The sequence below is a fragment of the Mugil cephalus genome, chromosome 19 (assembly GCF_022458985.1).
Source record: "Mugil cephalus isolate CIBA_MC_2020 chromosome 19, CIBA_Mcephalus_1.1, whole genome shotgun sequence".
Lineage (NCBI taxonomy): Eukaryota > Metazoa > Chordata > Actinopteri > Mugiliformes > Mugilidae > Mugil > Mugil cephalus.
Window position 1 is genome coordinate 2,019,998 of NC_061788.1, and position 121,896 is coordinate 2,141,893.

At 41.0% G+C, this 121,896-nt stretch overlaps 10 protein-coding genes across 17 annotated transcripts in view; 4 read left to right on the forward strand and 6 right to left on the reverse strand.

Moving 5' to 3' along the window:
• The window catches only part of polm (polymerase (DNA directed), mu), a 12,341-nt gene extending 6,696 nt beyond the window's left edge, over positions 1-5,645 (forward strand). Inside the window, exon 12 of the transcript XR_007110830.1 lies at positions 5,518-5,645. The gene's annotated coding sequence lies outside the window, so the exon portion shown is untranslated. The remainder of the gene's footprint in view (positions 1-5,517) is intronic.
• Positions 5,646-5,654: 9 nt separating this feature from the next.
• On the forward strand, positions 5,655-8,103 carry ved (ventrally expressed dharma/bozozok antagonist). The gene is made up of 3 exons (XM_047569152.1): positions 5,655-6,199; positions 6,522-6,820; positions 7,499-8,103. Exons 1-3 carry the CDS (start codon positions 5,941-5,943, stop codon positions 7,826-7,828), a joined length of 888 nt encoding a protein of 295 aa, XP_047425108.1. The 5' UTR covers positions 5,655-5,940; the 3' UTR covers positions 7,829-8,103.
• Positions 8,104-12,123: 4,020 nt separating this feature from the next.
• purbb (purine-rich element binding protein Bb) lies at positions 12,124-14,820 on the forward strand. Its single transcript, XM_047569151.1, has one exon. It carries the CDS (start codon positions 12,211-12,213, stop codon positions 13,138-13,140), a length of 930 nt encoding a protein of 309 aa, XP_047425107.1. The 5' UTR covers positions 12,124-12,210; the 3' UTR covers positions 13,141-14,820.
• Positions 14,821-22,222: 7,402 nt separating this feature from the next.
• On the reverse strand, positions 22,223-27,083 carry il1b (interleukin 1, beta). 3 transcript variants are annotated; one of them, XM_047569141.1, is made up of 6 exons: positions 26,404-27,083; positions 25,146-25,194; positions 24,375-24,561; positions 24,087-24,263; positions 23,875-24,005; positions 22,223-22,827 (listed from the first exon to the last, which is right to left on the reverse strand). In XM_047569141.1, the coding sequence occupies exons 1-6, from the start codon at positions 26,436-26,438 to the stop codon at positions 22,615-22,617; spliced, it is 792 nt and encodes a 263-aa protein (XP_047425097.1). In that variant the 5' UTR covers positions 26,439-27,083; the 3' UTR covers positions 22,223-22,614. The 3 variants fall into 3 exon arrangements, with proteins under 3 accessions (XP_047425097.1, XP_047425098.1, XP_047425096.1); XM_047569142.1 differs by having other exon boundaries at positions 24,375-24,578; positions 25,145-25,194; positions 26,404-27,081; XM_047569140.1 differs by having other exon boundaries at positions 24,375-24,570; positions 26,404-27,080.
• A 9,366-nt stretch (positions 27,084-36,449) lies between these two features.
• Positions 36,450-48,787, reverse strand: LOC124996703 (metal transporter CNNM3). 2 transcript variants are annotated; one of them, XM_047569977.1, is made up of 12 exons: positions 48,032-48,787; positions 46,414-46,748; positions 45,141-45,317; positions 44,892-45,049; positions 44,017-44,160; positions 43,785-43,943; positions 42,440-42,609; positions 41,655-41,751; positions 41,293-41,423; positions 39,392-39,521; positions 39,124-39,197; positions 36,450-36,524 (listed from the first exon to the last, which is right to left on the reverse strand). In XM_047569977.1, exons 1-11 carry the CDS (start codon positions 48,728-48,730, stop codon positions 39,148-39,150), a joined length of 2,250 nt encoding a protein of 749 aa, XP_047425933.1. In that variant the 5' UTR covers positions 48,731-48,787; the 3' UTR covers positions 36,450-36,524; positions 39,124-39,147. The 2 variants fall into 2 exon arrangements, with proteins under 2 accessions (XP_047425933.1, XP_047425932.1); XM_047569976.1 differs by lacking the exon at positions 39,124-39,197.
• Positions 48,788-50,764: 1,977 nt separating this feature from the next.
• Positions 50,765-74,537, reverse strand: LOC124996702 (metal transporter CNNM4). Of its 2 annotated transcripts, XM_047569974.1 has the most exons (8): positions 72,681-74,537; positions 70,003-70,146; positions 69,452-69,586; positions 68,436-68,605; positions 64,289-64,385; positions 62,316-62,405; positions 60,703-60,878; positions 50,765-57,218 (listed from the first exon to the last, which is right to left on the reverse strand). In XM_047569974.1, exons 1-8 carry the CDS (start codon positions 74,158-74,160, stop codon positions 56,694-56,696), a joined length of 2,817 nt encoding a protein of 938 aa, XP_047425930.1. In that variant the 5' UTR covers positions 74,161-74,537; the 3' UTR covers positions 50,765-56,693. The 2 variants fall into 2 exon arrangements, with proteins under 2 accessions (XP_047425930.1, XP_047425931.1); XM_047569975.1 differs by lacking the exon at positions 62,316-62,405.
• An 878-nt stretch (positions 74,538-75,415) lies between these two features.
• sec14l7 (SEC14-like lipid binding 7) lies at positions 75,416-84,432 on the reverse strand. Its single transcript, XM_047569978.1, has 13 exons — positions 84,384-84,432; positions 84,248-84,303; positions 82,875-82,950; positions 79,877-79,920; positions 79,706-79,768; positions 79,395-79,583; positions 79,217-79,312; positions 78,718-78,778; positions 78,481-78,564; positions 77,637-77,743; positions 77,408-77,547; positions 76,614-76,783; positions 75,416-75,867 (listed from the first exon to the last, which is right to left on the reverse strand). Exons 1-13 carry the CDS (start codon positions 84,415-84,417, stop codon positions 75,743-75,745), a joined length of 1,245 nt encoding a protein of 414 aa, XP_047425934.1. The 5' UTR covers positions 84,418-84,432; the 3' UTR covers positions 75,416-75,742.
• Positions 84,433-85,517: 1,085 nt separating this feature from the next.
• On the reverse strand, positions 85,518-106,670 carry zfyve16 (zinc finger, FYVE domain containing 16). Of its 3 annotated transcripts, none has more exons than XM_047569971.1 (18): positions 105,908-106,670; positions 102,392-102,499; positions 100,115-101,982; positions 98,037-98,133; positions 95,862-96,038; positions 95,603-95,742; positions 94,491-94,707; positions 94,079-94,201; positions 93,726-93,881; positions 93,413-93,637; positions 92,790-92,872; positions 92,606-92,710; positions 92,368-92,518; positions 92,049-92,129; positions 91,780-91,942; positions 90,710-90,815; positions 90,414-90,596; positions 85,518-90,191 (listed from the first exon to the last, which is right to left on the reverse strand). In XM_047569971.1, the coding sequence occupies exons 2-18, from the start codon at positions 102,459-102,461 to the stop codon at positions 90,033-90,035; spliced, it is 4,104 nt and encodes a 1,367-aa protein (XP_047425927.1). In that variant the 5' UTR covers positions 102,462-102,499; positions 105,908-106,670; the 3' UTR covers positions 85,518-90,032. The 3 variants fall into 3 exon arrangements, with proteins under 3 accessions (XP_047425927.1, XP_047425926.1, XP_047425929.1); XM_047569970.1 differs by having other exon boundaries at positions 102,392-102,532; XM_047569973.1 differs by having other exon boundaries at positions 102,392-102,565.
• A 1,655-nt stretch (positions 106,671-108,325) lies between these two features.
• On the forward strand, positions 108,326-112,672 carry ube2l3a (ubiquitin-conjugating enzyme E2L 3a). The gene is made up of 4 exons (XM_047569238.1): positions 108,326-108,465; positions 110,550-110,645; positions 111,561-111,747; positions 111,849-112,672. The coding sequence occupies exons 1-4, from the start codon at positions 108,439-108,441 to the stop codon at positions 112,001-112,003; spliced, it is 465 nt and encodes a 154-aa protein (XP_047425194.1). The 5' UTR covers positions 108,326-108,438; the 3' UTR covers positions 112,004-112,672.
• A 1,290-nt stretch (positions 112,673-113,962) lies between these two features.
• ckmt2a (creatine kinase, mitochondrial 2a (sarcomeric)) lies at positions 113,963-121,681 on the reverse strand. Of its 2 annotated transcripts, none has more exons than XM_047569237.1 (10): positions 121,548-121,681; positions 119,347-119,541; positions 118,405-118,603; positions 118,233-118,328; positions 117,943-118,164; positions 116,726-116,811; positions 115,422-115,545; positions 114,803-114,937; positions 114,415-114,540; positions 113,963-114,327 (listed from the first exon to the last, which is right to left on the reverse strand). In XM_047569237.1, exons 2-10 carry the CDS (start codon positions 119,493-119,495, stop codon positions 114,211-114,213), a joined length of 1,254 nt encoding a protein of 417 aa, XP_047425193.1. In that variant the 5' UTR covers positions 119,496-119,541; positions 121,548-121,681; the 3' UTR covers positions 113,963-114,210. The 2 variants fall into 2 exon arrangements, with proteins under 2 accessions (XP_047425193.1, XP_047425192.1); XM_047569236.1 differs by lacking the exon at positions 116,726-116,811 and adding an exon at positions 115,675-115,760 and having other exon boundaries at positions 121,548-121,679.
• Between the last annotated feature and the right edge of the window lie 215 nt (positions 121,682-121,896).

Here is a 121,896-nt window from a genome sequence, read left to right on the forward strand (position 1 = left end):
ATTAGCAGGTTTTAAACACCAGACCTGTTGCGCTGAGGTCGGACCGGAGCTGCAGAGGTTTCCCGTGTTTTGTTTGTGAGAGTGTGAACTCTCAGGCGTTTCCTAACAGCCTCATTAACCTCTAAATACCAGTTTACCATCAAAGGCCGCTCACGCCTCCGTCTCCTGTCTCTCCTCCACCCTCCCCACTACCACATCCCTCCTCCTCCTCCTCCTCCTCCTCCTGCAGAAATCTCTCAAATTTATTCTTTATTTTTCTGTCCGACACTTAAACACAGCTCCACCGTGTTCAGGAGTCTCTAATAAAAAGGCTTAAGTAGGAGAGTTAGAAGCAGCAGTGGGAGTTTTATTTCTTGTTCCTGAATCACCATCGACATGTGAACTCTTTTTTTTTTTTTTTTTTTTTTTGACGCCGTATGTGTGAACCAGAAGGAGACTTGGAGTCTGGGCTCCTGGAAGAACAAAAGACGACGATGGAGTTTGTGGAAATGTAAATTTATTTAACGGAGCATGAAGGAGTGGAGACGGTTTCCGTTTCAGATGAAGCCGCAGATCAGTTTTGTCTGTGAAATGGCAGAAAAGTATCAGTGAATATTCAGTTTTCTGATCTGGCATCAAATCGTCGAGAAGCTGAAAAGAAAAACATTATAGATGTTTTACTGCTTAGAAAGTTCAAATAATTGCATTAATGAATAATCCTACTAACATATATATTCCTACATGTGCAGAACAAAATTAATATATCCAAAGGTGCTTCAATTAAATTTGTAATAAAATATATTAATGCATCACTGAGAAAACATCGAGTTCATAAAAGATTCTTGAAATACAACAGATTTTACTGAGCTCTTTAACATTTTCACAAAAATATTTTGCAAAATAACTTTTAGTGAATCATGGCAGAGTATTGACTAATAATAATTTTAGAAAAAGTTTCTCTTAGCCTAGCTTAGCACAAAGTCTGCGAATATAGTGGAACTGCTAGTCTAGCTTAGCACTAAAGCTTTAATCAAAGGGAAACTGTTAGCCTAGCTTAGCACGGAGGCTGCGAACAGAGGGAATCTGAACTGTTAGCCTAGCTTAGCGAAAAGCCTGCAATCAAAGGGGAACTGGTAGCCTAGCTTAGTGAAAAGCCTGTAAATAGAGGGGGACTGTTAGCCTAGCTTAGCACAAATGCTTCTCTTTTCTCTGTTATTCGACGTCTTTTATCTTCAGCGTTAGCCGCTCGGTTTTAAGGAGCTTTAGCGTCGTAGCTACAAACTAGTTCAGGTTGTTGAAGCTCATATTTTATTTGTTTAGCTTTTATTTAAAGTCTCACTGAGATTAAAAAATATCTTAACGGAGAAACAACTTGATGATTAATACGCTCGTTAAAACGTGAGCAGAGTTAAATGAACCTTCAGCGTTGATTTAAACACATGAGATGAGACCTGCTCCTCTGGTTTTAGATCATTTCAGATCAACATGTTCCAGGCGGCAGAATAACTGAGACGTTTTCCTCTTTCATTCAGTTTCTAGATGATAAAAATCAGATCAATGCTCCTTTAAAAGGTCACGTTTCCATTTTAAGTCCCATAAAAGCTTCAGTGCCTCCGGATCTATTTTTGGGGAAGAACATTTAAATTTGCGTCCTCTCCGTCGTCCCATCTGCCTCCTGCTCGTCCGCCGGGACCGGTCCCGCTGCCCCCCCCCCCATCAAAGCCCCGGGAGCCTTTGATGGAGGCTGATAGGGATCAATGGGACCAGGGAACAGGCCTTAACTGACCGTGTTACAGACGGGGCGGGCGACCGCTGCAGATCAATGATTATGAGGCGTCATCAGCATCAGAGACGAGTCGAGGCCAAAACCTCTTCTCCTCTTCCATTTATTCATTCATTCATTCATTTATTCTCTGCTTCCATTAAAGGAACGAACCCAAATAACTTTAATAAGACGGAGTCTCTGCAGCAGGATTTTAGTTTTATTTTTTAAGGTTTTTGTGCGTTCGTTGCCAATTTTTAGCCTAATTATTTATTTTATGTCATAGTTCCTGGTGTTTTTACTGTATGTAGCTCTGTGTGATACAGAGTTTAGTTTATTTTAATCTAATCTTATTCTATCCTGGTTTTTAAGAGTTGATACTTTTATGTGCAACGAAGCTTCTGTGACCAAGTCATTTCCCACGTGGATCATTAAAGTCTAAGTTTATGAAAAGAAAAGCTGCAGCAACGTTAAAACATTTAATTTAAAAACATTTCATTCTTTAGACTGAAAAATCTCAACTGCTGCTGCAACAGATCTTACAGATTATATATAAAATGTAGAAAATCCCTAAAACTCCCTGTAACGTCTCAAAAAGTGAAAAATCTCTCTCATAAATCTTCTAAATTCAGTAAAATCCTTGAGTTTAAAGACACTGGGACCTGAATTATTGATCAAATATTAAAAATGTATTCAATGTGTATACATATATAATATGTATATATATATAATGTACTCAAAATGCACAACCTCCTCCCATTTGATTCATGAAAACCTACAGCGCTGAGATGTTGGTGTAAAATAATGACTCGACTAGAAATATTAAAGTGTTGGTGCAACAACACACTTTAGTTTTTGGCCTTTAATGAGATTTAAATGTTGAGCTTCAGTTTGAGACTTTATTTGATTCTTGTTCTGAGATGTAGGAGTGAGAACAGTGTTTCATCCTGAAAACCATGAATTATGCTGCAGTTAAATGATTTGTATGTTTTGTGTGTTAATAAAAGCGATAAATAAATTATCCTTCCTGTAGTTTGTGAGGTTAAAAACAGAACATTTGGGTCATTTTATTCTTAATAATCAACCAGAATGATGATGATTTAACACAGTTTAACACAGACGTCGTCCTTAAAACAAACTCTGAAATGTCCAAAATTAAAAAATCAGTGAAGACTTTTAGTTTGTGACACCAGATTCAGAAAATTTGTGAGGAAAATCAGAGCATTGGTGAAATAAAACTCTTAAATTTAGTGTTTTTATGATTTGAGAACCAGAAAAACACAACGTAAAAAACAAACAAACACAAATAGATTATTTGGGATATTTTTGTCTTAATAAGTGACTGGAATCATTAATAAAATATAAAAATCAATATTTAAATGAAGTTTTATGCAACAAATCTGCACCAGAGCAACAAATGTAGATTCATCCGCCGCTGAAAATAGTCCCTGACAGACGCGTTTCATTCTGAATCTTCTGGAGCTCAGATTAATCCGCCAGGAGGATCTGAGGAGCAGGTCTGTCGGGACATGTGCCCCCCCCCCCGGTCTGGTGGTGGTGTGTGTGGGGGGGGGGGGGGGGGTGTTTGTGTCCATAACAGAGCAGCAAACAGGCCCATTAGAGATGAAAGAGTCTGAATGGAGCCAATCAAAGAGGAGCTCAGCAGGAGACACTTACTAGACAGACAGAGAGACAGGGAGGAGGAGGAGGAGCAGGGACACATCTCCTCCGTGTTCTCCTCAATCTGAGATGTTTCCACAGAAACAGAGAAAATCCTCCTCCTCCTTTTCCCCCTTAAAAACTAATAATAGTGAATATTTGAAGTATTTCATGGGACTTAAAGTATTAAACTTTAAAGCGTCATAATAAAAAGCGCTCAGAGGATCTGGGGTCTAGTTCAGAGGCTGATAAGGAGGAGGAGGAGGAGGAGGAGGAGGAGGAGGCGTTCAGGCGCTGTTTTGTGTGTAAATGCAAAGATTTAAAGGATTTAATCGGTTTAATTGATAAGATAATGAGACGCGGATCCGTCGCTGCTCTGCGCATCCAGACGCTCCAGACGCGCAGTCTGTGCGCACAGAGGAGGAGCTGGGGAGGTTTGTGGGGGGGTCTGTGGGGGGGTCTGTGGGGGGGTGAGGTGAGGTGATAAGGGCTCATTACTGAAACCTGGACACTTCAAAGAGCAGCGGAGCTTTGATTCCTCCGCGCCGGGGCAGAGACACCTTAGAGCCGCCTCAGTCTGCGCTGCGCCGCCGCCGCCGCGCCACATAAATAAAGTCCTGTCAGGAGGCAGCGCCTTTCTGATGGAAATATTTATTAGTAAAGGCTGATTACACTTCCTCAGCTGCCCTCATGTAAAGGCACCGCGTTTAACAGCCTCATTCATCCATGATCCGTTCACCGGCTTTTATTTCTCCATCAGTTCTGACCAGGTCCAGGTCCAGGTTTACAGGCCACATGCTCCTTAAATATCATTTTATTTGGTTCAGTGTTTTATATGTGTTTTTATAAATGTTAAAATTATATGAAGCTTTTATTTGATATTTCTTTTTACAAATTTAAATCTATATATTTTTTTTAATATATCCACTACTCATTGAATTTAAATGAGGTGTGTGTTTAAAAACAATCACTTTTATGTATTTAGAGGATTTATTTAAAGTTTTTGTATTTAAAATGTTTTTAAAATGATCCATTTATCAAAACTGCTGCTGCTTCCTCTTTACGATAGTTTATAAAATATGATAATAATTAATGAGTTAAAGCATCAAACTGACATTTAGCTCCATTATCTTAAACTAAAAGACTGTTTGTTGTGTTTATTGATGCGTTGGTTTCATTTTCCTGTTGATCCTGTGTTTCTACATGAATCCTTGTGTCTCCAGGTCATTGATCTAAAGTTAAAGTGTCTTTAATCTGGGATCATCTGGGATCAGCTGTTAATCCGCTCAGTCATTGTTCTGCTTTTTGTCCTGAAGCTTCAGTGAAACGTGATTAAATGATTCTCTCTGTTCTGATTAATCTGCAGGAGAATTATTCAGTTTCTCACGTTTTATTTTCTTTATTTGGTTTTATCGACCACGTTCTTTAATCTTTACCTGATTATTCTGTTTTAATGACTTTTTAACCAGATCACACAAGAAAAAAAAAATCAGTTTTAACTTTATTTATCCACTCACTAAAAATAATTTTATAGTTTTGTTTTACAGGGTTTAAGAGAATTAATGTTATATTTTAGCTATTTTTTTTTATATTATTATTTTAAATTATCTTTGAGGGGTTCTTTAAGAAACTTAAATTAAATATATATATTTTTAAAATAAAATTCTTATTATATTTAATTAATTTGATTTGTTTAATTTATTTTAAAAATATTTAAAAATATTTTAGCTGTCATTTAGTTGTTGGCTTTTTATTTAAAATTTTTATTATTTAAAATATTTGACAATATATATATAAAATGTTAATTATGAACCAAACGTTTCTCAAATATTAACCTGAGGAGATGATCAGTGCTGCATATTTATTTATTTATTCAGGTTTTTATTTTTTTAAAGTGTTTTGTGTTGAAATGAAGAGTTTTCTGTTGGTGAGATGATCAGACGACTTTTAAACTAACACACGAGTCTTTAATCAGGAAACTTGATTCTGGGACGTTTAAAACTGATTTTCCTTCAAGATCCCTGTGAAGTTTTTGAACTTTAAGCAACATTTTAGTTTAATTTTAACGTTTTTAAAGTGAATATTTAACCTTTATCTCCTGCTTCGCTGTTAAAAAGTGAAGATTTGAAGGTTTGTTGGTTTGTTGAGAGGTTTCTCTGTGGGGACGAGCCTCCGGTGCGTCTGTGGAGGACATGCAGACGGTTTGGGCTGAGTCTATTATCTGGTTTCTGGAGGCAGGAAGGACAGGGACGGGGGGGGGGGGGGTCTCCTCCCAGACTCAGTGGAGCCTCGTTGTAACAGCCTCATTGAGACTGAATGGGACGTCTTAATTACTCCAGTTGTGAAAACTAAAGGAGGGAAGGGAGGACGTGAGCTTTGATCTCCAGGCCCAGGGAGGCCGAGCCGGGGCGGGACGCGTCCCATAAATACAGCCGGGGGCCGAGGACCAGGACCCAGTCACACTCTCAGGACCCCACGGACCCACTCACACTCTCAGGACCCCACGGACCCACTCACAAGGATTAATTCATTCTCTGCTCATGGCCTCCACCTCCACCTCCACCTCCACCAAACTCCAGCTCCCAGCCGCCATGAGAGGACGCTTCTCCATCGAGTGGATGGCTCAGAGCAGCCAGACCCGGATCCAGACCCAGACCCAGACCCGGACCCCGGGATCAGGACCAGGACCTGGACCTGCAGCCTGCGGGACGCACTCAGAAAGTCTTCCAGGTTTCTACTGCCGACAGAAAACTGAGCAGGAAGGTTCAGAGAGTCTGAGCGGCTCCTTCCAGCTCCAAGGTAACGAATCCATCCAGAGAAAACATGTTTCCTTTTTATTTATTCCTGATTTTTTTTTTTTTTTGCTTAAAGATTTACTAAACTAATTTTTTATGTTGTAACTGTAATGACTTTTTTTTTATTTAGAATTTTTGTCATTTAAAACATTTTTATTTGTGTTAAAGTTACATTTTATTTATAAATTATAAACATATTAGTTCATTCCTTCTAAATGCTGCTACAGGAAGGTTTAAGTTCATGAATATTAATGAGTTTTTCTTTAATTTAAAGTGCTGTAATTGAATATTCCTCCAGCTCTAACTGAACCTTCCTGCTCCTCCAGGGCCTGAGGCCGGATTCAGCAGCGGGACAGAGGAGGAGACGTCCGGCTACGAGAGCGAAGGAGGTCACTCCCTCTCCCCGTCCTCGTCCTCCTCCTCCTCCTCCTCCTCCTCCTCCTCCTCCTCCTCCTCGGCCGCTGCCTCCATGTCGCCGGCCTCGCCTCCTGCGGGGAGGAGGCCCCGGACGGCGTTCACGTCGGAGCAGATCAGCAGCCTGGAGAAGGCCTTCAAGAAGAACGCTTACCTGGGACAACAGGACAAAGCCGACCTCTGCAGGAAACTCAGCCTGTCGGACAAACAGGTAAAAACACAGCAACACTAATGTTATATTATCTCTGAGTCTGAGCCCGTTCACAGTCACAAGCAGCTTTATTGGCACAAGCAAAGACTCAGGTCACTGATAAAAATAAAAGCCTTAAAAAAAGAAAACTATACAACATAAATTAGAAAAAATAAAGGTCAGGAGCAGATATTTATCATGGACTTGAACAATACATACATACATGCTTTACATCTGTAATATTTAATGACCTGTATCAAACCCGTCCTCAGGGTAGATCAACATTTAGCTTCATTTAAAGCATTAACCTGAACGTGCACATTAAAGAGTCTCCCACAACTTCCTGCAGATGTTTCACAATAAGAGCGTTATTATCTCTGGATAAAGTAGAGAATCACTGTTATAGAGAAATAGAATATGCACTTTTAACTTTTTTAATTTATATTTTTTTTATACGTAAATACTTAAAAACAAACGTATGTTCAACATAATAATAATAGGATGAACTGAGTCCAAATTTCAACATAATTCTTCTAATTCTTTCTCCAACTGAACAGATGAGAATTGAGATTTTATTTATAACACGTGTTCTGGATGAACAAGTGGGGTTATTTTATGTAAAGGGATATTTAGATTTATTTTTATTTTTTTTGTGGAACTTTCTCCTCACGAGTCGCCGCCTTTTGTTTTTCCTCTCAGGTCAGAAACTGGTTCCAGAACCGGAGGATGAAGCTGAAGAGGACGGTGCAGGACGCCCTGGCTCACGCCTGCCAGGTCAACTCTCACTTCGTCCATTACGGCGAGCTGCAGGCCTACCGGCCCGGGCCCTACCCCAGATACCCCCCGGCGGGGGCACCGGCCCCCGAGGCCCCGGCTGCTGCAGCCTCCTACGTCCACCCACATCCACACGGCCTCCAGTACAGCTCCGCCCTGCCCCTGGACTCCTTCTACCAGTACGGAGGCCTGCAGGGCGTCGTGCTGCCCTCGGCCTCGTCCGCCCTCAGAGGATCCTACCCTCAGTACTACTGATGCACCACAGCATATTTTGTTTTTAAACAAAAATATATATATATAAATCTTATCCTAATAGGATCAACGCTACAATAAAATAAAAAATCACCACAGTTACTGCTTTGAAGCTTGGACGGTGAATCAAACAGGGTGGTGTGCAATAATGTGATTTAAGTGTGTTTCTCTGCTTGATGTATAAAGTTTAAATGTATTTAAAAATCTATGAAGTGTTTTTATCAGATTACTGCTAATGTCACTGAAACCAGATTAAAATAAAGATGTTTTTTATCAGATTATTTGCTTCATCTCCGTCTGTCACTGCACTGTTTTATTTCTAACTCCTGTTATTTATTCACTTATTTCCATATTAAACTAATAAACTGTTATTTCGAGTCTTTGCTGCCCTCTAGTGGTCAGGTTGCAGATCACAACCAAATTAATTCCCCAATATTTCCAAGTGACTTAAAGACGTTTTCAGGTTTTTCTGTCCGGAGTTTTTCAGTCGATGAATTATTTTGAACATGTGCTGGAACAAGCTGATTGGCTGATTAGCCTCCAAGCTAATAGTTGCTCCTCTTTGCTTAATAGCTTTCTAACTAATAACAGGAGCTCTCCTTTGCCTTCAAACTAATAGTACCTCCTAGCTTCCTACCCTCATAGCTAGTATCTTTACTTAGCTTCCCAGCTAACAGTAGCTCCTCTTAGCTTCATAGTTTTCCAGCTAACAGTAGCTCTTCCTAACTTTCTACTGTCGCAACGAATGGTAACGCTTCCTAGCTTCATAGCCTCTCAGCTAATAGTAGCTCTTTCAAACTTCTTAGCCTCTCAGCTAATAGTAGCTCTTTCAAACTTCTTAGCCTCTCAGCTAATAGTAGCTCTTTCAAACTTCATAGCCTCCCAGCTAATAGTAGCTCTTTCAAACTTTTTAGCTTCTCAGCTAATAGTAGCTTTTTGTAACCTCCGGTAGATCTTTCTAAGTTTATAGTGTCCCAGCTAATGGTAACGCTTCCTAGCTTCATAGCCTCCCAGCTAATAGTAGCTCTTTCAAACTTCTTAGCCTCTCAGCTAACAGTAGCTTTTTCAAACTTTTTAGCTTCTCAGCTAATAGTAGCTTTTTGTAACCTCCGGTAGATCTTTCTAAGTTTATAGTGTCCCAGCTAATGGTAACGCTTCCTAGCTTCATAGCCTCCCAGCTAATAGTAGCTCTTTCAAACTTCTTAGCCTCTCAGCTAACAGTAGCTTTTTGTAGGCTCTGTTCTGATTAATCTGCAGAATTATTCAGTTTCTCACATTTTATTTTGTTTAGTTTTATCGACCACGTTCTTTAATCTTTACCTGATTATTCTGTTTTAATGACACGTTTTAACCAGATCACACAAGAAAAAAATCAGTTTTAACTTTATTTATCAACTCACTAAAAATAATTTTATAGTTTTGTTTTGCAGGGTTTAAGAGAATTAATTCTGTTATATTTTAGCTATTTTATTTATTTGTTTTTTAAAAAAAATATTTTTATTTTAAATTATCTTTTAATAAACTTGAATTAAATATATATATATTTTTAAACAAATTGCTTTTTATATATTATTAATTTGATTTGTTTAATTTATTTTAAAAAATATTTAAAAATATTTTAGCTGTCATTTAGTTGTTGGCTTTTTGTTTCAAATTTTTATTATTTAAAATATTTGACAATATATATATAAAATGTTAATTATGAACCAAACGTTTCTCAAATATTAATCTGAGGAGACGATCAGTGCTGCATATTTATTTATTTATTCAGGGTTTTTTATTTTTTTTTTAAGTGTTTTGTGTTGAAATGAAGAGTTTTCTGTTGGTGAGACGATCAGACGATTTTCAGAGTCTGTAAATTTTAAACTAACACACGAGTCTTTAATCAGGAAACTTGATTCTGGGACGTTTAAAACAGATTTTCCTTCAAGATTCCTGTGAAGTTTTTGAACTTTAAGCAACTTTTTAGTTTAATTTTAACGTTTTTAAAGTGAATATTTAACTCGGGTAGAAGTTTATAGTGTCCCAGCTAATGGTAACGCTTCCTAGCTTCATAGCCTCCCATTTAATAGTAGCTCTTTCTAGCTTCCTAGCTAATAGCAATTCCTCCTAGCTTTCCCTTATAGATCTTTCTAACTATAGCATAGTTAGTCCCTGGCTTCCTAGCTTCATAGTCTCCCATTTAATAGTAGCTCTTTCTAGCTTCCTAGCTAATAGCAATTCCTCCTAGCTTTCCCGCTAATAGTATCTCTTCCTAACCTCATAGCTAATAGTAGCTCTTCTTAGCTCCCTAGTATCCCAGCTAATGGTAACTCTTTTAGCCACTATTAGCTTCCCAGCTAATAGTAGCGCACCACAGCTTGCTAGCCTTGAAGCTAATCGTAACTCTTCTTGTTTCCTCTTTTAATGGCTGAATCCAGATTACTCCCCCTGCTGGTATAAAGAGGTATTTCCTCTCAGGTGTAGAAACATCATAAATATCAAAATATTACAGTTTCATACATTTGCTCAAGTAACGTACTTATAAATGTTTCCTCTTTGTGCTTATGTGATGTTTATGTGATATTTATTAAGTCTGAGAACATCCAAAACAAGTTGTCTCAACAGTCTCTTTGACTGAGTGACACTTTGAGTTCAGGCCTTTTATTTGCTGTTTTTTTTTTAGTATATATCAAGTATATTTGTTATTTTAAAGTCCAGATTCCTCTTTGATTTCACAACGGCGCTTTCTGAGAAATGAAGGAGTGTAATAATAAATGACAGGAAGGTAAAAGAATCTGCAGCTGTGAACACATTCACCAGCTGTGGTTTCATCTCCGACTTCAACAGGTGCTGAAGAAAACACGCGGAGCTGAAGCAGGGACGGTGCTGCCCCCTGTGGGCGGACACGAGTAACACAACAACAACAAGAGAAGTTTCCTCCACCTCTTCTACTTCTACCGTTTGTTCCACCTTTTATTTGTTGTTCTTCTTCTTCAGTTTTCTCCTGTGTTGTTGTTTTTGTTGTTCTGACTCTTCTCTCTAATCTTGTTCCTCTTATCGTTCTTCGTCTGTTGTCATTATTCCTGATTTTCTTCTTCTTCTGCCTCTTCCACTTATTCTGCTTCTCTTCTTCATTTGCTTCTTTCTTGTTATTACTCCTGCTTCATCCTCGTGTTCGATAGTTCCTCTAATGGTGGCTCTTTTGTGTTGTTGTTTTTATTCTAACTCTCCCTTTACTTTACTTATTATTCCTCCTCCTATCATTTGCTTCTTCTCCTTCTTTTTTCCACCTCTTGTTCTTGTTCATCTTCTTACCTGTTATTCTTCCTATTTTTTTCATCTTTTGTTCTTCTTCTTCTACTTGCATCTCTTGTTCTTGTTGTTTTTCTTCTTCCTATTCTTGTTTTTACTTCTTATTCCTCTTGTAATTCAACGTCTTTGTTTGCCTCTTTGTCTTCTTCCTTTTCTTCTTCTTCTTTTCTGTTTTCTTACCCTCTGTTGCAGTGAACGGGGAATTTACTTTTAATAAAGTCATAAACACTGATTTTAATACTGACCTGCACCTGATTTTTTTTCCAGATTTTTTTTCCTCCTAAACAAAAAAAGTAAAACACAAAGTATGTAAGAAGATTTAATAATTTCTATAATATATTTTTTTCTAGTATAAGTCACACGATGTACATTACCTGTTCACTTATCTCATTGAAGACCTTATTCCTTCATATATTCGATAACTTTAGCTATAGTTCTCAATATAACACTAACTTGAAATATGTCAGTAAATCAGATGTTCTTATTTATTATGAGAAATATTATTATAAGAATTTAACTATTCAACGTTTGGTCCTAAAAGTCCCTTGGTTTTTTTTTTTTTTTTTTTAATAACGAGGACAAAAACAAAATATGTCGAAACCTTTGGATGGATGGATGAATCTAGGGAATTTAAAAAAAGTAATATTTTCCACGAATTAAATCATAAAAACAACAAGATTTCACAACCTGGTTTAAAAAAAGAAAAAAGAAAAAAAAAGAAAAAGAAAGAAAGAAAAAGTTTGACAACAACTACGAACTTCCGCCTGAGCCAATGGCTGAAGAGAGAGACGCTGCGTGTGGGCGTGGCCAGATAAATTATCGGACCAATCAGTTCGCCGCAACCGTGTGACCGAGAGAGACGCTGCGCGTGGGCACGGCCACAGAAATCCTCTGACCAATCAGAGCGCCGTAACCGTGTGACAGCGAGCGACGCAACGTCGGGGCGTGGTCACAGAAATATTCGGTCCAATAAAACCGCCGTAACCGTGTGAACTACAGGAAGTGACAAGTGGAGCGACCAATCAGGACGCTCCTTGAAGGGCACCGGTGGAGAGCGTGAAGGGGGCGCAGGAGAGAGGGGCAGAAGCCGAATGGTGGAGCTGAAGATGGCGGATGGCGACAGCGGGAGTGAGCGAGGCGGGGGAGGAGGCGGAGGTGGAGGCGGCTTCCAGCACTTCCAGCGGGACCAGGAGACCCAGGAGCTCGCGTCCAAGCGGCTCGACATCCAGAACAAGCGCTTCTACCTGGACGTCAAGCAGAACAGCAAGGGCCGCTTCATCAAGATCGCCGAGGTCGGGGCCGGGGGCTCCAAGAGCCGCTTGACCCTCTCGCTGTCGGTGGCGGCGGAGTTCCGTGACTACCTCGGGGATTTCATCGAGCACTACGCCCAGCTGGGGCCTAGCAGCCCGGAGCAGATAGCCCAGGCCAGCGTGGGTGAGGACGGGGGCCCCAGGCGAGCGCTCAAGAGCGAGTTTCTCGTCCGGGAGAACCGCAAGTACTACCTGGACTTGAAGGAGAACCAGCGGGGGAGGTTCCTCCGGATCCGGCAGACCGTTAACCGCGGACCGGGCTTCGGGGTCGGGGGCCCGGTGGGCGGCATGCTCTCCGGGCAGACCATAGCCCTTCCGGCCCAGGGGCTCATAGAGTTCAGGGACGCCCTCGCCAAGCTCATCGACGACTACGGGGGGGACGACGAGGAGCTGACCGGGGGCCCGGGCTCCGGCGCCGGGGGCTACGGCGAGCTCCCCGAGGGCACCTCCATCATGGTGGACTCGAAGCGGTTCTTCTTCGACGTCGGCTCCAACAAATACGGGGTGTTCCTGCGTGTGAGCGAGGTGAAGCCCAGCTACAGGAACTCTATCACCATCCCCTTCAAGGCCTGGGGCAAGTTCGGCGGAGCCTTCTCCCGCTACGCCGAGGAGATGAAGGAGATCCAGGAGCGGCAGCAGCAGCTGCAGCAGCGGGACAAGATGTACGAGCGGAGGGACGAGTCCGAGGGGGACGAGGGGGACGACGACTGAGGGGCCGAGAGCTGCAGCAGCATCAGGGGGCAATTTTTTTTTGCAGAAAGAAAAACCGAAAAATAATAAAAAAGTGCATGACAAATCGTGCAGTAATAGCCTTCTAAAGTGTCGTGGCGTTAAAAAGAAAAAAAAAAAAAGGAAATTATTTCGTGTATTATCCTTAAAGTTTGAAAGGGTTTCTGAAAGTGGAGAAGAGAAAAAAAAAAGTATAAATGAGATGTTTCTCATTGGAAAGAAAGAAAAAGAGTTTTTTATAAGTAGAAGTGAAGCCAGGGAGCTTTTCCTATAGTTTATATTTAAAAAAAGAAAGAGTGAGGACCTGTTTTGTTTTTGTTTTTTTTTTTTGAGAGTGAGCATCCATCCATGTTCCTGTTCCAGTCCAGGTCCTCTCTTCTTCTTCTTCTTCTTCTTCTTCTTCTTCTTCTTCTTCTTCTTCTTCTTCCTCTAAGGTTTTAGTGAGAGAGAGGAATCCGCTGCCGTCACTTCTTTGTGGATGTTTGCAGGACAGGAGGGAAGAGAAAAAAAAAACAAAAAGCAAAGCAAAAACAGCTGCAAGAAGACGAACCCCCCCCTGAAGAGTCAGTGAGAGGATTAATGTGTGAGGAGCCCGAACAGGACGGGGCCCCCCAGGACTAAACTACGAGGCTCCAGAGGTCAGCTGGGTTTATGTCATACATACGATCCGAGCGGAGCGACGCACATCCCGCCGGGAGTTTTCCTCTCACACCAGAGCATCCCTGGTGCTTTGAGGGCCAACACGCGGGGCGCGGACCCCGTCTGGGACGCCCCAGATACGCTACGGGTCCAACGGCATCTTCCAACGAACAAAGACCCTGGACAGAAACACACTGATGGACGTTTTCTTTTTTTAGTTTTTTTTTTGTTTCAAAAAGAGAACTATATTATTGACAAATGAAAATTCTACTTATAGGAAGAAATATTAATTACCAAACAAACCAGCAGCAAATGATATTTTCAAATACTGTAACAGAGAAAAAAGAACATATGTATTGTCTAAAAAAAAAAAGAAAATTAAGAACAAAAGGTTAATTTCTATCTTCAGATTATTTTTTAATTTTCTCCTTCTTAAAATGAGAGTACAACACTTTCCTTAATTAAAAGAACTTTAAATGTACCACGCAACCGTGTGACTGTATGTTTTTAAAACGATTTAACAAAGAAAAGCAGCAGAAACGAACTCCAAGAAACGTTTCCTGCGGATTTAAAAAGACAACGCAGACTGTATTTATTTGTATTTTTTTCTTCACATTTGGTGAAACGTCTCATTTATCTCGTTTATCTCATTTATCTCATCATCCGATCGACGGCCTCAGCCAAACGACTGCAAACCTGAGACCAAACCAGGTCCTCAGATGTAAATATCTCAAGGTTTTCTTTGTCTTAATACGACAATAAACTCAATATTTGTCAGATTTTGAGGACACGATTGGATGAAAGTTTGACTTTTTGGAAGAAGAAACATCAAACCTGACGCTTAAAGCTTCTCAAATGTGAATATTATTCTCAAACGCAACAACTTTCTGCTCTAAATTGAATATTATCAGATTTTTAGGACTAACAGTTTCTATTTTTCAAAGCAAATATGTAATTTAAAGTTTCTCAAATGTGAATTTTTACAGCTTCTTGTAAATGACAATAAATGGAACATATTTGGGATTCAGACTCTTAATTGGATATAAACTGGTGATTGAGGTCATTTTTAAATAAACTTTACATAAATCTTGATTTTTGGTTCAAAAGAGAAACTGACTAATGAAATTCTGCTCATCAGAGAGATTTTACCCAACAAATTATATTTGAATTAGTTTTCTTCTAATAAGCGTTTTTGTACTTGCACGTTAAGTTGATGCGGATCTTAGCGTCGTAGCTACGAGTCTCCGGCGTGTGATTGGTCCTTTTTAGTGTTTCCGATTTTCTATGTCCTCAACTTGATTGTTTTGGGTCAATAAAGAATCGCTGAGGTTCACTGAGGAGGTTTGGAGACACAACGTTTCTACAGGAAGAAGAAACGAAAAGTAACCTGACTGGCAAAAAAAAAAAAAAAAAACACAGCGCCGACTAGTGTTTGGGTGGAGTTGTTACAGCGTGAGTCAGACCGACGTAGCTACGTACGAAGGTCACGTTAAATCTGCTGCGTGTCGCTGTCACTACGTATTTTTCGTAAATCTTATTTAACACAAAGAAAAACGTCAGAAATGTTTCCTGTCGTCGCCCGTTAATCTAAAAGATTCGTTTCGTACCTTCGCAAAATAAAATATCTCAGTAAAATAAACTGGTGGAAAAAACCCTCAGATTTCTAAAGCTAAAACACTTTAGTTTAAGAGAATTATGGGACATTTACTACTATTACTGTTACTATTTAGAGTTATAGCTCATTAACAAAACACCTTTCAATGGAAACACGGACAAATTATAGAAATTTCATAAATATGACTTTTATTTTGAAAAACTAATGGAAACGCAGCTAGTGTGAGGATTTAAAAAGATGCAACAAACACGATTTATTCTTATTTTTAAGGCTTATTTTAATAATTTGTAACAAAAAATATTCAGTTTACTTTTCAAACAGTCATTTAATTAATTAGTCTCCTTTTAATTGTCTCTGTTTTGTCTTATTATTGATAAACTGATTCATTCATTGAGAGCTGGAAACAGCACAAGGATCTTATTTAAAGTAAATAGTTGTTATTTAAAGAAATGAATCTGGGTCGAGATAAATGAACGACTGACGTTGTTTTTAAAAGCAGAAAACTGGAGTTAAATGTGAACGTTTGCTGATTTTCTGTCTGAATATACTGAGACACTAACGTCTCGTTCCTGCTCCTCAAACATGAAGAAAGTCTCTCATGGTTTCATTCCTCTTCCTCCTCAATGATCCTTGGTCCATGACAACGTCTCCTCTTCTCCTCCTTCATCGGACTGTTGACCTCCTCCTCCTCTTCCTCCTCCTTCTTCTCTTCCTCTTCTCATTCCTCCTCCTATTCTTCTTCGTCCTCTTCATTCATAAACCTCTACTTCCTCTTCCTCCTATTCTTCTTCATGTCCCTCCTCCTCCTCTTCTTCCTTCACCTCCTCCTGCTCCTCCTTCTCCTCTTCTTCCTCCTGAACATATTTCCTGTTTCCTCCCACTGAGAGGAGGAGCTCCTCCTCTTATATCCACCGCCTCTAAAGTTAAAGTTGTTGGAGGAGGAGGGAGAGACTTCTGGGTAACCCGACTCCTCCACCTCCTCCTCCTCCTCCTGCTGTTGTTGAAGCTTCTTCTCTGGCAGCTGTTGGTCTCCATATGCTGGTAGGAGGAGGAGGAGGAGGAGGAGGAGGTGCTGACACGGCACGCCGTCTATTTTAACGTGGGAGGCCTCGGCCGACTGGACATTCCTGGTGTGAGGAGTCAGCTGTGCAGACACACAACAGTTGGATTGTAGCGACGTGAAGGAGAAGGAGGAGGAGGAGGAGGAGGAGGAGGAGGAGGAGGAAGAGGAGGAGGAGGAGGAGGCTTCTCCCTCCGGTCAGTGACAATAAATGGATTTAACTGGTTATAAACTGGTATCGAGCTCATTTTTCTTTCTCGGATTCGACAATAAACTGAACATTTGTCAGATTTTAGGAAACAGTTCATTTTTTTTTAAAGCAGAAATATCGAAGCTTCTCAAACTCAAACTAAATCTTATCAGATTTAAATGAAATATGTTGTTTAAAGTTTGTCAGACGGGATTATTTACAGTTAATGACAATAAATGGAAGATATTTGGTCTTTTAACCAGATATAAACAGTTACTGAGGTAGTTTTAAACAAACTTTAAATAAGATAGATAGATAGATTGAGACCCTGCGTCCTCATATGGGGACATTAGGTTTTAGGTTTTATTGCAGCTTATTCTGCTTAGATTAAACTCGTTGTCCTCGTTAGTGGACGCGTTAGACGCCATCTAGTGGTAGAAACATGATTCATTCTACAGACGATCACAGGATGAAAGTGGACGAGGAACAAGACTCCATCAAATACTACGATTAAAACCTATTTATTTATACTTATTAACGTTTCTAGTTTGATACGACGCAAATTTAACAAATTTTATCAAAAGCAACGAGCTACAACGTCGCTAATTGGCAAGTACTCGTTTGAGGACGTTGGGACTTCATTGTTCGGTCTTTGCTCAGTCATGTTCAGGAAATAAAATACATAGTTTTATATTTTGTCACACATTGATGACTTTATTATAATATAAATGATGAAATAATCCCAGTGTCCACATATGAGGACATGTTTTTTTTTTTTTTTAAATACTGTTTCCTGTACGTCATGGATGGAAATCATTCTCATGTCGGTAGAAAACAGATTCAGATCAGATCCCCCTGAACCCTGAACCAGCTCTTCTATATCTGGGCCGAGGTCAGAGGTCAAAGGTCATATCAGGACGAGAGCAGGAATCTCTTTAGGTCACAGAAAAACAGAAAAACCTGCGGCGTGGAGGGATGTGGTGTCTCTGTGTGAGGTGAACTATGCACCAGGTCCTGACTCACTGTGGATGTGGTTTAGTGTTTCAGCTTCAAAATATCTGCAGAGAGAAACATAGAAGAGTCTTTGTCAGAACGTTCCTCGTTTTTTTATTTGGAATAAAAAGAATCCAGTCGAACGTCTCCACGTCCACGTCAGCAAACTGAAAACAACTAAACACACAAAGATCAGGACGACAAGTTAAAACACGCTTCTAGGAAACATGATGGCAGAATCCTGATAGCAGCAACATGAAAAGAAAGAGGAATTACACTCACTTTCCAAAACATTAGGTGAACTAGCAAAGGAAATTTCATATTGGAACGACTTCACTAGGATTGAAGATGTTGAAAGAATCGAAATTGTATTTATTCTATAATGACCCATATATTTTATGTTTTTTTTATTTTGCTGGATGTTTTATTTTTATTTTCTATATATTTGCATATATTCTATTTTTATTTTATTCTGCTATATTCTTTCATATTTTTCATTTTATTATATTCTTACCCTTATTTTATTTTAATTTTATTATGCTATATTTATATGTTTTTAATAATGTATTTTTTTATTTTATTTTACTAGATTATTTTACTTTTTTTTAAAATATTTATATATATATATATTTATTTTATTTTACTATGTTTTTAATAATGTCTTTTTTTTATTTATTTTACTAGATTATTTTACTTTATTTTTTTATATTTTTACATATATGTTTATTTTATTTTCCTGAATTTCTACTGGTATATTTTTTACTTATATTTTATTTGATTTTTATTCTATATTTCTCTTTACTTGTGGTTCTCAGGAGTAATTTTTATGAGTAACTGAGCTGCTGTGACCAAGTCATTTCCCCTGTGGGTGAATAAATCCTGTCTAAGTATGAGTCTAAGATAAATGGACGTTGACACATTCGTTCTGTACCATGTGTTATTACTGAAGGATGAATGAATCAGTTTAATACGAAGAGTCGCCGGCTTGTGTCACCGTCCACAGTTCAGACTTGATAATTAGCGTTTAATTAGCAGATTAATTCCCTTTCCTGCTCGTCTTTCACATTATTCCCGTTGGTCTCTGTGCGCGTCCTCGATGACCTCCCGGCAACACTCTCTCCTCTCTCCACTGAGCACATGTGAACAGTGCGACTAATGCAGCCTGTGAGCAACGTAATACCTCTGCAGGCACCGAGCCAAATCAAGCCCGGATTACAGCACATGCTGCAGCTACTATCACGCTACCGTCGCACTCATTCACTCCGAGGCTTCGGTTCGGACCAATGTTCTGATTCACACAATGAAACAATCTTCACTGTGGAGGCCGTTGTCATGACGTGTGGAGATGATACGTATTTTAGAACACGCTGTGATTCCTGATGTTCTTATTATTTTGAAAATCATTGCAAAAAAAGAGACGTATGACTGAAACAAGACACTAAAAAAGACAAAGTGTCCAAAAAAAGATGAAATATACAAAAAAATGTCTAAAATTACTATTAAAGCTGTGCTTTAAATGAACACACAAAGATATAAAACGATCTAAATGAGACACAGAAAGACACAAATTGTCCAAAAAAAAAAAAAAAAAAAGATGAAAAATAACCAAAACACCGCAACAACATTTAAAGGAAAACAGATCTACATATAAAACACATTAAAAGGACTGAATGTTTGGTTCAGGACGTGTTTCACTAATGTTCCTAATGAACTGTTTTAATACTGGACTGAAAGAAGATGCAACCTGAATAAAACAAGTCACAAAGACAAAACGTCCAAAATGAGTTCATATTATCTAGAAACACATTAAAGATGATAGATTTAGCTCAGGACCGTTACATAGAATAGAATCGAATAGAATAGAATAGAATAGAATAGAATAGAATAGAATAGAATAAATGACCTTTATTGTCATTATACAGGAGAGAATGTACAAAATAATACAAAGACGTATTATTTAAAAAAAGATTTACAGCTAAAGTTAAAATACTTAAACAATAATGTAAATATACAGAGATTCTAAAATAAAATGTTTTTAGTATTTTATTTCCTCAGTGATGAATATAAACGTGTTACAACGTGTTTCACTGAAGATCAGGCAGAAAACAAACATCAACAACCTGGTTTCTCCTCAAATATTCAGCGTGTACGAGGACGAGGAGGAGGAGGAGGACGACGAAAGGAGGTGCACCCAGAGGATCCCGTGTTGGTAGGGAGCAGGGGGGAGGCAGCGGGGGGGGAGGCAGCGGGGGGGGAGGCAGCGTGGGGGGGGAGGCAGCGTGATCCCGCTGTGAAGCCGCGGCTGCTGGTTCTATATTTAGCTTCTGTTGCCATGTGCCGGGAATGTGAACGGCAGACGCACAAAATTACAGCTGCTGCTGCAACAATGAGTTCATGAAACGACAACACGCGACAACACGCGCCTACACACAGCTACACACACAGCTACACACACAGATACACACAGCTACACACACAGCTACACACAGCTACACACACAGATACACACAGCTACACACACAGCTACACACACAGCTACACACAGATACACACAGCTACACACACAGATACACACAGATACACACAGCTACATGCCTGCACACTGAAAACACTTTTATCATCCTGCAGGACAGAAATAATGGACTGAATTCATTTATGTCTGTTTGTATCCGTGTGGTTCACCAAGAAGAAGAAGAAGAAATTAGACACACAAAAAAAAAACGTCAACTCTTCCTCCTCTTCACAGTTAAAACCGTTTCTCTCTGGTTGTGCGTTCGGACCAAAGTGTCGCCATGAAAACTGGTCGATGCTGCTCCAATGAGACGACGCCGTCGCCCTCTGAACCTCGTCTCTGATTGGACGAGGCTCCTTTAACCTCCACCAACGAGAAGAGAGAAGAACGCCGTTTAATCTGAGGGAAGACAAGAAGAAGAAGCTTCCTTCCTTCCTTCCTTCCTTCCTTCCTTCCTTCCTTCCTTCCTCCATGACCCAGTTTCTCTTCACATTCAGCTCATGGACTCATGTCCTGACATTTTCTTTCAGAGTTCACTGGTAGAATTCACAGTTCATTGGTCCATCAATGATGAGCAGATGCAGCAGAACAGGCCCAAACCAGGACATTAGCGCCCCCATGTGTCCTGGAGGGATGAGGTTCTGATGCTGGAATGCAGTGTTGGTTCATCTCCAAACATTTAAACCAAACTATTCTACTCTGGTCTCATCTGTCCACTAAACATTGTCCCACATGTCCTTTGTGGACAGAGAGCAGTGTCTTTGGTTGTTGAGTGGATTCATCAACATGAACATCAGCCAATGTGAGAGAGGCCTTTAGCTGCTTAGAAGTTCCCCTGGGTTCCTCTGGTTCCTCTCCCACTATGATGGAGTGATGTTTGTTGGTGGACCACTCCTGTGGAGGGGAACAGTCGTCTTCAATCTGTCTGACTCTCTGTGGATTATTTGTGGCTTCCAGACTCTTTACAGATGGTTGTGGAACCTTTTCCAGCCTGATGAGCAACAACAACTCTTTTTCTGAGCTCCTCACAAAGCTCCTTTCATCTGTTGTCATCACACACTTCAACACAAACATGAGACAAATCCCTGATTTATAGAAACTAAACCAGGACCCGAGTCTCTTTAAAGTGATGGAAACACTGAACACACTGTGAACCTCTCTGATATGTAATATTGGCTCATTTTTCTGTTTCATGTGTTTGACTGTTTTCTCTTTCTCTACTTTCAGGACTTGTGTGAAAGTCTGTTGATGTTTTGAGTCATTTTTTTATGCAGAAATTGTCGTGTTAAATGTATCATTTATTGAGTTTAGTTACTTGTTTCTTTAGATCAGGGGTTGGAAACCTTCAACACTCAAAGAGCCACAAAAACCCCTTTACGTCTAAAATGAAGATAACTCTGCATATGTCGTTTTTTACCTCTATGTTAGGCCTAAAGTGAGTTTCATTTGTGAAATGAAATAACTGCTACAGAGAAAACGAAATTTTCCTAATGCATTTATGTAACATAACAGGGATTTATCCGTGGTTGTCTTACCTGAGGTAGAAAACTTCAATAAATAGCGGGCTGCACCTGCCGGCGGCAGTTGTGACGTATATTTTGAGCGACAAAAAATTAAATACGCTTTATTTTAATGTTACAAGATCATCATCAATTCAAATTTAGAATTATATGTAAAAAAAATAATAATAATAACACACTAAAATAAAAATACATTTGAATTAAATACTCGACAGCAACTAGTAAATGTGCTGCAATGCACTCTGGGAGTTCAGTGCGGTGTGGCGTTCAGTGTCATTCAGTTGTTGTGTAAACTCCCGCTCGTTCGCTGATGAGTTGCCGCTATTCTGAGGCAGTTAGCGTGAAAACGTGAACGGCTTTGATCAGTGTCGTTGCTCCGCACCGCTCGCTGCAGAGTGCCGCGACAGCGGAACGAAAGAGCCGCATGCGGCTCCGTTTCCGCGGGTTTCCGACCTCTGCTTTAGACCTACATACTGTGGTTGTTGTTGTTGTGTTGTGTGTTAGTCACAAGATTTAAGTCAAGATTTAAAATGTCTGGTTCTCATTTATTTATTTATTGAGCAAACCAGTTAAAAAACATACAGAGCAAACTCAGAATCAACGGACATTAAATTATAAAAAAGTGATCAATTCAGACATTGACAGAAACCACAAATATTTTTAAAAAATAATCAGGATTAAAGAACAAACTATAGGAATTCATTTAATTTAGTGAATAATAGAAACAAATAGCTTAAAATTTCAGTGTGTGTGGAATATCCTGTTACGCGTTTCTCCGTCAAAGGAGACATTATGTTTAGAAAAATTGAAATCAAGTAAAAGGTAGTTACTTTTCTACTTCATCACCCACAGAGCAGGCAATTTATCAGACGAGTGCGCCATCTAGTGGTGAAACGGAGAAATGCAGACTTCACAAATCCTCTGCGGTTAGTAGGGGTTTAACTTGAAGCGGGTGCAGCGAGTGGTGTTGTCCACCGTGCACATGTCCATGGACTCGTTTTCGTGCTCGTTGGACGTGCTGATGCACCAGCCGGGATACTTCACCGACTCGAACATGTTGTTGTCGAGTTCTGTCGTTATCTTGTAGAAGAGCAAACGGTCCATGTTTCCCTCGATCTCTTGCAAATTCTCATGGCATTCCTGACAAAAGACAAAAATAATCTGTTTATGTTGTTTGCAACAGAGAAGAAATGAAGCAAAAGCAAAAACCTTAGTGCATCTTTCAGAGTTTTCTACTTTTCTGCATAAAAATGACTAAAAATATCAACATATTTTCCCACAAGTCCTGAACAACGAGAGAGAGAAATATTAAACTGCTCAGGAAAATGAGCCATGTCACTTAAATCTCTAAGTAAAAACTGGTCTACATTTGTAAAAGCGTCACAAATATCTAAAGCTAAAACCCTTTTACCCTCTCATGGGAGTATTGATATAAAACTTTATCACTAACGTACAATGGAAACACTTTTTTCACATTTTCCTGTCACTGGAGTTGAAGTTGCAAAACACCTTTGAAACATGAACAAAGAGCAAATGGAAGAAATATGTCATAAATATCACTTTTATTTCTACGGAAACGCAGCTAGTGAGGTTCACCTCTAGGATTAAAGGTTCATCTGTTTCCATCACTTTAAAGAGACTCAGGTCCTGGTTTAGTTTCTATAAATCAGGGATTTGTCTCATGTTTGTGTTGAAGTGTGTGATGACAACAGATCAAAGGAGCTTTGTGAGGAGCTCAGAAAAAGAGTTGTTGTTGCTCATCAGGCTGGAAAAGGTTCCACAACCATCTCTAAAGAGTCTGGAAGCCACAAATAATCCACAGAGAGTCAGACAGATTGAAGACGACTGTTCCCCTCCACAGGAGTGGTCCACCAACAAACATCACTCCATCATAGTGGGAGAGGAACCAGAGGAACCCAGGGGAACTTCTAAGCAGCTAAAGGTAAAATACTCTCCACAGCCCTGAGTGTGACAGAGGTGCGTTCACGGTACTTTTACAGTGCAGGAACTTGCAAACATGCCGCGTGGCACATTATTAATTTTTCTTCGATTACAGTGTTTTTATGATCATGAGAAGCCAAAATCGAAATCAAAATTCGATTAATCATCCTGCCAACATTCACTCTAAGCTCTGTTTTTTCTTTCTTTTGTGACTCTGTGTTTGAGATTTATTTGTGATGCGTTTACCTCCAGGTTCAGCGTGACCTTGTTGTTGTTCATGGAGCAGGACATGTACAGGTTGTTGTGGATCGACAGGGCGACGATCTGACTGCAAGAACCTCTGTTTGTAGGGATGTAACTCGACATTTTAAACGTCACTGAAAGAGACGGAAACATAACGTTACGTTAGGTTCACAAGCAGCGTGAGTGATGAAGAGTCTCGTAGGAACCTCTTCTACCTTTGTGCTCAGAGTTTCCTCCTTTAAGGGTGATGGCCTGAAGTTTGTATTCTCCGCACCGATGGATGATATCTCTCTGAGCGGAGTCACGCAGCTCGCAGCCCTTCATGCTCCTCCACTTCCGGAAACACTGTCCCACTCCGGTCGAGTGGTCGCTCAACTCCATGACCGCAACTTCTGCAGGGAACAGAAAGAGAGGCAGGAACTTTCATTTCCTAAATTCACGTTTCAAAATTCAAGAAGTAGCCTCCAGAGAGACGTGGAGGTAAAACAGTTTTTTTTACGCACCCTCCACCACCTTGTCCATGATGGCGCTGCAGAGCTCGCCGTCGCTGAGCGCGCGGTCTCCGTGCGTCAGGAACTTCTTCAGCGCGTTCACCACCAGCACCAGGGTGGCGACGCTCTTCATGTTCCTGCCGCAGGAAACCTTCAGGTCCAGGCCCTCGTCCAGCTGGAAGGTCTCCTCCTGCACGTCCTGCACGTCCTGCACATTAGAGACCAGGAGATACAGCATCGAGCATCAGTCACTGACAGTCCCGACTCTAACGAGAAGTTTTTATTGCCCCCGAAGGCCAAACCCAAGCCACACGACACAAAAAGACTCAAACACACAAAAGAAACACTTCACTTTTAGCATTGTGCTAGTTCTCGTTTTTAGCTTCAAATTAAGAGCCAGGAACAAAAGATCACTACCAAGTTATAAAAGCTTATTAAAAGAATTAAGAGACACCTAACACCTAAAACCAGACAAATACTCGAACACAAAACTTTGATTTGAAACCTTCATTTGAGATATTTCATCTCAATGTGCACGCTAACCTTTTCCTGTGCTAGATTTTAACCATAATGTAACGTTAAACTTTAACAGCTGGTAATGAACTACAGGTTATTTATCAGCTGGCGTCACTTGCAGTCAGGTAGCAAACGTTTTAAAGCTCACATCATGTGTTTGAATTATAATTTTTATTAGGTCGTCAAATGTACAAACTTCAGCCTGTTACACGTCAAATCAGAGCGTCTGAAAGTGACGACGCGCGTAAAGGACGATGAAAAACTCACCTTTGTGTCAAAGCAGCAGGACTCGACTTCTCTCTCACCTTCGGACGAGCTGTAAAATAAGAGTAGGAAATGAGAAAAAAAGTCAGAATTCTGAGAAAAGAGTCAGAATTCTAAGATTTAAATCAGAATTCTGGGGGGAAAAAAGTCAGAATTCTGAGAAAAAAGTCAGACTTTTGAGAAAAAGTCAGAATTCTGAAGAAAAAAGTCAGTAAAGTCAGAATTCTGAGATTAAAGTTATGCATCATGTAGTAATGTGGATCAGGGCCACGTGCAGTAGTAGGTAATGTACAATCTGGGTCAGGGGTATTTCTTCCTTCCTGTTACGGACAGAATTCTGAGATTAAAGTTAAATTCTAAGTTAAATTCTTTTTTTTTTTTTTTTTCCGTGGCCCTAATCCTCTTCCGTACTTTGGTGACCATAACAAGAAGCAGGAAAAACCACTGACCCAGATTGTACATAACCTACTACTGCACGTGGCCCTGAACCATGTCACTAGATGATGCATTTAACCCTAAACAAACAAACCTAAACTTATTATTAGATTAGATTAGATTAGATTATTCCATACATTACACCGCTGGGTGACTGATCTGTATTTAATGAATTCATTGAGAGGGGGCGGGGCCGTGCTGTGCAGAACTTACACAAGACAGGTTATACCGAGGCCAAGTGGTAAAACAGATGGGCTGAGTTGGAGCTAGCTTGTTGTCTTTTGACGTTGCTAGCAGCTAAGATGTTGTTTTTGGTCACAGAACTGGATTTATTTCAAAAAACAAATAACTGAGGGGAAATAAACCATTTTAAATGACTCTGAGAGGCTCGGTGAGAGACAGCCACACCCATTCAACTGAAGGGGAACAAAGTTTTTAAATTTACATCCCAGAACTGGATTTGTTTTTTTTGTTTTTTTGTTTTTTCTTTAAGGTTGTAGCTAACTAGCTAACATGGAAAGAAAGACTTTATAACTAGTGTCATCTTTCAAATGAAGCTATAAATGAGATTCCATTACATGTAGGTGCAGGTGCATTTAAGTAGGTTAAAGAATACTCGTTTTTATTTTGGTTCACCAACACTTTAACATGACACATGTATGTAAATGAGAAGTGAAACACGTTGCCGGATGGAGCGGTTCCGTCTCAGAGTCAATAACTCAGGATGTTACACCAGATAAACACTTTGGAGAACTCTTCCTTTTTAAAGTTAACAGAACACACGTATTTAAATGGATAATGATGATAATAACAACAGTGGACTCACCTGTCCAGAGCGTCGGCCAGATCCAAGGTGCTCATCTTGACTCTGGATTATAACACGAGAGGAAAATAAAGGATTCTCTGGTTGACTTTGAGCTGAGGGTCACGTCCTGCTCGCTGCTCTGAGAGTCGTCTCAGTCTGAGCGTCTGTTTGACAGACCACAGCCTCCACTTCCCCTTCTGAAGAGGTGTGCTTTCTCTCCCAGTGACGTCACAGACCACAGAACTCACATTCACTTACAAAGCCTCACGGAAAGCTCAAAGCGCTCAAACTCAAACACTTCCTCCTCTAATGTCCGAAAAGCAGAGATTACAGAGTGAGTAATCAGTGAAAACCTGTCGGGATGAGTCAGACATCAACACACAAATTAAAGGTGGAAGTTGGTAACCTGTTTTTCCTGCATCTGCACAAGTTTTAGTTCCTTCCTTCCTTTCACAGTAGGTGAGGAAAGTATCATGTCCTTCCGCGTGTCTCATTCCTTACTTTCCTTTTTTTTTTTTTAAATATTTGGTCCACATGTACATTTATTCTCCCTCTGAGTCTGACTGAAAATGACTCGAGTCTCCTCTGAATGAAGTTCAGTTCCCAGTGGAGTCCCGGTCCTGCAAAGATCTGCAAGGTTTCTGTCTGGAAACTATCATTAATTGAATAATAAATCTGTAAACACTTGATTTACAGTGAATTTAGCATCGTGGCTAACCTACAAGTGAGCTAGTATTGGTGTTAGCTGTTGTTGGTGGCTAAGATGTTGATTCAGTTAAACGTTTTGGCCAGATAATGCGGGAAGAAAGACTTGACGTACATGACGACGATCACAGGACAAAAGTGGACGAGAAACAAAACCCCGTCAAATTCCACGGTTAAAACCTGTTTATTTACGCTTATTAACGTTTCTAGTTTGATACAACACACAAATTTAACAGATTTCATCAATAGCAACGAGCTACAACGTCGCTAATGGGCAAGAACTTGTTTGAGGATTTAATTGCTCCGTCTTTGCTCGGCCACGTTCAGGTTTTAAAATGAACAGTTTTATATTTGTCACACATTGGGTGACTTCATTATAATATAAATAATGAAATAATCCCAAGTGTCTAATAAAAGCTCAGGTCTCAGGGGATTAAAGAATAAATACGTCAGAGAATACGCCTTCGCTTCACTCTCTATATGAGTGAACGGAGGGTTTTCCTGGAGGTGACAGCTCATGAGCCTTTACTGTGGTTTTTTTGATGTGAATGTATCTGAAGGTAGCGACACCAGTGCCAGCTGAGATCATCTTTCCTCCGCCTCCAGGTTCTGAGAGGAAAACGAGTGTTTGTGGTGACACAGAAAAGAAAGTGTGTAAACCGGGAGAAACCGGCTTTTTGAGACACTGAAGGTGAGAGGATGAACAGGAACATCCAACCTGAATGGAACTGAACTGACGCCTACTTCCCATAATGCATCCTGGTTCCATGTGTCCTCCAGGTCAGAACCATCAGACCAGAACCACCTCCTCCTCCTTTTCTTCTGCCTCCACCTCCTCTTACTTCTTCTCTTCTTCCTCCCCTTCTTCTTCATCCTCTTTAATCTCATCCTCCTATTCCTCTCCATTATCCTCTTGTTCTTCCTCTTCCTCCTCGTCCTCCTCCTCCTCGTCCTCCTTCTCCTCCTCCTCCTCTTCCTTCTCCTCCTCGTCCTCCTCGTCGTCCTCCTCCTCCTCCTCCTCCCCCCTGGTTCTCCTCCTTCCTTTGGACCACCACAGACCAAACTGTTCCACTCTTTTACGTCTCCACCCACCGACAGGAGCCACAGGTGGTCATTATGTTGTGGCTGATCGGCGTAAACAAATATGACCGCATCCGGTTTTTGTCAAAAGTTTAGATTTTACCCGCTCACGCTCTCAGAAATCGGTCTCTGAGGATTCAGAGCGAAGCAGAAATGACGGGAGTTTCCTCTGATTCAAACATGAAGAGTCTGACGACGACAACAACAACATAATAATAATGGTAGTAACAATAATTAAAGGAAGTTTTCTTATTATTCACGTTTTCAGGTCTGTTATATAATCTAGGAGGAGTGTCCGGTTTCTGATGAGATGTAGCGAGATCTAGGGAGGAAGTCTCTCGGAGGAAAACCCCAGGGTGTGTCTTCATTTGTGTTTTAAATATTCCATCAATTTACATTCCCCAGAATAACAGAAACATTTGTCCCTCCCACGTACAGGGATTCCTTTTGAGAAGCATGAATCATGAAAACGACTGTTAAAAAAAACACAAAAGACATGACAAGACAACAGCCATGTTCATTGAGAATAAAAGAACCGGAATTACCAGACTGAATATCAATAAATAGAAACAGAAACATTTCTTAGCAACGACACAAGACCTGAGATTAAACCTACACAGTATCAGAAAGGTGGTCATAATGTTATGCATGGTCCCTGGCACAACAACAAGCTGAAATATTCTCATGACTGTATTTTAATACTGAGAACGAGGACAGTGGCTGAGTTTTCAGTTTCAGAACAGGTTATTTGCATTGAGTTAATCAGCCTAGATTATCTTCCACACTAACCACACCAATAAATAAATAAATAAACAATATATATATAAATAAATAGCTGGTCTAGACGTGTGTGTGTATATATATATATATATATATATATATATATATATATATATATATATATATATATATATTAAAAAATACATCATCAATGAAGCCCAGATCAGACGATTCACTACTGAAGCACATTTTAAGATAAAAAAGAAAAGGAGACGACATCTCTGTCTGCTCGGGTCAGTGGGTGGGTTTAACTCTAGTCCTGTGTGATATAAATGCCAATAACATGAAAACTATTCATTAATTTAACACCAAAATTCATTTCAACGAGGTTCAATCCCGTCGACGTGAAACAAGTTCATAATGACGTGAATCCAACATCAAAAAAATATCAAATAATACAGAAGCAGGACGATGGTTTTCTCGGAGCACAGGATCATGAACGCAGAACCGAAAAATGTGTGTGGTCGCGGGATAAAATGTGTGTTTTTTATGGAATGCAAAAGTAAATAACTGCGTTTTTGCAACTGCAGGAAATAAAAAAAGACGTAATGAAGCGTGAACACGTTGGAGTTTTGGTGGTGACGTCCCCGATCATTGTGACGTCTGGACCAGCTGCAGGACGGATGAGCTCATCATGCAGATCCTCAGTCACAGCCAGGTGTTCTGATGATGTGTTACATAGAATATAACCAAAGAACAGGTGTTCTGATGATGTGTTACATAGAAAACCAAAGAGAGGAAGTGTTATATGTGTTGTTATGTGAGAGAAAGAACGGCCACGCCGGGCGACATTAGTGGTGGTGATGTGGAGCTCAGATGAGGTTGTGAATGTGAATATCAGACCGAGAGGTGAGATGATAAAGGTTTGAGGAGAGATTATCTGATCGTGGTCTGACACTGATCTGCCCACGTGTTTTTTTAATTCACGACCAAGCCTTTTATTTGTGAACGGCTGAAGAAGACCCGCTGGCGACCAGGTCAGCTTCACACACTCAGTAACCACGGTAACCAGCTCGCTCTCTCTCGGGGTCGATTAAGATTAACTTCCCTTTGTGGAACAGAAAACGCTGAGTCGACAAGCCCTCGATCCTAAACCACTGAACCTAAACGCACACAGAAAACTCTCCCTCATGCAGCATCGTCTGCTCGGTTCACCTCGGCGATCGGTCTGGTCTGCGCCGCGGTGAACCTCTCTGAACTCGTTTCAACTGTGTGGGCGCCTGCTTGTATATATATAGGTATATTCTGTTGAACTCGGGTGTGAAAGTCTTCAAAAACCACCAACACATGGGGAATTACAATGTAATTTCCATGGCAGGAAATCAAAAAGAACACGGTACGGATATGAGATGCACGTATATTTCTATTTGTAAATCACGCCTGAGTTGTATGTTAGATCCTGACCACAGCATCTCAGGGGAGGAGGATGCGTCAGACATGTGGCTGCAACAGGAAGTGACCTTTAAGATTCAAAGACGAGCTCTGTTTGAAGAAGTAAATCTTGTTCAGACCTGATATTAACCAGTGTCCATCTTTAAGCATTAAACGTGGAATTATTATTATTATTATTATCTGTTCATCTAGAAGCAGTAATTTATTTCTATTGATACGTATATTATCCATTTTTATTTTGTCACCTCGAGTTCATTTCACTTGATGCTGAACTCGGAACGTGGACAAAGAAAGAAACGGGCTCAGGTTTCTTAATGAGGATGTGGACACAACACTAACAATGACACAAACAGGATCTGAAACACTAGAGAACAACAACAACCCAGAGGTGAACAAAAGGCCACAAAGTCAACAGGTCGAATTATATGTTTCAACTTGTCTGTTCTCTAGTTAATGGAATAGAATAGAATGGATTCAGGTCAGGACTTGATTCTTCTTTGATTGTTCATTTGGCATCACCCAGTATCCTTCCATCCATCCTTCCTTCCTTCCTTCCTTCCTTCCTTCCTTCCTCCATGACCCAGTTTCTCTTCACATTCAGCTCATGGACTCATGTCCTGACATTTTCTTTCAGAGTTCACTGGTAGAATTCACAGTTCATTGGTCCATCAATGATGAGCAGATGCAGCAGAACAGGAACAAACCAGGACATTAGCGCCCCCATGTGTCATGGAGGGATGAGGTTCTGATGCTGGAATGCAGTGTTGGTTCATCTCCAAACATTTAAACCAAACTATTCTACTCTGGTCTCATCTGTCCACTAAACATTGTCCCACATGTTCTTTGTGGACAGAGAGCAGTGTCTTTGGTTGTTGAGTGGATTCATCAACATGAACATCAGCCAATGTGAGAGAGGCCTTTAGCTGCTTAGAAGTTCCCCTGGGTTCCTCTGGTTCCTCTCCCACTATGATGGAGTGATGTTTGTTGGTGGACCACTCCTGTGGAGGGGAACAGTCGTCTTCAATCTGTCTGACTCTCTGTGGATTATTTGTGGCTTCCAGACTCTTTACAGATGGTTGTGGAACCTTTTCCAGCCTGATGAGCAACAACAACTCTTTTTCTGAGCTCCTCACAAAGCTCCTTTCATCTGTTGTCATCACACACTTCAACACAAACATGACACAACTTGTCCTGAATGCAATATTTGTGTTTCATGTGTTTGATTGAGAATGCAGATATTCTAGCCGTGTAATAGACTGAACTAGACTCGAGTCTCTGCTACAAACACCACTGACCACTTTTACGTGCACTTTAAAGTGGAAACAGGAAACAGACACATGTAGATCTTCACGTACCCTCTGAGTTTTGTTTCCCAGAAAAGTAGCCGAGCTGAATCTGCCGCTTTGCTTAATGACCAAATATGTCACGTTCACCTGGTTGCAAAGGTCTCAGAAGAAGCAAAGATCAGCTTCCAAACTAACGGCCGATCTTCACACTGGAGTTGGAGCTAATCAGTGCTAACCAGCTTTTACTGAAAATGCAGCAGGAGAGAAGACAGACGACGCCTGAGCATCTTCTAAGGTGTAAATCTAATGATGAAATGTAAATCTAACTTAAGACATCATAGTTCTTTTCAAAAGATGTTTCAGAAAATGTTTTAATTTCTTGTTTTATTTTATAACAACAAGAAACACAAACAAGTAACAAAAACTTTTGGTGCACATAGACTGTAGATAGACTGCCGCCATCTTGTTTGTAGGCGCAATCTGAGCTGTAGAGGTCATTATTATCGATGACACGCCCACTAGAATATTTCACAGCAAAGGCTTCTGTGTAGATTTATATCCTGACGTCGACCTCCCCCGAAACATTTCGTTTCGTTTCATATGCGTCACGTCGAACAGCTTCGGTATTTCCGGCTATTTATGCATCGCGGCAGTTTTTGAATTGGCTGTTTTGGATCAATAGAGACGGAACACGTCGAGGAAAAGTTAAATAAAACATTTATACGACTCAACTTTGGGGAAATTGTGGCGAAAGTTTCAGTCAACATTGAAAATGGAAATAAAAATTAACCAGACTGGCAAAAAAAAAAAAGACACAGCGACGCAAGTCCAACAGTGACAGTATAAATCTCACCTGTATCACGTTTGGCTAATGCTGCGCTCTGCTTTAGTTAGCTAGCTTTTCATTTATAATCTCAGAAAGCTAAAGCTGAACTCTGGGAGATATCTGGAAGACCTGCTTGTATGTGATCTTTATTTAGTTTAGTTTGAAGTGCTTTTCTTTTCAGGTAAACTGGGTAAAACCACCGGAGGCAATTTTGTTTTGGACTGTGCCAAATATCTCAAGCTACTTCCCCGTCTTTGCTGAAGATGAGCTTTTCTCTGATTGTTGTGTGTATGTTATTTGTTCTAGTGGGATTATTTTCTCTGAAAATTAATAAATTAAAAAAATAGGTGGGAACAAAAAGAGTATAACTGAGGAAAAACGTCAAAGTTCCCTCAGATTCTTTTTAGATGAGCACAACTTCTAGTTTAGTAAATTTCAAACAAAACAAATGGTTGTCAACGGCAACTGTCAATCATCACGATGTCACGTCCCGTTTTTATAGCGACAAAATAACTAAACTGATACTGGCTTTAGTTTTTTAGTTCTGCCCACTAACACGAAAAGGGGGCGGGGCTTATGTCCTATACTGCAGCCTCCAGCCACCAGGGGGAGCTCTACTAGATGGCGTCCACTTGTTTTATCTATGGTGCCACAGACAATGATTTAAACTCTGGTACGATGCATCACTTTGCTAAATTCTCCCCGAGTTTTCCCAGTTTTCACCACAGAAAACGATTTGAATCACGGGCGCAGAGACATTTACCTGACGCATATCAGGGAACAAGAACTACAGCAACACAGAATCAGAACAGGGTTGAGTTTATTTCCTAAGAAATTATTGAAACTGTTAAATGCAAACGGCGTCTCAACGCACCCCAAAACTGGCAGCATTCCTAAAAATCAACATAACAAATACAAGGATGAGAAGTTCTACACAAATGTAACATGGACAGGAAGAGGAACTGACGGAGGCGTTCAGTTCTTGGTAGCTCATGGTAACAGTGTCGTGTTGTACCTGAAAAATCTACAAACTACAAATTAAACTCTAAGCAGTCATATATTAATAAACGCTTCTCCACGTCGTCGGCGTCTCCGCACTCGAAGGATTTATCTCGGTTTATAGGAGACAAAGTCTTGATTATCTTACTCTTTTTTTTTAATCTTTTTTTTTTTTTTTTTTACATTCAGTTCTTAGATACTTTAGAAATGAACTTATTACAACAAAAATACAACCGCTGAAAAATATTTACTCAGAAAAAAAAATAATAATAATAATCTCCTGGAATATTGAAGTGAGTGATAACACTGAATGAATCAAACACAAGAGATGAACGCTGTGACGAAGCTGATGCAGAGCTGACTTTTAAATAACCGACGCAAAAAAAATGACTGAAAACATCAGCGGATCTTTTCCAACAGAGAGAACGACGAAGAGAAACCAACCAAACACATGACAGAGAAATATAACACGAGTGTGATGGTTTATTCAGGAAAATGAGCCAATATTACACATCAGAAAGGTGAATGGAAGTGTATGATGCAAAGGACAAGACTCCGCCCACTTTTACACCTCACAGACATGAATATTCATTTTCTCTAATAAATAAATACCCGCAGATGATATTTCTAATTCATGTGTCTCATCGGCTTCTCTTTGCCGTCTTTCAGGATTTGCGTGATTATTTCTGTCTGTTTTCAGTCATTTTTTTTTGCACCGAAGCTACAGCTGCACTATAAAAGGTGACTATAGATTACACGGCTCTATTGCAAACTCTCCTAAGCAAAATCTCCAGCTAATTTCTGTGTTAACTTGTAAATGATTCATGTACAAAAAAGAAAAAAAAACAAAAAACTTTGGAAACGGAAGCAAGGAAATTTTTTGCCGTTTTTGTGCGACGTCTCATTTCCCTGAATCTCTACAGCAGACGGTGGCGAGTGCAAAGCGTTGCCAAAACACTATAAATACCAGGGGACGATTATTCAGAGATCATCTCTGACGTAGTCTACACACATGCAACAATGACGGGTTAAATGTGTGACGGTCCCAGAAAGGACGTGAACACAGTCAAAGACAAAACAAACGGACGTGGACATGAAGAGGAATGTGAACACCACTAAAGTTCAGCATGTGATAAGTTTATGGTGGGAGGCTGTTCAGCCGGAGGCTCCGACCACGTCACCATGAGCAGGGCTCAGTTTAAACCCCATGAGGTCGGTGCAGGGTGGAGGCTCACGGCGCCCTCTGCTGGACTGAAGACTTATAGCTCAGATCAGATCGGGTCGGCTCATCACACACACACACACAGGATTGTTGTGGCTGATTATTCTTTTTAATTCTTTTTATCTAGAACTCAGGGAACGTTTGTGACTTTCTATCCTCCATGATTCTAGATTTAGATCCGGTTCAGACCTTTTATTAGCATCCGTCCTGAGTGACCTGGTCTCTCGAGACCACATTGTGGAGGCGGTCTGCGACCGACGTGACCTCGTTGCTTTGGTTTAGTGTGAACCCACATTAATGAGTCCTGGTCCCATTAAAAACCAGATACTGAACTCATTCATTTAACCGCTGGTAGAAATGAACCAGAATCAGAGACGTCTGTTCATTAGCGACGAGACTTTAAATAAGAACGACAAGAAATACGAAGAAAAACAAAGCAGCTGTTCTTGGTTCGGAAACAGCAGCAGGTAGAGATCCATTAGAAACAACACTAATTTAAGTGGAGATCAATAAATAAATTATAACTTAAAGGAGTTTTTCCATCTGGTTCCTAAATCTGGATCATGTCTCCAAGTCTCCAACCATGTGGTCCTGGTTCTGGTCCAGTGGTAGGTAGAGATCCATTAGAGACAATATTCTACTGACCACATGGTGGCGCTGCTGCTGATTTACACACAGACTGAGGTCAGATCTCCAGGTAATTAATTAATTAATTAATTAAGAGCAGGTAGATGGACCAGGTGAGACCGGACTGTTCAGGGTGGATGTTAATAAAAAAGTCCTTGTTGTGTTCCGGCCTTTTATCAGGATAAACAGACGCTTTTATTTCTTAATTTATTTGAGTTATTGAAGCAAAACTTCATTCTAGAGTTGGTCTAGTTTTGGAGTGTTCAATCTGAATCTGGACCGCTTTTAAATTTGACCCAGAATTCATAGCGAGTCACCGCAGCTTAAAGAACACACAAACCGAAACGTATTTGTTGGCTTTCCTGTCATTTTACATCACAAACACTGTTCAGTCTGAGCAGCGTCACACGAAGGTAGAAAGAGTCAAATCCGGACGTACCTCGCAAACTCGTAAAAATAGCTTAATACTTCTCCACGGTGCAAACCTGCCTTTGACCAACTCCGATGTTTTGTTTAGTGTCTGAAACGGACGGATACTTCGACGCACAAACACACACAGGAAAAAAAAAGAGGACACGTTATGTAGCTTTGGCACCAGACAGGCTAAAGTGAGGAAGTGGCAATGCAACGAGTTTAGTACAGGAGGCTAAACCTGGAAGAAAGGCACCGCCAAAATAAAACTAAACGGATTCATAGAACGTGGCAAGAAACAGGAAGTGAACCATATGGAATTATGTGCATTTTTTTTTTGTCTTAAATTATAAACGAACCACCTGATAAGTTTATTGTTTCTTTTAAAAATAAAATAAAGCGTCATTCATTTGAAATGCGAGGATTTATTACTGTTTTTTTTTTATTTTATGATGAACTAATGCAGAAAAAAAATGGATCACATCATTTTTCCTGCCACTCTATATCCATATTTATATTAAATATTTACACGTATTAAATCCAAAGTGTATAAAACAACACAAAGAGATAATTGCGATGAAAAGCACATAAGAGGAATGGAGAAGTGAGATCTACACAACAGACAAATAAAATCACTCTCACTCCAGTCTTGTCCAATAACTACGTTCCAGCCATAGATGATTCATCAATAAAAACAAAACAAAAAAAAAAATCTACTTGGTTGTTGTTGCTGTTTTTCTTTACAGTGTGCAGATAGAACCGCACTACCCATGAGCCTCCTCTTCTGTGGAGCTCTCCTGGGATCGGCTGCCACCTGTGGAACCCGACCAATGAGAGGAGAGCTGGGGTGAGGTCATGGTGAGGTAAACAAACACAAGGAGGCTTTAAGGCGGCGGCGGAGGAGGAGGAGGAGGAGGAGCAGGAGGAGGTGGTAACGCACGAAAGGAAAGCGACTGGAAGATGGCGCAAAGACGAGTTTAGAGAAACTTTTAGATCATTTTAAGTTTCATATTTTAGTTTAGTTCCATCTTTTCCAACTTTTTTAAAGCACATCTGGTGTGAAACATGTACCCCGACTTCCATATTAGAGGTTTCTCTGCATGAACAAACAATAATCCAGCCTCTTTCTGCCTTCAGATGGTTTGTGTAACGAAGAATCTAACATTGGTGTCTATGGGAGGAGGTTGGGGTGGATGGAGGGTGCGCAAAGTGCTCAACAGTCACACAAGAGAACTGACCTTTCACAAAACCCCGCCCCGAGCGGTCATTGCCCAATCATACATCCTAGCAACGGTTACTATGTAAACAAGGTCCGTCAAGCTGCTGAACTCCGACAAGATAAATGTTGACGTGGTGTCGTGGGACACTACAGGTAAGAGTTTACCTGGGGGGTCGTGTTCATCCTGAAGTAGCTCAAACAGTGCGGAAGACGCCACTACAGCTACGTCCGAACAAAATAAACAAACATACATACGTCTGCCCCGAGCTAAGGCTAGAATGGGCTAAAGCTTCAGTGATAGCTAGCTAACGTCGAGCTAGCAAGACGTTCATATATACAAAACTGTATATCTAAGTTGTGGTTACTATTGGCTAATATAATGTTGTTAACTTAATGTTAGCTAGCTAGCTAGTGAGTTCATGTTCGCTAGCTAACTTTAGCTGTTGGGTCTCAATGCTGGGAGCTCGCTCTAATGTTATGTTTTGTTATGTTTACATCAAACTTGAACACATCGTCTCAACAGGTAATTGTAACTTCATCTTTCGTGTAGTATTTTGTGCTCGTTGTATTTGAGGTAGAGGTCACGGGTTTTTTTCAGATTTTGCCATTGACCGGTATGCTTGCATTTTTCTCCTTTGTTGCATATTTTAATATTTTGGATATAACCCTCCGTGCTGTAACTGCTTTACCTCGACCTGGAGGATTAAAAAGGTAAATAGTCTTTGGACCAATTTAATGAAGCTTATATCTGAGATATAATATATGTTTTTCCACAGATACATTAGATATATGTATCTTATGGATGTTTTTTAGCTAAATGCTAATCCATCATCCACTTTACTGTCCACTAAATATGTTAGTAAAAAGTCAGAAGGAAATTATATTACTTAGATGTGAAATTGTGAAATTTCCCACTTTGGGATCAATAAAGTATCTATCAATCTATTAGATGAGATTTATTTAATCACTACTGTGGACTATTAACTCATATACTTAATGATTATTACTTCATAGATTAGATGAGACTGATTTAACTTCATAGTACTTAGATGAGACTACTTTAACTTCATAGTACTTAGATGAGACTTCATAGTACTTAGATGAGACTTATTTAACTTCATAGTACTTAGATGAGACTTATTTAACTTCATAGTACTTAGATGAGACAACTTTAACTTCATAGTAAGATGAGACTAATTTAACTTCATAGTACTTAGATGAGACTTCATAGTACTTAGATGATACTTATTTAACTTCATAGTACTTAGATAAAACTAATTTAACTTCCTAGTACTTAGATGAGACTTCATAGTACTTAGATGAGACTTATTTAACTTCATAGTACTTAGATGAGACTTCATAGTACTTAGATGAGACTTATTTAACTTCATAGTACTTAGATGAGACAACTTTAACTTCATAGTAAGATGAGACTAATTTAACTTCATAGTACTTAGATGATACTTATTTAACTTCATAGTACTTAGATAAAACTAATTTAACTTCCTAGTACTTAGATGAGACTTCATAGTACTTAGATGAGACTTATTTAACTTCATAGTACTTAGATGAGACTAATTTAACTTCATAGTACTTAGATGAGACTAATTTAACTTCATAGTACTTAGATGAGACTTCATAGTACATAGATGAGACTAATTTAACTTCATAGTACTTAGATGAGACTAATTTAACTTCATAGTACTTAGATGAGACTTATTTAACTTCATAGTACTTAGATGAGACTTCATAGTACTTAGATGAGACTAATTTAACTTCATAGTACGTTGGATGAGATGACTCTGAGCAACCGATACTCAAATAACATTCTAGTCTCGTCTAATTAACACTTTCTCTTAGTTTTAGTTTGTAACTGTTCAGTCACAGGAAAAACGGTCGTTGTTGAAAACTTTTCCATCATCTTTGTTGATAAAACGAACTCCGTCTAGAAGTCGACTGACTGGACCCTTAAAAACCAGCGTCTCACATGGACGTCAGAGAACATGTTTCACCACCTTCTGTTGCTGTTATGAAACATCATCGGTGTCTTTAGACCTCAGACATGCAGGACGGAGGAGAGAGGACATTATAAGGAAGGACAGAAACTAACATCAACATGCTAGAAGACAGGATGAAGGTGAAAGACAGGGACTGCACCAGAGAGGAGGGGGGGGGCAGTGAGAGGCTGCTTTACCTCATGCAAAAAAATAATAAACCACTAACAGTAGTTCTCAATGGTATCAAAGAATGAGAAGTTTACAGGAAACTCTGAACAGGCCAGAGACAAAGAGGAGACACGGAGGCACGCGAGGAGGGAAAAGAAAGACAAAGAGAAAATTAATTCAGTTGAGCTGGAGGCAAACAGGAAAGCACATTCCTACAGAACCACAGCCGCCTGGAAGCCGTGGGGCTGGGCGAGGGGTCGGCGGGCTGCAGACCCCGGCAGGTTTCAGCAGCGCTACCTTGTGTGGTGGTGTTCCTGTCGTTGAGCAGCTTGGTCTGACTGTTGGGAAGGATCTTGATCTCCGGAGGATCTGGACTCTGGCCGACGCGCGACGCCATGAGAGCGTTCAGATACTGCAGACGTGTCACCTGCAGCACGGACACCACAGGAACCGCAACGCATTATTTCACTTTCACTACCAGAAATGCTCTAAATGGAAAGAAGAGGTTTCATCCGAGTATCTTCTTCAGTTCTGAAGGACTGGAGGGACGTCTGAGGTCATTAATGACTCGTTAGGGAAGGAGGACATTGAAGAACTGTTAGCATCAGCCCCAATGACGGTAAGCATCTACACGCTGATGGAAATGAACTGCATTTTTTTTTTTTTTTCACTAAACAAAACGTTGTATTATTGTGTTTTGTATTTTTTGTTTTAGTTATGTAATTATTGTTTAATGCTGTACTGTAAATATATATATATCTGTGTGCATGACAGGAAGATATGCACGTGTGTCTGTGCATGTGTGTGCAACAATAAATAAATAATGTAAAAAAAAAAACATATATATATATTTTTTTATATTACATTTTTTATGTAGTTGATGGAGTCGAGTCGTTGCTGCTCAACCTGAACAACTACTAAGTAAGTAAATATCCTTCTATAAGGATGTGCACAGATACTGGGTACCATAATGCTAACAGGTGCTGATGCTAACGAAACTAATGCTAACGGTACTGACTATGATGGTGCTAATGCTAACAGTGCCGATGCTAACGGCACTAATGCTAACAGTACCTACTCTAACAGAACTAATGCTATCGAGCTGATGCTAACGGTACTGACTCTAACGGTGCTGGCACTAACGATGCTTATGCTAACGTACTATTCAAATTGTACGGACTGTAACAATACTGATGCTAATGGTGCTGACTCTAACAGTGCCAAGACTAACGGGGCTAATGCTAATGGTGCTAATGCTAACGGTGCTGGCGGTAACGGTACTGACTCTAACGGTGCTGATGCTAACGGTGCTGGCGGTTACGGTACTAATGCTGCATTCAATTGCACTCGGAATTCAGAAAGATCCGACCTCCAAGCCCAAAAAGTTTTAGCAGCCGGAGTAGGTCGGAAATACGTGGAAAACGTCAAAGCAAAATGGCGCTACACACCATGACAGGTAAACAGTCACTTTATCTTCAACATTTAGTCTGTATAGTTTAATTTAGTATTTGTGTTACTAAAAGTGTAGGATTACTTTATAGTGGTATTTGCACTCCTACTCTAGTTTGTGTGAGCGTAGTAAGGACAAAAACAAGCACAGTACAAGTGTAAAAACTATAGTTTCTCCCATATTTAACCTACATTAGTCTATAAGCTGTAATACTTCACTTCTTTTTGTTATATCCAGGAAATTGATAAGATTTAATTATATTTTTGTCTCTTAAGTATTTGCAGACCACAGTTCCACCCTATATTTGGACCCAGGGAGGACGCAGCCATTTAACTGTATGTTGTACCAGGCAGCGTCTGACCCGTCAACTTTCTCCTCACTATCTAGACACATTACACACACACACACAAAATCATAATAATGATGTATATTTATAAATAGCACTAGGCTGAGTATAATATAGTAGGTAGGGGCTCCATCAGTTTGGGGGTCCTTGGCTTGAAAAACATTGAAGACCTCTGATCTAATTTACTGTACCAACGAATCGACTGACAAATCCAACCAATAACAGAAGAAGAAAAATAAAGTTGGAAATTTAAGATGACCTTGTGTCCTTTGACAACCAGTGATTAAGATCAAGCTAATTAGCCTAGCTCATCACTGTAGGGTAGATCAAGGTCTGTTTATTTAAATTTAAATTTCCCCTGAGCTATATAATAAACACATTTACACACACACATGTACGCACCCGTATGAGCTGCAGGTCGGTGAGGGCTCGGACGGTGTAGTCGGGGCAGTAGCTGGACGGGCTGGCGGCGTCCGCTGCCTCGAAGGGATCCCTGGGAGAGTGACGCTGGGTCGACACCGGAGACTGATGCACTGAAACCACAAACCATCTCTTTATTAAACACGGCTTTTACAAGAAATACATTTAAAGATTTATTGATACAGCACCAACAACACTACAAACTGTCTCAAGTCGCTTCACAAAACCTGGAAACCTTAGAGAAGACTGTTTTCTGGGATCTTTTATGTTTTCTCTCCTCGTGCTCTGTTTGGTTTCCAGGTTTTTTCCAGCGTCTGTTTTTAAAATGCCGTTCACGGTCTCACCTGAAGATGGCAGCGTCAGTGCAGACACGCCGTAGTACGTAAACGCTCCGTTCTCAAACTTCAGCCCCTCTTTACCGATCTCCACCTCCACACGGCCCTGAAACGACAACCAGGAAAAACGCTGCATTCAATAAAGACAGAAACATCTAATAAACATTTTATGTCGCTTTGAAAATATCAAGAAACTTTATCTACTTGAACAAATGAATTTCATGTCATTTTAGGAAATATACACCGATCAGGCATAACATTATGACCACCTACCTGAGGGTGGAGTAGCTTCCATGGATCATCCCACAGATACTGGATCAGTTTGGGATCTAGTGAATTTCAAGACCTTGTTCTTTTTTTTTTTTTTTTTTTTTAAGTTGTTCCTAAATCATTTGTGTGTGTCTATGTGTCTAAGTAACATCCACATCCAGGTCCAAACGTTTCCCAGCAGAACACTGAATTATCACAAGATGGTTTTTAAATTATTTACTTCTCTGGTCATAATGTTGTGGCTGATCGGTGATGCTAATCTTTTATATTGACCCTGCATTTTATTCCTCTGAGATAAAAAAATAAAACGGTTTCAAACATCTTCATAACAGGACGGCAGAGCTGTAATCAAGGTGCAATAAAAGTTAACGCCTGCGTCACTAATACTCCGGAGGTAATCTGTAACCGTCTTTAAAAACGAACCCGTGCTTATTCTCAAGTTGACACACGCTTATCTCTCCCGATTCCTCGAAGTCAAGTTTTCCTGGAAAGCCAGGAATGAAGTCTGGACCGCGAGTACCAACCTGCAGCAGCAGGATGAAGTAGTCCACCGGGTGGTTGCGGGTGTACAGGTAGTGGGCGGGGCTTAGCCGGTTGCTCGGGTCGAAGGGAACTTCCTGGTTGACGCTGGGGTGACGGAGGAGGTGGAACAGGACCTTCTCAGAGACTCGACCCGGGTTGAAGTGCTCCACTTCTACGGAGGCACAGGAAACAGGAAGTTTATTCCTTCATGAAACAAGTCAGGGCAGAAACACTGTTCTCATAATCCTTAGGGTCATTTTATTGAATTCAGTTCTGACGACATGTTTTGAGAGTAGAAAGTTTTTGTAAAGTTTTGGCTTTTCTCACTTTAATTACTATGATTATATTATTGTAATCTAATTTAATTTACTGTACATTTACTAGTGAAACATCTAGTACCTAAGAGCATAATTATATTCGAGCACTGAGGACGTGTTTATTAATATGTTTGTCTCTATACAGTGTAAAGCTTGAAAACTTTACTTTCTAAAGGCAGACGAGACAAATTTGACCTTATTCTGAATTTACATCCTGATTAGTGAACTTTGGATTCCATCAAAGACATATTTTTATTTTAAAATCCCTACAGGTGTAATCTCCTGCATTTAATTTGTATAGCGTTCAAAAGAAAAAAAAATCTGAGTAAAAATGATTTTGTCTCAATGCAGAACTTCATAGAAAAACACCACGTTTTTAAGTTTTTCTTCAGTAACAACATGTCCCAGCGAATAATTATCTATTTATTGTCTGAATGCAAAAGAAAAACTAGACTTAGTTAATTCGGCTGATGTTTAGCAACAGTTCAGTTGAATTTAGCCTAAAAAACAAGGTTCAAGTTGCTGCTTAAGGCCGTGACATGACAAGCCGAAGGTCAGCCGCCGGGGAATGTCTGTGGCTCTGGTTTAGGTGGTTTCTCTTGTAATGTTGACACTAGTTGGACCTTTGTTGGCGGCTTTTCAGCCAATTCAGACTCGGTCAGAGAGAGATCACTGATTGGTTCAAAGCTGCTGCTTAAGGCCGTGACACAACAAGCCGAAGGTCCGTTTACCGGTTTACATTTGTTTTGATGTGGAAACTGTATTTAAACAAGGATATATTTGATGTTTTCTTGTCATTAAAATTAAAAAATACACTGATTATACTAAACTACCTCTGAGGCGGTATGTGTAAGACATCGTAAACTTTACTTTTTCCCCAACTTTAAAAACAGACAGAGCTTTGAGCGAACATAAGGTTCCTGCTTTCAATCATTACCTTCTGCTGCGTTAACCTGTGACTTGTTTATTCATGTATGCGTCGTGAACCACACACAGACCCGGAGGTAAAGATTGACCGATAAACACGAACCTCTGGAGAGGAAGCGGTGCGTGGCCAGCAGGAGCTGAGGGGAGGTGCGGATCTTGGGTTCTCCTTCGGGAGGCTTGAAGAGCGAGAACTCCTCGTGGGCGCTGCGAGGCTCCAGAGGAATCTCCAACGGAGGGAGGGGGCGCTTCACTTTCCTGTCCACTGCAGGACGACGCCACATAAAGGGGTTAATACAGATACGAGAGGCTGAAGACGCTAACAAACAGACACTCACGGTAGCCGTCGGATTCGTCCAGGATCTCCGACTTGATGATCTCCTCGATGACGTCCTCCAGGGTGACCAGGCCCAGCACCTCGTAGAAGGGATCCCCCTCCCCCTCATTATTCACCTTCTGGACGATGGCCATGTGGGAGTTTCCTGATAGAAAACGTTCCACATTTAAAGTTGTATAAGAGACATATTTTTGCATCCAAAAAACTACTGTTTAGAAATCATGGTGAAAATGACTTCTTCTCAGAGCAGAACTTCATTCACAAATTCAACGATTTAAACTTTCTTTCAGTATCAACATGCCCCAGCAAGTAAATTAATAATTTATTGGTTAAATACAAAAAGACGTAAAAAGTGTTAAATTAATTCAGCTTATGTTCAGCTCCAGTTTTCCAAAAATGTGGACCAGTCAAAAGTTTGGAGACACCTTCTCGTTGAATTGAATGAGAAAGTGTCTCCAAACCTTTTGAGCCGAAGGTCGTCTGCTGTGAATGTCTGTGTCTCTGCTTTTGGTGGTTTGTCGTGCACTGTTGACACTAGTTGTACTTCTATCAGCAGGTTGAATAAGACAGTCAGAGATTGGTTCACTCTGATTGGTTCACATAAAGCTCTTCCTAGCGTCTTTGCCTCAAACTTATAGTAGCTCTTCCAAGCTAACCAACTAAATGTAGCTCCTTCTAGCTAAACAGCTAAGGGTAGCAATCCTAGCTTCTTTGCCTCCCAACTTATAGTTCTTCGGAGCTAAATGATGAAGAGTAGCTCTTCTGAGCCTCCCAGAAAAAGTTAGAGTCATGTCCTTGGAAAACTTGTCCAACTCAAGTCAAGTCTTCTGGACAACAAATCACAACAAATCGTGATGGTAACTTTCTCTTCCCCACCTTTCTTGAACTCCTCCAACATGGCGTCCAGCTTGGTGTCGTTGAAGACGTAGTGCAGCGGGTGGTTGTAGAACTTGGTGATGGTCGTCATCGGCGTGCAGTCGTCCGGATCCACCAGAGCCAAGTCCTTCACGTACAAGATCTCCACGATGTTGGACCTGCAGGAAATCAAACATGTTCTTTGTCAAACTCACTGGTCCCACAAACTTTTTCCGTCTTACGACGTGACGGTAAAGTTCCTGTTCCCACCTCTCCTCCTCGTAGATCGGCACTCGTGTGTATCCGCACTGCATGATCTCTGACATGGTGGAGAAGTCGAGGACGGCCGAGCTGGGCAGCATGAAGCAGTCCTTCAGGGGAGTCAGGATGTCCTCCACCGTCTTAATGCGCAGCGTCCCACGGCTGAACTCCTCCTTAACAAACTCACTGGAAAAACAGGACAGAGAGTCAGTCGTTTGAGGACTTCAAGTCTCCAAAAAGTCTTTGGAACAAGTGACCTCTCTTAACCAAGTCTTTGGATCAAACTTAAGATTTATGTCAAAGTCAAATCTTCAGGATAAAATCAGAGGCAAGTCTGAGTCGTTAGACGTTGTCCAAATCAAAATCCAAGTCTCGAGTTTTTGTGACTTGTCAATTAGATGAAAATTGAAACAGTCGATATGAACCGAGAGTTTAAAGTCCAGTTTTAGTTTGTATCAAAGGGTCAAACTGTTCAAAAACGTGTGATCTGATTAAATTAAAGTATTAAAAGTGAAAGTAATGTTTCAGGGTAAAGTACGATGATGATCTGGACTGAAAGTCATTAGTAGATTTAAGAAGTTTTTTGGTTTATTTCTAGGGATGGGACCGATACTCAGTAACATAAAGCTAACGATGCTAATGCTAATGGTAGCAACCAAACTGATCTGGGTGATTCATTTGGTGCCAGTGAGTTTTTAATTAGCTTAGCTCCCTTAGCATGTCTAGTTAAAAGTTTGACTGGACTTCACCTTAGAAGGACCTGCAACAAAGGAGGTAACACCTGCAATCAGACTCAACGTCTGACCACGTATAGCATTTTATCCTGAGTTAGGAGCATCCCTGGACTTCTTCAGGTGACTAACTTAATGTTGTTAATGTGTAATTTATGTCGAGGAACCAACTTATTGCTGCTAAATGAATGCATGTAAAGCAAACACCACTGTAATCTCATGCACCGGCCTTTTTGGTGTTTCATGGCAGTGACTCTCTTCAGCCTGACCATGAAAGACTCAACTGATCAAAGAAGAAGTGGAGGGAAGTTTAAAGTTGTCCAAACATGTTGAAAGGTGTAAAATTGAAAGTTGATTGCAAGTAGCCTCTGTGTTTCTGCTGCTTTTATTAGGATAATTATAATAGTTTGTTGCACGTCACAAAATGCCTTAAAAATAAAAAGGCACCATTTTTGGACAAAGTTTGTATGTTTTCATTCTATCAGATAAAACCTGAACCAGACTCATCCCTAGTTATTTGAGTTCACCTCCACCCCTCTTCAGATCTCTACCTGTAGGGGTCGTTGACGCTGGTCCGGATCATCTCCATGGCCCTTTCTCTGATCCCACAGGTGCTGATGTCCCTCCTCAGGCCCAGGTCCAGGATCAGGCCCAGGGGACAGGACAGGGGGAAGGTGAGCACCATGCAGACCTGGGCCAGCCAGGTGAGACCGGGCGCCAGCTGGAAGCCGTAACCGGAGCACAGGATGTGAGGAGCCAGCTCCGCCAGGAAGAAGATGAGGAAGGCGCTGGTGAAGACGGCGGAGGCGATGGAGCCGAGGGCCCGGTACAGGAGGACGCCCAGGACCGAGTGTCCCAGGGCGCACAGGAACACCAGCGAGCATGTCTGGATGAAGACACACAAGAGGTGGGCGTTAATTAATTCACATCTCTGTTTATAAAGTCCAGATATTTTTGACTTATTCCAATCAAGTCTAAAGAAAAGTCTCAAGACTTTTGTACAACATCCAAGTCTACAATGTCTAGTAAGTCCACGTACAGGTCAGATCTTTATGAGGCAAATCCAAGAGCGAGACCAGTTCTTCAAGTGTAAAGTATTTAAAGAATATGTCCAAGTCATAGGTCAAGTCCAAGTGAAGTAGCGAATCTCAGAACCAAGTCAGGGTCAAGCTTTTGGACAAAGTCGAGTTAAAACAAGTCAAACTTAAAATCTTACAAGACTAACTCAAGTCTTTGAACCACACTTAAGTCGAGTCAAGTCTTTAGGGAAAGTCAGAGGACTAGTCCCAGTTCCTTTCCACAGTATCAAGTCAAGTTTTAAAATAAGTCTTTGAAACTAGTCCGAGTAAAGTGGTTAGTCTCTTAACCAGGTCTGAGTCAAGTCTTTAGACAAAGGTTCCACATATTCAAGTCAAGTCTTTAAAAAGTCTTTAGAACCTAATCTTTTGGAAAGTCAAGTGAAGTATGAATTAGAACAAGTCCAAGGTTGAGTAAATAGTAATCTTCAGACAACCAAGTCAGAGTCAAGTTTTTGGACAAAGTTTGAGTTAAAACTAGTCAAAGTCTTCAGAAGACCAACTTAAGTCAAGTATTTAAAAAGTCTTTAGACCAAGCTTTAGTCAAGACTTTCAGAGTCAGAGTCAAGTCTATTGTCCTCTCAGATATAAGTCTCAAAATAAGTGGCGAGTCTCTTAACCAGGTCTGAGTCAAGTCTTTGGACAAAGTTTGAGTTAAAACAACTCGAACACAAAGTCAAGTCTTTAGGACAACGTTCCACATTTCCAAGTCAGGTCTTTAAAAAGTCTTTAGACCAACCTTTAGTCAAGACTTTTTAGAACAAGTCCAAGTGAAGTAGTGAATCTCAGAACCAAGTCAGAGTCAAGTTTTTGGACGAAGTTCGAGTTAAAACTAGTCAAAGTCTTCAGAAGACCAACGCAAGTCAAGTATTTAAAAAGTCTTTAGACCGAGACTTTCAGAGTCAGAGTCAAGTCTTTTGTCCTCTCAGATATAAGTCTCAAAATAAGTGGCCAGTCTCTTAACCAGGTCTGAGTCAAGTCTTTGGACAGTCAGGGGACTAGTCCCTATTCCAAGTCTAGTCTTCAGACTCTGGAGGGTAAAATAAAAAGCCATGAAAGCGTGTTGACCTCGCAGCTTCTCCCGGACACTCACCAAGAAGTTCCCCCTCCTCCTGATGGGCTCCAGGCGCTTCGCGGCCCGCTTCTCCTCCTCGGAGCCGCAGCTGTGGAGGACGTAGAGCTCCACGGGGTCCAGCCACAGGAGGCTCAGGTTCACCGTCCTCAGCGCCGCGCACACCAGCAGCATCAGCACGACCAGCACGGCCAGACCCCACGGCGGGATGTGATCCTCGGGCAGACCGGTGTCGGTGCTGATCCGCAGCCTGTCCGGACCCACGGACGCCCACTCCCCCTCGCTCAGCACGCACAGGTGGTAGTAGATCAGCTCGCCCCCTGCGGAGATGCTGCCCCTCCGGACGTCCACCGTCAGCAGCCCGCTGAACTTCTCATCCGGGATGAACCCGTCCCTCACCTGGAAGGCGGAGTCCCGGCGGCTGGACTCGTCCCCGCACGGGTCCGGAGCATCGCCCACCGCCCCGGCCGCCCCGCCACTTGCCCCTGCGAACGCCACCCACGGCCAGCTTCCATTCAGATTATCCCCGAAGAGACGGAGCTCGAACGTGGCTCCTTCTGGCGCAGAGATGATCCGATCCTTCATGCACACCAGAGCCGCCGGGTCTTCCAGTCGCAGCCCCAGAACCTTCGGGGCTTCCTGGCTGCAGGCGCCGCTCCTGATCCCGCACAACAACAATATCATCAACAGGAACCGTAGACCTGCCAAGCTGGCCACCATATTGGATCTGGGCAGCCTGGCTCCGTGATGGTCATGTGATCGAGCCCCGCAGCGGCCCCGCCCACCGGGAAGTAGGCGGGCTAAGCGAGGACGAACGAACGCAAGGAAACTGAGACTGTATGGCGGCCATTTTGGTGCAACTCAAACGGGGTTCCTGATGGATTAACAGACATTCTGGCTCAAGAATCTTAACGTTTTCTTTTTTGTTATTGAGACGTGTGAAAAAAAGCGTGTGAAAAGCAGCGAGTTGGCGTTAGGGTGAGAAGAAGAGGAGTTTTTTTATCCTAGAGTTCACAAAAACAAGTCATTAAACACCGTGGACCTCAGCTGGAGTCACTGAATTAATCACATCATTGTTTGATTTACTCTTTACTGAAACAAATCTATATTGTGTGCAACTTAGACTTAAATTATAGAATACAAGTTAAATCTAGTAAAATAAAATGAAAAAAAAAATAGGCAAAAATGTACAGAATTAACATATGATTACAGAATTAGCATATAAAACACCAGGGCAAGTTGTGTCATCTCTGAAGAGCAGTGAGTTGGAGTCACATATTTTCCACTAAAGTATCGTCTGCTTATGATTAAAGATATTAAACCATTTATTATTCCCTGGCTGTGACTTTATGGGTTCGTAAATATGAGGCGGGAAACAATCCGTTTTCTTGGTATCTTCTCAGTACAAAGTTCCCTCTGTGTTATTATCTCTGCTGCTGACAGGGGCTGATTAAAGTCATGTGGGGCCCGGGGGCAGAAATCTGTTGTTGGGCCCCCATTGCACCCCCAACTGTATATCTGATTGACAGACTATTCATTGGCTACAGAATAATAATCTGACATATTTTTAATGAATAAAAATAAAGTTTACTCGGTCCACTTGTTTTAAACAAGGATAAAATGCTGTAACATTTTTTTTAAATCTTCCCGCCTTTAATTTATTGATCGTAGCCTGAGACTAACATTAATAAACAATGCAAGCATGACTGAGGGTTTTCAACTCCAAATCTACAGTCTAACCTCTTGAAAGTTCTATAGAAGACAAATTCAAGTCAAGTCTAATTTCCTTTGGACCAAATCCGAGTGAAATCTTTAACGTCTTTAGAGAACTGGTCAGAGCCAAACGAAGACATGAAAGCTTTAAGGACCAGTCCAAATTAAGTGTCAAGAGTTTAGAGAGATAATACAAGTCATGTCAAAGTCTCTTTAAGACAAGTTAAGAGTTAGTCTTTGACAACTTAAGTTCATTCATGTATTGCAGATAAAAAGTCTGTAGAAGACAAGTCCAAGTTTCAAAATAGTATCTAAACACATATTTCTATAAAGTCCAAATTATTAAAGTCAAATATTTTAGTTCCAGTCTGAGTCAAGTCTATGGTCTTTAGAGAACAAGTACTAGTCAGCTCTCAGACTTTTCATGATTGGTCCAAAGACTCGTCCAGATAATTCCCATGACTTTCGAACTTTCGAAATCGAAGTCACACTATAGATAAAGACTTTGTAAGACATGATTACATGTCCAAGTCCAGGCAGGTGTCAAGTGTTCTGGACAAATTCTATCATCAAACCTCAAGTTCTTAGACGACTAATCCTAGTTTTTGGTACAAGTCCAAGACAAGTTTTGATTTTCTAAAGGTGAATAAGCAGGAAGCTAGCTTGCTAACTTTTTAGGCAAACTTTCACTTAGCAGGAATTAGCTGAGTTGCTAATGGGACAATAAGTAATTTTTGGAGCAGGCCATACTCCAGTTAAGAGATTAAATAAAACTGGGTGGTGCAATACATCAGTACACAAACAAAGTAAGCTAGCATCCACTATTTTGGACATTTTTTCTTTTTTTTTCATGGGTATTTCTGTTTTAAAGACTAACCATCCTTTATAGGTATATATTTGTCTTTTAATTTGTATTAAATTGACAATAAAAGACTCATACATGGCTGGTACAGAGAAGCAAATAATAAAAACCTTGTAAACATGCTGGTCGATCTGAAATGAGCCACGTTTTGTTTCCTTCAAGACACAGAATCAAACAGATTTGTTGTAGAGAAATATATCTCAGGTTTATTAACCTCTTAGATTTCTTCAAATGTCTTACAGTAGTTATATAAAACAGTTTGTACACATTGCTTTAAGTCACACAGTCCATCTCTCTGCTCAACCTCTGCCATGAAACAAAAAGAGAAAGTCAAGCATGTTGCAGCATCGTCTGAATAATCAAACCTGCCAAACCGGTATTTTGCATCCACTGTACATAGCCTGCAGAAATGAAAAGGAAAAACAGAATTCTAGGTTTTTATTTGTATTGTATTAAATGAGTATTGAGTTCTTGACTCGTCTTTAATCTGCACGGCATCTCTGAACGAATCAATAGTTTATAAACTGCATGCAAAGAAATCCTGACAGGGATGTTATGTGGATGTGACCGACTCCACTAAACCTCCAACCAGTGAATGATACAGTGTGGAAATGTCACTCCTGAAAATATTTAACCCTCGTACAGGTCTAATCATCACACCGCTGCAGGGCTAAAAACAACACCCCAGGAGTTGCTGATAAACCCGGCAGCCCTGCTCTAGTTCCATGATTTAAAAGAAGCCAAAGGAATTTCAATACTTCCACGCAGCAGGAGTGGAGACGAGGGCAGAGTGAGAAAACAAACCAGGAAAAGGAAACGGGAGATTTTGGCAGAGAAAACAACAAAAGCTTTGGTTGTCATGTCTTAAGACAAAAGTAAATAAAAGCTACAGAAGAGAGAACGAGTAAAATATTACTTGAGGTCAACTTTGTGCAAAGTTTATTGCTATGTAATGCCTTCCCTAAAATAACAATGGAAACAAAACATCTCTCTTTATAAATACTTTCCCAACACGTCTCTCATGTTACAATATTTACAGTAGTAGAACGCAAACAGCAGTCAGGGAACTGAACACAGTGTTTTATGGGCGAAGAAACCCAATCAAAGCTGCGTCTCACAGCTGGAAGCCCGTTTTTAAAGAAACATAAATAAATACAATAAATACAACTTTAACAATTTTCACATTTCCGAACCGTCAGCCAACCAGTGGCTTCACAGGAGCCACGAAAACCAAATGCTACATGAGACGTATGAGCCAGCGTACAGGCCTAGAGTCTCTTAAAGTCGAGGGTAAGGCTATGATGACTATACACTCACTGGCCCAAACATTAGGTACAATAGTGAATCCTGCATAAGCTAAGCTAAACTGTTGCATTCGTTTTCACTAGTGTCCCTAATGAAGTGGCCGGTGGGTGTATATTTACATTAAATGAGCAGGATTTCAGCTTCAAGTCTGAACCATCCCACTGAATCTGATCTGTGCCCATCTACCTCTAGGTGGCCCCCCGGGGCAAATATGAGCTAGCGGGCGTCCCGTTAGCGAAACTGAAATAATAACTGCAGGAGTGTAACGGCGTACGCTGTTCATTTCCTGTTATTAAAAGATGACATCAGATATTTCTGCACTTCCATGGAAGACATTTTGGGTTAGCATTTCAAGCTACGTAATTCGTATTAATTGTCTGCTCAGACATGTCTGCTCAAACAAGCTAACATGGAAATACCAAAAAGCCTAAATGTTTGGCCTAGTGGTCAATCATGGTATTGCAAGGAGAAAAAAACTCTCCATACTCTGGGGATCTCTATCTTCACCAGACTCCCAGCTAATTCAAAACTAGTCAAAGAGGCGGAGTATAGCTAGCAACCTGTAAGGACATCCAATTCTTACTCAAACTGTAATTATGCCCTTAATTATGCATACGTTTAAACACGATTCTCCATTTGTAGTTTTCATGAATTGAGAAATCAGCTCGACAGACTCTAAAAATGTCTATTTGGACATTTTAACGTGGAGGTTTATGGGGTATGATTTGCTTTTGGAGCCAGCATCTAGTGGCCGTTAGTGGAACTGCAGTTTTGGGTATTTCCATGTTAACTTTTACTTTCATCCTTGCTGTAATTTTGTCTTAGTGGCCATTCAACCACCATTTTGAAAGACACGTAATTATAACTACTCTAGACTTTAAATAAATTATTTCAACCAATGTCTCCAGAGATTTGGTACCATTAGCGCATTACCGCTACACTCCTACGTGAAGGTCTTTAAACCAGATTTTGTCCCTTCAAGAGAAAACCTTCACATTAAAAAATAAACTCTAACAGGTCTGTCCCGAATGAGACCTGGTGCCCGATTTGCCCAGTTGAGACAAATGCTTTGGAAAATTCACCTTCTCAGATTTAAGCTACATAGCTTGGAAATGTTTCTTTTAAATCAGTGCTAGCTTATACAGCAGTATCTTTTCAAATAAATATATCTCACTGTATCGTCAATAAAATACTTCATCTATACAGTCAGTTAAATCGTTTTATACACAGGAAACAAATAATAGGTCGGTCACATGGTAGCAGCGTTAGCATCGCGCTCAGACCGCCGCTGAGCCGCTACACTTTCTCTTTCTTTGTGTGAATCTCTTCAACGTCCTCTACATGCTTTCCAAAAACATTAAAGTTTCATTTACACATGTTTAAAATTTACGTTACATTATGTCAAGTATATGAATGAATCCCTGGTCTGGAATGTAGAGGGAGGTTTTAGAAGAAGGGTTCATGTGTTCAACGTGTTTGTTCATTAAATCCCGACATGTCATTGTGCAATCAGATATCAATGCTTCAACCTGGGCTAACTGTTAGCTTAGCACAAACAAAAAGTGGGGGCGGGTTGCAGATTACGACTGACAGGTGGCTCCCCCTGTCAGACAAAATGCTAACATCCACGCGATGCTAATGATGTAAACTGATACAGTTTTTATAAGAAAAATATTAACGCCTCTCAATGGATTTATGGAGAAAACATCTGATTTTGATGAGATACCGGCGTCAATGAAGGCCAAGTAAAAAACAACAAACAACAACAACAAAAATATTACATTTCGTCAACGTAACGTTAAAGGTTAGCCTAGCTTGTTAATTGTTGCTTGTTTTTTGCCTGTTTCTAATCTTTGCAGCTGCCTCCTCATCAGTTATTAAAGTTAGCCTATTTTTTAGCTTAGCACAACCAAAAAGTGGGGGCTGGTTGCAGAAAGAGTGCTTTGCCATTACGACTGACGGGTGACTCCCCCTACTGGCCAATACGGTAACATCCATGCAATGTTAAAAATGTAAACTGATACAGTTTTTTTTCATCTTCACCTGCATCGCACACAAAAATATTATCGCCTTTTGATTGATTTATCCAGAAAATATTTGATCTGAAGTAAGCGGAGGCTAGTTTCTAGCTTTTTGTAACGTCTCGTCTGAACAAACCAGGTTAGGAATAGTCGTATTTGCTTAAATATACTTGTAGTATGCTAACGATTAGCAAAGCCTCAAATGTAAAAATGAATGTAACATTTCAAAACTAGAACTATGAAGAAGTGTTTTAGCAACGAAGACGAATGGAAAAATAATCAACAGCTGTTTTAACGTTAATAGTTAGCTTCGTCTGCTACCTGGTGCTTGTTGTTGACATGTTCCCGTGATTTGTCCGTGTGAGTTTTTCTCCACATCGTAGTAAAATACTGAAAAATATCTATGGAGGACGATGGATCAACGTAAAACGTAACCAGCCCAACACTTTCTGATTCAGCTCATTTGGATTTTTAACAACCAGTCCCATAAATAAATAATAAATTAGCGCCTATTTTAATTAAAATCCAACAAACTGTGCTGTGAACAGACATGCTACTAGAAGCTCTGGGTTATCTGGTTCAAGTGGTTGAATATTAAACAGCGTCAAACTAAACCTCCACTAACTCAATGGAAATAAATAAAAAAGAAAAGGCCAGTGTAATTTATAACCAGGAGTTTGTGTTGCAACGAGCTGAGATCCAGTTTTCTCTGCTCCGCTGAAGCTTTGAGAAGGAGCTGCAGTTAAATTCACAGTGAGGGATTTTTGGAGGAAGACAGCGTCAGTGCAGCTCGTCCTTTAACTTCTGCTACGACGTTTTCAAGAAACCAAAGCAAGAAGGAAATAAATAAATAAAGTCTAAAATAGAAAAACAACAAGTCGAATGTCAAACACATATAAAATGTTCCTCAAAATAAATATTTCTAACATCATTCTTGGAAATTAAATAACTTAAAACACGTTGCCTTCAGGTGCTCGGCCTTCACATCCTAAGCGATGTTACATTTAAGGACCATATCAGCATGTTCGCATCTTTTAGCCCCTTTATTCAAACCTACGTATAATCGCCATAACCGCTGGATTTTCCCAGATTTATAGATTAGTTTCTCCGATTATCACAAAGGTTTCGGTTTCCACACTTTTCTGTTAGAAACAAAGATAATTAGCAAACTCTCAGAAATGTTTGTAATACATTTAAAACAATGTAAATTGCTAATTTGTCATTTAAAAACTAAAGAATATTTGATATATTTACACTGAGCGTGTTTTTTCACTACATTTCTTCCAGTTATTTTCTAACAATTAAGTTTAAATTAAATAAACTTCATTGTTAATTTAGGACTGAGTTTTATTCTTTAACGTGGGCAAACAAAAAACCCAGAATGTTTGTCAAAAAGTCAGCGGTGATTTTAGGTGTTTTGATATAAATGGGTTAAAACATGCAGCCGTGTGGTAGTTTAACTGCAGAAGCCGTTCAGTACAGTGAATCTGGTCGTTTTGCTGGTACTTGAATTGACACAGATAAATCCATTCACATCCGTCACGGCTAATTAAAAAAAAAAAAAAAAGTTTCATAAAGTCAAAGAAGTCAAACAGCTCATCTACACAAACAGAACAATCTAAATCTGCACAAAGAACCTTCCACGTCCACTTAGTAACTTCTGGAAGTCTCAATCTTTGGTGAAACCAAAATAAAATAAAATTCAGAGGTAAATTAAATAAAACTCAATGAGGAAACCGTGTAGCACAGACACTGTTTTTGATTGTCTCACCAGAGATGACTTAAAGGGTCCGTCCACGTAAATTAACAAAAACCTAAAGATTGTTTCATGTGCAGAGGATTTGACGTAAAACGGGTTCAAAATAAAATGGAGGTAAATGGAAACGTGTTTGTGATGCTCGAAGCAAAGAAAATTGCACTTGAAATATAAGAAACTTAAAGCTGAACTGTCCTTCGAACTCTCTTTTGTCTGAATCTACACATTTAATGTGACACTGAACAGTGTAAAAGAGAAAACTAAAAGATGAACTATGATTCAAACTGAGCTCATGTTTGTCTGTGAAAGTACAAATTGATTTTCTAATTTAAGAAAATGGAAAAGATGCAAGATCCAAGATGCACTTGGAAAAAACAACAACAACTAAAAGCTGATTTGTGACTTAAATGAAGTTCACTTTTGTCTGTCAACGGAAATTTGTTTGTGTCACTCAAAACATGGAAAATTACTTTTAGAAATCAGACGAGTGAAGGTTTAATTTCAGTTTTTAGTTCTCTGAATTCACTTTAGTCCCATGTTTGTTTTGTGACAGTGTGAGATACTTAAAATCAATGGATGTCAATGGCAGCATGAGAGTGTAAAACAGGGAGTTAATAAGGAAATTATTCTAAATGATGAGGCTGAGTGGATATAATTTAAAACCAACACTAATGTAGGGGACCAGAGGTTATGGACAGTTTTGACTAAATAGTGGGAGTCAACATTAATAAACTTTTCACAAACCCAGGAGATTATTTCACTGCTGTTGAATTAAATCTGTACTGAACTACCTGTAAGATAATTTAGGTGAACTAACCCTTTAGAGACACTCGGCCCGGTCGTTTTTTTTTCCACCGTACTCACTCACGTTCCTGCTTCCTCTCTGTTCTCAGGTTTTTTGTTGGTGTGAGGAGGGGAACATGCAGGAATAGGATACAGGAGGATCTCTGCTGGTCTCTGAGATGTGCTGATCCTCGGACAGAACAGTTCAACAAACAGGAACAGGAAGTAGCGCCGTGTTTTTCCCTAGATGGTGCTCTCGGTGTGTGCGTGGCTGATGGTGTGGACGTGAGGGTGGGGGTGAGGCTGGTGGTAGCTGGGCCGACGGGATCCGACGCAGTTCTGCTGCTCGCTGAGCAGCGTGGTGGTTTCTCCCGGACCGGTCTCCAGGCCGACGGAGGACAGGGACTGCTGGGATTTGGAGGACAGATGCGGGCGAGGGTTCAGGGCAGCCGGCGCCGCCGTGCCCCCGGAGGCGGGAGGGGCGTGGTTGCTGAGGAGGGGCGTGGCCTGGGGCAGAGACTGGCTCGGCCTGCGGCTGGAGGACGAGGCGGGTTGCGGGCGTCCGCTCGGCGGCGGCGTCGGCTGAGCGTTGGACGGCTGGCGCTTTGCAGGGGGCGTGGCCAGCGGGAGGGGGGCGCGGCTTCCCGGCGGCGTCACAGGGGGCAGCGTCATGGACGTGTCCAGGCGAGTGTGGCTGCCGTCGGGGGACTGAGGCGAGCTGTCCAGCCTGGACGCCAGGAGACCGTTCTGGTACTGAGCACGAGTGATCTAAGGACGAAGAGGAAGTTTAATTCAAGACTCAACATCACAGGGAAACTGTTTAGTCCAAGATAAGAAACAACATGTACGAAGCAGACACAGACATAAGAATAATCTTAAAAATAGAATAAGAACGTGGCAGAAAAGAATTTCAAAAGTCTACATGAGATTTATAATCGGGCTCTGTGGGGCAAAGAACCATATCTGGTCACTTCATCACATGGTTCCTCTCAGGGAGGTTTATCGTTTATCGTCATGTGGTTTTCATTCAGCCAATCAGAGAAGATCCAGGAAACATTGTCAGGTCTAATCAGGGTCTAATGTGGTCTACAAGGTCCCCCCTCTGATCTGGTTTACTAGGAACCATGAAGAAGAACAAGTGTCCTAATGTTTCTAATGTGATGATGTTGATGATGTTCTAATGTGACAAATACATGTTTACATTAGTTTAAGGACCAGGAACCAGATATGAGACCAGAACCAGATATGAGACCAGGAACCAGATATGAGACCAGAACCAGATATGGGAAATTCATTCATCTGGATTTAATACATGAAAAATATACTTTTTTTTAAATTTCACAAAAAGTAAAAAGTCTTCTTATTCCGTTTGGGTTTAAATTGCACTTAAATATATAATAAACTTAAAGCTGAACTGTACTTTGAACTCTCCTTTGTCTGAATCTATATATTTATGTGACATTAAACACAGTGAAGGTCAATGAAAATTAAATCAAATGTAAACTTTCAGATTGTTGCTCTTGAAAAACAGAAAAATAAAAGATGAACTGTGATGAATTCAAATTCAGCTCATATTTGTCTGTGAAAGTACAAATTGATTTTATTAAATTCTTTAAAAAAAATAAATAAATTTTTTTAAATTTCACAAAGGTAAATAATGTTCTTGTTCCCTACAACAACACACTGGGGTTGAAAAGTTAAATTTCCAAGTATTTCAATGAGTGTAAAGGGTTAATGCTCCTGTTACCTTCAAATTTACAGTTTTTGTCCCTGGATTCAATTTGACTCCAAAAACGGATTCAAATATTTTCCCAAGTTTATGTGTCGGGTACTTTGTTTGTTCTTTAAATAAAACAAACAGCTACATGACTATGGAGAAACAGATCGAGACAAAGTCTCACTGACTGACCTTAAATCGGAAAGAGACGGGTTCAAGTGTCTTTATATCATTTATAAGTTCATATTCTTGTTATTTATAACATTTGGTATGAAAAACTATTATCAGGAGTAATATATACACATGTATTATGTCAGGGCCCGTGTCCCCATTAAATTAGGAAAAAACAATCATATCAAATCATCATCATATATTTAGAGACGTTGGACGTTGAATGAGGTCAAACTGACCCCAAAGATCAATAACAGAAGGGATAAATATTTACGTCACATAATCTAAGTCCTCTGGGTGTAAAGTGAGGATAGAGTAGAGAACATAAAAATATTACGTGTACGGACAGAGCTTCTCTACTGTTTGACTTTGTGGTAGGAACCTAAGTCATGGACATTGTTTCCTTCAGGTAAACATTTGTGGTTGCGTCATATGTCAACATCTGTATCAGTCGCTCTCAAAGTTGAGATTAGTTCACGTCTTCAACGTCTCTTTACGTTGATATGACCTCCAGAACCTTCAGGCAACTCTTTAAAACCATTTATGCATTTATTCATTTTCCAGCATTTTCTTATTTTATTTAAGATTAAAATTAAATGTTTTTTAGTTCAGGAAGTAACTTGAAGCTGTCACGTCCAAAAATAAATAAAAATAAATTAGGAACCAAGAAGGAGCAGAATACCAAGCGCAATATCTCCCCCTACTGGTCATAAAGCCAAACTACGTTGGCTACTTTATTAGGTACAACTGTGACTCCACATAAGGTTAATTAATCTTGATTAATCACATTTTAATCGCATTAAACAAGAATTGTGCCAAAAAGCAACATTTTTAATTTAAATGGATTTTGGAAACTTAATTACATTTCAATTCAAAGCTGTAAATAGAAACAAGAAGTAGAAACTATGACTGAACAGACCTAAAGTTAAAGTGCCATCTTCAGTACTTTAAGAACTTTTTTGGAAGAGTTTTGACTTTAAATGGTAAAATAAAAAAAACTGCCCTCCAGTTTTCTATAATGTGACCGTCAGTAAAACAAATCATTATGTGTTTTATTCCTTCTGCTAATAAGCTTTTAAACACACATTTCTTATATTTATTTATTGATCATGGGATTTATTTTATTTTATTTTTTTATTAGATCTCTACATCTGATTTATTGATCTTAATAAGCACTGATTAGGTGATTTATTATTATGTGCCCGTGCACTTATTGTCTCCTTAACTTTATTTTATGTTTATTTGATTGACTGTGAACAGGATCCATGTGGAAAAGCTGCGAATGATTTAACCTGTTAGGATAAATAAAGTTCTCTGAATCTGAATGAACATGAAGTGCAGTTTCTATTCTTGCGTCTTCTGGTAAACAACCAGAAATATAAATGTTCATTTGACACTAAACTCCAAGTCCCATTAGACTATTTTGCACATTTGGCAATTTAGGTTTGATCAACATTTTAGTGTAAAAAAACCTCCATAAACGAGCCTGCTCACATTTTCAGAGCTTTTTTTTTTTTTTTCTCTGCAAAATGTGAACAAAACCACATTTTTATCAAGGCTTTTTATTTATTTATTTTATTTTATTTTATGATAATGACACTTATCTCCCATCAGTCCGAGCTACTAGGGCTGTCGTGGTGTGATGGTAATTGTGGTTTTAAAAAATGAAATTTCAATATTGTGTTAAAAATGTGCATTTAGTAATATGGTGTAAATGATCCAGAGACTGTGTTTTACAGCTGCCTGTTTTATTTTGAGTGTAATTCATCTCCCAAAAGAGAGAAAACCACATAAATAAAAGGTAAAGATGCATTTCCTGGCTTTTGCCTTTATTGTTTCATTTTTTTTTTATATCGTGACAGTTAGCCGTTAGCTGTTAGCCGTTAGCCGACGTGTGCATCAGTGTAATTGTTGTACCAGGAAATTGTGCACTGATAAATGTTCTGCATCGTTTGGAATGTAAACTGCAATAAAATGTGTGTTTTTTAAGCGTGTTAATTTTTTTGTAATTAAAGAATGTGTAAAATCTTCACTTCCTGTTACAGCTGCAGTTCCACTCTTTCCTCCTCCCTGTGAACGCACCTGAACCAAAGCTGAGTCTTCACTAGCAACGAATGCATTCAACAATGTAGAGGAAACATAGAGTAAAATGTGATTGGTGGAAAAAATATCATCACAAGCCTGTAAATCAACTGTTCTCTCATAACACTTACAACATGCTAACAGACTATTGTTGAATTTGGACAAAATAACACCAAAACATAATCTACACATCCTGCCTTTAATTATCAGGTTAAAGTCCCGCCCCCTGGTCGGACTGTTTCCACCGGTGTACCTAATAAAGTGGCCAGTGGGTGGCGTTACCTTGACGAACTGCAGGTCGGTGAGGGCTCGGACGCAGAAGTCCGGGACGTACTGGAAGGGCGTCCCGGGGATCTGGCTGTTGCTTCCGCCCACGGAGCTGATCTCTGGAGCGCGCTCAGTGCAGCTCAGGGACGCCGAGCGGTTCAGGTTCCCCCCGTGGGACGGAGAGCGAAACTCTGAGGATCGACAAGGGAGAGAGTGAGCAAGAGGCCTCACCTGAGAATAAATTAATAAATAAATAAATAAATAAAACGATGGAGGCCACAAACGGATGAAGGAGAGCAGATATGAGTGAAGACCACGGCACAAAAAACACCCACAAACTCCACACGTGTGCTATGAGCGGCCGACGGCCGGAGGCGAGGCCACAAACATGCCATGAGGTGAGGCCATGTGCATCGTTTGAGCACCTGGAGGGGCGTGCCAGGACGGGCCTCTCTGATTGGCTGGTTTATTGGTGATGTCACGGTGATCGGAGGAGTTTAGTGAGTGAGGAGGTGAGGAAACGGGGGGGAGGGGGGGACGGGAGAGAAACAGCTGGGCTTAAAAGACATAGTTCAACCATTTAGGGACATGTTCTCATTTGCTTTCTTGACGAGAGTTAGCCTAGCTTAGCATAAAGACTGGACACAAATGAATCCACAGCAAACCTGTGATTAATCTAATTAGAATTTTGACAACACTAGTTTTTTGTCATTAACTCGTGTGTATCGTGACACTTCCTGTCACATGACCATGTCTCCGCAGAATCAACAGCAGTCATTGAACAAATTAGCATGTATTTAGCCACATTCAAAGAACCGCCATGTTTGTTTTCTCCCGTCGTCACGGAAACGCCCAGGTTAGCTTTTAGCTATCCTCTGTAGCCTAACATAGTAATTATTACTGTTTCTTTATATGACTTTATCCATTTTTAGCTGCTTCCAGGCTTCATGCTAAGCTAAGTTAAGCTAACAGGTTGCTCCATTACACAGTTAGCCAGAGAGCGAGGTGTCAATCTTCTCGTTGAACCCTCGGGGGAAAGCAAATAAGCAAAGTGTCAGACTCGCTCTGTGAAACGCGAGGTGCGCGGTTAGAGTCGGTGGTTAGAGGGCGCTGCACCGAGAGTCCATCCAGCAAGTCGCTTATATCCTCCGAGAAAAACTAAAAATAAAAGACGGAACCTCCGCCTCCACCCTCCATCCTCAGCTGCAACTGAGCACGTGCAAAAACGAAGGCGGGAGCTCATGAACATATTTAATGAGCTGATTAAATATGTTAATGAGCTCGTTAAATGTCGACTTAAGGTCTGTTGAGAGCTTTAATTCTCATTAAGTAAACGTCTGAAATATGCAAATTGTTGTTTTATGTAACTTCAACTAAGATGTTAAACTTTAAATTAGAAAAAAATCTGAATATTAATTGTTAAAATGTTTCTACGATGAATAGATTTATTTTTAAATAGAAGACGCATCTACTTCCTGTTTAAATTAAAACTTGCTGGATCAGGACTCTGAAGATGATGAGTAATAAAAAAAAAAAAGGATATAAAATACAGACAGTCGACTTGAAGACGCCTCCTCCTCCCCCCTCCTCCCCCTTCCTCCCCCCCTCATGCCGGCCGGTGTTTTTACCTGGGAAACGAGAGAACAGAGAAAACCTCTTAAGAGAGAGGCGTCGTGGAGGGGGGGACGCCACTGAGGGTGAGAGAGGAGGGGTGACAGCTGAGAGAGAGGAGAGGGGGGAGGAAGGTGTTTGTTTTTTTTCGGGGGGGGGGCAGAGAGAGAGAGGGAGAGAGAGAGAGAGGTGGATTATTTGATTCTTCGAGCGTCGGCAGGAAAACTGGTTTTTGTCCTTCGACTGTTGCACAAATAAAGCTGAATGAGACGAAGAAGACGTCAACATTTTATAGTTAACACACACCTATCAGCCATAACATTACGACCCCCTGGTACCTGAGACCAGGTCTGGCTCCTCTGGTTCCCCTCCTTCCATGGACCACTGCAGACCAGGACCATGTTCTGATCCAGACATCATAGTTTTTAGTCTCAGATCCATCAACCTGAACATTTTTCCTGCTTCTAACATCAACTCTGAGGACGAAACGTTCAGGTGGCAGGAGCCACGATAAAGCAGACACTCAGTGGTCATAATGTTATGGCTGATGGGCGTCTGTGCCGACAAATACAAACAAATGACAGATTCAGACACACGGTCACTCGTACAGATTCTTCGCTTTTTAAAAAAATAAAGCACAAACGGAGCGTTGAAGATGAGAAAAGATGGAGTGTTCAACGCTGCAAACGACAAACAGAAGAAGAAGAAGAAGAAGAAGAAGAAGAAAAAGAAGAAGAAGAAGAAAAGAAGAGACATCCTGGTTCTCACGTCTAGTCATCTTAAAACTACAAAACTATTCACCAATTTAATTGTTTTTATAACTTAAATCTTTTTTTTTTCTGATCAATGTTAATTCATTCTCTTAATTAAACGTATATAACGTTAATTTATTATTATTAATAAACATCACACTCAAGGAAGGAAGGAAGGAAAGAGAAGGAAGGAAGGAAAGAGAAGCAAGGAAGGGAGGGAGGAAGGAAGGAAGGAAGGAAGGTGGGAAGCAAGGAAGGAAGGAAGGAAGGAAGGGAAGAAGGAAGGAAGATAGGAAGGTAGGAATGAAGGAAGAAAGGAAGGAAGGAAGGAAGGAAGAAAGGAAGATAGGAAGGTAGGAATGAAGGAAGAAAGGAAGGAAGGAAGGAAGGAAGGAAGGAAGGAAGGAAGGAAGGAAGGAAGGAAGGAAGAAAGGAAGGAAGGAAGGAAGGAAGGAAGGAAGGAAGGAAGGAAGGAAGGAAGGATAGAAAGAGAAGGAAGGAAGGAAGGAGTGAAGCCCAGATCAGTGGGGATGTTGTTCATGTTTCTGTTCTATTTCTTTTAATCTTCTCTCTTCTTCTCTTTGATCAATAAATGAATCTACTTGATAAATAAACTCATCTATGAGGCTGAACCACCAGGAGGCGCCACTGAGCTACAGGCTGAACATCAGCAGGTTGACGTTGTTTATTGTGGATTTAAAGAGAATAAAAACTGGACGTTTTCTGCTGTTTCAAGTTTCATTTAAAAACCAGAAACTGAAACAACAGGATCTGATATTTAATTAATCTGGAGTTTAAAATGAAGTGAATATTAGACTTAATCTTCTTTGTAATAACCTGATTTAAAACCAAAAAAAAAACACCTCATCATCTTCCTCCTTCTCTTCTTCTCTCCTCTTATATGAACCAGATAATGACTGTTTTCTCCTTTACTTCTCTTCTGGTTTCTTTTCTCATATATTCCTAATAAAAAAAAGCTAAATTTACATCATGAGCAAATTTTTTTAATTTTATTTTTTAAAATAAAAAAAGGAAAAAAAAATCTTTTTTGTTTTATTTTAGAGGCTAAACGCAAACGTGAAATAGCAAAACATTTATTTTTATAATTTTTTTCCCTAAATGTCTCACGTTAGTTTTAAAAGTAAATAATAATTATATATTATAATAATAATAATAATTTAAAGAATAAAATGTCCATGTGTCTTTATGTCTCTGAGGGACGGAGGACGTGGTCTCACCCAGGGACGGAGCGCTCAGAGCCATGACCCCGTAGTAGGAGAACGGACCCGTCTCAAACTTCATGTTCTCGTTTCCAGCTTCAACCTCCACACGACCCTGGAAATAAAAACAAGAACAAACAACAAGATGATTTATTGTTCATTGTATCGTCTGGATCATCGAAATGAAGACTATTCTTCGTGGGGTCCACATTAGATCAAACAGAGACAATTACAACATTTACACAAGAATTACATGAAATCACATGAAACATAAATATATTAACATGGAATTACATGAAGTCATTCAACGTGAATGTATTGACATGATTATTGAAGAATTATACGAAAAATTACTTAAAGTCTTTCAACGTAAGTGTGTTAACATACTTAAAACGTAGTGAGTAAGTAAATGTTTTAACTTGATAATCCAGTTTATGTCACCTTAAGCACTCATGATTTCATAATTTCATGGTACTGATGAGGAGGAGAAACAGGAGGAGACAGAGGAGAAGAAGAAGATTCCCCCCAGCTCCCGTCTCCTGTGGAGTTCCACAAGGTTCAATCCTAGGTCCCATTCTCTTTTCCATTTACATGCTTCCCCTCATCATCCAAAAATCATCCAAAACTACGACATCTCTTTCCGCTGTTATGCTGATGACACTCAGCTTTATCTCCCCCTCAATCCTAACGATCAATCCAAAATCACCAACATCTGTAATTAAATAAATTAAATAAAGTCCTGGATCAAACCTTTTTTCTCACCTTCCCAGACCTAGAAAAAGTCATTCATGCATTCATTACCACCCGCCTGGACCAGTGCAACTCTCTCTACACCGGGATCATCGCTCTCAGTTCAAAACGCTGCAGACACCATTTCAAATTGATTTTAAACTTCTTTTATTTGTCTATAAAGCCCTTTAACCCCCTACTCCCCCTCCAGACAGAAAGAAGAAAGAAGATGGAGGAGGAGGAGGAGGAGGAGGAGGAGGAGGAGGAGGAGGTGGTGGTAACACTAACACTGGGTTCTTATAAATATTCCATCCTGTTCAGTGTCTCTTTACACACAAAACAAAACAAAACCTGAACCTGACGTTGACTCTAAACATCCTGAATAAAGAGACAGGTCCTCATCACACACACACACACACACACACACACACACATATACACACATATGTAGACAGATAGGTGAGGGTGGAGGTGGGGGTGGAGGAGGATCAGCTGATCTCAGGTTACATGTGGAGTGTGTGGAGTCACTCTATCCACACCTCAGGTGTCAACAACACAACCCCTGAACACACATCTAACGCCACTCACAGCAACTCCGGTTTAAACGCTAAATAATCTACACCCATCAGCCACAACATTACGACCACCTACAGGAGAAATAAACTGCATTCAAACCGTCTGGTGATAATTTAATGTTGTACTGGACTCAACTCTGAGACACGTGATGGGAATAAAACCTGAACGGCTCCAGTGACACGACATTTCAGATCTAATGAGCAGGATGAGTTTATTAACACAAAGCAGCCAGTGAGTCGAGAACACAACCAACACAACCATCAGGTCCAGTTTTACCGGCTCCCGACAAATTAATAAAATACAAATAAATACACGGGAAAACGCTGCACAGCTAAAGAAAAGCAGCTCCGCACTGAGTCTGTTTATTTTATTTATTGATGATGTTTAAAAGTTCCTGACGTTCACGTTACAAAGTTAAATATTTGATGTATGTATGTGTGATTATGTCGTATTATCACTACATTAATGTTGATGATAAACAGACCTAATACACCTGGTTTGGAGAGGGAGGTGGTCATAATGTTATGCCTGGTCAGTGTGAATGCACCTGCCAGTTTATTAGGTACACCGGAGAAAACACATGCTGACTCAACTGTGTTTTCAGTTTAGACAAATCTGGATTTATACTCAGTGGCCAGTTTATTAGGTACTAATCATCATATCGTCTCCACTATCTCCTGGTTTTCAGCGTTAGTTTAAATTCAGAGCCGCTGACGGAGGATTTGGGCTGAATCGCCTCCTCATGTCAACCAGAACGAGTTCCCTGGTGTTCCTAATGAAGTGGCAGGTGAGCGTGAACATTCCTCCTTCCTTTTCTGTCCACTCTCATCTTCTTCCCTTCGTCTCCATCCTCCTTAACCCTTCAATCCTCCTCCACCCTCCGTCTCACATAAGAGGATCTATTAGTGGAGCTCATCCATCCAACGCTTCGTTTTCTGCACGACGCGCCGAACGGTGGAGAGCAACACATGCAACACAACCTCGGACGCATTAGAAATAACAGTTATTACAGTTTAAAGTTAAAATATACTTCCTTAAATTATTAGCATGGATAGTTTTGGTCGTTTTTAGAACAAAAACGCTCTATAATAAAAAAATATAAAGAGTTACAGCTTCTGTAAATCTCTTCTAACTGACCTTTGACACCCTTTTATTGTACGGCCGCTGTTGTTTTTACTGTATTAAGGGTTTTAAAATGCCTGATAAATTAAGTTGGATAAAGGCTTCATTTTTAGGTTATAGGATAGTTGTATTCATTTGTTATTTTTTGTGTTTTCTTTTGAAATTAGTGAAGTAAAAACATAAAATAACAAATATCTGCAGCTGAAATGTGAAGATTCATTTGTTGCTTTGCTGTTTATTTATTAACGTTATTCACGGTCAAAGTAAGAAACAGGAAACTAGTAAAACTCTGTGTATTCGTTTGTCTCTGACATTAAACAGCGAATAAACTGAAGACCTGCCGCTGTGGTTTTTGTTTTTTCTTCCTTCACATAATGACCTTAAGTCATGCGAGTCTTAAAAGTCCGGTCCATGTGTGCTAATACCTGGTCCAGACTGACGCAGGGACCTGAGATAAACCTGTTTAAACAGGTCAACCCGTGTTATCCAATCTGGCTTCGTTAGGACCCTCAGCTCCAACCTTTCACTCCTGGTTCCCTCTGAAATATCAGGACGTGACGTTTTATTCATGCAACTAAAATGAACAAACTGTCACCAAGAAGTGAAATAATCAGTTTTTCTTTAATCCGTTATCTGACCTAATCGTTTGTCACTTTTAGCGTCTAATTTAACACATTACCTTGAGCTAACTGTTTAGCTTTTGTAGCCGACGGTTTAATCCATATTTAATAGTCTTTGTTGACCATTTAATTTATCATTGAGCTCTTTATTACTTTAGCTAAGCCTCTTAGCATATTACCTGCAGCTCAAAGCTTTATTGCTTTAGCTGCCACTACAATCCATTATTTTAGCCAACTCTGTATATGATCCTTTATTTTATGTGGAAGGAAACAGAGGATCTGACTATTTAATCCATTATTTTAGCTAAACATTAGCTTTTAATTGTTCAGTATTTGTAGCCTGTTTATTAGTTTTAGATAAAACTTTAATCAGTTATTTAAACTCTATCGGGTTTAGCCAACAACGGCTACTTTAGTGTTTAGCTAACAATTTAACACCTTTAGCTAACTGTTTAGTTTGTCTGTCTGTAGTTTAACACATCACAAATATTAGACAAATATTACTTGTATGTAACAACTGAATTGGTTATTTTAGCTAAAACATTACGAACATTTAGTTTGGTCTTGTAGTTAAAAGTTCATGATTTTAGCTAACTGTTTATTGGTTGCAGCTAACTGTCTAACACATTACCTTTAGCTAGCTGTTTATTACTTGTAGCTAACAATTTAATCCATTATTTTAGCCTTCTGCTTAATACATTTATCTCTATTTGAATACTTTATGTTTAGCTAACTGCCTAGCTCTTGTAGCTAGAAGTTAACAGTTTAATTCATTGCTGGTTTAACTACTTCTAGATTTTTCTAAATTAATGTAGTCAACCATTTATTGGTTGTAGGTAACAACTAAACACATTACCTTTATTAGCAAACTGTTTACTAGTAGCTAACAGTTTGAATGGTTAGTTTAGCTAATTATCTTTAGCTAGCTGTTTAGTCCTTGCAGTTGAAAGTTTAATTCATTATCTTAGCTAAATATTTATTGATGTTTATTTGCAGTTTATTGCATTAGCTACAGTTTAATTCATTCTGCTAACTTTAGCTTTACTGCATTAGCTAATGAAACACCAGTTTAACTGTGGGATGGAACCAGCGCTGTGACAGGGAACAGGTGTGTTTACCTGCAGAACCAGAACAAAGTAGTCGACGGGTTTTCCTCTCTGGTACAGGAAGTGCAGCGGCGACCGCTTGTCGTTGTCGTTGAACTTGAGTTCGTGGATGACGTCCGGGTGTCTGAGGATCCTCAGCAGAACTTTCTCCGTGATCTGGAAGGGGCTGAACAAACTGACCTCTGGACAAAACAAAACAAAACACAAGCACGATGAGTCCAGACCTCATTTGGTTGAATGTAAAACACACACGTGACTCTACTTTGACTTTTACGTCATTATTAGCTCCCACTGACTAAACCTCAGGACGTTCATGCACATTCTGTTTATATTTTATGTTTAGTTGCTGCTGTCGACCTTTGAGAAGAACTATTTCAGTCATGAATTGTGTTGCACGTTTCAGAACTGACCACAAAATTGACTTGACTTAGAAAGTTTTAAATGACAGAAATAAAATACATTTTGTAATAAAAATATAATTTCTTGTTATGACACATCCAATTTACAACACAATTTAAAAAGAAATTTACACAAATGGTGATTTGATCTTAATTTTCTCTTATTATTATTTTGTAATAATTGTTTAATATTTAAAATATTCTTTACTTAATATTTTGTTGATTTCAGTATTGTCATTATTATCATACTGTTGTTAGTAATGTTGTTATTCTTTGTTATTGTTATTATTCGTGTGCTTTATTGTCAATTAACTGATTGGCTGAATGACAGTAATAATAAATAATAATCAGAAATTATGATTGTTAATTTTAACAATCAAAACATTTCTTTATCTATATTTTGACTGAGTAGATTTACTGCGATTCTTCATTTTGTGTCACAATAAACTGAACATTATTATATATTATACTGAGAATAAATAACCATGAGATGAATGAATGAATGGAATAATTCCAGGTGAGTCCGTGTGGTTGGCGGCGTTGGTCCAGGAGAAGCTCAGGCTGCTGAGCGACGCTGAAACGAATGTCCCGGCCGGTCGTGAGATTATCCGCCGCCTCCTCAGAGCTCACCTGTGGCCAGGAAACGATGAGCCGCCAGCATGAGCTGAGGAGAGATCTTCACTTTACTGTCGGCGTCGTGCTTGAAGGCGGAGAAGTCTCGCTTGTTCTTGTTGGGGTCGACCTTCTTACGGTTCCTGTTGTCAGCTGCAGGAAAGAAAAGAAAGAAGAGTAAATGATATAAGATAAAAACGTTTCAAACGTTATAAGCCTTTTATTCTTATTCAAGTGCTTTGTCTTGTATCATTGAGCAAAGAGTCAAATTCTTTGTATGTAGAAAACTGGAAACATGGCGTCACTGACTTTTAACACCACACTCATATATAACATGTATCTTCTAGAGTTTCACTAATATTCATCATGTGATGCTTTAGTTTTACCTCCAGCAGGATTTAATTTGCCTTCACACACACACACAGGAAGTGATGCTGGTTGTAATCCTGTCTGTAACGTGACCTGACTGTTCACTCCTCTCTCTATCGAGTTACCGCTGACGACAAACACACATTACGTCCAGGTTGAGACGTCAGGCTTGAACCCGACTTTCGTGTCGGCTGACTCACTGTAGAGGTCGGACTCGTCCAGGATCTCCGACTTGATGATCTCCTCGATGACGTCCTCCAGGGTGACCAGGCCCAGCACCTCGTAGAAAGGATCCCCCTCCCCCTCGTTGTTGACTTTCTGGACGATGGCCAGGTGGGATTTACCTGGACAGAGGACGGAGACGGAAGGTTAAGGGACCTGAAGCGAAAGCGAGCGTCAGCATTTTGCAAAACTGCCCACGAATCAGCTGTCAGGAAAGTAGGGCAGCATCAAAGAGTCTCCCTGCACTGATTTAGCTCCGGCTGCATGAAAACATCCAGATTTGTTTTGGTGCTTTTGAAGAGTCAAACTGATGCTGTTTCGATGTGTCAGTGGATTTATTCACAAATGACGCCTTAATATAGCCCAGACCAGACTAAGAGCCTGGCAGAGGAAAGAGTTGCCAGAAAGAGATAAAGACCGGTTGTAGGTCTGCGTGCTAACAAGCAGAGGAGGTGAGTGGAGGTGTTGGACATTATCAGGTCACCAGGAGAGAATCTGCCACAGTTCATGGGCGTCAAACACCAGCAGAAGCAGCAGAATCTATTTTCAGCCTCTTCAGGTTTACACAAACACAGCAACAGCGACAAAAAAAGAAAAACACAATAAGGACGGAAACATCAGTGATTTAATTCAGCCTGCTGTATATTCCTGACTGTCATGTCTCATCCATCATTATCTGATGATGCAAAATAATGAAATAAACATGCAGTTCCACTAATGGCCACTAGATGCTGACTGCGAACGAGAGTCAATCCCAACAGAGCTCCGTGTTAAAAGTGTATAAATAAACATGTTCACATTCTGGTACTAAAGACGTCGTGTTGTCAGAAAAAAAGAAATAATGTCCAGTTTCTTCCTATTTGAGCAACATTTGATTAAAAAAAATTACAGCGTCAGGTTAAAACTAAACTAAACTGAACCATCAAGTTTATTTTATGGTGGTTTTAATCATTCATGGCGTCTGGTGACTGAAGAAAATTATGCCAACTCTAAAGGTCATAAACTAAAAAATATGTAGATTTCAGCATCTAAAATTAGATTTTCATAGAATTATTTCAGTGTATTTTTAAAAAAAGAAAAATAATCTTTACAATATTTACAAATTTCTGCATCTTTAAAAGAAAGATTATGACCTGCAGTTCATCTAACTACCACTAGGTGCTGACTCAAAAAGTGAGTTAATCCTCGCAAACGTCCAGCAGAAATAAACATATTTACGGCACAAAACAAATTATGTTTGATTCTGTCTTCTACACATTGTGTTGTCAGACGTAAAGTCTTCGTCTGTTTTCATTCGCAGTCAGTCGTCAAAAGTATGTTTTTGAGAAACATTTATATAATACGTGTTGAGTCTGATACTTAACTACACCTGATTGTTTTGGTGGTTTTGATTTATGGGTTTGAGTTTGTCTTCTATTGGTTCAGACGTAAAGTCCTACCACTGGACCAGAACCAGGACCACATGGTTGGAGACTTGGAGACATGATCCAGATTTAGGAACCAGATGGAAAAACTCTCACAGGTTAAGTTCTCGTTTATTTTAAAGACGAAGATCATCCCTGGTCAGTGGGTAAGTGAAATAAATCTAAAACTAAAATGACTCTTTTTGCTGTTACCCTGTGACCAAACACAGCTGTGTTGTTGCCAGCGGCAACCGTCATCCATCATCATCATCATCATCGGGAAGGTCAGAGGTCACGGACTCTGTTTCTGGGACGTTGTTGGTGTAAATGAATATTTGGAGGTTTGTGGACCAGACATTTGATGATGTCTGAACATTTTTAATGTTTGATGAACCAAACAATCTATTAATAAATAATGATAGTTAGCCCTCATTTTCACTTTAGACTGAGAAACTAAAACATAAACCTGAAGCTATTTTTCAGTCAACGATGTTTCATTTTTTATTAGTTCTCAAGCACAAATTATATATGAGCACAAAAATATATGAGAGTTTACTGAGTATTTGGGGTTTTGTGAATGAACTGGCATCTAATTAGCAACTTAAATCTGTTTTAGTTTGTTTCTGCATCTTAAATGAAATATTTTGCTCTATATTAAGTATTTTCAGTAATATATCGGAATTAAATGAATATTTCTGGACCAGATTCATTCAAAGACAATCAAACTAACTGGTGAATGAACAGAGACTGGAAGATGATCACAAGTTATCTGGAAGTTAAGGGAGTAAATTTTGTTATATGTGAACGACAAACTGAATATTTGAAGACGTCACATTCAGCCCAATTTATTCTGCTCACAGATTAACTGAAACAAATGCAGAAAATATATTAATATTTGTAGATTTCAGCATCTAAAATTAGGTTTTCTTATAATTCTTTCAGAAAACCTTAAATATTTCCAGAGTTCTGCTTCTTTACATGAAAGATTAAGTTCTGTTTGAGGTGTAAACTGAATATTTTTAGACTCAAATAAAACAATGACTGGATGAATTTAGAAGCTGCAGATGAACGGATGAAGAAGGCGACGATGACGTTGAGCTGAAGCTGCTCAGGTGCGGAAATAAAAAGAGCTCCGGTTGTGACTGTGATGCATCGATGGGATGTTCCACTGATCGATACAGGCAGAGGGGGGAGGAGGAGGGGAGGACGGGGGAGGACGGGGGAGGAGAGGGGAGCTGTTTTGATGCACACACCTTTCTTGAACTCCTCCAGCATGGCGTCCAGCTTGGTGTCGTGGAAGACGAAGTGGACCGGGTGGTTGTAGAACTTGGTGATGGTCTTCAGGGTGGTGCAGTCGTCCGGGTCCACGAAGGCCAGGTCCTTCACGTACAGGATGTCCACGATGTTGGAGCGCTCGTCGTCGTAGACCGGGATCCGGGTGTAGCCGCTCTCCATGATCTCCGACATGGTGTTGAAGTCCAGCACGGCGTCCGCCTGGATCATGAAGCAGTTGCCCAGCGGCGTCATCACGTCCTCCACGGTCTTGGTGCGCAGCTCCAACGCGCCCTGGATCATGTTGAGCTCCTCCTTGACCAGGTCGTTGTAGGGCTCCGTCACCTTCAGCATCTCCACCAGCTTCTCCCGGTTGTACACGGTGCCGATCTCCTGGCCCAGCAGGACGTCCAGCAGCTTGGAGACGGGGAAGGACAGCGGGAAGGTGAGGAGCATGAAGAACTTGGTCACCGTGATGGTGTTGGCCCCCACGGCCAGCCCGTGGCGGGAGCACAGCGCCTGGGGCACGATCTCCCCGAAGATGACGATGCCCACGGTGGAGGCCACCACGGCGCCCAGGCCCGAGCCGATCAGGTCGTCCAGGAGGATGGTGAGGGTGGTGTTGACCAGGACGTTCCCCAGCAGCAGCGAGCACAGCAGGTAGTTCCCTTTGCTGCGGATGGGCTCGATCTTCCGCGCGTATTTCTTCTCCTTGTCTGTGCCGCAGCTCTGGACGATGCGCAGCTCCATGGGGTCCAGCGCCATCAGCCCCAGGTTGAGCCCGCTGAACATCCCGGACAGGACCAGGAGGCAGAGGATGAGGATCACCTGCAGCCACAGGGGCAGCAGCGACTTCTTCTCCTCCACCACCAGCAGCCGGCCGTCGGTGTCCCCCAGCAGCACCCACCTGCTCCCGTCCGCGCTCGGCGTGCACAGCGCGTACTCTTTCTGCGGTTCGCTCTTGCGCAGCGGCTTAACGCTGACGCGGAGCAGCCCCGACGCGCCGCTGCCGCTCACGTTCATGAAGGTCCCGACGCTGATGTCCTTCGTGAAATCTGCACAAGTCCTGTCCTGTGCGTCCATCATGCCGCTGCCGCCCCTGGACGCCGCCGCCTCCTCCTCCGCCTCCTCCTCCTCCAATCCGCCGCCGGTGAGCTCCGTGAAGCGGACCAGCGTCCAGGCGCCCGAGTGGAGCTGCACCCCGTAAAACCGGAGCAGCACGGAGCTCTCCTCAGTCACCTGGATGACACCGTCGTCATTGGTGCTGGTCGGCTTGTCGCTCCTCTCCAGCCGCATGCCGAGCACCTGACTCCCGCCGCTGCCCCTGCCGCCGGACCCCCTCTCCGCCGCCGCCGCTGCTGCCGCCTCCGCCGCCGCCTCCGCGCGTCCTGCGCTGCCGCTCCACAGGCAGATGATGACGGTGAGAATATAACCCTGCTGCCCGCTCCATTCTGTCGCCATGTTTGTTTCTCTGCTCGGGCGACCTGCGGGCTGACGTCATTTACTCATGTCCGAGCCCGGCCCCGCCCCCGTCCCCGACCAAACACACGCCTCCGTTAACACCGCCCCGCACCGCCTACCGGGCAGCGACAGGTAGAGCTACAACAAACAAACGAGCTCCCCCTCCCTCCCTCTCTCTCCCACGCCTCTCACTGGTTTTTATTTCATTTTATTTTATTTATTTAGTTGTTTATTTATTCCTGCAGCAGCAGCAGCAGCACCCGAACACACCGACACCTCCCCCTCTACCTCCCCTCCTGCTGGGCACTGCGGCAGGACGCGCGCCGCTCCTGTTGCCGCTGATGCGTCCAGCGGTTTCTCATCCAATTACATCCGGAGCCAGATGCTGTTATGTAAAAACGGCACATGTCGTCTGTGCACCCCCTCATCCTCCCCCACCATCCTCCCCCATGCTGCAGCATCCCTCTGGCTGGATGCCCTGGATGCTGAGAGCTGCAGACTCAGGATTTTCTCCTGTTATTATCTTTTTACTAATTGTGTAAAACCGCCTGATTTTATGAAGAAATGTTAAACGAATCCCATAAAAATACAATGTTCGATGATTCACAGCCTGAGCTTCACTTTACTGCATTAAAACGACTCTTTATTTAATATTTATTGGCTGCTGTTCTTCTCTGATCAGCTGTTATGTAATACATCGTCTTTTACGTCCTCTCTTATAGCGCCATCTGGTGGCGACATTAACAAATGCAGCAACACAGAAAATAAACAGAAAGAAATAAACATATACATAATACAATTAATATTTACAGGTATCTGTAATAAGATAATATAACAAATGTATCTTAAATGTCTCTAATTATCCTCACTATAATCTTTAGATAAATGTTTTATTTACTGGATATTTATGTAAATTGAACTGTATTTTTTTGTAAATTCTACCCATTCTCATTTTGTTTTATTCTTATATCTATGTCTGGTTCATATTTGTTTTTCTTATCTCGTGACTCCCAGAGGGGATCAATAAAGTGAGCTTAAATCTTCAATCGTTTTACATGATAAAGAATAAATAAAAGCACAAAACTTCACTCGAGTTTGCAATTACAGAATTGAGCTAATGCTAATCAGCTAGGCTAGGCTAGGCTAGGCTAGGCACAAGACAAAAAGACATTGAAGGCTTTATTTGACGCTATCATGTTTCTTTCTGTGGTGATTTTGTTATTGTGTAAAAAGTGAAAGAAGAAAACAACACAAATGTTCTATGGATGAAGAATTTCTGTTTTTATTACAAGTAACATTAACATACAAACTAAAAGTAGAGTTTCTTTTATATAAATTAAAGATAAATCCAAAAATTGTATTCACATCATCATCATTGATATTTGTTTTAACTTCACATTAGAAATAATTCTGAGCATCTTTTTAAATTGTGACACAGATTTGATATGAGATTCATTTAAATTAATCTCCTAAAGACTGTTTAAAAAAGATGGACGTCGGGACAGCTCCATGGAAGCGGACAAAAAGCGAATTTATTTTCAGCGTGATGTTTTTACTGACATGTTTCCAGGCGTGGACGTCCTCACTGCAGCCTCCTGTCGCCTCGGCTCAGTGGACTCGGTCCGTCCCCGGGAGGAACCACCTCCACGTTGTAGCTCACCTTCTTGGACTGAAGGATGCTGTAGCTGTTATCAAAACACACAACGTCTGCAAGAGACACAGGACGCAGTTAATACCTGCTAACAGCAGCTAACAGCAGCTAAAATAATCCAGTAACATCAGCTAATGCCAGCTAACATCAGCTAACAGGAGTTAATACCAGTTAATACCTACTAATAGCAAGACAAGTTGTGCTAACAACAGCTAAAACAAGCCAGTTAACATCTGTTAACATCAGCTAATACCAGTTAACATAGGCTAACAGCAGTTAGCATCAGCTAATAGCAGCTGGCAGCAGCTTACCAGCTAACATCAGGTAAAAGCAGCTAACAGCTAACAACAACTAACAATAACAATAAGCCAGTTAACATCAGTTAACAGTGGCTAACACCAGAATACCAGCTAACTTCAGCTAACAGAAGTTAACCGCTGTTAACATCAGCCAATACCAGCTAACACTGGCTAACAGTAGTAATAATAGCTAAAACCAGCTAACATCAGTCACTTAACATCAGCTAACAGTATCTAAAACCAGCTAACACCAATCAGTTAACATCAGCTAAGAGCAGCTGAACCAGCTAATACCAGATAACAGCAGCTAACATCAGTTAACTTTAGCTAACATCATTTAAAACCAGTTAGTTAACAGCAGTTAATATAAGTTAAGAGCTGCTAACATTAGCTAACAGATGCTAACAGTAGCTAGCCTCCTGTTTTCTGTGCACACTATGGTAATCGTGCTAAGCTAGGCTAGGCATTGTTTAGGGAAATAAGGACTAAACTAATCTACTCACAGACTCCCGGCTCAGAGCAGGTGAGGCCTCCATCCTCGGGGACCAGGTGAGCGTTGTAGCGTTCGCTGGGAAGAACTGGTAGCATCTCGTTCACCTTCTGAACGGTGCCCTCTTTGGTTCGCCGGTACACCCCAAACCCGATGTCAGCGCCATCACTGGCAAACTGCCACCTGGGAAATAACGATAGCAGAGTTCATACTGGAAAAACTTTAAGTATTAAACGTATTTTTGTTTGTTTGACTTTTTGATGTTGATCAGCTAATGTCAAAGGGCCTAAAAATGTGGAGTCTCCTACAAAGATCTGTTAACCAATCAGATGGTTTTGGGGAGGAACTTAATGTGGTGACACATGAACGCGAACTTCGCATTAACTTTGTAAGAACCTAACAAGAATTTCACGTGAACTTAGCACAAATTTAGCATGAACTTAGCATGAATCTAGCACGAACCAAGCATGAACTTAGCATGAACCTAGCGTGAACTTAGCTCAAATTTAGCATGCACTTAGCATGAACCTAACACGACCTGAGCATAAACCTAGCATGAACTTAGCATGAACCTAGCGTGAACTTAGCCCAAACTTAGCATGAGCCTAACACGACCTTTGCATAAACCTTGCACGAACTTAGCACAAATGTAGCATGAACTTAGCACAAATGTAGCATGAACTTAACATGAATTTAGCATGAACCTCATATGAACTGATATATTTCTTGGGTTTGTTTTAGGAGACGTAGACTTTGTGAAGAACCAGAAATTGAACCAGATAAAAACCAGAACTCGCTCCCTCGTACCTCAGGACGCTGTTAGCTTCAGGAACGTCGTACTCCAGCTGGAAATTCGAGCCGCGACTGATGGTCACGCTTTGGTCGTACTGAACCTTCACTGAGTCCTGAACATAGTACGACTTGGGGACCGTGCCACCGTACTTTATCTGCAAAGACAAGCAGGAAAAAAAAAAAACCATCACGTGTGTCGTGGCCTCTGATGGAAGCGGCCCCGGTGGGTTTGTTCGGTTCTCACCATGGTTCTGCAGCGAGGGTCTCCATCAGGGTCCGTCAGGGTTCCTCCGTACACCACAGGGAGCTGCTCCGGATCGATGTGCTGACGCAGAACCTCCTGCCAGTTACCTGGAAACACAAAACATGTGATTCATACAATAATGAGAACAGAAAAACCTCCTGGTGGAGGAGGCGGTAACCATGGCAACCTCTACTAATCATCTACTAGCAAATAAACATCAGGTTGAGGAGTTTGAACCAAAGCTGGAATCAGTGAGAACGTTGGAGACGTCTTGGTTCTTCATTCAGGACGTGAGGAGGACGTGGAGGAGGAGATAATCCTTCCTTTTCCTCATCATCCCTCTTTCTCCTTCTCATTCTTCTTCTCCTCTTCTTACTCCTTGTCTTCCTGTTTATTTTTCTTCTTCCATCCTCTATTTATTCTCCTCTTTCTTCACCTTCTCCTCCTTTTTCTTCTTCTTCACCTTATTCTTCTTCTCCTCTTTCCTCCTCCTCATACTTCCTCCTCTTAATTCTTCTCCTCCTTCTTCCTGTGCTCCTACTTCATCTTCTCCTCCTCCTCCTGCTTCTGTATCTGGAGGAGCTACTATTAGCTTGGAGACTAAGAAGCTAAGACGAGTCTTAGTCATCTTTTCCTCCTTCCTCCTCCTCATACTTCTTCCTCTTCTTTTGTCTCCTCCTTCTTCTTCTCCTCCTCCTCGTCCTTCTTCTTCTCCTCCTCCTCAGATCATTGTATTCAGTCTCCATGGAAACAGTTCCCTGATCAGGTCGGAGGTCGTGACGTCACCGTCAGCCTCGGCTCCGCCTCGTTGTTAGCATACGTTAGCATTGCTAACCGGTCTCACCTCCTAAGACCATGATCTTGCGCCGCGTCTCCTCACACAGGAAGTGTTTGATGAGGTTGTACGCCATGGGAAACATCTTAGGAGCTGGAAGACAGAAAACCATCAGGAAACCATCAATGAACCATCAATAAACCATAAGAAAAACATCAGAAAAACATCAGGAAAACATCAGAAAAACCTCATGAAAACATCAGGAAAACATCAGGGTCACGAGGACGAGAGGTCGCGCTGAAATACCTTTGATGAGGAAAACTCTCTTCAGCCCCTCAGGATAGTTCTCCTCAAACATGGTCAGGATCTACAGGACCAGATACAGATGTTAGACCAGATACAGGTGTTAGACCAGATCCAGGTGTTGGACCAGATACAGATATTAGACCAGATCCAGATATTAGACCAGATCCAGGTGTTAGACCAGATACAGATATTAGACCAGATCCAGGTGTTAGACCAGATCCAGATATTAGACCAGATCCAGGTGTTAGACCAGATACAGACGTTAAACCAGATCCAGATATTAGACCAGATCCAGGTGTTAGACCAGATACAGATATTAGACCAGATCCAGATATTAGACCAGATACAGATGTTAGACCAGATCCAGATATTAGACCACATCCAGGTGTTAAACCAGTTCCAGATATTAGACCAGATCCAGATATTAGACCAGATCCAGGTGTTAGACCAGATCCAGATATTAGACCAGATCCAGGTGTTCGACCAGATGTTGACTCACCTCTCCATAGGTCTCAATAGCAGGTTTCCAGATGTGCTTCAGTCCGAGTCCTTCACAGTCGTAGATCAGAGTGATGGCTTCAATGTTCTTCCCCAACTAAGGGAGAGAGGAGGAGGACATATTAGAGGAGGAGGAAGAAGGAGGAAGAAGGAGGAGGAGGAGGAGGGTATCTCCTGACCTTCTCCGTCTGCCTCCTACATTCCCGGTGCAGTGTCTCCGTGTGTCTGATCTTGGTTTTCATGAAGTCCTGTTTGGAGGCGGAGAGCAGGAGACCTTTAGGATCCAGAGGACCAATCACGTCGTACCAGATCGGACTTCCCTCTCGGTCGTAACCGCACATCCCTCCAGAGACGTACTTCTCAATCACCTGAAGAAGAAGAAGAAGAAGAAGAAGAAGAAGAAGAAGAAGAAGAAGAAGAAGAAGAAGAGTGAGCCCATCATGAAGCCTCAGACTGTGAAACGCTGCAGACGTGTGAAACAGGACGTTACCTCTGGAGGTTTCCAGTCAGAGATGATTGAATCTACTTTCATCTGCTTCCTGAACTCCACATGCTGCATTGAAGAGGAGGAGGAAATCAAAGCATCATAAAGTCTGTGTTTAGTAAAGTAATAATGTAGGTGGAAGAAGAAGAAGTAATGGTTGTGAATGGAGGAGCTCACCTTTCTGATCATGACCTCAGCTTTCTGAACATTGAAGCTACGAGCTGGGAACAGGAAAAAGGAAATTATGTTAGATCACTTTTAAAGTCTGGACCAAAATGTTGCACTTGAACGCACCACAAAGACAACGACCAGCTGATATAAATATTCTACACCTGAGAGGAAATAACTGTTTATACCAGCAGGAGGCAGGAGTCTGGAGGAGCGACTATTAGCTGTGATGCTAGGAAGCTATACAGATATATAAGTTGTTTTTCCTCTTCCATTTTCTTCAAGTTAATTCGTTGATATGTACATTGAAGAGGTTTGTATTAAACCACCTCTGGTCTCGTGGAGTTTAACCTTCCAGCTCATTTCATAATGTTTGTGGTCAATACAAATATTGAGCTCCAGCCTCAGAGTGAGTCTCAGCCTGAACTATGGACCATCAAACAGACACATCGACCGTCTCACACCAGAGGACGTGGATTTACAACAAACAACTCAAATGTTTTTCAGAGGTTCTGCATATTTCTTGTTCGCCTCCAGGACAAATCAGGACCATTAACCTGCTGCTGCAGCGCCCCCTGTTGTGTGGAGCTCTGCGTCTACAGTTTGTTTACATGAGATACAAGTTGCTCTTTAATCCAAAAACTCAAGTCCAGATAAGATTCAGAACTAATAAGTTAAATGAGAAGTTAGGAAGTTTTATCATTTTTATTTTGGGAGATTTTAAATCACAAGTTAAATAAAAATTAAATAAAAATGTATATTTGTTGTCTTAGAACTACAGTCGCGAGGCCATCTGACCCATGTTCATTATGCTAAGCTAAAGCTGATAGTCTTTACGCTACACTAAGCTAAGGCTAACAGTTGCAGTGTGTATGCTAAGTTAAACCAGCAGACTTTGTCCTACACTAAGTTAAGGCTACTGATTTAGATTCTTTATGCTAAGCTAAAACTAACAGCATGCCGTCTTCATGCAGTCTGAGCAAAAACTAGTAGTTTCCAGTTTTTATGCTAAGCTAAAACTAGCAGTATTTATGCTTCACTAAGTTAAGGCTACCCGTTTGGAGATGTTGTGCTAAGTTAAATCTACCAGTTTGGAGTCGTTTTGCTAAAACCAGCAGTCTTTATGCTAATCTTAACTAGCAGTTTGTAGTTTTTATGCTAAGTTAAAGCTATCAATTTTCAGTCCTTGTCCTAGGCTAAACTAGCAGTTTGCAGTCTTTATGCCAAGCTATAACTAGCGGTTTGCAGTCTTTATGCTAAGCTATAACTAGCAGTTTGTAGTCTTTATGCTAAAGTAAAACTAGCAGTTTGCAGTCTTAATTACCAGTTACGCTAAGCTAAGCTAAGCTAAGCTAAACTAAGCCCAGCAGTGACCACTATTTATGTTAGTAAGTTTTTATGTTATGTATGTAAGTTTTTAGCTACAGTATCATTCTTTACTGACATGACTTTAGTTTTATGGCACTTTACTTCTTAAGTAATAAAAATACTACACTTATGTAACAGAGTTATAAAATGAAACATAGATAAGATAAGATTTAACATCAATAACATTTAAAATGCTTTTTTTAGCCGAATACTTTGCTTTATTTCGTCCCGGGTTAAATCAGCGCCTCCTCACACAGTTTGGTTTAGACAGAGTTTAGTTTCCAGTTTGTTTTCAGGGGTCACGTCGGAGTCAAATGTTTGTGACAGCCGTCGATACCGAGGCCTCTGAGCTCTCAGGTATTTCCACCTCTGAAACTGGATGTCGCGCTGAGAACAGGTTTGTTCATCGCCTCAAACCTTCAAAAAACCTTCAAAAAACCTTGAAACGAGAGCGAGCGTTGAGCCTCAGGCGTCGGCTGCGGCGCTTAGCGACGCTCCAGAGAAAGTTCACGTCTCATCAGGACGACGACGACGAGGTTAAAAATACTCCAGTCCGTTCAAAAACAAGCACTATCAGCGAAAACCTGCTCCAAGGACCAAAGTCAAAGCTCTGACTCCCCAGTAAAATCTACTTTATGTACTTTATGTACTTTATTACATTATTTACATATTTGTTTTCTGAGGATGTTCATATTTAAATGCCTGTGTATTATGTGTGTTTCTTTTAAGTTGAGTTTCTGCAGAGTTTCTTTATGTTCTCGTAATCACATGAAATCAAACTGTGTATATATACACAGTTTATATATATATAAATAAATTGGTTTCCAATATAAGGATCGGACCCTTTAAAGGGTCACAACATAAATCCAAGCAATAGTTTTAGTAATCTGTCAAATCAAAACAAAAATTTATTCTAATATTTTAATTAATTTATTTACATCTTGTAAATGTCAATAACCTGTAATAACACATCATAGTTTAAAGTTTTTATTCAAAAGTAATAAATATTTTCTGGTTTTAGCTTCAGAAATATGTCGATCCTATAATGTGAACATTTTTTTAACTGTTGGTTGAAGAAAAACAGACATTTAAGGACAAAACACTGAAATGTTGATGTTTTTATAATTTAATTCATTTAAATAAAACTTCAAGCAAGCATGAGCATTTATAAATGTTTTAAGCACAATGTGTTTAAACTGCTTTATTAGAAGAATTTTATGTAAAGGAGAGTAAAATAAAACATTACGGTTAAGGAACTTTAATTCGAGAGCAAAACAAAGAGATGAAATTATTTGGGGAAACTGATTTAAAATGTGTTAAATTAATGAAAGAAAGTGAGTAAAACTGGTTCAGTTTGTTGATTTATTATAGTTGGATTAGATTTTTTTTTTTTTAACTCTGAAACTCAACTAAAGCTTCTAAATTAATGTAGAACAATAAAAAGTGTGTTTAAGGTTTTTTAAAGTGCTCAGAAACATAAAAACAGGAGTTTGTTTGTTGGAGCCTCTGGTTGTTTTATTCTCTAATGATTCAGTTTGTAAGTTTGTTCTTTCTTTTTGTGTGAGAATTAACCTCCTTGAATCCTTGAATGAAAATGCTAACTAGCCTCAGTCCGGCCGGGTTTTGCCGTGACTCTCACCTCGAAGCCAGCGGAGGAGGTAGTGGTCGTGCTGAGCCGGCAAACTGGGGAGGACGTCCTGGATCCTCCCCCGAAACTGGAGCCCAAGGAACCGGAGACAAAACAAAACCAAGTTTACTGTCGTTAGGGATAAATGTGTTTTGTTACTGAGAGTTTGACCAGACTGACGCTGGTCATGCTAAGCTAAAACCAACATGTTGCAGCCTTTATCCCAAACTAACCTAAAACTAGCAGATTTCTTACTTTATGCTACGCTAAAACTATTTGTTTTAGTCTTTATCATTAGCTACAGCTAGCAGATTGCAGCCTTTATGCTAAGTTAAGCTAAAGCCAGCAGTTTGCAGTCTGAATCAAAAACTAAACTAGGACCAACAGATTGCAGCCTTTATGCTAAGTTAAGATACAACTATTGATTACATTATGCTATGCTAAACTATACCTTTGCTTACATTATGCTAAGCTAAAACTATAAGTTTGTTTACATTATGCTAAGTTAAACCTAGCAGTTGGAAACCATTATGCCACGTTAAGCTGCAACTAGCAGTTTCTTACAATATGCTATGCTAAAACTAGCAGTTTGCTTACATTTTGCTAAAACTAGAATTGTATTAACTTTATGCTAAGTACCAATAAAACTAGCAGATTACAGCCTTTATGCAAAGTTAAGCTACAACCAGGAGTTTGTTTACATTATGCTATGCTAAAACTACCAGTTAGCTTACATTATGCTATGCTAAAACTGTTATTTTATTAACTACCATCTGTAAGCTATGTAACAATTAGCATTTTGCAGACTTTATGCTATTCCAAAACTATGAGTTTTTAGTCTGTATTCTAGTCTAGTATTGGTAGTATCCGCTAAGGCTAACTGTTTACAGCCCAAATGCTAAGCTAAGCTAACAGTCTTTATCACAACTTTCATTTCTATGGAACTTTTCTCTAGTAATAAAACTAATACGATTAAACAGTAAAAATATAAATTAAAAGATGAATGAAAGCAGCTAAAACTGTTTAAAGATTCAACTTTGGTCAAACTACACAACTTCAGTTCATTCATAATAATTAAATAACACAACAATGATTGTGTGAAAATGTCCAAAAGTAATGTTTATCTGTCTAATGTTTATCTTTGAGGGAAGAAGAACTTAAAACCAATGAAAGATTTTTTTTAATGCAAAATCACAAGCTAGTGATCCATGTAACTAATAAAATAAAAGTATTTGAGGCTGTGAACTGAAACCAGAGCAGTGAATGTCAACACCTGCACCTGCACCTGCACCTGCAGCCTCCACAGGATCTAATGATATAATAACATGAACACAACGGACGCTCTCATGGCGACGACAGCAAACACAGCCTCAGGATTTTCTTACCTCGGCTAAGATTTCCGCCTGTTTGGGGCTCAGGTCTCCGACTCGGCCGCTCATGTCTGAGGTTTGACACAAACTGTGAATGAGCAGCGACGCGGAGGGAAGAGAAACGAGGCAGAAACACCAACACCACGCCTACCTGGAGCTGAGAGGAGGGGGAGGTGGACTTTCATCCGGCAGCTCAGAGTAAACCTGGAAAAAGTCAATCAACAAGTCACCGACTGATTAATGCGGCTCCTCTCAAACTCCACAAAGTTTTACTCTAAATGTCTAAATACTGCACTACAGAACAGGAACATTTGATTTATTTATGTCTTATAATAAGATCAATTTATTTTATTAATCCTTAAAATAAAAACATTTATACACTGGGCTCTAATATTTCATATATATTTATTTATATAAATTTCCTCCTAGGGATCAATAATCTATAATAACATGTCATAGTTTTAATTCAAAAGAAATAAATATTTTCTGGTTTTGGCTACAGAAATGGGACGATTCAATTTATTTATTATAAGATTTTTCTTTTATTAATTCGTCAAATAAAAGCAAATATTTTAAGACGTCACACTGGGCTCTAATATTTTGATATTTTAATTAATCTAAATGTATCTTGTAAATGTACAATCAATAACCTGTAATTACACATAATAACACGTCATAGTTTCCAGTTTTTTAGTTTGTTTTTCTGGTTTCAGGTTCAGATTCAAATAAAAGACGTTAGATGCACGATAATGTTTCATTTTTTATTCAAAAGTAATAAATATTTTCTAGTTTCAGGCTCAGAAACGTGAAGATTTGATTAATTTACTCATTATAAAATTTTTCTTTTAATTTATTTTGTAATTTGTCAAATAAAATCAGACATTTAAAGACAAAAAAATGAACTTTTAACATTTTAAAAATTTAATTAATTTAAGATTTTTGTCAAATTGTGACACTGGACTTGAATATTTTACTTAATTATACTTAACAACTAAGACTAAGCAATTAATTAAAAGATAAAATAAACTGCAAATTATTAACTGCCATAACAAATAGATTTTCTACCAGAATCAGAGTCTGGTAACATCTGGATTTCATTCTGGTATTTTGAGCAAATACAACACTAAAAAAACAATGATTAAGCCCCGCCCCCGAATGATCTGATTGGTCCAAAGTTCTCAACAGAGCGACTCCAGACCAGACTTTCTGCTGGGATGTTGATTTGTTTTCAGGCTGGAGCAGAACAACAACGAAACAAGACAAATAAATAAGTGGGGAAGACGCGTTTTTAAAATTTTCCCATAAAAGTAATTTTATTCTTTAAATACAGAAGCTGTTCAGGAACCGGTTCAGAGCCCGAGACCGTGGGGGAGTCACCAAAATAAAGCTGGTGTTATGAATAAATAGATGATTTCACAAGAAAATCCAAAAACAATCAGAAAGAGTTTCTCATTTTGACAAAGTGGAACAACGTCATCATCATCATCATCATCTAATAATAATAATAACAATAATAATAATCCAGCTCCCAAAATATAAAGTAAAGGATTCAGAGAACTGGCTCAAGCTCGTCTGGTTCCAGGATACAAAGTTCAGCCGTCAGAAGAAAAAAAAAAAGAAAAACGTGGACTTTGTGGAGATCAATACTCTCAAAAGACAAATCAGAGAATGATTAAACCGACGGGCGACGCAGAGAAAGTCTTCACTGGTTAATCATTGAAGAGTTCAGTCACATTTTATGAGCCCAGGGATTAAATCTACAAAGACACCGTCAGAATTTAAGATTAGACGCAATTTATCCTGTTTGATCCGACGTGTGAACGGATTCAGATTCCAGAGGGAGGAGGTCGGGGCGGATGGCGGGCGTACGAAACGCCAGGAAGTGGCGTTTGGTTTCAGTTTGTGTAAATTAAAACAACATCATTTCCCAAACACAGGCAGTCAGAGTCTAAACAGAACAACAACGTGGATTTAAGGCGACAAAAAGAGGAAGAAACAAGAAGTTTCAAAGCTTTGTAGTTTTGTGTCAAGAAAAATAAAATAAAACTTTAAAAAGATGACAACGAATCTCCAAGAAATTAGAGTCATAACGACGGATCAGTTTGTTTTGTTTTGTTTGTTTCGTAGTCGGTAGGAGGAGGCTGGGGTGGATGGTGGGGTGTAGAAAACACTCCTCTCAGTTTGAGTATAAGTTTTTAAACGGAAATCGATCCCAAGTTATTTCCTGGATTAGAGCAAAAAATTTCAGCCTCAACCAAGAAAAAGGGTTTGACACAGAGACATTTTAGTTTCGTTACGATGGAATCAATGACTTGTGTTGGAGTCAGTGGGAGGAGGTTGGGGCTGATGGAGGGGCCTAGAAAACACCAGACAGCAGCGTTGACATTCATACAAATTTTGGACTTTTCTTGTTGGTGCTGTGGTTAAATTCAAAACAAGTGCAACTCTGTAACAAAGTTACGATACAGGCACATGTGAATTCATTTAGATTCCACCAGGAGGAGGTTGGGGCCGATGGTGGGCGGAGAAAATACAGATTTCAGTTTAGATTTAAATTTAATTAATATTATTAACAAGTTAAAATGGAGATTTGTGTTTTTTTGTTAATGTTTGTTGTGTCGATAAATTCAAACAAAAGTGTGATGTTGAGAGAATTAGTTGTTTTCAGTAGGAGGAGGTTGGGGTTGATGGTGGGGCACAGAAAACACTAGAGTTCAGTTTTTCTTTTAAATTAAAACAAGTTCTTTCACAAGACTCCAAAGAAGATTTTGTTTGGACATTTTGGCAGAAAAAAAAAGACATTTTCGATTAATATGTTTTTCAAACAGATAAATTCAACATCAACGTATTTGTGAAAAAGTTCAGAAAAGCAAATTTACGATATTTCTTCGTTTTAAAGATCCTCTCGGAGAACGAGCCTCTTTAACTTTTCCTTCAGAGCACATTTGTCAGTCGTGTATAAAAGTAATTTCCCGGAGAGGTCGGAGATGTGGGTCAGTGTTTACTAAACACAGCTGATGTGGGACGAACTGGTTTCACAAGGAGCTGAGAGGACGTTTTAGTTTTTAACAGAATTATTATCAGAGCGGAGGCCGAGGTCTAAACACATTCATGCCAAAGTAAAGCACATTTTAGCTCGACACATTTTCCACATTGTGACAAAACTATTTGTTTATTTATTGAATTAAGTTTTAACGCGCTACACAAACTGACGACGTAGCCTTACTTCCTATCAAAAATATTATTCTGTATTTTATTTTATAACAATGCTTCCAAAAATAAGTCTTCAATATTTAAAACAAGCCCCTCCCCCCAAAAACAAAAGGTTTGATACAATCTGTGTTCATACAGTCCATGTTTCATACAGACTCTGCACTGAAACGCCGATAACCTCAGATAACGGGGGTTTGCACAAAGCTTCTTCAAACGTTTCAGGCTAACCCGGTTTTAGTTTTACTGGGACGCGACCCCCCCCCCCCCCCCCCCCTGCACCCGTGGGACGTGATCCAGCTCCGGGGTCTGAGGGGAACCTGATAACACCTTCATGGCCGCCGCGGTGAAAAGCTCCTAAAGTGCCTCCGAGCTTCAAAGATACGAACGAATCTGAAGCTTTTCACCGGGAGGGAAAACACATTCAAACAGGAAGCGGTTAGCGTAGCTTAGCATAACGACAGCTAGCCTGGCTCCGTGCAACGACAACAAACCAACAAGTTATTGAACTTCATCTCATCACACTCACGCCAGTTCATTAGGTACATCAGTGAAGCAGTGAAGCAGGCAGTTTGTGTTCTTGTTGTGGTTGTTTTCAGGTAATTTAGAATATTTTGTGTCTTAAATAGTTTTCTCTCTTTTTGTCATTTTAGTCAAGTTTGGTCAAATATTAATACACTCACTTGCCAGTTCATTAGGTACACTAGTATATTCATTCTAACATATCAGTCCTGCACTAAATCAGTCATCTGTAATGTTTTGTTGGAGCTTTTTGTCGTCTTTTACTTTTACTGTACTGTTGTGGTTGATTTTTCATCTTTCTGTGTCTCATTTGGTTTGTTTTTGTCTGTTTTTGTGACTTGTTTTGACTTGTTTTAGTCAGGTTGCATCTTTCTTTGATGTAAGGTTGAATAAAAAGTCAAAATAATAGAAACACGGGTCAGTTGAATAATATTACAACATAAAAACCGAGTTGACTCAACATCTGAGTTATTTTAACACCAGAACGTCCATGAAGATGTAAAGCAGGACTGTTACATTATTCACTAGTGTAACTAATGTGGCGATTCTGAGCTTTAAGCTAGTTTTGTTAGCTTTGTAGCAGCTTCCAGTTATGTGTCTTCATGCTAAGCTAAGCTAACTGCGTCCTAGCTTAGCCTGACTGAGTCCTATAACGAGTGAACGTCCTTCTCCTTCATATAAAACTAAAGGGTCGACATCTTTCCTCCTGCTCAGCGTCAGATTAAACTTTAGTGTCGGTCACGTTTCCAAACACCAGCATCACTTTTAACATTTTCACCCTCCACCTTTTCTTTCTTTTTTTTTCTAAATTCATCCAGGAAACGATGCTAACAGAAAATATACGGACACTGTTCAGACTTTAGAGCAAAGGAACCTGTTAACGAAGCGGCCGGTTAAAAGTGAAACGTCGTCAGTGACGAACACGGAGCCTCATGCAGGACAGATTCGTTTCTGAGGCAGCAGCAGAAAAACACTTAGACGGGATTAATTCATTACAAGTTAATATAACTGTAAATATAGAGAGAGAAAATAAAAATCCTCAGCTGCTGCTGCTGAGCTTCTTTTAAAGAACTGAACTCAGACTCATGTTTTATATTTTAGATATAAACATTTGCTGTTTTATCTTAAATCCTCAAACTTTCCTCACATTTAGAAATTTACTTTTTTTATTTTTTAAACTAGCGGATGTTCAGAACATCTGGCACCAATGACTGGACCAGAAAAGGTTGAACGCACCAAAAAAAAAAAAACTAGAGCCAAGAACCAGCTGGTTCTACACCTGAGAGGAAATAACTCCTCGTACCAGCAGGGGGCAGTAGTCTGGATTCATCTCTCAAAAGAGGAAACAGGAAGAGCTGCAGTTAGCATGGATGCTAAGACGAAGCGATTCTTCGTAGCCTCGCAGCTAACAGCTTCTCTAAGCTTCATTCATTCTAGTTTTAACTTTCAACACTTCCTGTTTCTCCTTTTGTGCTCGGAGCCGATCGGCTTTTAACAATCAACGTATTTACTGATATTTATGATCTGACCCTTTGATTTGCATATTTTTAAGCAACTGCTACTGAGTTTTAGTCTTTATGAATGAAATACCTCAGTATTTTTTGGGGTGGGGGGGTTTAGCTGTTCCTGCATGAGGCCGGTTCATCGTCTTCCTGTTCAGCCTCTTCATGAACCTTTGTGTCTTGAGAGGAAGTGATGTTCTACATTAGCACCTGATATCACCTCTCCCTTTGCTTCCATGTCGTCATTTCAGTCCATGAGCCCATTTTAATTAGTTTTTTTTTTTTTTTTTAATATAATAAATACATCCAAACGAGAGACGTGTCGCCCGAGCGTCTGAGGGGAAACATTCACCGAGCTGGTCCGAGCGGCCGGAGGCCAGCGAGGAGCCTGAAGGCCGAGTTTCAGTTTGTTTTGCATTTGGTCGTCCTTGTGTTAGTGTTTGGCTTCTTGCGTTAAAGCAGCTTTGGTTCAACACGTCCCTCTACGTCCCTCTACGTCCCTCTACGTCCGTCCAGCTGCTGCAGTGGATTTGTTTTTTTTTTACTTTCACCCCGTTCAGACGGCGTTAGATGACGTGTGTGATGTAGAAGGTGAACTCCATGTCCATGGCGGTCTGCGGGACGCTGGCGCTGCCTCCGTGGATGACCGGGATCAGGGCGCTGTCCATCTCGTTCATGTAGCGCTGGGGGAGGAGTCGGCCTCCTGAACCCGCCTGGTACTCCACCTGAGACCAGAGACAAAACCTTCAACACACTGATCACAACATACAGCACCATGACTTTAACGTCCAGCTACAATAAATACAGGAATATTTCTTACTAGAAACATCAGTGAACGTTGATTTACTTCATTAAAGCCATTAATTGTTTACGTGTCCTGGTCCTGCAGTGTAATAAAAGTGTAATAAAAGCCCCTTTAACGTATTGAAGTGTCAGAGTGACTCTACCATGTCGTCCTGAGTGGAGACGCGCAGCGACAGCGAGTTGATGGCGCTGGCGGCGAGGACGGCGAGATGAGGCGTCAGAGCGCTGCAGGTCGCCAACGCCATCTCCTTCTGAAACACGCTGCAGGACGCCAGCACCGAGGCCAGACTAGCGCCACCATCAGGAGACTTCAGCTGGTAGAAAACCTGCAGACGGATCAGAGCTCAGCTCACACGTCTGGACTCGTTTGTTTAGCTGCTCTGAGCCGTGTGAGTGTTTATGAATAAAGGTAAAAAAAAAAGAAGAAAGGTAAAGTCACCTCGGTGCATCTGATGGTGCGACCGTCCACCTCAAAGTCTGCGTCCTGCTGCATCCTAACGCTGCGAACTCCGTCCAGAGGTCGACCGTCGACGCCGCTGGTTTTACTGCAGAAAAAACAAAGTCACGTTTTAGAGCGTTTTAAACTTTCTTTATTAAACTGAATCCAGTTCTTCACGTGTCCTGATTTGACTGAACTCATCTCTATCAGTGAAACCAGAGGAGGTTTGTAACGGGGTGAAACAGCCTCTATTTAACCTCCTGAGACCCTGCGTCCTCATATGGGGACGTTAGGCTTTAGGTTTTATCGTAGTTTATTCTGCTTCATTTAACCCCATTGTCCTCATTAGTGGACACATTCGTCTGCCATCTAGTGGCAGCAAAGGTTAAAATGTATTTATTTATTATTATTAATAATGTTTCTAGTTTGATATGATGTTCATATTTAACAAAGTACTAATTTTTGCTAATTAGCAAGTACTCGTTTGAGGACGTTGGGACTTCATTGTTCTGTCTCTGCTCAGTCATGTTCAGGTATTAAAACAAACAGTTTTATATTTGGTCGCACATTGGTGACTTTTTAATATAATATAAATAATGAAATAATCCCAGTGTCCACATACGAGGACATTTTTTCATTTTATTTTTTTTCAAAAACTACTACTTCCTGTTTAAAGATGATGCTTTAGGTCCCACTGATACCAAATACCTTGGACAAATTAAAAACACATAGCAAATAAAAGCTCAGATCTCGGGAAGTTAAAAAAGGGTTTTATGAACTGAAATTGGATGTTTTTAATGAAGAATCTTTAAAATCTCAATCAGGAAAAAAATGTAAATTCAAATAACTTTATTCTTCTGGCCAGTTTCTTTATCCATGTCTGCTTGTTTGTTTCCATATTTATTTACACACGGCGGACGTTTATAACGTAAGACACGTTATTCTTCTTGGACTGAACTGGAGCAGCGTTTAAAATAGTACAAACAAGGTAAAATCACAGACACAATCAGCTGATTCTAGTGTGTAAAGGTGAGTTGTGTGTGTGTTGTGTGTGTGTTGTGTTGTGTTACCCCGTGTTGACCGGTGAACTCCAGTCAACCCAGCGGACGGTGACGTTCTCTCGGACCTCGGCGCCGTCGTTCCGGCCGCAGGGGATGTGGAAGTCGGTCTGGTCCCTCAGAGCCGAGCGCAGAGACTCCATGGTCTCCGGAGGGATTTGAACCATCAACCCGTCTGATTTAAAAACAACAACAACAACAACAACACAAGAGTTACTGTGGTTCTGTCTTCTGTTTATTCTGCTCAGCGCTTTCACTTGGTGAAATTAAACCGTTCCCACCTTCGACGATACTGGACTTGGCGATGAAGCCTGAGGAGGCTTTGAGGGCTCCGTTAAAAACGACAAAACTGGCTCCAGTCACTGTGAGAGAAAACAGGAGCAACACAAATAAACGAGGAGTCACTGAAGAAGCTGAAATAAGTAGTAGTAGTAGTTTTTACAGTACAAGGACATGATGTTAGTTTATATGCGAAACCTAAAACAAATAACTTCTAAGATCTTCAGACTGAAGCTGGATTCAATCAGATCATTTAAAAAGCCCAGATTCCGACCAGGACCCTGATAATAATAATAATAATGACTGTGATAATAGTCTGACCTGTCCGGGTCTTGCCTGGCTTGCTGTTGGCCTGCGTCTGATAGTTTCCGTCCTCGTTCTGGAAACACACCAGGTGAGAGTCGGCCTCGGAGCTGAATCTGGCTCCGATGCTGATCACGTGTTCGTTGGATGAGTTCACCACCTTCTGCATCTGTAGGAGAAAAGACACGTGTGTCCTCGTCCATGTTTGCTCGTCTGCAGGACCCTGATGGTTTTTGGTACCATTGTTAACACTCACCTCGTTGAAGCTACTCTTGGGGATGTCGATGTAGCTGTGGCCCATCTCCATGTGGATCCTCAGACCCTCCACCACCGCCAGGCTGTACTGGTAGTTCCTCAGGTCCTGGAGGAAAAACAGTTTATGAACATGAGCCGGAGTCGAGGGTGAATGACCTGAACGTGGGAAACGACCTCTCACTTACAGCCAATAAATTCATGATGGTGTGTCCCGTCTCCCGATACACCGAGTCACGAAAGCGGATGCTGATCATCGGAGTCGGATACACTGGAAAAGACAGGGCGGATTTAGGTTTCCTGGTTTTAATAGTGCTGTCCAACAATTCAAACTTTAATCAGGTTCATCACACGGTCGCTGCCGATTCATTTTGATTCATCACAATTAAATATCATTCAATTTAATCTAACGTGTGTTTTTTTAATGTCAACATTAGTCCACGTTAATGTGTAGCTACTAAGACGGGCGAGTATCGGCAAGAACGTCACGATACGTATCACGATACTCGAGTCATGATACGATATTATGATATTCTACATAGTTCACTGAGAACTTTTAAATGCAGTGAGTAAATAAAAAAACTGTATTTAAATTTAAATGATCCATTTAAGTTTGTTGCACTTGTACAGAAAGTGGATCAAGTTCTTGCCACTTAAATGTCTCCTTGTCTCCTACAGGGATGGAAATAAAATGCCTTTGCATACGTATCAGTTTGCCTGAGGTTTCGGTGGCTGCGGATGCTACAAACGAAGCCAGACTCATATAAACCAGAAGCTTTTAAAGCGAAGAGGCGAAGCGGAAACTACCCACCGTTGTACTCGGCTCCGAGCCGCAGAAGCAGCCTCAGAGGAAAGACTTTGGCCCAGGGCACCTCCAGCTTCTGGATGAGGAGGCCGAAGAGGAAAGGCTGCGGCGGCAGAGTGAGGCCCTCCAGAGGCTGACAGGTGGGAGAGAAGAACAGCATCCCGGCGTGATCCTTACTCCCCAGGAAGCTGCTGGTGAACGTCACGTTATCCAGCTCCTCCAGGAACTTCCCTGCGACACAACATCTCTAGTTTCTAACGCGTCTGATGAAAAAATAAATCAGTAAATAATCCTCTGAATGTTGCTGTGTCCTCGCTACCTTTCTGGGCGTCTTGGTACAGGCTGAGATAGAGAGTGAACAGGTCCTTAGGAAGAGTTTTCTCCTCAGGGAGACACTCCAGCAGGAAAACCACCTCCTTCTGTCCCAGAGCCTGGAGACCGTTGGAGCCGAAGCACCAGCACTGTTTACCGGAGTCTGGACGACACGACACGAACAAGTTGGTCAGCAGGTAATATTCTCCACCGGACGTTACGAATCTGATGTGGTTATTTATTTTAGGTCGAGTAGAAGAAGAAGAGGAGGAAGAAGAGAAGGAAGGAGATGAGGAAGAGGAGGAAGATGGAGATCAGGAAGAAGAAGAGGATGAAGAGGAAGACGTCAGCTCGACTCACATGTGACGAGTTTGACATTGACCAACAGGTTTGCGTTGAGGATGAACGTCAGTGGGCGGGGGCCTCCCTCCTCCAGGAGGTGCAGGATCTGACACGGAGCAGGACTCACCTCCACCAGAACTTCTGACAAAAAGAAAACAGAGAAAACAGAGAAAAGTTTAACTTCATAACATTTGAGGTTGTTGCCATTTGATCTGGATTCTAGATCAAAGGTAAAAGTCTATGACGATTACTCTCCTGTCAATCACTGCATTAAGCCCCGCCCCCCAAACGACCTGATTGGCCCAGCAGATCTTTGCAGGAGAATAATCAGTTCCCAGCGGAGAAACTTCAGTAAAAGAATGAAGAGGAGAGAGGAAAAGAGGAAGATGAGGGGAGACTCTGGTCATGGGGGTAAAGAGGAGGAACCCACCTCCTCCCGCCTCCTCTCCGGTGATGATGAGCAGCGGTGGCAGCTCGTCCTCGTTGTCCGGCAGCAGACTGGGAACCCTGTTCACCGAAGAACCGATTCCAGCCAGTAAAGCATAGTCCCAGGGTCCAGAGGGAGGAGGTCGCACCACCTCCACGCTCCCAGAAGCCTCGGGGGGGGCAGAGCCACCGACTCCAACCTCTGACCCAGCTGAACCAGGCTGAAAGGAGAGGGAGGGGTTATTATTATTAGTGTTCATCATGTTTAAACATTTATATCGATGAGGGACGTCTAGATCCGATCAGTTCATGTTGAATATCATTTGATCTGAGTTCCTTTCTCTTTTTCTTTCTTTCCAGCCGTGTCATTAGCCGAACACCATTAAACAGAAGACGATGTTCTGAAGCTACAGGGACGTAGTTTTGGTTTCAGGCCAACATAAAATAAATACCAACAAAAGATCAGGACGTCCTATTTCTATTTATAGAAAAGCCTGGTGGAGAATACGAACTGCTGGTTCATCGCCCGGAGAAGAATTTAACCTTCTCACAACTAAACGCTGATGTTCTCTTCGAGGTGAGAACACGGACTTTATATAAAGGTGAAGCCAAAGCTAGTAGAGCTCCCCCTGGTGTCCGGCTGCAGTATGGGTCATAAGCTCCACCCCCTCCATATTAGTGGGCGGGGCTTGGTTCAAACTAAAACACTAAAATACATGTCAGTTTTTTAATGATATTTTTGTCATTTTAATATAACGTTGATGAATGTTTAAGTGTTAGTTCAAAGCTTAGTTATGTATAGAAACAGGATGCGACATAACGGTGACCCGTTGCCATGACAACCGCTTTTAGACAAACTTTTAGAAATAAGTTCAGTGTATAATCATTTTATTTCTAATTGGTGGAGGAAGAGCAGATTCAATTCACAGAAAACACCAGCGAGTCTGGACGAAGAGGGGGCGGGGCATCGATGTCGTGGCTCCACCCTCACACCGCACTGATCAGTCACAGGATGGCGCCGCCCGTGTCGCCGGGAACATAGCGTCAGTCTGGCTGATGAGGAAGTGGAGACACGCTGCCCGTGTTTATAGACGGGTTGTGGGGGAGAAATCTTACTGATGTCAGCTCTGGGATGACGCCGCTGAACTCCTGCGAGCTCCTGCGGCTCGTCACCGACAGCCGGCTGGTGTCCGCCACCTCTCCGTTCGGCAAGATGCCATCAGCAAACCACACTCGCTTCTGTTCACGGGGACAACCTGAAAACATAGAAGTATTGTCCTAGAGTCCACCTGATTCAGTCCAACAAGCCTTTACCGTGGCTGAACTAAAATGAGTTTGACTGAGTTTGTTCTACGGCGTGTGAGAGGATTCATACCATCGTTGTTGGGGTGTTTGAGGACAGACACAGGAACCATGACGGTGGGCGGAGGAGAGTTCAGGGTGCCGGCGGCGCGAGCCTGCTGGAGAGGAGGGATGGTGCTGCAGTACTCAGAGGGCACGTTGGGGTTCGGGCTGGGACCCGTAGGGGTCATCATCCGCTCCAGGGCCTGAGCTGCAAGACAGAAAGAAAAAAAAAAACATTATTTTAAACCATTTAAAGGACCAGCAGGCAGGATTTAGTGCCACCCAGTGGTGAGATTGCAGATTGCAACCCTGCACATAAAAACATGACAATATGTTTGTTTAGATCCTCAGTCATCCAGGTCGAAGGAGGCTCAGCCTGAAGGTCCAGCAACAACTAATGTGACTTACTACTGAGCTACTATTCGCTGTGAGGCTAAGAAGCTAGTAAGAGCTACCATTAGCTGGAATGCTACGCAGCTAGTAAGAGCTGTTATTCCACGACAAAAATAAACCATATTACACCTTAAAAACTTATTCAATTAAATCCTTCATAATGAGTTTGTTTTTGTACCTTTAAGTGAACCATCATGAACCTTTGCTCCACCTACAGCACTTTATCTAAAGCTCTTCATCGTCCTGATGACGAAGGACGGACGTGAGCCGGTCGTGACCGAGACTCTTTCTGGTTCCACTCTCGACGCTGACGTAGCGCTGGTCTTACATTATATTGATTAAGCATTATAGCGCTTCCATCGACCCGGTTTGTACTGTCAACAACTACAGCGTGGCAGCGCAAAGACAAGATTCAGGTTAGCAGAGGAACTGACGGGAGTCGTTTCACCTCAATGAGCAAAGGAGGGATGACACGGCACAAAAAAAAAAAAAACAGAAAGGTCATCCAGGGCTAAAAATTAAGTGAAAACAGTGAGACATGTCTTACCTCATCCTCATCATCCTCATCGTCATCATCTCCTCTGATAAAACTCTACATCCTCTTAGTCTAATGCAGACTTTCTGAAGCTGCTCTTTGCTCCAGGTCTGTTTGCCTCTAATAGTCGACTATATCTGGACGCCTCCGTCCCGACTGGAGACGTAGACGAGAGCAGGATCATAACACAACGCAACACAACGCACAACGCAGCATCTGCAAGCCACGAAAGTGGATCAGCTCCTTCCTCCTAATTTAGACGGCGTGTGAGCATCACATGTCTGCAGCGCGAGGCGTGTCCTGTATCACACACACCGAAAAAAAATAACACCAAGGACAAATGCCAGTGTCCTGCTGTAACTCTCTCCTCCCTCTCTCCTGTCCTCTCACCCCTCCCTCCCTCCCTCCCTCCCTCCCTCCCTCCCTCCCTCCCTCCGATCTCCTTCCATATCTCTGCTGCAGTCTTTTAACTGTGAGACCAGTCAAAGCCGGCGCAGAAACCAGACGTCGAGCAAATAAACAAGTCTTTTGAGTCTTAAATAAATCATCCGCTGTACAATGAAAACGTCTATTTTAAGTTTTAAAACTGATTCGTGAGTTTATAAAGTGACAAAAATTTAAAGTCAGTAGATTTGTTTTCACCAAACACACACACGACAAGACGTCCAACCAGATCGTGGAAGCACTGAATGCATCAACTCGTGGAGAAATTGACGCAAACAAAACAGAAAATGAGGCAAAACTACTGTGACGCACGTCTACATAATTGAATCCAGTAGGGGGCGGTAATGCACCTGCAGCCTGGTTAGACAGCGAGCAATCGAGACAAAATAAGATACAGGAGGAGCAGCAGATGAAGAAGAAGAACAAGACGCAGAGGAGTGGAAGAAGCAGAATAAGCAGGAAAAGACAAAGCAGAAGAACAAGAAGAAGAAGAAGCGTATTGTTTTGAAAAGTTTATCGGAGGCTTTTATCAAACGATGCTAGATGCTTTGAATGAAGATTGAGCAAACAGATCGTAAACTCAGCCCTAAGTTTGAGGCTGTGGATCCCAGAGAGAAGATGAACAGGGTCAGTCTGACTCTGCTGCAGTGAGGATTTATCAGGGCCAATCAAAACGCCGTGGGCGGGGCTTCATGTGGCGATGGAAGTCATCCATCTGAGAAGATGTGGAGTAAATATCTCCTCTGTCTCGGTTCAAACACGCCGGGTGGAATAATAAAAATGTAGCGCTACGATGCTGCATCAGGCTACAACACACAAGCACTTAGCTCTTACCTCTGTGGATGCTGTCGAAGCAGATGACGCACACTCGAGCCTCTTTCTCCAGATACTTCAGCTTACACTTCCTGTTGCAGCACACGGCGCAGTAAACCTGGACCAGACGAAAACAAAAACAAACTCAGGGTGTGTGTGTGTTTTGAAGCAAGTTGTTCCCGTCTGGTCCCCGGAGCAGGAGCTGGACAATAACACATCCTGAACAGCCCTGGCTAATTCTGCTTTAATCACCGGCCTTTAAAAGGACTTAGCTGCTTTAGGACGCACACGGCTCAGTGCAGATCTGTGGAAGAGCTGGAAAAAGAACTGCTGACTCACGCTCTCTGCTTCCATGACTCCAGCCTGGGAACCTTTTCATTTAACACTTTCACTTCGATATCAGGGACGTGACGACGCATCGCGAGGCGGTTAGAGATCGATATAAATCAGAGCGCGATCTAGTTTTCAGTTCACTCGATTGACGTCATATATCACTACATAAAAAAAGAGATTCTCTTTAATTTGCTGGAGAGAAAATATGATTTGTAGTTTTTATATATATATAAATATATCTATTTTTATACATGCATTCATTGCATACTTTGTGTTTTGAGGTGACATCCTACCTCAGAAATGTGTTTTTTGTCTTTTTCAGTCATAATTTGTCTGCAAACACATTCTGTTAAAGAAAATCGTGAGGAAATTGTATCGTTAACCCAGTAGTAGAAATCGTATTGAATTGTGAGTTGAGTGTCTCTGCATTTTTAACACTCTGGAGTTGAAAGATGCGGCAGTGAATTCAAATCACATGACCAATTACAAAAGACGTAGCAGCAAAACGCAGCGTCACCGAGTCTCTGTTTCAGCTTCTGTAGAAAGAACTAACTTCAACCTATGGACCAGTTTTTAAAGTGTGTTGACAGGCCAAGTAAAACTAGACTTATTATGAATAATTTATAGCACACTTTATCCTGAATGTTGTTGTCATGTTGTGCGTTTGGTGCACAGAGAAATGAACAGCGCTAGTTAACGGATAACGAGCTTCAAATGCTCTGAAGCCAAAAAGTAAATAAATTAAAGAAAACATGACACCTCCTCCTATTGGTGGTAAATGCATCCCATCAACCAATCAGGAAATGATGTGTCAACGGTTGCTAAGGAAAAGGGAAAAGTTGTGGGAGTGATGTTATATTCAGTTTATGGAGCGACTGCAACCAAAGAGACAGAAGAGACAGAAGACAGTTTAGAAATTGGACAGATTTGGGACATTTACTAATTATTACTGACTGAGACCTGATGGTGTTTGAAATGGTCATAAACAGTTGTCTGATGCATTTCATGCTTGTGAATGTAAATAGTTGTAAATAACTTTGTTGTTTGCTAAATTTGCTTTTGAAGTTTACAGTTCGGATTTGCTTTCTAAGAAAGTTTGGTTCAACATGTTTGTGGTTTTCAGTCAAAAATGAAACTTTTTCTACTCAGATTTTATGGCTTTAGTCTTGTTTTATGTCCCGTGTGTTAATACAGTTTGTCAGAATGAAAACTAAAACTCTTAAGTCACATGTGAGTTTGAGCTGAAAAGAATGAAACCAAACAAGGAACCAGGTGAAGAGTTTTTATCATGAAAATGACCAATTATACTCTGGACTTCAGGGAGATAAATCAAAGCTTTAGACTGGTGTTTAATTCTGTCAGTCTTGTGTTTAGTTCTAGTTTATTATTCTTATCCTTCAATACCCCACAGCACTGTAGCCCTTTCCAGTTCTGTTCTTATGTATTGTTTTCATGCACTGATTTTACGTTTTGTTTTATGACTTTGATGTAAAGCACCTTTTGGCCATTGTAAAGGGCTGGAACAATAAAATTTGATTGGTTGGTTGAATGTATGGTTACATCCCTAATCAATATAAACAGCATGGCTCCTGGCAGGTGTTGAGATATACAGTACACGCTTTAAAAAGTTTGCTTCAAAATTTTCTACATTTCTGCATAAAAACAACTCAAAACATCAAAAGAACAAAGCAGACAAAGAGAACCATGTGTTTTATTGGGTCTTTATCTACTTCCAGGACCTGAACCAGAGAACATATTTCACTCACCTTCCCACAGGCTCGACAGTGGTGCCTCCTCTTGGTGAAGGTGAACCTCTGGCTGCAGTTCATACAGTTGGGAGCTTCGGAGTCGGGCACCCACTCAGGTTGTCTGCTCCCCAGCTCCTCCACCCCCTCCCTCTTCCAGCTCCCCGGCCGGGGCCCGTCGGTGGAGGGCTCCCCGGGGTACGGCGGCGGCTCGGAGAGTTCATCGTAGCCCACGCTATAATCCTGAGTGGCGTATGTGGGACTGTAGTCCCTGAAGTTGGAGTGTTCCTCTGTGAGACTGGGGCTTACGAGTGAACACTCCTCCTCTGCTACTGCAGAAGCAGAAGGACTGGGAGTCTCTGCTCCTAATCCTCCTCCTTCCTCTTCGCCTCCTGCTGGTGGAGATCTTGCAGCTTGGCAGTACAGCTGTTTGGGTCTGGCTCCTCCGTAGGTGGGCTGTAGATCGGGGCTACAGCCTTGCTGGGACTGGAAAGTGTTTAAAGAATAGTTCCCATCCTGTGAAACTGACGGAGCTCCGGGGTTAAAACTCGTCCTGTCACTTTCAGGAGAAGCCAGACTCTCCACCTCGTCCTCCAACGTCCCTCGACCACAACTCCTGGGCTCCTGTTCCACCAGCCTGTCCTCCGGCAGAGTAAAATCTACAGAGCTACTGCAACAAGAAACCCCACCTGTACCCTGCTCTGCTTCGGTGTGAGCCTGGAGGAACGCATCCAGCTCCTCGTCGGTGACCAGCAGCTCGGCCTGGTCGCTCTCGGGCAGATACTCGAAGCCGAACTCAGGAGGATCCACGGGACTGGGCTCCGAGCATGAGCCGTGGGAGGGAAGCTCTTCAGCAGCAACAGGGTAAGGAGACGGTTCAGGGTGGACTTGCTGTCCCTCTGGAGACAGTCTGTCCTCTGCTGGTTGTGCTACTTCCTCCTGGGCTTGGTCTTTGACCTCTGACAGAGAGTCTGCCTCCGCGCTCTCAGACACATCTGTAGCTTTCCCCGACTCGTCCTCTTTGTCCTTTGAGTTCACCAGAGCTCCACACATGGACACGGCGCAGGGCAGACACGACAAACTCACCGGTTCATCGTGTGAGGATCCCGAGTCTCTGACTTCCTGCACCTCGTCCTCTTTGTCAGTTTCTTTAACCGTCTCACTTTGCTCTACAGAGTTAGCCTCCGTCACCTCTTCGCCATCGCCCGTCTCCTCTTTCTCCTCTTTCTCCTCTCTCGACTCGCCGGACGTCGTCACCGGTGGCGACGGTAAATCGTCCGAGGCTTCGCCGCTCTTTTCCACCGCCGCAGGAAGGATGACGTCCAGCAGACTGAGGGAAGACGAGTACCCGCCGCTCAGTTCATTCCCCAAAGACGCTTGCTGCTCCTCCCCAGCGTCTCTAAAGCTGCTTAGCTCCTCCCCAACCACGGGGCTGTCAAAGTCCACAAGCAGCGCCTCTGTCTGCTCCTGCTCCTGCTCCTGCTCCTCCTTCTCCTCCTCCACCTCCTTTACCTCTTCCTCCTCCATCATCTGCTTCTCCACCACGTCCAGCTCGCTGAAGGCATCGTGGCTGTCTGCCCGGACCAAGATGGCGGCGCTCGCGTCGCTGACGAGGTCGCACACGGGCTTCAGAGCTCGGTCCGGGCAGGGAGGGGCGGAGCTTTTAGCCGGCCGGTGATCCACCGACGACAGGAGGTCAACGCCGGTGAGAGGCTGCTGGCCCGGCTCCCTGCAGGAGCTGGAGGTGTCGGGGCAGCTGGTGGCGGAGCCATAATGGAGAGAGTTGAGGTCCGGGAGGCTCGGTGGGGCCGAGGGTAAACACTGAGGGCCCAGAGAGGAGAAAGGGTACGAGGAGGGCTTCAGGAAAACGGGACGGCATTCAAGTTCCTCTGTGAAACAAGAAGAAAAAGACAAAGTTTTAGTCATCACCAGCTAAAGCTACATAATTCAGTCACTTCGATCAGAAATGAACAGTTTCCATACAAACTGAATAAAAACATGGGATGTGACATAAAAAGGTTGTAACTTTATTAATGTAGAGGTTCTGATGATAAGGAGCAATGAATCTACCACAGAAGAAGAAAAAGAAGAAGTACAGGAGAGATTAAAGGAAGGAAGGAAGAGAAGAAGTGGTAAAGGAAGGAGAAAAACAAAAATGAGGAGAAGATTGCAGAGAAGGTGAAAGAAAAACAGAAAGGAGGAAAATGACGAAGGGTATCGAGTAGATGGAGCTGGAAAAGAAGAGGAACAAACATGGAGGAGAAAGAGAGGAAGGAGGAGTAGAGGACGTCATCTCACCAGTGTTGAGCTCAAAGTCATCGAGCAGTTTGTCCAGATCACACACAGCTGCCTTGAAGAAGCTGTCCATGCTGGACTACAACAGCTGGGCCTCAGATCCTCCACTTCCTGGAAACAAACAGGAAGAATCAACTCCACTTCCTGGAAACAAACAAGAAGAATCAACTCCACTTCCTGGAAACAAACACTTCCTACTTCAGTTGTGGTGGAATATGTGGACTACAGGTGAGACTCGGTACCCAATATACCTCATTACTTTGGTAATTCTTTGTTACACACTAGGATTATTGGTTGTTTTACCTGGGTGGTTTTGGTAAAATATTTTAGTAGAGAAGTTAGTTAAGCCTTTTGTTTGTTGTTTTCAATATAGAAATTTGTTAACCAGGCCTAGTTTGGTTATATTACTTTGATTTATTTGGTCCTAGCCTTCCCCACTGTTTACGCTTCAAGGAGATTTTTACCTTTTTGTATTTGAATAAATTCTAAAGATTTGTTTACACCAAAACACTGTCCCGTGTCTGTCAATACCTTCCCCCGAGACGTTCCTGGGGACGCAACAAGCATGAATGTAGGTCACTGCTCAACTCATTAACTCACAGGGCCTTCCTTGTTTACTCATTTATGTGGAGCTAAACACTGAGAATCTTTATCACAACAACACAAAAATCTGAGTAATTATATTCACGGTAAAAGCTGGGTTCATTGCCGGGAGCTCGGCCACGTAAGGACGTCATCAGATTTTAAAATGAAGAGGAACAAGGAAGTAGAGAGCACACCTTAAATCTGTATAAATATTCAGTCAGCAGCGAACACTAAACGTCTGAATAAATCAGTTTACATCCACGATATAAACTTCAAGAAAAGATATACGCTGATGCACAACAACATAATAAATCTCCTTTGTTTACGTGAGACAGCTCCAATAAACCAGGTGAACTTTACAGTCAGAGAAGAACAACTACAAGTACTAAGATGATTTATGGCGCAGCCATTGTTAGACTAAATGCTTCCATCTAAACTGGACCAACTCCTCCATCAGGAACATTCAGCTCCACTGCTTCTATGTTTGCACATTCACTAATATTCCTAAAACAATCAGAATAAAAACTGCCTGCGTGTCTAGTGAATTCATGCTAATATAACATAATATCTGGCAATCAGGATTAATTTAAACATAACAGAGATGTTGATTCATCTGTGTTTTCATTATTTTGAACTACTTTAACTCAATCCTCCATACACCTAATGAAGTGAGCATAACCAGATCAGCCACAACATTACGACCACTAACATTTAAACCATCTTGTGACAATTCAGTGTTCTGCTGGAAAACTTTAGACGTTGCATTCATTGTTTTGGATGTTACTTACAAATGTAGCACCCACCTAGACTGGACTAGACCAGACTAGGCCAGGCCCTCCTTGACGGCAGCAACATGCAGTCTGACACACACACAAAAATAATTTAGTTACAACTCAAAAAAACTCTAGATCCCAAACGGATCAAGTATCTGTGGGATGATCCTCAAAGGCCATCACTAACTACATTCAACGCCCTCAGGAGACCCATGTCCATTCTCTGATGAGTCACCACAAGGGAGATGTACACAACATTAGGACGGTGGTCATAATGTTATGCCTCATGCATGTATATATATATATATATATATATTAGACACAACATCTGCACAAATAGATGGAACTTGCCTCAAAGCACAGGAAGGCAGAAATTGTCCAGAATAAAGTAAAACTCTACAAAATTACACACAAAAAACACCATCAAGAGGAATAAAGTGGCCACAAGAAAGTAGAAAGAAGTAAAAGAAAGGTATAACACAAAAAAACTTGTAAGCTGAATTTCTTATAACCAATATCTAATGTCTAAATGTGTTGTATATACAAAAGGCATTGAACTGCCACTTGTTTGCTCACACACTGTTTCACAGAAAGCATGCCAGACTCAGTCACGTGGTCTTTCTCTGTCATCAGTCAACTATTTTCTGTGTTAAGGCGTTTTTCCACAGCAGCAACCACTTGAATCGATGTCACGACTGCCTCAGGTCTTTATCTGTTCAGCGGTCGCATTTTAGATTCAGACAAGGAGCAGCTCTTGAGCTGAACAAGCTACGTGACATCCAGGACGACTGCGAATCAGCTTTAACCGGGAGGAAACATTCAAGCCTTTGTCCTTCTCGTCTAATGAAAGAAAAACACTGCGACACTGTACGAAAGCTCCAAATATCTTCTGCGCAACAAGAAGATGCCTCCAAATGTGACTTCCAGTAGTAGCAGACTACTTTAATACTTCAATTTAAATTCCATTAAGTGCAGCTTCAATCTCATACATTAATTGTATAATTGTATGTACCGCCAAGTGACTCCAAATAACCAAAAAGAAAAAATGGCTAAATATAGATGAAACATCAACAGCAGGAGAGGAAAATGACTAACACCAGTCACAATGTTATCACAACAACATGGAATGTGACTTAAATGACACGTGGTTCCGTTAGAAAAACAAAACATGTCAGGCTACTTTTTTAAGGTTTAGTTTTCTTCTTGTTCCAAGGCCACAACAGGAACATTGCAGCAGTTCCTCCTTTTGTTTCCTCCTTCAGAAACACTCAGGTTGTCACTCAGTAACTAGTGACCATGGAGGGAAAATATTTAGGGCAAAGCCATGAGTCAGTCTCATTAAAAGACAGGTCCTACACTACAATATGCATTAACAATAAACAATAGCTCATTTAATATTATTATTAAGTTGTACTCATGTTAGCTTGTTAATACCCTGAGGTTAGGTGATAGGAAGCATTAGGGATGTGAGTGTCTTTGTATCTAAACTGTCTAATAGAAAGTAAACACAGTGGTTACAGTTGTTTACATCTCAAATGTGTCGGGTCACACTTATTATTTTCCCAACTTGTACTTGAATTAAATAAAACGCATCAGCTCTGACTGCTTCCTAATTAATAAAGTTGTTGATAAAGAGCAGAAGAGCCGCTCGTTTAAAGAGTCTGACTCTGTGTCGCTCACTAAATTAGCAAACAAGCTAGCCGTTAGCATGTAGCATTAGCGACTACATTTCACCACTTAACTTTTAGCTTCGGCGTTAAATACTAGACTCTTCGGTGCAAAATATTTACGTGTCCTAAGCACGGTTCATTTACTACCTGACTTTTGTTTGTCAACTCGAATAAACCAGATTAAATCCGTTGAGGCTAACGTTAGCCTGTTGGCCGACTAAAGTCTTGTAGCTGGTCGTTATCCAGTAGCATTAGCGGCTACATTTCACTGCTTAACTTTTAGCTTCGAGGTTAAATGCTGGACTCTTTGATGCTAAACGTTTAAACGTTTCAAACACGACCTATTCAAAACCGCAGGTTGTTTGTCACCTCAAATAAACCACATTAAATCCGTTGAGACTAACCGTTGGGACTAACGTTAGCATGTTAACCGGCTAACGTCTTGTAACGTTAACTAGCTCCCAGTAGCAGTTGTTAAATTTCTTTCTTACCGGCGCTATTTTTATTCCATAACTCCAAGTCCCGTGTAATCCGGTTAGGATTTAAAACAGAAGCACACGCCGTCGTGACATCCTTCAACGAGCAGAAGGTTGTGTTTTGGGGGGTTCTGTGTTAGCTTCGCTAAAGAGGGGTGAACGCTCCAGTCAGGCCGCCATCTTGATCAGACTGTGGAGAGGTCACAGGATCTGGAAGTCACACTACTACTGCATGATCCCAGCTACAAACAAAAAAGAAAAATAACAGCATTAAAAAAGAAAAAAGAAAAAAACAATGTTCGCACACTCTGTTTTGCTTCATTTAGATGGACCAGCTTTTAGCTTTGATTCACATGCGAGCAGGGGCGACACTGGAGGGGGCTTCAGGGGCGATTTAATGTCAGTGTCACAAAGCTGGCATTTGTTTTTGTTTTTTTGTGTTTTTAAAAAGAGAAATTTCAAAGAAAAAAATTTTAAATGAGAAGATAAAGTAGGAACAATAAGTACAACAGACAGAACAACCTAAACGAGACACGGCCGACTAATATCAGATCATCCACCACCTCTAAGCAGTGACAGAATATTCTAAAGAGATGCAAAATAACCACAAAAAGATAAAATACTTCAAGGCTAAGGATTCACAAAGGTACCAGCAACTAAATTAAGAAGCAGAAAGTACACAGGAGACCCAAAACAATGACGTGAAATAAAAACTTAACTTAAAAATAATCCAAAACTGACATAAAAAAAAGAGGCAAACCATCTACAAAGAGATACTGTGAGGCCAGTGTGACCCCAAACAGGTTCACAGTGGTTAAAAAATAAACTTGTGTAGTAACAGATCAGCGCCATCAGGTGGAGTCTTTGGTCAGCTTTAGAATTATCTTTTAACAGTGAATTTATTTTATGTATGCATTTTACAAAATGTCTAATAACAGTGACAAACTAATTCAAAAGAACAAAAAAGGAAAAAATAGATCCAAAATGAAAACAAAGAAGAGCAAAGATAACTCAAAGATGCAAAATGACCAAAATTAGATGCAAATTTTATAAAATATCCACATAAAGATGCAAAGCAGATACAGAATGCTGTTATCAGAAATCCGCAAGCTGCAAATAAAACTAACAAAACGAGATGTAAACAAACCATAAACACGTGAAAAACAGCCGCAAGAAAATAAAGAAGTAAAATATGTACAATGACCACAGAAATAGTACAAAACAACCACAAACACTTCAAATGACCACATATTGAAAAGTGAAGTGAAACATCACCACTTGTTTGTAAATGATGTTGTAACAACAGCTTAGTTCCAGATAAAGGCTTCTTTCATATTCGTCGTTTGTACCTTTTAGCATCTAATGCCTTGTGTTTTAACAAATGTTGTGGCTGCTTTGTATCTTTTTTTTTGGACATATTGTTAAATTTGTCTGTTTGCGGCTTATTTTCCATCTGTTTTGCATCTATTACGGGACGTTTTCTTAACTTTTACACATCGTTTTTGGTGGCAGTTTTGCCTCACAATTTTATTTCTCTTTGGTTTTAAAATTATGACTCATAATAATAATAATAATAATAATAATAATAATAATAATAATAATAATGATAATTTATACTTGAACCCTGAGGAAAAGTGATGTTCCTGCTGTTCCGTCAGTAGTGTGTACAGCTGGAGATGTGGGCTGCAGCAGAATCTGGATCCTCCGCATTACAACTAGAACTCATAGTTACGATATCATTCACAAAAGACAGATGAGATTTTGCATCATTTCTGAAGGATAAACCACACAAGCTTGGAAGAGGTGGCTTCATTCATACACGCTTAAATAGCGTGCAATAGTGGTAAAACAAATGAATAAATAGAGGCGGCGCTAATATGCTTCCATAATCCATAAGTATAGTTGACCGATTCGTCTAACTGCCTGCACAGCATTTTGTAGAAACATTCACATGCGCTGGTTGTTATAGTCTCAAAAGATCAACTTTTTCTCATCATAGTATTTTGACTTTTTTTTTTTTTTCATTAGTATTTTGACTTTTTTTTTTTGTATTTCAACTATTTCTGGACGTCATATTTTGACATTTTTCTCGACATTTCAACTTTTGTCCTCAACATTTCGACTTTTTTCTCAGCATTCCGCGTTTTTTGTCAATTTTGTGCTTCAACTTTTTCTCGCCATTGCATTTCAACATTAATCTTGACATTTAAGCTATTTTTTCATTATTCACATTCACTTTTTTTCTCAATATTTCGACTTTTTATCTCTAAACACATGATTTTCTCAAAGCTAATTTTTTCTCATGGGTGACCGTAATAGTCTTCAGTACCTGGATGACTGAGAACTTTCACAGACCTATATTTTTTATTTGGTGGTGAGTAACCTTTTTATTTGGCCCTGTGTATATTTGAGTTCGCTCATTCGTCCTCCGGGCCGCTGGGGGCGCTGGTGCCGCAGGGCGCCGCCTCTCGGCCGCTTCCAACCAAACTCAAAAGAAGTCGAGGAGGAAGGACAGAAACAGGAAGAAGATAAAATCGGTACCAACAATGACTTCGACCAGGAGACTAAGCAAGGTAATAAAAATACCAAATTACTGCATTTACGCCACTAAGCGACTAATTTCGGGGTTAAATTTGAAGCTAGAGTCCCGCCGACCGGGAGGAAACGTTTCTCGTTCATGTGTCGGTCAAAATGAAAGGATAATGACGGCCGACAAGACGAAAGGCTGAGAGCCGAGGAGGGAGTTTGAGACTCGGCCGGGTCGCGGTTCAGGACTCGGGCAGAGGAAAGTCATCCGCGGGTTTTATCTGCTTTTAGGGTGTTGAGCTGATCCGGATCCATGTTTGAGTCTGAGGGGAAAACATGGAGACTTCAGGGCTGGGGCATGACGTCAGGCCTCAGCTGGCCACACATCGACATATAAATAATAATCGATTGCTGTCGCGATCCGTCGGTTAATCGGTTAATCTACAGCCTTAATTGTTTCTCGGTAAAAATATTTACCAAATATGCTCTAATTTGATTCAAGTCACTGTTTAATACTATTGTAAATGGATTATTGTTGATTAGTTATTGCAGAAATATAACGTATGATCAAGAAAATGTCAGAAAAATTGTTAAAAAAAAAAAACCGAGTTAACTAGGATTCTGGTTATTAGTAATATTTGCTGTAACAACAAAATCCAGGGAAATAAATATGAATACGTTGAGTCATCGGTTCATTTGGAAATGAGTCTAAATTAATATTAGATGAGATAAATATCTTGCAGATTATAGTTTCTAGAGAATAATCACAGTTTCATAGCATTTCATTCTAAAGTTACTGTTATTGATTAATTATCTCTAAAATCTGCTGCATCATCGAGCAAATGTCGGAAAACTAAAACTGAAATAATCACAAAAATTTGTTACACAAAATATTTTTTCTTACAGACTGAACTAGGATACTTGTTTTTGTTTTTCAGTAAAAATATTTACCAAATATGCTCGAATTTGCTCGAGGTTGGTGTTTAATACCATTAAAAAAATGATTATTATTTATTTATTTTCTCTAAAATACATTGTACATGGTCAAGTATGTGTGTAGAATTTAACAAATAAAAATTAACAAATAAAAATTTCTAAAACAGTAATTAAATTGTATAAAACAGATATTTGGCTATACATGTTGATTTAGAAATAATGATAAGTGACACTGAATAATAAAAAATAATTTATTTTTGCTCTGCTGAGAAGAAACGCCCCTTTTTCTGTTTTGAACTTCTTTTGCTTTCACAATGATTGAAGTGATAGTGAAACTATTTGTTGGCTCTGGCTCTAAGACAAGACGAGATGAGATGAGATGTGATAATACGTTAAATTATGCCACAGTGGAGGAATTTAAATATTTAAAATAGTCATATCTTATCTTATATCTTGTATTATATGAGAGGAGTGTGGGGATGAATGCAGAGCAGTAAAAACAAACTGAAATCTTTATCAGTACGAGGTATTTTCTGACAAACCAGATTTTAAAGTCACAGCATCTTTCGGGTAAATGTGATGTAATGGAAATACCCTAATCGAGTACAAACGCCGCACAGCTGCAGTTAATCTACTTTTCACCAAATAAAACATTAAAAGTCAGATTGACGTCTGCGCTGAGCTCTTGGTTTACTCTGAGCTTTTGGTTTCCCTTTAAATGTCAAGTTCAGGAATTCCCCTCTGAAACAAACAGCCATGTTTGTCACCACTTCCCAAATTCCCCCGACGATCCGGGTTTATGCTTCAGGTAAAAGGCAGTTTATTAGGTACATGATAGGTACGAATAGGAACGAATTATGATTTAATGTCCTAAAGCATGACTGTTAATGATTAAGTGACTTTCAGTGGATAGAAACCAAGAGCAGCTTTTATTATCACACACTTACTGAACAGAAGAATATATAATAATAATAGATAAATAAAATATTTAAGCTAAAAAAAACATTTAAGGTTAAAGTTTCTCATGTTTGTATATTTTCTTGTTTTTTCTGTGTTGTAAAGTGAACTTTTCTCAGTTAATTTAAAGGTTTAAAGGACTTTAAATGTCTTCTAGGTTGAAATATCTGTTGTATTTTCTCGTTTTCTTTCTCCTGTGAATCACTTCAAGGTTTTCATTGTTTGTTTTCTGCTGTAGGAGCTCGAAGACCTCAGGAAATCTGGGATGAAGCATTTCCGCAACATTCAAGTGGATGAGTGTAACATTTTGAACTGGCAAGGGCTCATTGTTCCTGTAAGTACTGTGACATAACCCCGCACACTTTACAAGCTTTAATGTGGTTAGAACCATCTCGCATGTCACCGACCGGCTGGTTCAGATGCTCCAACTCTTTATTAAACCTATTACAATGAGAAGAACCCGAGGAGCGATGAGATTAACGTTCATTCTTCTGTCTGCCTCTCCTCTCTCTGTATGAACAGCTGATCAAATCTGGGAGCGAGTCAGACTTTGAGCATCGTCCACTCAGCTACAGTCTCCTCTTTATCTAATTTACTCGCTGGGTGAACTACAGACCGTCATTAAAGTGAAGCTTTGAAGCTGCAGGAAAAAGTCCTGAAAGTTGACAAAGAGAAACCAGTGAAAAACCCTGAAACAGAAATATTGCACTTGGTTATTTATTTATTTCTATTGGATTAAGGTCAAGACTTAAACTTTCTTGTGGTTCTTCTTTAACTGTTGTACTAGATCCACTGGAGAACCACTGGTGTTCGTGGACTTGTTGACCTACTTACTTACTTACCTACCTACCTACCTACCTTCCTTCCTTCCTTCCTTCCTCCCAGTTTCTCTTCACATTCAGCTCATGTCCAGACATTTTTTCCAACTCATTGATGTTGAAGTGAACTTTTACCTCACAAATATGTAATATCGTCTCATTTTCCTCAATGGACAAAGGCTAAAGTTTAATATTTCAGTTTCAGTTGTTTAGTTATTTTCTACTTGTCAACTTTCAGGACTATGAACGTGCTTTAGCATTGGTTGATGGTTTCGTTGGTTTAGGATTAACACATATGATTGGTGGCCACATATTCGAAGTGCTAGCAGCTTTAGCTCTGTGCTAGCACTTCAAATATGTCGGCTGAAAATGTCGCCTGTGTTACGGATGAACTACTACTCCCTCTTTCTGTCTCCCCGGCCCTTTCAAAGGACTGTCCCCCATACGACAAAGGAGCGTTTCGGATCGAGATCATCTTCCCCGCCGAGTACCCCTTCAAGCCGCCCAAGATCACCTTCAAGACAAAAATCTACCACCCCAACATCGACGAGAAGGGCCAGGTCTGCCTGCCCATCATCAGCGTGGAGAACTGGAAGCCGGCCACGAGAACCTGCCAAGGTGCGGCAATAAATTTCAATAACACGTTATAAAATAGAAATAGAGAGTTTGGATCAGATACCGTTGTGTTTCAACATCCCGTGTCCCTCTGTCCTTCGCAGTGATCCAGTGTCTCATTGCTCTGGTGAACATCCCTCAGCCGGAGCATCCGCTCAGGGCCGACCTGGCCGAGGAATACACTAAAGACCGCGCGAAATTCATGAAGAACGCCGAAGAGTTCACAAAGAAACACAGTGAAAAGCGACCTGTGGACTGACGACACAATGTCCTAGCTCTCCGTCTAGGAACCCCACCTCCCCCAACCTCCACCTCCTCCTCCGACTCCCTTGTTCTTACCCCCTTCGAGTCCCGCAGAGACGCCCTGTTCTCGCATTACCTGCAATTTGTTAGCGCTCTCCAAACCACTTCGTAGGGACTTTCTGTTTCACTTTGCCAAAAACAAGCAGGACTTTTTGGTGAGTAGACAGCGTCTGGCCTCTAGGTGTCACCTTTTTTGTTTTTTGTTTTTGGTTGTCATTGACTTCTTTCTACTGATTTCTTGTTAGAAGAAAAGAGAATAGCCGGAGGTGACATCCTGGAAATGTAATCAAAAAAGAAAAAAAAGTGCTTCAGTGTTGAATGTGTTCTCAGATTAATCAGTAGCTTATGCAGATCTACCTGTTTACACAACTTCTATGCTTCGTTTTGACATTTCTTCGGCATCTTTTCTGTTTCATCGTCTCCTCCCTTCAGGTTTTTCATTAACACGCCGTAAATGAGCTCAATGAAAATCACCTGTCGCAGTACAAGAAAGTTACAGTTTGTTACTGAAGCAAAGTCTGCACATGTAAACAATTGATGAAAATGCCGCAATGTGTTTTTGTATTTTAAGATGTTGGAGAAAAGGAGAAAAAAATCCCTTATAATTAAAAAAAAATATCTTCCACCTGTAGCCTCCAGGACTCATGTACTGTCACTTTCAATGTCTCGTTATTTCCGCCTCCGGAGGCAAGAAGGCTTCAAAATGGAGACTATACGATGTTCAGGTTGTAGCGTTGTTGGGATCCGCAGATAAACGGCTTGTTTAACACAACGCCATCAAAACTATTTTGTCACCTGGAAGTTTTCTTCTATGTCGACGGCGTTGGTTTCATGGCAGAAACTCTTCGTCTGCTGCAGTGATCTGTGTCCTGACTAGAAGAGAAACGTCATGACTTAAAGACAGAAAGTTTCTTCTGCGCCAGGAAAGAAGAACAAGAGAAGTTGTGACCAGCAAGATCAAGAGCCAAGAGAAACTGGGAATCAAACCAACAGAAGAAGAGCTTGGACCGAGAAGAAGAAAAAGAAGAAGAGCTTGGACCGAGAAGAAGGAAAAGAAGAAGAGCTTGGACCGAGAAGAAGAAAAAGAAGAAGAGCTTGGACCGAGAAGAAGGAAAAGAAGAAGAGCTTGGACCGAGAAGAAGAAAAAGAAGAAGAGCTTGGATGAAGAAGAAGAAAAAGAAGAAGAGCTTGGATGAAGAAGAAGAAGAAGAAGAGCTTGGATGAAGAAACCCAAGGAATGGACGAATGTGGAACAGACTTGTAGAACCAAAACAATCTCTTATCAAACTCAAAACAGGAGATCCAGCTCTTCTTGTTCTGATTTAACTCTCCACCTACACCTGAAAGACAAAGGACACTCCTTCAGAGGACGACAATGTCCACGACTTAGAAGACAGATGGTTTTAAAGAGTGAAAAACTCATTGAGACTGGAGTAGCTGGACATTAATGGGCCTAACACAGTCCTCTTAATTCCAGTCTGGTCATTAGTTTCAAGTGGAAACCCCCCCACCATAGATGTTCCTACTTAAACCCCAACCCCCCCACCAGTCTTTTAGACCTGAAGACTTGGATGAAATGTCTTGAAGAATCCCAACAAGTCCAGCTGTCCTTGTTTCAGCTTCATAAACATAAAGATTAACGCTAACATCCAGGACATCGTGGACTATTGAAGACGTTTCATCCAAGTCTTCAGGTCTAATAGACCGGTGGAAGGTTGGGGCTTAAACAGGAACATCTATGGGAGGTGTCCACCTGAAACTAACAACCAGATACTCACCTGGGATTAAGAAGAAACCACGTTTGAATAAGAAGCCAGTGGCTCCTTCCATCTTCTCGTTGGTTCGTGGTTGGACGTCCTCGTCCAAACCACCTCCATCCCCAGAGACATTAAAAACTCAAACCAGAGAGTCGGGATGTTTTAATATGGGTTTTATTCACTGAAGTCATGGTTACAGTTAACTTGAGGTAGAAGTTTCTCCTAACTTCAAACAATGCCTAGGATTATTTTTGCCCTAAAGGATCTGCACCCCTTTGTGGGAGGCGTCGAGAGTCGACCTCCCGCGGGTGTAGGATGTGGACGGACGTCGCTCTGAGGTTCTCCACGCTCAGATGGAGCGGCGAGCCGGCGGCTGACCTCCCGCTAACGCTAACGAGTCAAACTCTCACTTCCTGAACTGACCGATGGGGCCCGGGACCTTGATGTCCTGGCCCCTCTCGAGTCTCTTCTCGCACTCGATCAGGTAGTTGACGCCGTCGACGAGGAGCTGCACCAGCTCCACCTGAAGCATCGGAGATGGAATTTATTTAGAAACAGAAACACATGCGGTGATATATATATATATATTTACAAACTGATGGATCTTCACCTCAGATTTGCCCAGACGGTCGTTGTTGGAAATGTCGAAGGTGTCTCCGGTAGCGGCCGTGTCGACGCCGCCGGTGCCGCGCTTCTGCAGCCGCAGGTTGTCGAGGATTTTGGGGAAACGTGAGTCCTGGGTTTTCAACCATCGGGAACAAAAACGAGTTTAATGAGACGATAAAAATAAAAAGCGAATTCATGTTAATTTGCAAAAGAGTTGCACATATTTGCAAAGGATGAAATGTCCTGCTTCAGAGGCCTACGCTGCAGCAACTAAACAAAAAATGTGCAAAAAAAAAAAACATGTCCTGCATAAACAAAGCAGACTAAAGAGTAAAACATGAGCGTATACGTTAAGTGGCTGGTGCAGCCCCTGAGCTGGATGCTGCCGGTACCTTGCTGAGTTTGGGCAGGCGGACGTGAACCCCGGCCCTGAGACCGGTGCCCAGGTTGGAGGGGCAGGTCAGGACGTAGCCCAGACGCTCGTTCCACATGAACTCCCAGCCTCGCTCCTGGATCAGATGCTCCACCTGCACAGACGAATATCACAACACGGAGCTGTAAAGAAATGCATCAAATACACGAAGAAGAACATCCTGAGACACACGAGTCAAACTCAAGCTGTTTGTTTGGAGATTAGACAAAACTATTTTAACATAATAGGAGAAAAATAACAAAAATCTGTTGCACCTAAAAGCTAAATAGCCTAGCTTAGCTCAGCAGAGCAGAAATAGCTACTGTGTTGCTAACACTAGGCTACAGTCATATATTTTAAATTAGCAGCTAAATACATACATAACGCTGCAGCTAAAAATCAGAAAACAAATATGAAATGCGTAAAGAAATAAACTTCCAGAGCTAAAAGCTAAATAGCATAAGTTAGCAGATGGTATTAAACTTAACTTATCAACATTTAAACAGTTGACTTTAATTTAAAACACGTTCTCTGCATTTTTAAAAGCCTTTAAATAAATAAATGAATAAGTCTGGATTGTCGTGTCCTTCCTACTGAACCTGTTTGAGTCCTCTGCAGAATCTCTCAAACACTCTCTTCATGTTGCCGCCCTTCTCCATGGAGATGACTCTGGTGTGGTCCTCCTCGTTCACCCAGATCAGGAAGGTCTTCTCGTTGTTGTGCCTGAGGACCAGGACCAGAGTTTACAGCTTGACACGGACTCTGAATGGAAACTAGACACTTGTTTTTATTTTAATCTGTGAATGAATGAACGCAGCAGCAGCAGCAGACATGCAGGGGGGGGAACCGTACCAGATGCCCCTGGCGTCCGGCCAGTCTCTGGCCATAAAGGCACATGTCAACAGGGGAGAGACGGGCTTGTCAAACAGGAAGTGGTCCTACAGGGGGGAGGATGGAGGGAGGATGGAGGAAACAGAGGCAGAAAGACTGGACATTAACACAGTTTATATCAGGGGTGTCAAACTCGTTTTAGTCCCGGGGAACATTTTATCAACAACCTGACATTTCTTAAGAAAAATAAGTGTAACTTTAGCTCAGCGCTGCTATCTGCTGTTTACTGTTCAATACAGTATAAATTAATTACATTATGAATATTACTTTATTATTAATAAGTATTAAATTCATTATTTACAGGTTTCCTACACATCTGAAATTTCAAATTTCCAGAATTTTCCAGACACTAATTTCCAGACTTTATTAAAAAATAAATAAATTTAATTTATGGCACTTGAGTAAACAGTTGCCTATCATGTAAATAAATTAACTGTTAGTTTTCATTATTCTGAATATATATAATATAAAACGTATAAAATTATATTTTTTTTATTTATTTTTGCACATGAATGAATGAATCACTGGCATCTTAAACATCAAGTATATATTCAAATAATTTAGTTACTTGTTAAAAAGTCAAATAGAAAAATAAATTAATAAATCATAAATTAAACAAATTATAATTATATATATATGTGTATAATTAGAAATATAAAGACATGAATATTTTTCCATACACTAGTTTTAGACCTGGAAATGAATAAAATCAAATTCCATGCTTTTGTAGGAACCCTGTGTTTAGTTCTAGGTCTCAGTGTTGTTATGTTGTTAATAATCACTTCTAATCTTCAGCCTTTGTGAATTCATCCCATCACGGGCCAGACCGGAGCCTCTGGAGGCCGGGTTTGGCCCGCGGGCCGTAGGTTTGACACCCCTGGTTTAGAGGAAAGGAAACAAGGGTGTGGTGGTTCTCTGGTTCTCTTCTGGAAGTGGATGTTTCCCCCCTCTCTGGGGGGAGGCGGATGGAGGGGGGAGGAGGAAGGAGGGAGGAGGTGGGAGGAGGCCTTACCAGATGCCCCTGGAGTCGGGCCAGTCCCGGGCCATGAAGGCCGAGGTGAGCAGTGGAGACACGGGTTTGTCAAACAGGAAGTGATCCTTAATGTGACGCAGCGTGGAACGATGAGAGCGGAAAACATCAGCATCTACCAGCTTCATTATACACTTCAATACTACATCTCCCAGAATGCAGCTCACTGGCTTTTCTGGTTAAGTAGCCGAAGCTAATTTCTCTATTTTCCCCGTTTTTTTTTTTAATTAAAAACACTTGGTGTGGTATTAGATATTATTTTTAACATATTTGTTTCAATTCTGATTATTATTGATCAGCACAATAAATAAATAACAATATATTTAATAGCTAATTAGCCATAACATAACAGCAAAAACTACCCCAGCTAAAAGCTAAATAGCCTAGCTTAGCTTAGCAGAGCAGAAGCAGTGAAATTCTCGGTAATATTTAAATTAACTACATTCAGATTCATTATTTAAATATTTTAAATTAGTCGATAATTAGCTTAGGCTATGTGAGCATTTTTTCTAGTTATGTGCATTTTCATGTTTAATGCTAACAATGCTAACGTGATGTTAATCGCAGTTTTATGTCCAACACATAAATAATGCTGCAGTTAAACATCAGAAAACAAATATGAAATGAATAAAGAAATAAACCACCACAGCTAAAAGCTAAATAAATAGCATAGGCTAGCAGATATTATTTAAACATTTAAACAGTTGATTTTAATGTATATTTTTTAAATATTTTAAATTAAGGAGAAAACAGGAGCGCTTCTTTTTGTGGAAAAGTAAAATATCATTTGATCGGCTTTTATTTTTTCATCTGGTCCGTCTCGGTGTTAATAGTGTTTTTATTTGTTGATACATGTTTGATACGAATGAATGTGAAGCACTTTGCTGCAAATGCTCTTTGCTTTAAAGGTGATATATAAATTAAACTGAGAATGTGATCAAGGCCCTGCTGAGTGTTTAAAGAGCCTTTATTAAAAGTGGCCAACACATTGTTAAAAGTTAAAATGCATTTAACCTTTAACGTATTTGCCACTTTTGAGTTTTAAATATAGCTCATCAGGTTGTTTCTGCTCCTGAATAAAAGTTTTTTTTTCCTGTCAGGTGATACTGACGTCATCTTAATAAAGAACCACACAATTCAGTGACATAAAAGTGTGTGAAGTGTGAAGTGAGAGGACGTGTTTCCTTTTCCCGACTCACGTCAATGAGCTGCTGCTGCTCCTTCTCCGTCATGTCTCCCAGGCTGTAGTAGCGTCCGGCCAGGTCTCCCTTCAGGCCGGCCAGGGCCGTCACCACCACCCGCTCCACCTCACGGCGCTCGGCCCTCGAACAGGCCGGGGGGAGGCTCAGGCCTCGGATGCTGCGGCCGGTTCGGACGCGGGACGACAGGACGTAATGCTCGTCGAATATGCCGTTGGTTATCTGCAGGAGGGAGGGGGGTTTAATGACGGTGTTGGAACGAAAAATAGAAAATGTGGCGGTGCTACAACCTTGGAGGCATCCAGGTCGGTGGGGTGCTTCATGGTTCTGGGGTCGTAGCCGTTGTGCCGGTCTTTGATGACGGGGTCAAAGAGCTCAGCAAACACCTGGAGGACACGAGCAAAGTTACAGGTTTGACCTGAGCCCAGAGGAAGTGAACTCCCGCGGTTTGGCTCCTGTTACCTCGTAGCTTTCCTCATCGCCAGCCACGCAGCCCACTGTCTTGATGAAGGGGTGTCCCGGGTTGTCCACGCCGGTCTGGATGCACTGATCCAGGGTCCAGTTGTTGGGGGTGAGCTTGTCCCTCAGCTTGGCGTAGATGGCTGGAGTCAGACATGAAGCCATGCAGTTGTTGTGTTTCCTCAGGTCGGGGAAGTCGGCGCTTCAGGACGAATCAGACGAGATTTAAGGTTCATAAGAGGCCCCGCTCTAGTTTATTTATCTTTGTTTCACTTTAAGCCCAACACAACACTGACTTTAAAGCTGCAGTCATTTAATTTATGGCCACCAGGAGGCAGCACGCTGAGCTGGATGGATGCACTGTAAACATTAGCGGTGGAAAGGTGCAAAAATCTGGTTTTAGAGTCACGTTCACAACATTTTTTTGTGCTTATTTTCATGCATCTTGTTTTAGTTTTTTTATCAGTTGCACAAAGTTGGCAGGGTTCGATATTTCTGCACAGAATGAGCTTCACCTAGTGGCGGCTCTGTTTATCCGTGCAGACTGTGCAGACTAAGTATTTTATTAAACAAATCATTTATCATTTATGATTTTGAGACTAAAATCCTGACCTTTTAACATCAAACCAATACATATTGTAACACAAGACGTCCAGAATGTCAACACAACCTTTCAGACGAATATATTTGCACCGTTTGTATACGCTGTATATTTAGAGACGGAGGGAGTGGCGTGAAAGAGCGAGAGTGAGTCAAAGGTAACGCAGCTGAAACTTGAGAGCGTCACTGATCCTGCAGGACGCCGCTGTCGACCTCTGCCGCCCCTTCACACTAAAAGCCCGTCAGCCCGACTCCTCGAGGTGCTTTAATGTTCATGCTTTAATTTAGACGTGTGAGCGACGTCCCTGGAAAGGAGTCACACTTCTAAAAGGAATGTGCTGTTACCTGGGAGGATAGAGCTTCTTCTTCATCTCTGCAGCCAAAGAGCCGTTCTCACTCAGCATGAAGCCGGTGGCCATCGTCCCCGCGCCCAGACTGGCCAACAGCACAGCCGTGTTACGGCCGGAGATCAGACGTCTGAAAGAGCTCGCCATGGTTCCGCTATCCGCGTAACTCTGTGGAGTCTCAGTAGCAAAAGAACTGGAGATAAAAATAAAGGGAAGGTTTCGTTAAACGTGTATCAAGTACAGGAGCAAAGCATCAGCTCAAACTGAGCAAGAAAGTCACACAAATTATTATCTCTGCGCAAAACCTCGATCTAAATCTACTAAACAACATCTTCCTGTTGGAGATTTGGAACTAATAACACAATTTGATGAATATATTTTTAATTATTATTGCTTTCAAGGAGGGTTAATCAAATAAAGTGTATTTCTGCTACAACCAGTGGTAGCTACTTAGCTTTTAGCTCCACTCGTTACCTGTTAGTATTTTTGTATTTGAAATAGATTCAGCGAAACTTAATTGTAAAAATGTTTGAAATGTGACTTTAAAAAATAGAAAAATACAAGAAGCAGGAAAATGACCTAGCTTTAGCCGAGGCTAACTTATTAGTTAGCTCTTTGTCCACAAAATCATAGGTCTGTTCTGCTGGGCTAGGCTAGTTAGCTTTTAGCTTCACGTATGTTGTTACTGTTACTTGTGCAGAAAAAAGAGCCAAATTTAAAATTAGACTATTATTTAAATGCAAGAAGCAGGAAATTTTGGTAGGATTAGCTTTAGCCTAGGCTAGCTAGCTGTAATGAGACTGGGTCCCTTTTCCACAAAATGGGTTAAAGGTTATACGGTATGATTAAAAGTACACATATATGTGTGTGTGTCAAAGACAATGTTAAACTTTCAGTGTTTTTTTTGTAGCATGGCTAAGCTAGACTAGCAAACCCCTAGCAAAGCTAACATGCTAGCCGGCCTAACCTAGCCACAGCCTCTTATACATCACTGTGACATTGTAACATTTGGTAAAATTACTGTCGTTCCTAGACTTTCATTGATGCTTTTAATTTGTGGGTTAGCTGAATCAGAGCGGCCTGACGACCCCCCCACCACCACCTCACCCACCCCTGAACCAGGCAGGTTTAGTTGAATACAGTAACGAGCTTAGAGCAGGAGGGGCCGTGGCAGATGCTCTTAGCCTCTTAGTGTCATCAGTCTGCAGAATGACTGAGTTCAAGGGACAAACTCCCGAAGAAACGAGCTTTAAGGTCCATGTGGGATATTCATTTACGATCGAATGGAAGGTAAACGTAGCGTGTGACGAGGGAAGATGCTAATTAGTGAGCTGCTATTTGAAGAAGGGAAAGGAAGGGAGGGGTGGGGTGGTGGTGGTGGTGGTGGGGGGTCACATGATTTCTATCCATTGCGTTGATCCCGCTCAGCGTTCAGGTTAAAGACTGTGCGCTCGGTGGGTCAGCGCTCAGGTTATTTATAGAGCCGGGTGGAGGGTGCCAGCCAGGACTCGGTGCCAAAGACCCGAAACATGTCTGGCTCAAATTCAGAGCCGGTCACAAGACCCGGAGTGGGTCAGAGAGGAGGAAGAGGACGGGACAGGACGGGAGATTTTCAGATAAAAATCACAACCAGCGTTAAGGGTCAACAGGTGAGAGAAAATGTGGAGGAGCATGTGACCTCATGGATAAAATGACTAAACATTGTGTATTTTAATTTAATAACATTTTAGATTATTATACGGCATATTTTAATTTATTTTTATATTGCATGTATATGTTCTGCACATTTCTACCTCACTATACTTGATCTTCTACCTTTTTGTTCCTGTCTCTGGGTAAAGATTCTACTGGGAGCTGATCTATATAGTATATTTCTATCTATCTGTCCTGAGATCAGCCTCTGACCAGTGTGACCTTTTAAATCATTCTCGTCCTCTCCAGAGGACACAGTAGAGTTTCCACCAGCTCCTCGGGAATTTAAATTAGAAACAAAGCCTTTTTTTTCATAGTATTAGTCTCATAATCATCGTAAAATCATCCTGACTCTGTCCTCTTTGCTTCTTAGACTTTCTTTTAAAACATGCACTCAGATATTCAGACATGAACCCGGTCACGTTAACTCTAAACGTCTAAATCCTGCAGGAGTCTGAAGGTGGGACCTGATGGAGGGAGGAGAAGGAGAAAGAGAAGGTACCGTACCTGTAGAAGAGCTGCTGTCTTCTTACTGAAGGTCTCTGGTTAAAGGAGCTTTTCAGTTTCCTCTCTCTGGGGGGGCTGGGCGGGGTGAGGTGGGGGGGAGCTCCACCCTCTCATGTGGGATTAAAAGGTGGAGTCCAATCAAAAGTTCAGAGACGTGGCGTCGTGAGCCAATGGAGCCGCAGGGAGCTCCCGCTGAGCCATGATGACCACCCTGGGTCCGGTATCAGCGTCCGGTCTGACCTTGATATTTTCACATGATCCCCTCCCTCCCCCCCTCCTCCCCTCTGATCACCACCACCACCACCACCACCACCCTCACCCTCACCCTGACCCTGACCGCTGTGCACAG

Coding starts and splice junctions, on each gene's coding strand:
- ved (XM_047569152.1), top strand. CDS start 5,941: ATGGCCTCCACCTCCACCTCCACCTCCACCAAACTCCAGCTCCCAGCC. Junction 6,200..6,521: donor CGGCTCCTTCCAGCTCCAAG/GTAACGAATCCA, acceptor CTGCTCCTCCAG/GGCCTGAGGCCGGATTCAGC. Junction 6,821..7,498: donor TCAGCCTGTCGGACAAACAG/GTAAAAACACAG, acceptor TTTTCCTCTCAG/GTCAGAAACTGGTTCCAGAA.
- purbb (XM_047569151.1), top strand. CDS start 12,211: ATGGTGGAGCTGAAGATGGCGGATGGCGACAGCGGGAGTGAGCGAGGC.
- il1b (XM_047569142.1), bottom strand. CDS start 26,438: ATGAGCACCTTGGATCTGGCCGACGCTCTGGACAG. Junction 24,006..24,086: donor AGGAAACTCTGAGCACAAAG/GTAGAAGAGGTT, acceptor CGTCTCTTTCAG/TGACGTTTAAAATGTCGAGT. Junction 22,828..23,874: donor AGGTCACGCTGAACCTGGAG/GTAAACGCATCA, acceptor GTCTTTTGTCAG/GAATGCCATGAGAATTTGCA.
- LOC124996703 (XM_047569976.1), bottom strand. CDS start 48,730: ATGGTGGCCAGCTTGGCAGGTCTACGGTTCCTGTTGATGATATTGTTG. Junction 41,424..41,654: donor ACTGACGCTGCCATCTTCAG/GTGAGACCGTGA, acceptor TTGTGGTTTCAG/TGCATCAGTCTCCGGTGTCG. Junction 39,522..41,292: donor CCGACCTGCAGCTCATACGG/GTGCGTACATGT, acceptor TCCGTGCTGCAG/GTGACACGTCTGCAGTATCT.
- LOC124996702 (XM_047569974.1), bottom strand. CDS start 74,160: ATGGCGACAGAATGGAGCGGGCAGCAGGGTTATATTCTCACCGTCATC. Junction 70,147..72,680: donor GCTGGAGGAGTTCAAGAAAG/GTGTGTGCATCA, acceptor TCCTCTGTCCAG/GTAAATCCCACCTGGCCATC. Junction 68,606..69,451: donor TCATCGTTTCCTGGCCACAG/GTGAGCTCTGAG, acceptor TGTTTTGTCCAG/AGGTCAGTTTGTTCAGCCCC.
- sec14l7 (XM_047569978.1), bottom strand. CDS start 84,417: ATGAAAGTCCACCTCCCCCTCCTCTCAGCTCCAG. Junction 78,565..78,717: donor GAGAGTTTTCCTCATCAAAG/GTATTTCAGCGC, acceptor TCTGTCTTCCAG/CTCCTAAGATGTTTCCCATG. Junction 77,548..77,636: donor ACCCTCGCTGCAGAACCATG/GTGAGAACCGAA, acceptor TTGTCTTTGCAG/ATAAAGTACGGTGGCACGGT.
- zfyve16 (XM_047569971.1), bottom strand. CDS start 102,461: ATGGACAGCTTCTTCAAGGCAGCTGTGTGTGATCTGGACAAACTGCTC. Junction 94,202..94,490: donor CGGAGAGGAGGCGGGAGGAG/GTGGGTTCCTCC, acceptor TCTTTTTGTCAG/AAGTTCTGGTGGAGGTGAGT. Junction 93,882..94,078: donor CAATGTCAAACTCGTCACAT/GTGAGTCGAGCT, acceptor CGTGTCGTCCAG/ACTCCGGTAAACAGTGCTGG.
- ube2l3a (XM_047569238.1), top strand. CDS start 108,439: ATGACTTCGACCAGGAGACTAAGCAAG. Junction 110,646..111,560: donor GGCAAGGGCTCATTGTTCCT/GTAAGTACTGTG, acceptor GCCCTTTCAAAG/GACTGTCCCCCATACGACAA. Junction 111,748..111,848: donor GGCCACGAGAACCTGCCAAG/GTGCGGCAATAA, acceptor TGTCCTTCGCAG/TGATCCAGTGTCTCATTGCT.
- ckmt2a (XM_047569237.1), bottom strand. CDS start 119,495: ATGGCGAGCTCTTTCAGACGTCTGATCTCCGGCCGTAACACGGCTGTG. Junction 114,938..115,421: donor TCTGCAGAGGACTCAAACAG/GTTCAGTAGGAA, acceptor TCGTCTGTGCAG/GTGGAGCATCTGATCCAGGA. Junction 114,328..114,414: donor ACCGTCTGGGCAAATCTGAG/GTGAAGATCCAT, acceptor CCGATGCTTCAG/GTGGAGCTGGTGCAGCTCCT.